A 144,179-nucleotide genomic window follows, 5' to 3' on the forward strand; every position below is an offset into this window, starting at 1 on the left:
GTGGTCGATCCAAACAAAAGGGACCACCAGAGGACCAGGTAGCAGGTATATTAGACGCTGTTATCAAAACAGCGTCTAATATACCTGTTAGGGGTTAAAAAAATCACATCTCCAGCCTGCCATCGAACGATCGCCGCTGGCAGGCTGGAGATCCACTCGCTTACCTTCCGATCCTGTGAACGCGCGCGCCTGTGTGCGCGCGTTCACAGGAAATCTCGGCTCGCGCGAGATGATGCCAATCGGCGTTAGTCTGACCTGGGAGGGTCCTTTCTCTGGCACTCCCCCCCCCCCCCCTTCCTCAATACTTTAAAAATATTGTACCTCCTCACAGTAGTATTGCTCTCATTGTACAACCTTCACAGTAGTTTTGTACAGATGTGTGCCCCCTCACAGTAGTTATGCCCACATTGTACTCCCTCACAGTAGTTATGCCCTCTCTGTGCCCCTTTCACAGTTGTAATGCCCTCTTTGTGCCACCCTCACAGTAATAATCCACTTTGTGCCCCCTTCATAGTAATAATGCCCATTGTGCCCTCTTCATAGTAATAATGCCTATTGTGCCCCCTTAATAGTAGTAATGCCCACTGTGCTAGTAATGCCCTCGGTGCCTCCTCCATAGTAGAAATCCCTATTGTGAGCCCTTCACAGTAATAATGCCCACTGTGCCCCCTTCACAGTAATATTGCCCTCTGTGCCCCCTTCATTGTAGTAATGCCCTCTGGCTCTGTGCCCGCTCCATAGTAGAAATGCTCATTGTGCCCCCTCCACATTAGTAATGCCCTCTGTGCCCCCTCCATAGTAATAAAGTCCTTTGTGCCCCCTCCATAGTAATAAAGTCCTCTGTGCCTCTCCATAGAAATAAAGTCCTCTGTGCCCCTTCCATAGTAATAAAGTCCTCTGTGGTCCCTCTGTATTTAACCGCCTCCAGACCGCCTAACGCAGGATTGCGTTCCGGAGGCGGTCAATTCATTCCTCCTTGCTGCGCCGGCGCGTCATCTCGCGAGACGCGAGATTTCCTGTGGATGCGCGCACACAGGAGCGCGCGTTCACAGGAACTGCAGGTAAACAAGCTCCTCTACAGCCTGCCAGCGGCGATCATTCGCTGGCAGGCTGTAGATCCGATTTTTTTAACCCCTGAAAGGTATATTACACGCTGTTTTGTTAACAGCGTCTAATATACCTGCTACCTGGTCCTCTGGTGGTTCCTTTTGCTTGGATTGACCACCAGAGGACACAGGCAGCTCTGTAAAGTAGCACCAAACACCACTACACTACACCCCCCCCCCCGTCACTTATTACGTCACTCCGCAAAACACATACAGACGTCTGAATAAAGCCTTACAGGGGGGTGATCACCCCATATAGACTCCCTGATCACCCCCCTGTCATTGATCACCCCCCTGTAAGGCTCCATTCAGACGCCCGTATGTGTTTTGCGGATCCACGGATCCGCAAAACACGGACACCGCGGATCCGCAAAACACATACGGACGTCTGAATGGGGCCTTACAGGGGGGTGATCAATGACAGGGGGGTGATCACCCCATATAGACTCCCTGATCACCCCCCTGTCATTGATCACCCCCCTGTAAAGCTCCATTCAGACGCCCGTATGTGTTTTGCGGATCCACGGATCCGCAAAACACAGACACCGCGGATCTGCAAAACACGGACACCGGCAATGTGCTTTCCGCATTTTGCGGATCCGCACATTGCCAGAACTATATAGAAAATGCCTTTTCTTGTCCAAAAATTGCGGACAAGAATAGGACATGTTCTATAGGCTCTACAAAAAACGCAGTGTTCGCCCGATCAGGCCTGATCTTGTGAGCACACTTGCGTTCAGTCCGCCCCACCGCAGTGACATAAATTTTTTTTTTCTGATCACTGCAAAAACACCGTAAAATAGCTGCAGCGCTATAAAAAGATCACTTTTGAGGGGCATGGCGAGTTCATAGAAGATTTATTTTATTTTTTGTCACAAGTTAGCGGAAAGTTATATTTTTTTTATAGTTTTTTTGTTTTTTCTTCCAAAGTCTCATATTCTACTAACTTGTGACAAAAAATTAAATCTCACATGAACTCACCATACCCCTCACGGAATCCAAATGCGTAAAATTTTTTAGACATTTATATTCCAGACTTCTTCTCACGCTTTAGGGCCCCTAAAATGCCAGGGCAGTATAAATACCACACACGTGACCCCATTTTGGAAAGAAGACACCCCAAGGTATTTCAAGAGAGGCGAGTTCATGTAAAATTTTATTTTTTGTCACAAGTTAATGGAATTTAGGACTTTGGAAGAGAAAAAAATAATAATAAATAAATCATTTTCTGCTAACTTGTGCCGAAAAAAAAAAATCTTCTATGAACTCACCATGCCCCTCACGGAATACCTTGGGGTGTCTTCTTTCCAAAATGGGGTCACTTGTGGGGTATTTATACTGCCCTGGCATTTTAGGGGCCCTAAAGCGTGAGAAAAAGTCTGGAATCCAAATGCCTAAAAATGCCCTCCTAAAAGGTACTCATTGGAATTTGGACCCCTTTGCGCACCTAGGCTGCAAAAAAGTGTCACACATGTGGTATCGCCGTACCCAGGAGAAGTTGGGCAATGTGTTTTGGGGTGTCTTTTTACATATAACCATGCTGGGTAAGAAAATGGGAAAAGTTGACTTTTACAGAGATATTTCTCTCACCCAGCATGGGTATATGTAAAAATACACCCCAAAACACATTGCCCTACTTCTTCTGAGTACGGCGATACCACATGTGTGACACTTTTTTGCAGCCTAGGTGCCCAAAGGGGCCCACATTCTAAAGAGAACCTTTCGGATTTCACAGGGCATTTTTTAGGCATTTGGATTCCAGACTTCTTCTCACGCTTTAGGTCCCCTAAAATGCCAGGACAGTATAAATACCCCACAAGTGACCCCATTTTGGAAAGAAGACACCCCAAGGTATTTCGTGATGGGCATAGTGAGTTCATGGAATTTTTTATTTTTTGTCACAAGTTAGTGGAATATGAGACTTTGTAAGAAGGAAAAAATAAAAAATCATCATTTTCCGCTAACTTGTGACTAAAAATAAAAACTTCTATGAACTCACTATGCCCATCATCGAATACCTTAGGGTGTCTACTTTCCAAAATGGGGTCATTTGTGGGGTGTTTTTACTGTCTGGGCATTGTAGAACCTCAGGAAACATGACAGGTGCTCAGAAAGTCAGAGCTGTTTCAAAATGCGGAAATTCACATTTTTGTACCATAGTTTGTAAACGCTATAAATTTTGCGCAAACCAATAAATATACACTTATTGCATTGTAGAAATTTAGAATTTTTTTTATATAGAAATGTAGTTTTTTTTAAAGTGAAAAATGTCAATTTCGATTAATAACAAAAAAAGTTGAAATGTCAGCAGCAATGAAATACCACCAAATGAAAGCTCTATTAGTGAGAAGAAAAGGAGGTAAAATTCATTTGGGTGGTAAGTTGTATGACCGAGCAATAAACCGTGAAAGTAGTGTAGTGCAGAATTGTAAAAAGTGGTCTGGTCATTAAGGGGGTTTAAGCTAGGGGAGCTGAGGTGGTTAAAAAAAACACAGTAACTACTCACCTTGTCCTGCTCCGGAAGCTCACATACCACACTTCCCTGCAGGCACAGATCTCTCTGCAGCCCTGTGTGGGGGGAGCTTATGCAGATTTCCTGGCTGCAGGCTCCGCCCACACAGGCCAGCAGCACGATCTGGAGAGGAGGAGTGCAGGGAGCTAAATGGTGAGTGAAAGCACTGCAGCTCCCGGCGCTCCAGCAATGAGTGCTTCCATCTGTATTGATGGAAGCGCTCATTGCTTCTGGCACCCTCCTGAGAGCCGGCACCTGGGGTGGACCTCCCCCCACTTAGTACGCCACTGCTCCCCAATATCAATGGTTAGCATTTTTTATTCTCCAAGCCTATAGTCAAGTAAACCTAGAGACATTTAGCTGCCAAGTATTTTTATTTTTGGAGGGTTTATTGGAAGCAAATCACAGCAACATAACTTGTTAGAGACAGTTTCAACCTGTTTTGAATTAAGTAAGGCTACAGGTTTTGATCTATAAATCAGTTTAAAAAAGTGTACGTGTTCAATATTTTATTCGTTCCTTTTTTATATATTCACATAGTTATACAATTTTACCATTCCATAAAAATCTAGTCAAAAAACCTAGCTTAGTAAAACACAGGCAAGCACACCCTATTTTTTCACAGCTTAGGGCTCTTTCACACTTGCGTATTTCTTTTCCGGCATAGAGTTCCGTCGTCGGGGCTCTATGCCGGAAAAATCCTGATCAGGATTATCCCAATGCATTCTGAATGGAGAGAAATCCGTTCAGGATGCATCAGGATGTCTTCAGTTCAGGACCGGAACGTTTTTTGGCCGGAGAAAATACCGCAGCATGCTGCGCTTTTTGCTCCGGCCAAAAATCCTGAACACTTGCCGCAAGGCCGGATCCGGAATTAATGCCCATTGAAAAGCATTAATCCGGATCTGGCGTTTAGCCTTTTCTGAATGGTTACCATGGCTGCCAGGATGCTAAAGTCCTGTTTGCCATGGTAAAGTGTAGTGGGGAGCGGGGGAGCAGTATACTTACCGTCCGTGCGGCTGAAAATAAACTGAAAATAAAGGACATGTGTTTTGATTCACCACTATTTAACATATAATAAGCTGATTGGTGATCCCGCCGCAGGGATTCGTTATGAACACTTAGGCCCCTTGCAGATGAGCGATACGGATTAGGTCTGGGTGCGTTCCGGATGCGTTCAGTTAAAAATGCGCGATTTCGCAAGCAAGTTCATTCAGTTTTGCCTGCGATTGTGTTCAGGCACATGATAAAAAACTGATGGTTTACAAACAACATCTCTTAGCAACCATCCATGAAAAACGCATCGCATCCACACTTGCTTGCGGATGCGATGTGATTATCACGCAGCCTCATTGATTTCTATGGGGCCAGCGTTGCGTGAAAAACGCAGAATATAGAACATGCTGCGATTTTCACGCAACGCACAAGTGATGCGTGAAAAACAACGCTCATGTACACAGACCCATTGAAATGAATGGGTCCGGATTCAGTGCGGGCGCAATGTGTTCGCATCACGCATCGCACCCGCGTGGAAAACTCGCTTGTGTGAAAGGAGCCTTCTTGCTAAGGAAAGGGGAAAGAGGTATTACACAGCCATATGTATTATACAGATGGGAGCAGTCTGGCTCAACAAATGGAATTATTTTCTGTCAGATGTCAAATTCAGATATCAGAATGCTTGTCTAATAAAATCTTACCACCAAGGGCCAACCAAGTAAAAAAAAAAAAACTGTACACTTACAATGTAAAATAATTTTATTTGCTTATGCAAAATACAAAAGCAGAAAAGGTTGCAGATGAATTTATGCATGTACATCTTACAGCCAAAGTACAGTTCCAGTGTAGAGTACATTCTAGAACAGAAACACAACTGCAATTGCATACTCAATTCAAAAGATACAAACATTTTTAGAAACCCGCCACTTTTTTATGCACAATGTAAAGAGGTTTTGCCAAATGGCACAATAGTAAACAAAAAGGAATTACAGATCATGGCAGTCCAGCTTTGACAAACCAAATAAAATAAAGCAATACACCATTCTATACGTAGAAATTTATACACCTCGGCATAGGAGAAATCAAACTGTAACCAAGTAGCTTGTAGGGCTCCTTTTCTGGCAAAAGTGTTTGTACATTGTAAGGCCATCCAGGTATTGTATGTATTTATTAGAAACTCTAAAAAGGGCTGAAACAGCTTTAAGGCTTTATGCATGAATTTGTGAGATTTAGGTAATGCATTGCTTAGATTTTATCCATCAGACCATATGGCCTACAGAGGAACGTAAATATTTGTCCAACTAAAGTAAATGGGCCACATTTACTAAACTTGTCTAATATTTAGACAGTGTAACCTTAGACCAGACAGTGTAATGATGTGGCAAATTTATCAAAGTGGCTCAAGTTGAATGATAAATTTGGTGCTTCTTTAGACTGCCTGCATTGGTTGGCTTACTGAGTGGAAAGATTTTGTGCTGAATTTTGGTGAATATTAGCACCCTTTCCACTAATCCTCACCCCCTGTCGAACGAGGCACAAAAAGTATGTAAATGGCTGTCAGAATGGTAGTAATCTGCTCTGCTGTGTCTGGAGAGTTCATTATGGGAAAAATCCTATGATTTATCAGACTGGATATATTTCTAGCAGTCTATGTAAAGCGTTCCAAGGCTAGCTAAATGTTTAAAGTTTTTTCCTTTTGCATAAGTAGTCCAAAAGGTAAAGTCTGTTTGCAAAAAAAGATGTGCTGTGGATGCAGTTTTCACTCTTTGCATTGTAATGGGTGCCTTAAATAAAACTGTGAACTCTAGTGCATGATCCAGATTTCAAAACCCACAGCACATAAAGTGTGCTTTTCATGTATTCTGATGTGTCATTTTGGTGCAGAATCCACAAAAATCTACAACTTGTGAATATGGCCTAACAGAATAAATGAAATGATTTGTTTACGATAATTTCAATGACCCAGTGAGAGACAAGTTCTAAGGATTGTCCAGGAAAAATATCTTTAAAATGTAACAACCAGTAGGGTGGAAATACATAAAAAAGGGCTATATCCACCTCAAGGATCCCCCACCACTGCTGATCCAGGGATGCCCGGTCTCCTGCTGATGTCTTGACACAGGCACATGTGATGGCCGCAGCCAATCACTGGTTACAGCATTGACCTGCTTCAGCTTGTGATTGGCTTCAACAGTCACATGTCCCTGTGTCAGACATCACTTCTGCAACAGAAAGTAGAGAACCATGGGACATGTTTCAGGGCATATACCTCTTTTTATTTATTTTCAACCTGCTGGAACATTTTAAGTATATTTTTATATCATAATTCTCTGTAAAATCTCTTTAATCTTCCAAACAAATATGTTTATAATGACAGGTGAAATATGATATAGTGACATCTCTGCTCCCAAAAGTAAGGAAATCGCTGGGACTATAAATGGACATGATAAAAATGCACTTGAAGAATGTTACCCTTGAACATGACTTTAGAGCTTCAATCTAGAATTAATCTACAGGGTGGGCCATTTATATGGATACACCTTAATAAAATGGGAATGATTGGTGATATTAACTTCCTGTTTGTGGCACATTAGTATATGTGAGGGGGGAAACTTTTCAAGATGGGTGGTGACCATGGCGGCCATTTTGAAGTCGGCCATTTTGAATCCAACTTTTGTTTTTTCAATAGGAAGAGGGTCATGTGACACATCAAACTTATTGGGAATTTCACAAGAAAAACAATGGTGTGCTTAGTTTTAACGTAACTTTATTCTTTCATGAGTTATTTACAAGTTTCTCTTTGTTTACAGCCATTGACATGTCGCCGATGTTAACTTGTGAGGAGCGGATAGAAATTGTGTTGATGTCTGGTGAACGCAGTAACCGGGTCATTGCAGCAGATTTCCATGCAAGACACCCTACGAGACCACCCATCTCCCATGCTACAGTTAGCAAACTGCTTGCTAAGTTTCGTGAAACTGGTTCAGTGTTGGATTTGCCAAAATGTGACGCAGTAAATCTGTCTCTAATGAAGAAACATCAGTGGCTGTCCTAGCTTCATTCAGCAAGAGCCCACAGCGTAGCACTCGCCGCATGTCACTGGAGAGTGGCATTAGTCGAACATCCCTTCGGTGGATATTAGCTACTCACAAATGGCACCCTTACAAACTCCAGCTACTGCAGCATCTCAACGAGGATGACCCAGATCGGAGCACTGAATTTGCAGAATGGGCAAAACAAAAATTGGAACAGGACCCTCAGTTTACGCAGAAGTTTTGTTCAGTGATGAGGCAAACTTATATGTGAATGGTGAAGTTAACAAACAAAACCACCGCTATTGGTCTGACACTAACCCACATTGGATAGATCCCTCCAAGACTGTTGGAACAAAAAAATTGATGGAATGGTGTGGTATATGGGGTACAAAGATAGTGGGGCCATTCTTCATCAATGGAAACCTCAAGGCCATTGGATATGCGAAATTGCTACATGATGATGTGTTTCCCTCTTTATGCACTGAAGCTGGCACGTTCTCTGAGTTTTTCCAGCAAGATGGTGCACCACCACATTATGGGTGTCAGGTCCGAGCATTCCTAGATGAACAGTTTCCTGGAAAGTGGATTGGTCGTCGTGGGCCAGTTGAATGGCCCCCAAGGTCTCCCGATCTGACCCCCTTATACTTTTATCTTTGGGGTCATCTGAAGGCAATTGTCTATGCTGTGAAGATACGAGATGTGCAGCACCTGAAACTACGGATACTAGAAGCCTGTGCTAGCATTTCTCCTGCAGTCTTGCTATCAGTGTGTGAAGAGTGGGAGAAGAGGGTTGCATTGACAATCCAACACAATGGGCAGCACATTGAACACATTTTATAAGTGGTCCTAAAAACTTGTAAATAACTCATAAAAGAATAAAGTTACGTTAAAACCAAGCACACCATTGTTTTTCTTGTAAAATTCCCAATAAGTTTGATGTGTCACATGACCCTCTTCCTATTGAAAAAACTAAAGTTGGATTCAAAATGGCCGACTTCAAAATGGCCGCCATGGTCACCACCCATCTTGAAAAGTTTCCCCCCTCACATATACTAATTTGCCACAAACAGGAAGTTAATATCACCAACCATTCCCATTTTATTAAGGAGTATCCATATAAATGGCCCACCCTGTACATACAAAGGCTACATGCACGCGACCGTGCCGTTTTTTGCGGTCCGCAAACCGCAATTTGCGGAACGGAATGGGCGGCCATTGATATAACTGCCTATTCTTGTCCGTTTTGCGGACAATAATAGGACATGTTATATTTTATTTGCGGGGCCACGGAACGGAGCAACGGATGCGGACAGCACACTGAGTGCTGTCCGCATCTTTTGCGGCCCCATTGAAGTGAATGGGTCCGCATCCGAGCTGCCAAAACGGCGGCTCGGATGCGGACCCAAACAACGGCCGTGTGCATGAGGCCAAAGTTGAATGATTTTTCAAATGCCTTTTATCTGGTACCGCCACTGATTCACAGCCTGTATTACATTCAGCGTTCTGTAGGCTTCGGTTTTGGAATCAGTGTTCCTCATTGGTTTAGTTCCTGCATAAAGCTTGCTGTGATGATTTACATTCTAGGTACTCTTTATACCAGACACTGTACAATAATCTCATGTAGGAAATGTGTTCCACAGCATTATAGGGCCTCTCAGCTAATCTGTTAGGGATATGTCTGACAACAAGCATATCAACTGTTTTCACTGACAACCAGCACAACTGTGAATTTGTAATATAACATGGGCAGGGCAGAATAACACAAGTGATGTATTTTACTAAGTTACTAATTTTTTATCTAAATTATAATGATATAATACACTGTAAAATTATGCTCAAATGTGGGCATACCATTGGAGTTAGTCATACACACTCCAGCTTTCTGTCCCAATAGGGATATTATACCAAGAGTTTTTACCAACATTTTGGAAAATGTTCTTATGAAGACCTTTTTCACATATGAGGGATAGCACAGTGGCACTAAAAGGTGTTCTGCCTACAGAAATATATGGCATGCCCATAGGACTATGCCATAAATAAGAGGTTTAGATCCAACCTCTGGGAACCACAACTATTAGGAAAACCGATTAGCAATCCAAAGTGGCCAGCAATCTCATGTATGGTAGGTGTTGGAGAAAGAGGAATCGGGCATACTAGATTTCAGCATGCCCGAGCCTTTATCCCTGCAGGAGATAAACCGCTGCCAGCCACTTATTCCTCTCCTTGCTGGCTACACCACACATGCATGTTCATGGTGGAGTTGGGTCAAATGGCTGTCGGTTATGTTGTATGTATGGCTGGCTAAAAACAATGCTTTCCAACAAGGACACATTCCTATTCGTTTCAAACCTGGGACTTGAAAATGAAAGTTAGCTAAACTTGGACACTGAACCAGGTATTCTGCATCACAAAAGCATTAATAAACTGCATGAAAAAAAAATAATATATAAAATAAACCTAAAACAGTGATCTGGATTTATGTAACAGTGAAACCTGACAATCACAGTAAGAAAATTAAACTAAAGTAGTTTCCATTTACCAGCTCAACTCCCGGTACGTACGGTAGGTGCTTCTGGATTCTGTAGACCACAGAAACCACTCATGATATTTTAGCTTTCATATTTCTAGGGCAGGTCGGAGACTATACATCAGGTCAACTGCGCAACTTTATTGGAGCATATACTCAAATGTAAGGGGAGTTACATTATCTTAATGTCCTGTTCAGCGTGGCACAACGATCATGTAACATTCACATATTTATATGGGTATCGGTATTAAATGTCTATCCATTATGTGGATGGCTGCTGTCATTATTCTGCATTCCAGTGAATTCTGAGCACTCTTGATATATTTTTTTAGCGCAGTAAGCTAAGTTTACACCACGCTGCAGCAACAAAGGTGCAGTCCCATGTCAACACAGAGTCACAGTACAGTGTAAACAGGGTAAGCAGAGGGAACAGGCTATGTACTTCATAGGTATATAAAAACTCATTTTCCAGGCAACAGTTTCTTGGAGCTGTCCTCCTCTGCTCTAGTGATTATTAGAATACCAGTTTTACAGGTAGAGCACCAATGTGTTACAGTAAAAAAATTATGGAAAAAGATAGGTCTTTCCAGACAGTCCATTAACAAGAGTGGTGCTTTCTTTTTAAAAATGCCATTTAGTAAAACTGCCTGTGATCAAGTCATATATTCCATGTAGTCCATCTTAGAAATGCAAATCTAAGAGACAAACCAGATTCAGAAGAAACTATTATTTTACACGGAATTATGCTTTGACCAGTGCTTTACAACACGGCAATCGGAAACGAACATAAAAAAAAAAGCTCTGCACAAGAAAACAGTAATCTGAACAGATGGCATTAGGTTACTACATCCTGAAACCTATCCCTGCTTCCCAACAAAAGACCATGAACAAGACCATATTTCACCATATGTTGTAAGATGTGCCGGACCTTGTAAATGATGCATTGTCTTCACTACTTAAAGCTTACAAACCTGATGATGTCTGCTGCCCTATCTGAGAGTAGTATATGATAGAGGGACAGAAGTTGAGCTCTGCACGGTTACTTTCACACTTGCGTTTGTCATACTGGTATCCGGCAGAGGATCTCAAAAGCGGAATAAATGGATCCGTTTTGATTTTGCTCATCGGGACACATCCGTTCCGTTAGGATGCGGTTCTGTGAAATCAAAACGGATAAAAAAGGATCCGTCACTAAATGCACTGGAAGTCAAACAGTGACAGATCTGTTTTTTTTATGCTCCTAAAAAACCTAATCTGTCACCATTACCTTACATTCTTTTCAGTGACGGATCCGTTTATTTCCGTTTTTATGACCGGACACAAAACCGCAGCTTGCAATGGTTTTGGGTCCAGACACAAAACAGAATGTTGACAGAACAGAAGACACCCTAAACGGAACTCTTTCTATCCAGAATGCATGAGGACTAAACTGAAATGTTTTTTTTCCGGTATAGAGATCCTCTGCAGAATCTGAATACCGGAAAACAACAACTCAAGTGTGAACGTAGCCTAATATATAGGTTTAGATGATTTGAAGCTGAATTTCTGTGGAAAAATAAATCCTGATAGGACTCCTAGGAGAGAAAGTGAGAGTCCTGATAATCTCACCCACCCAGGATGTCAATCATCAAGTGTGGGTGGGATTATCAGGACTCTCAATGGTTCTCTTAGGAGCCCTGTCAGGATTTACTCTATTACTCAGAAATCCGGCTCCAAATCTCAGCTCAGCTTTTCTCCCTCTATCATATGCTGCTTTCTGATAGCTCAGCTGAAATCACATGACAGGTTTGCTTTAAGCATCAAATTAAATCCTTTACTCAAGATATTGTACTTTTAGGAACTACTGTACTTAGAAAATGCATGACTTCACATCTGCTCCAACACCAATAAAAAGTGTTAGCGTCACCCGGGATAGCGGGTGTGTTTATTGTCACACAAGCATGTCATAGTTTCATGCTGCATATAATAGTGAACAGCGAAAAAATAATTCATAGTAATAACCTTGAAAAAACTCTTCAAGTTTGCAACAAACACTCCATAGGTCTCTGAAGTGGAAATGACTCGTTAGTGGCTTAAAAAACCTGACATATTGTAATGTAGGGTCACGATGCTCAGTGTGAGCTCTAACGTTACAGCTGAGGACTTAAAGCAAAAAAAAAAACTTAAAATATTCAAAATATATTAAGAGGTCCGGTCCCTCCAAAGAGATAACACATCGTAAAAAGCCTTGATTTGCTATTGTCTTACACTTTAATGTGTCTCTGGATGAGGGAAACCTTTATACAATGAAACAATCACCGTAAGAACAAAGAAGAGGGTATTGTTTCCCCCCCCACTAAAGAGCAGACATGCCCTAACAAGTTCACTGAGCACTTCTCATGAAGTCATTTTATGCCTTTGGCACTAATGACCTCCAAAAAGCACAGATGCTAGAAATATCCTGACACGCTAGTGTACATGAACCCTCTGGAGGGACCGCACCTTATTCTCTTAAAAACGAGAAGGCAATTCTGATATATACAAGTAACAGAAATAAAAGAAAATGGCTGATGGTTTTCACCCTCACAGAAAACCCCTAACAAAACTGGTGTCTAGATGGACAATCAGCATCCTCAGAAAAGACATCTCCTTCCGGGTGTTCTCAAAAATTATTCTGGGGTCATCTGACTGACAACGGAGACAATTTGGAGCCATGACCATGGCAAGATTGTTGACATCCATCTTTGTTGTGCCTACGTTGGAAGGTTGAGAGAAAATCTGTTTAGAAATAGAAAGAAAAAAAACATCAGTTATTAATAGGTTTTTTTTCCACTTAAAACGCCACTATTATAAGAGGCCAAACATTATGCCTGCATCCACAGGACAAGAACATTTGGGAGGCCCCGGTATGTTACATACTCTTAGCTAACCACTATTGCTAAGAACACTCCCAATCACGCTGACTGTCTGATAATCTTCCTAAATGTCCTTTTCCGTTGGATTCAAACACAATATCCATATTTTCATGACACTCGAAGATTTTCAGAACTGGTCAAAGGTCAGGTGTTAGTTTACCTCTGCAGCTCCAAAAACTATAGTGAATGATTGAATTAAATGTTGCACTGGGGTCAATGGTCATCTTTAAAACATTTAATCTGTTTTCATTTTCTGACTGTAGATTCTTTTTCAATTTTTTGTCCATGATTATGGAGGTGGGCAACTTGCCTAAGCATTTAGAGATAAGCTTTTCAGCAGCTACATGGATAACAGGATCCTGTAGTCTAGAGACGAGTCATTGACTTCTATAGGTCTATGCTCTGTGACCTGTGCAGAAGTCCTTATGTAGGGAAGGGGTGACCTCTGGCCATCAACTATTGTGAATAGTGGATTCTGTGCTATCTATATATAGTTGTTATCTTTCATTATAAACCTCCCTATGATGATAATGAGATGACTGCTGAAAAGTGATCAGACCAGGAAACACCTATTAGGTTCAGTGGCCAGTTTGGAAACTGCATTCCATTTTTTTTTTTTAAATTTTATATAGTTAAATTAAAATAAAAAAAATCAAACAATTCTTCAAAAATATGTTTAACAGAAAAACTTGAGTTGAACAATTCCATATTTAAATCATATAAGATGATTGGGGTTAGCCACACATTTATGGACAGAGAAGGTAGTAATAGCCTTGCTGAATGATGCGGGATATTGACATATGCTCAGGCTTGTGCAGATATCCTGGGCTGTGAAAGTCTCCTTGAGATGATCGTAATTGTGTTTCTAACACAAGGCAGTAGTCCCATGTCCTGCTAAAATAATTGCTTTCCACCGATGACAAACCAATGACGTATTTAACCTGCACAAGCTGTTCTATAAAATCTAAACTGTTGTACGTTTGTTTTCTCTTTACACATATCTCACAGATCTAGCAGGCACGTATCAATTAAAAAAGGAAAGAAAACACTTTTTACGACACCTTGTAAAACGTGCACATGTGCCATGGTCCAACCTGTCTGCAATCTATGGTGGGTGTTGTTTTGAAATACAGGCTTATAAAAGGGACTTAGTGTCTGCAAAATAACACTTGACTAATTTATGTATAATCTATACAAAAAGTTGAATATTTTGTAAATCAAAAGATTTACCTGTTTTGCACTTATTGTCGACTTTCTCTGATGACAGATACCTCCCTAACAGCATTGCTGAACTCATATAATACAAAGGGAGAATTAGTGGGATAACTGTAAAGTGCTTTGTTCAGACATTGAGCTACCAAGGATTGCTGGGAGATTTGTGAATGCTGCTCTGAAGTGGAATAAAGGATGTAACTCCAGTATTGTAATGTATTAAGAAATGTACTCATCTTATAGTAGATAAAGTCATACAAACACATTGTACATAGATATCTCAAGAGCTATTTGCATATCTACCGGATGAACTGTGCCAGAATATAAAAGCCAAACAGAAATGAAATATACTATTTAGGCATCATCCTACTATGAATGTATGTTGCCCTGCCATTTCAGACACTTGGAAGACAAGGCTGGCTGGGCATCACTTCTGTACAGCAGCTAGTCTTCATTAATAAAAGCAATATCCACTTCAAACCTTAAAGGTCCTCTAAATGGGAATACATACAAAATAGCAAATTTGAGATGAGTAAACCGTGATAAAATACCTGGAGGAAGTGGATGAGGTAACAGAGCACCGTCCGATTCAGTTCAGGAAGCTGCTGCACAACGGACACCGCTGCATCGGGGTTCTCATAGTTACTGATGCACTGCTTGTAGAACTGCTGTGGGATCAGCGGCTCTTCCAGCTCCCGATACCAAAGCTTCAAGAGGGATGCTGAAAGAAACATACATATAAGCCATGAGCTGTGCTGATCCTAGATATTTTATACAATCGGGAGCAAGTACTGACCATATATATAGCATGAACCCATACTGGCCAAAGGGTGTTAATATCCAAAATGTTTTTTGGTGGACCAAACTTATTTTCCAAGTCAGAAGTTGCGGGGCAGAATATTATTAAATCACAGGAAGCCAAAAAACATGAATCAGCCAAGAGGGAAAAAATGAAAAAATATGTAAATGCTATACTTAAAGGAGTTTATCATCTTCATGACAGGTCATCAATCAGATAGGTGGGAGTCCAACTCCCTAGTGATCAGCTGTTTGAAGAGGCGGTGGTGTTTGGGCAACTGTTGGGGCCTCTTCACAGCTTACCAAACACAGCACAGTACATTTTGTAGCAGCTGTGTTTGGTATCGCAGCTCAGTCCCATTCACTCGAATGGGACTGAGCTGCAGAAAGGCCATATGACTGATGGACGTGTCATCAAGAGGGTAGCTCACCTGACGACTGTGGCTCCTTCAAACAGGAGATGCCAGGGATCCTGAGATTGCCAATATTTAATTCCTGTAAAAACCCTTTAGCCACCTATGTATATATATATACATACATATATACACACACTATATACATATATATTTATTAAAATAAATAAGAAATTACGTATAATGCAGACAGTGATACCAATTAACTGTATTATACTCATCATGCCATAAACTGCCAAGGAAATTGGGCATTTCTGTAACTAGGTTTACGAGATAACATGTAAGTCCAGTTCATTCATAGCACAGATTCCTGAGACTACTGTGAACATTCTCCATTTACCACGAATCCTACTCATGCACCAGGAATGGCTACTTGTCATCACCATCTTATGTTTCGATATACTTGATAACAGCTAGCTTCAAAAGGGATCTCATCAAGGAAGGATCGGCATTTTTCTGACCTCATGGCATTAACTAAACATTCCATACCATATACACTATAAGTTACAGAGAGTATGATTACAGACCTTATAATGTAAAATTCACAGAGAAAAAAAACTGCTAATGGTACTTGTTTCCGGATCCAGATGCGGATCCGTCTGACAAATGCATTGAAATACCGGATCCGTCTCTCCGGTGTCATCCAGAAAAACGGATCCGGTATTTATTTTTTTCACATTTTTAAAGGTCTGCTCATGCGCAGACTGGGAAACCAGATCCGTTTTTCCAGAACACTTGGTACCAGATTCGGTATGAATACATTTCAATGGAAATTAATGCAAGTGTTCCAGAATTTTGGCAGGAGAAAATACCGCAGCATGCTGCAGTATTTTCTTCGGCCAAATACTGTAAGATGGACTGAACGGAAGACATCCGGATGCATACTGAACGGAATGCTTTCCATTCAGAATGCATTAGGATAAAACTGAAGTTTTTTTTTTCCGGTACTGAGCCCCGGTGACAGAACTCAATTTTCACACTATAACGCTAGTGTGAAAATACCCTAAGGCTCTGTTCACACTGGCGGAGGCGAACATTATGCCTGCACGTTCTGCCATCCTTATACAACTGTATGTCTACATGCCTGGCACTGACTACACTTTTCAATACAGTTAATAAAATGGGGCATACCAGTTTGCACCAGCCAAATGTATGTTGGCTACTAAAGTTTTTGAGTGTGTCAGTATACACAGAATCTGGGTGACAGACACTTCTCGACTCTTCCCTGTGTTTTCAAAACTTTTCTAGTTACAGAGGCCCTTTGATTAGTGCTATAATGAAGAAAAAGAGAGTGGGTGTAAGGCAGGCGCTGGCTTCGCTATAAATTAGGCGCATCCTCCAGGAGTCCATCCTCCTAGACTGAAATCTACGGCAGCTTGGAGCTACCACTGATTTCAATCTGGCGTTAAATAAGATAAATGTACCAGGCCTGCTGGCCCCTTCCGCTTCCTTTACCATGTCTCCTTTTCGTAACGTGGCAAGGGTTGTGTAGGAACACCGCTATTTTGAGTATGGAAGTCATGGCGGTTTTAGATAATGCATTCATTTTCCAACAAAAGTCTTTACTTCTAATGTGACATTTATCAAGAATGGCGTTCCCACACATCAGTCTTGATCTCCCTGCAGTGGCGTGAGATGTGCCTAATTTATTAAGAGGCACATCAGATGTTGAAGACTACACCAGCCAGGGGCTATAACTTTTGAAAGTTTCTGACAAAAATTATAGTAAATCTGGCGGGACAACCGAAGCCCTGCCCTTTCCTGCTAAGCCCTGCACCCTTTTCTCGCCTAAAAAGTTGCAAATGATAGCGCTTTAATGTGCAACTTTTTTACGGCACAATAGAGGCTTTGTAAATGTCCTTTTAGGACTTGTCACAAAGAATGGATGTATTTACCAGGTACGGTGGGGTCTGAGAGATTGTCTGGAATTCTCCACTGTTCAACCTGCAGCTTTAGCGCGTTGACTTCATCAATGTCTCCAGGGACTCTACACAAAAGTTAGTAAAAGACAAAATATAAATAGTGCACACATCTAAAATAATTGCTTTACATTACTGAAAAATATGAGTTCTGCAGCAAGTAGATGGGTTGCAGGATAAGAGCGAATCCTCTTTCATACAGCAGTGAGTATTTTGTATCAGTAACTGAACATAAACAGGGAAAATCTGTATTGGAAACATCTGCACAGCTTTGGACCCACTTCTTCCTTTTCCTTACAAATCCTGACCGTGTGAAAATCCCTTAGTGTAAAACACACCTGAATATTCCTTCCGTTCTTTCACCTCCCAGTGATAACACTTGCTGTGAGAGCTGAGTCTGCACCCAAGGCAGCCGACGATCAGGATACACTTCTTTCTGCCTTTCCATGATCTCCTCCAGAGAGCTCCCAAACAGAGAAGGGGTGAGGATGGCTTGTCGAGCTTGCTCAATTTCCTCCAGTGTTGGCTTCCTCAAACCCTGATACAGTAATAACAGTGGTAAGTAAAAGAATATCACAATATCTCCTAGCAGATACAAGAAACGTAAGCAAGCAGATTAACAAGCACAAATATCCAACTGGATCCCAGCATACATACAAGCTGAACCGATCATCAGCAAATCTCCTAGGACTGCTTTTTACAGTACATCAAACGGCCATTTTCATACACCTCAACAGAGGTTGTTCCAGTTTCTATTTTTCGTAAATTACAGAATCCATAAGCAGCAATGGTGGGCGCAACCTCTACTGGCGGGGACTAAGAGCCATTACAGGACCATCAGCTCACCTTCAGGGGACTTGCCTAGCGACAGGTGCACAACCCTTTTATTGTTAACATAGTTTGGGAAAAAATATTTCCATCTGTCCTACTATTATTTTATGTTTAGGAGTTCCCTTCCTTTCTATGTAAATGAGGCACTATTATTTCCATGCAGAATAAAGAGAAAACCTGAATCGGGCTGATTGGATCATTTCCAGGGAAGATGAAAACTGTATTGATTATCATAAGAGCAGTTAGATGAGGACACCGAATAATAAACACGTTGCTCGGTACAGGGTCTCCACAATCCCCAGCTTTCCAGTGTGCGTATATTTTCATCCTCTGGTTTATTTGCTGGTGACAGCAGCACTTCTACATTTGGCAGGAAAAGCTGGGAAATGTACCCCTGCTGTGATTTAATGGCATGTCCTTACATGGGGATGTTAAAATCCACAATGAAACCCCGAGCAAAGTAAATCAAATGAACAGAACCGCAGCTCGTGCAGAGAAAAGAGCCCAGAGGAGGTGAAGCCAGAGACAAAGGCAAATATCTGTCCCTCAGAACTTCACTGGGACATCATTTATATTTACTGAAACTTTTGAGTGGAGGCCAACATAGTTTTTCCATCTAAACAGAACTACAGATAGTTGCTCAGAGGTAATTACGAACATACATATTTTGCCAGTATGTAAAAAAATAAAATAAAATAAAAAGATATATATTTTGAGTCAAAAATTATCCACACTGTAGATTTTATTTTAATCAACTGTAAGAAAAGACAAATACATCATTTTTGACATAATCTCATTGCTTTTCAATATACTCTGTCCATCTGTCAACAAGCTTTCGTATTACCATCATAAAAAAATGTTTTAGGCTACATGCACACGACCGTTGTGTGTTTTGCGGTCTGAAAATTGCAGATGGCGCCCGTGTGCGTTCTGCAAGTTACGGAACAGCACAGGCAGTCATTAATATAACTGCCTATTCTTGGACAAGAATAGGACAGGTTATATTTTTTTGGCGGACCACGGAACGGAGCAAAGGATGGGGACAGCACACGGAGTGCTGTCCGCATCTTTTGCGGCCACATTGAAGTGAATGGGTCCGCATCCGAGCCTTAAAAGCTGCGGCTCGGATGCGGACCAAAACAACGGTCGTGTGTATGTAGCCTTAGGCTGAGCTGTGAGCCACAAATGCACTGCTGCCTTCACCAGATGTGAATCTTCATCCTCCTAGGACCACATAATCCACAGTCACTTGTCTATACAACAGAAGCAGTTCACGTGCACGCTCAGTGCTGTCTTCAGACATAGACAGGAGTCTGACTCCTTCATAGCTGACACATGTGCGACCTTCCCTGAACTTCTCTATCCATTCATACACATGTCTCCATGGCAAAACACTTTCTCCCTACTGTGCACAAAGTCTTCGTTAAATATCGGCACCAGACACACCCTCAAACCACAAAAAACTAATCATCACTCACTGCTCATCTTTTGCGCAAATCACAAGTGTGGAAGCCATTATTTCTCGCACCACAGTCACAGATCAGATGACCATAACACATTGAAACCTACACAGCAGTGACTAGGGAGAGTATATTGAAAAATTGCGTATTGATCTTTTCTGAAAATTGATTAAAATAAAGTCTTCCGCCAGAGTTCGGATGATTTTTGATTATATATATATATATATATATATATATATATATATATAAAAATCCACAGTACTCCTCTGTAAAACGTGATAAAAATGTGTCCTTTAGGCCTCATGCACACGGCCGTGTTCCGCGGCCGAGAGCCGTCTGTGGTAACACGGCCTGGATTCCTGTTGAGAGCAGGAGCGAGTGTATTAGTGTATTACTGTAGTGCAGCAGCGGCATGAAGCGCACGGCGTCATAGCAACCAATGACGCCGTGCGCTCCTGCTCTCAACAGGAATCCAGGCCGTGTTACCACAGACCGCTCTTGGCCGGGGAACACGGCCGTGTGCATGAGGCCTTATTCACACGTCACACAGCGACGTTTCGGTTCTCTTTTACAGAACCTTTCTCAAGCCAAATACAGGGATGTAGCTGATTTTAGAGGCTATTGCTCCATGGTCCATGCTTTTTGTGTATATCATGGGCAAAAAAAAAATTGGCATCATTTATCAGAACTGAATGAAAATAAAACTGACCTAGAAGGCAGCTTTTATTTTATCAGGTCAGTTTATAAAATGAAATTGGAGCTGTGATTGGTGGCTATGGGCACCTCGGTTAGCGTTTGACAAATGAGATTCAAAGCACGTGACGAAACAGAATTCTAGTTTTTATTGCACAGTGTCAGGTCTTAAATTCAAAAATTTTTACTTTGACTGAGCTTTACGAGGTCATATTCCATGTAACTATTACCATTAGTAAGTAACACTGAGCTCCGATACAACTGGCCATTGCAGGAAAATCAGGACAACACCATGCACATTAGATGGTTGTCCAGTCTTAATGAAATTGGAGGGTTCTGCCGTCATTAATCTGTACGGCCATGTATGGGTAAATGCACACTTTGCATGGAAGTATGGATTTAACCCTTAAAGAGGTTGTCTGGTTTCCTGTATTGATGACAGGTCATCCATATCAGATAGGCGGGGTCCAACACCCGACACCCCGCCGATCAGCTGTATGAAGAGGATGCAGCTCTCGTGCAAGCACTGCAATCTCCTCACTGTTTACCTGCTTGCAGTTGACATCGCAGCAGCGAGCAGGTATAATTACAACTGCTACGTCCCGTTCACTTTAATGGCAAGAAGCAGACAGAGTGTAACTGCTCCTTTTCACTGAAGTGAATGGGATGGCGTAGTTATAATGACACCTGCTCGCTGCTGCGATGACGATGACAAGCAGATAGACAGTGAGGAGAATGAAGCGCCTGCATGAGAGCTGCATTCTCTTCAAACAGCTGACCGGCGAGGGTGCTGGCAATCGGGCCTCCAACCAATCTGATATTGATGACCTATACGGAGTATAGGTAATTAATATAGGAAACGGATAACTCCTTTAATTTCTGTGAGTGACTTGAAACGCTAGCCCCCCCACCTCCAAGTACTGTACAATGCTTCACGGCCATGACACTGCGTTGTGTTTGGTACGTGCTGCACAATAGTGTTTCTATGCAGTGACTGAAGCTTATTGTCACAAGGGCACTGTAGAAGCACAAGCTCAGGCGTTTCTTACCTTCTTTCCTCCAGTCACTGCGACTTTTTGCAGTTTGCGGTAACAATACTTAGAATAGGTACTGATGGGAAGACCTGGAAAGCAAAAGGCAATGATTTTAATGAATAGTTAACAATTGAGAGGAGTTTCGATCAAGCTGTAAGTTCAAGTAAAATAAATGACTGATATCCCAGCATTTTGAAAGCGGTAATCACTTGACACTATCAGGGTAGTAAGAAATCTTTACATCATAATGTGCCAACCCCTAAGTAAACTTTAGCTTTACTGGAGTCTAAGGACATGTTCACACAAGTTGGATTTATGCAAACCATGACAACCTACAGGAATGATTAATAAATTCACATCATGCTCTATTTTGCCATTTATTCCTTTATTGTCAGCAGAAAACACAGATAGTGTCAATTATGATGGCAGCGATTATGATCATTTAAAAATTATTGGGCGATTTCCACGCAGTGATCATTTCCATTACTATGTGCAGTCAGAATAAACTGTATCACAAGCGAAAATCAGGACATGTGAACCAGCCCAAGGCCTAACAGATGAAGGCTACAAATCGGACTCCAATCTGACATTTTTATAGTATGTCTGAATGTATCAAGTGTATGGTATCACACAATAGAAGTTGTATACAAAGGGTTAAAGGTGTTATCCCATGAATAATGTAAAAAATGAAAATGCGACATCATATAGTACATGAGTCTTTTTCTAACAGAGCTACAACCAGCTGAGTCCCTCACATGGATCCAGAGCTCTCCCAATTCATTGCTCCAATTGCTCTGCTAGATGTATATTAAGTTGGCAGCTTAGGGAGTGTGTCCTTTCTCGGGGACATGTCCTTTCTGATGCCGATCTCTCCCTATCACAAGTCAGGAGGCATTTGATGGATGGAACTGAGCACGCGCGTCCACCTCAGTGAGGTGGACAGAGAAATAAGACAGAGAATAAATGGCATAAAATCAAACTTTAAAACTCCAGTACATTGCCTTAAAAATCTGCCGCTGCAGGTGTAGTGGGCTTAAAGAGGTTTTCTCCTGATCGGATAGGGAACGCGCGGTCCTACAAAACGCATTAAGAGAACAAATGGCAGGTGGCGCTATACATACAATAGATTTTATAACTCAGTGACTACACAAAATCTTTGACTATATGCAATTACAAAAAAATATGTAGATTCAGGTGCTGGTTTGAAAACTGCAGAATATTATTCATGGGATAACACCTTTATGTCCCATTGCAGAGGCTCCTGGTGGTTTCATTTCCTTGCAGCTCTAGCTCTAATCGTGTAATATATGGATGAGTCCACCAGGACCAGGTCACTGTTTGCAGCTTCTCTCTGTTCCAGCTAAGAGTTTGTGGTACCAAATGAGAGACCCCCCTTCTATTAAAAGGGTTTACTCTGGATAGGTCATCAGTATCTGATCGGAGGGGGTCCAACACCCTGCACCCCCGCCGATCAGCTGTTTTGAGAAGGCAGTGGCGCTTCTGTGAGCGCCTCTGCCTTCTCACAGCTTACCAAGCTTATCGTCGTACATTGTATAGCGGCTGTGCTTGGTATCGCGCTCAGCCCCATTCACTTGAATGGCCACGTCATCACTCGGCCTAGGAAAAGCTGAGAGAAGGCCATGGCGCTCATAGGAGGATAGGTCATCAGTAAGAAAATCTCTGAAAACCCCTTTAATTTAGAATTCCCTTACAGTTTATTTAAAAATTAGTTTTCTAAACCTGACTATCTCTTAGGGCTCATGCACACGAACGTATTTACTTTCCGTGTCCGTTCCATTTTTGCGGACCGTATGCGGAACCATTCATTTCAATGGGTCCGCAAAAAAAAACTGAAGTTTCTCTGTGTGCATTCCGTTTCCGTATGTCTGCATGTTCATTCTGTCAAAAAATAGAACATGTCCTATTAGGGCTCATGCACACGGCCGTATGTACTTTGTGGTCCGCAAAACACGGATCCGCAAAAGAAAAGGATTACATCTGTGTGACGTCCGTGTTGCATGCTTTTTTTTTTTGCGGATCCATTTGTAACAATGCCTGTCCTTGTCCACAAAACGGACAAGAATAGGACATGTTCTATCTTTTTTGCGGAACGGACATGCGGACATACGGAAACGTAATGCACTCGCAGTCATTTCATTATTTATTTTCAAGCCCTAATAAAATGAATGGTTTCTGCATACGGACCTGTAAAAAATGGAACGGAAACAGAAGAAAAATATGTTCACGTGCATGAGCCCTCATTATCTGCATAATGGACAAGGATAGGACTGTTCTATTAGGGGCCAGCTTTTAATATATATATAATTCCCACGGATGCCATCCGTATTTTTTGCAGATCTGCGTTTTGTGGACCGCAAAATACGTATGCTCGTGTGCATGAGCCCTTAAAGTGTACAATCAATGACACAACATGTGCGCACTCAGATCAGACCGCTGCACAGATAGGAATATTACAACGAATAATTATACACGCTCCAAACTATCCCAACAGCAGCCATAAGAATAGCAAGAGGAAGCATGGCAAACGGCTTTGTCAAAGGCGGGTAATTCATTCTGCCTTGCTGAATAGGTGTGTCAGCGACTGAAATAGATCCTGAAGGAACGGAAGGTTGCGATGAGCATTGTAAGAGGATTCCAGCGGTGTGAGGTCACTACGGATATGGATGGTAATAACGGGAGAAGCGGGAGAGGTGGTCTCAGGAAGAACGACTGCCAGGAATATTTGTTTTAGACGGGCAATGTTTGTGGTAACCATAAATTCTGCTTCAAAGGCACCATGACAACTCCAGTAACAAGGGATTACACCAGAACGCCACACATTTTTCTTGTGTAAATTATACTCCGGAAGAGTAATTGTTATCTTTTTATGTCTGACTCAGGCTGTTTTTTACACTGTGTCTGGATCTTCCAACATATGCCACTGTTATAGTCATACAGTAGCATGCATCTCCCATATACCACGCGGTATATTTTTTCTACCGTATGGAATAGAGCAGTCTGCTGCACCATTTGAGGTTTGATTTATGCATTAGGACATTCATACTGCGTTTGCGGTGTACATGCCGGGAAAACACCCCATACATACAACACAGCGTAAAAGTAGCCTTATTAAAAGGGTTATCCAGGAATGGGTAATGATGACCTATCCTCAGGATAGGTTATCATTATCACATTGGCGGGGGTCCGAGTCTCAGCACCCCAGCCGATCAGCTATTTCAGGGAGCCGCTGCGCTCACCGATGCTCTGGCTCCCCGCAGCTTTCCAAGCACAGCGCCTTACATCGTATAGTGGCAGTGCTTGGTATTTCAGCTCGGCCCCATTGACTTAAAGGCCATGTGACTGATGTACAGTGATGTCACTGCCCTAAGAAGAGGCCGCGGGTCTCCCAGCTGTTTGAAGGATATATGGTATATCAGCGGTGCTTCCTATAAAAGCTCAGTCCCATTCACTTCAATGGACCTGAGCTAGAGGTAGTGTCACAGGTCAAGGAACAGGCCACAGCGTGGGTACTGGGAGTTGGACCTTCACCAATCTGATACTGATGCTCCATCCCGAGGACAGGCTGTCAATAATTAACTCCCTGCAAACCCTTTTAACAGAGTAAATACAAGCTCGCAGTTCCCTTTTATATAATAATCTGTAAATGCAGTATAGTAAAGGTAAGACCCATTTTTCCAAACCAGTTTCAGCAAAGCTCAAGGAGGATTTATCTTTTTCAATCAATGCCAATGCATAATAGTTTATTTAAAGAGACGGTAAAGTTTAAAAGGTAATGGAGAAGAAAATAAGTGACATAATAATGTTCTTCTTTTTATTCTTGTGCAGGTGAAACAATAACTTTGGGGAGAGGGCAGGCTTTCTGGTTACCACTGTGTCTGCAATGGAGACTCCATAGGAGAAGACCTTTTTCCTGTCAGTACCCATCTGGCAAATTTTTATTACTATTTTTCTTTTGTGGTAAGAGGACCCAACCGCTGACAATTTAACTATTGTGAGCGCCATGGCCTCAAATGGGGCACAACAACGGATTTGTACCCAAAATATAGTGGCTATTAGTATATTTATATCTGACATTATAAAAGTAACTGGTTTTTGCCCATGAAGCCTGGGTTCACATCACATTTTTTCCATCTGTATAATGTATACAAAAAACGTATGTTAAATACAGTGGCATCCGTTCACCATAAAGTCTTATTGTAAAAAAAAAAAAAAAAAAAAGCATGCTTTTTTTTTAAACGTATACTTTTTTTTTTTTTACCGGACTCTGCAGGATACAAGACCGTGGTGTGCTGCGTTTTTTCCTTCTTTATTTGACAAATACGGCAAAGGGAGGCATAAAACGTGATGTGAACCCAGCCTAAAGCGAAGACAAGGACAATCGCAGGACAAAGCTCGGTCATGGATACCACACAGCAGAACAGTAACAGGCTGCCGACATGTGAGATACACAAGAGTGTAGTCATCATCACACCACTCAGGAATATCGATACACACCCATCATCTGCATACAGCAAATATGCATAATTCATATGATAACAAATGAAAGAGAACATCTAAAATTATTGGATTTGCTGGCCGGTTATTCAGGTTTAAAGCTAGTCTGATTCCTAAACTCAGGAATCCCAAATTTAGGATGAGTGATGCATCCTGAGATCATGTACACATACAGATTTCACATTATTCAGGTCACCTATGCACTTATATGAAATATTCTGGCTGCTGATTTACATTATCATCACCTTGCGAGCAAAAACAGCATTATACTATACTGCATGACTGCCGGTACAGCCCCTATAGGAGAGGGCAATATAAACCTGCTGATACACATCAGGCTAAAGTCCACCCAACCTACCAATGTCACAGCACCATTTAATGTGTATTATTGAGCGTCCTGAATTTGGTAAAAGAGGTAACATGCATGTTGGATTTCAATGTGCCCATCAGAGTTGTCTGGCAAAGCTTAATACCTCTTTGCACCTGAATCCAACCACTGTCTTTAATGGTCACTAAGGAGATAACTTCTAAAGGTAACCATACCCACTGGTTCTGGCAAGATCACTCAAGTATCTCATGTGTATGGGGGTGTCCTGACTTTCCCCTGATGGCAGATGTCGAGGCAGAGAAGGATCTGGCATGTTACGTTTCAACATGCTTGATCCTTTTTTCCACATGGGATATAGGCCAATGTCTAGCAGCGGCTTACTCCTCTCTCCAGTTGAAAACACATGAACACTCAGTCGAGCATGCATGTGTATTGGGGGTTGTAGGGAAGAACAATGAATGAGCATTTGGTCAGCAGCTGATAAAGCTATATGGGCACCATAAGAATTATTCTAATTTATATAACTATACTCAGTATGTTAAAGGGAATGTATCACCTATATTCATTTTATTCATTAAAACCAGATCGTGATAAACATATTTTCTAATCTGTTTTTATTTTCCCATTATAGATTATTCTATTTTTCATCCAAGATCATGGGGGCAGCCATCTTCATATGGACCATAGGAACTGTAGTCTGGAGAGGACTTATTGCCTTTAATGGGAGAAGAGTGTTGTGGGCATGCTCTGTGATCAATGCCGAGGCCATTGTGCGGGGGGAGGGGGAGCTGTGCCCATCACCCACTGTGAAAGGTGGTCCTGTGTTATCTATTCAGAGTGAACCAGCCTGTCATGATAATGAGGTGGCTGCTGTTCTCCTCCGAACCGGAGGTGCTGTCATATTATTAGGCTAACTAGCCAAACTGCAGGATTTTAGGATTTTTTTTAAAATGTAGATAAAAAGATGGGGGGAAAAAAATCATGGATTCTCAAAGATATGTTTAACATAAAAACTTGTTTAAAACTATGGGTAATTATCTGATGAAACATTCCCTTTAAGGCTCTGAAGCTGTATTCATCGTATTCATCAAGGATGGAGGCATTTAAGACCCTTTTCAATTTTGTTAGCCAAAATGTAGGTGGCAATGTGGTGATTGTTACAGTTATGGAAAAGTCAGGCAACATTTTTACATTATGTTGAAAAAAAATGTGTAAATAATAATTGAATAATAATAATAATAATATTTTAGTACTAACATATCTGCCACCAAATGTCTGCTCTGGACATTAAAAACTAGAGTTAATAAGAAAAAACATAAAAATCTGCATCTTGTTGATACAAGTGCTTTTCAAACCTTTGGGGATAACATGGGGACTTTTCTGATGTTCCTTAGCTGGATGAGGGTGCCTCTGATTGCTAAGGAAGCTACTAATCACAATGGAGGAGGAAATCTAAAACTACACAGCAATTGTGACCACATAACCACAAAGCAGGACCAACTGGAGTACCTTCCTGTCCAAGGACCTTGTGTGACTCCCATTGTCCCATCTCCAGGCAGCAAATATAAACCAATATTCAAGTATGCCTCTACTCACACATTTTGTTTCCCTCATGTTCCCTGTGCTTTTTGCCAGTCAGGATCATTTGGCATAACACATAATACTGGCTACTTACAAAAAAACAAAAAAAACATAAAACCTGACAGGTACTTCATGTCAACGTGGGAAACAAAAAGTGATTTGTAAAATGGATGCTAAAGGATCTGTCATGAAGCCACGATGCCAGTGTGAACAGGGCCGGACTGTTCAGTCTGAGATCTGTCTTCTCAATCAACCCAATAAAGGCTGGGGATTTAGAACACACACAAATCCCAAAAACAACCGGTATCAGGGGTGTAACAATAGGAAGTACTGAGGTTGCAGTTATACCCAGGTCCCAGACCCTGGTATCCAATGAGGCCTAAAGACTACTCTGCTACACAAAAAGGCATGTGGTAAGTTGCAGGCCTCAATCCATATTTTGCAATGGGGCCCTGGAGCTCTGACCAACACATGACTGGCAAAATGAGAATCCTTTAAGAGTTCCGAAGATGTGCTCATTCAGCCCCCAGCGTGAGTAACAGTTGCACAAACCCCGAGATCTTCAAGGCTTCTTGTGTGTTGGCTTTCATTAGCCATACATGAGGAAAAGAATAGATCAGATGAGATAAGCTGTACAACAGTGAGTCGGCCCCATTCATACTGTAGATGTAATATGACCAGAGAGGAGCGAATTTCGTAATAAAAGTCTATGGGCTGCAAAACGGAGCAGCCCTTTGTCCTCCCCATGCAGCCCATTGACGTCTATTATGACAGAAGGAATAACGGAATGCCTCTAAAGGCATTCCGTTATGCATTCCGTCATAGAATTGCGTTATGGTCCGTGGTAACGGAATCCATAACGCAATAATGCTTTTACAACCAAACGAAGCGTGAACAAATTTCATAACATGAAATTCACTCATCTCCAAATATGACACATTTGACCACTGGATTATTAGGTACCACAATCACCTTTCATGAAGCAGTCGCCATCTGTCCGTCCACAACTGCTAGTTAAATAACTCATATTTATGTGTATGTTGTGTTGAGTTCATTACTGTCAAATGCATGCAGTTATAGGTTAGTACAAAAATCAGAAAACTGCACAAACAATGCAACAGAAGTCCATTCCTGGCCCACAAAACATACACCTAGTCATACACGAGCAGGCAGATCGATATACATCACCCGGGTGTCAGGGGACTGAACTTTTAGAAGCTCTTTTAGTATTTACCTTCCTCCTCATCCACATTTTGTTTCCTCTTTTTCAGGGATTTTGAGTTTTTCTTTGATTTCAGTTCCTGAGCTTCCCGAATCCGTTGGTTAACTGCAAGCAGAAATCATCAGTTCAGCTACTGAACCACTGTCAAGATAACACGAGACCTAAACTTGACCATGAATCAAGTGACAACTACATCATGTTGCTGATGACATAATGTGATCAGTGGATGGGCAGCATAGTGCAATTTCACCCCACAGTTACTCTGGGATCAACTAATGCAGAACAATGCTTACAACATTTCAGAGTTACTGCTGCTTGATCCATGTCTTGTAAAATCTTCTGTGTAGACCCTAGTGTATAAAAAAAAGTCTCCCAATATATAAGGCTACATGCACACGACCGCTGTGTGTTTTGCTGTCCGCAAATTGAGGATCCGCAAAACACGGATGGCGTCCGTGTGCGTTCCGCAAATTGCGGAACGGCACAGACAGCCATTAATATAACTGCCTATTCTTGTCAGCAAAACAGACAAGAATAGGACAGGTTATATTTTTTTTGTGGACCACGGAACGGAGCAACAGATGCGGACAGCACACGGAGTGCTGTCTGCATCTTTTGCGGCCCTATTAATGTGAATGGGTCCGCATCCGAGCCGCTAATACAACAGTCGTATGCATGTAGCCTTAAATGAAGGCTGCATTGAATGTAAGGAGGAAACATACCGTAACGGATGGGCTATCTTTAGGCTGATTGGCTATTTGGAGGGGCAGCAGCAGTTTGAAGGGTGGCGAGTCAGACCACCACCTAACACATGTTAATGGCCTATTGATGGCCTATCCAAACCCTTCCAAGCTAATCAGACATGGTACACTCTTTTTAGAATTGGGCTACAGAATGTTTACACGTGGAGATTGAAGACTTGTACAGATTTAGGCCTGTTTCACATCTGCGTTTTGCAGATCCAGTCACTGCCGGGGATTGGCAGAGATCCGGCCACAACCCGGTACATGCACGCAGTGATTATGATCCGGCCAATTCTTGGCCTTTTTAGCGGGGTGGCAGCTAGATTTCCTCTGGTCCCCATTATAGTGAATGGGTCCGGCAGGTGTGAGCTAGCATCCGGCAGTGCCGAATCCAGACAGCTCTGGCAGGCTGCTCCCTGTTGGAACACCCTGCCGAAGATGTCTAATGCTAGTCTAAAACTAGCCTTAGTTTTCACCTGTGTTTGGAGCCACTGTTGCAGATTCTTTCTTATGATGGGAAAAATAGAGCTGTATGTATCCCCCTTTTTCTTGTCAATATGACGGACACCTCTGCGCAACCTGATCTGGATAGCATCTGGCGGTGTACTCCATTATAAACAGACTACAGTAAATGCAGCCATGATTATGCTTTTTTATACATAAAATTGGACAAACCCTTTAAAAGGCTGTATACAATTGTCTACAGTGTGTCATCACTATCACAAGTGCTCACAAACCTATTTTATATATATATATATATATATATATATATATATAATCTTTACAGGTGGAAATCAAAGAAAGGTAAAATATATATATATTTTTTTTTAATTATGTAACCAGGAGGAACATGGGATAGAAATCAGTCAACCTTACCTTCTCATCCAAGCTTAGTGCCGGCAAGCAAGGGCAAGTTATACAGACATACAATGACGACATATGACACAAAGACCTCTAAAATCCACAAGACAAGACATTGTTTAACAACTTCACAGCGCAGACTTATAATAGCAAACTAGGGTCACTTGCAGGCACAGGCAGGGTAATATATTAGTTTGATTTCCCACAACTCATATTACACAATGTGTTAGCTTGAAATGGCTTATAGATCATGCAAAACTCTGTGCACCCTTCACTTCACATCACACAAAAACCATTGTAAATGCTCAGACACATTAGCGGTCAAATAGAGTATGCCGCGTTTCAGGTTATTGGTGCATTTCTGTCTTACACAAAGCATGCTGTACTGTTTTTTTATGCTAAAAAGTATGGTAGGTTTTTATTCAAAAAGTAACGTATTGTCTGACTTATACCGTAGATTGCTATTCTTCCCGATTTCCCCATGTGCATGCAGTATATATGACTGCGATATACTTATTTGATACCCATATTTCTACACATAAACATACAGATTCTACTTTGTGCTGTAGATGACATAGTTTCATGGACACACTTTTCCTTCCATAACGGGGTTCATTTCATGGCATACAGACAATGTTATCCAAAATGTAAAGTCCGCAAGATGGGATAGGAACTAAACCCCTACAGAGAATATACCATGATAGAAATAAAAGTCAGAGAGATAAAACCCCATTCAAATAAAACTCCTCCAACTATAAAGCAAAAGCTACAACGAAATATGACGAAGAAAATAATAAAATAAATAATAAAATACGTCTATATTCTTCTATTCTGCAAGTACATATTCTAGGCATTTAGAGAGAACGTGCGCTCCACATATAGAGCTGCAATTGCACCCACTAAAGTGCACAACAGGAGGGGCGAAAATAAAGAAACACTTGTTTGTCAGCGAAATTGCACATTTTATCAGACTGAAAGATGGCTGACTGTCAGCAGTACATCGCCCTGCATAATCAGGGATGTGCTGTCGATAAGAGCTCATCCACATGACAGTGATTAGTCCATGTGTCGGCCACATCTCCCGGGCTGACTGCGGCTCCCCTGACCCAAACGGACTGTATTATAAATCACTAGGACGCAGTCAGTTCGGGTCAGGTCAGCTGCAGTCAGCCCGGGAGATGCGGCCGATACACGGACCATGCTTCCCGGGCCGATCACTGTGGTGTGCATGAGCCCTAATCAATAGAAATGAATGGGGAAGGAAAGACTGCGATAACGATCCTTTCTCCTCCATATATCTTTGCTCCGGGCTGTGTAATAAGCTGATGCAAACGAGCTCTGATCAGTGCATTTATTGCCGCCAGTCCAGTTCAAACATCAGGCAGTGTAACAGGCCACATCAACGATGCTTCCACCTGATGGATGGCATCAGCTTTACATGGGCCGACTATTTGGAAAAAGCGTTTGTACGAAGGTTTGTTCCCGATAATCGACCCGTGTAAAAAGGCCTTCACATTGGAGGGACAGGTTAAGTTCTTTGCTAAATTATCTAGTGGTCAATCACAGCACCTTCCTCCATGATCAGAACTGTACGTCCAGATGAAACTGGGTCGGTCAGGTCTATTCATCTATATCTCGATGAGCGATGAATAAAACTGTTGTTGGAAACGTTGCTCAGACCTCCTGGAATGTCTCCTCCCGTGCGTCTGCTCCAGATACAAAGCTGCTGGGTAATTACAGTGCTTATAAATAGTAAGAGGCGGTTTCCGTGTATACCCGTACTTCTTCCTAGCTCATTCCAGCAACCACATTAGAGCGGGGAAGTGCTACCCGATGACAGACTGGCAGCAGATTATAGCGTCTGATACCTATAACATTCACACCGTGTAATATTTACCTGTGACACATTGCATCCACCCATTTTCGGTTGGTATATACCACTGAGCATTCACTGGGCCACAACTAGAAGGGACCCTACACACACACAGATTTGCTCTGGCTCTTTCTTTACTCAAATAAGCCCCATAGAAACCACTTGCATCTTTTTCTTGCATCCCTTTCCATACCACATGTGTCATTTTTTGGTGTTTTTTTCAAAGCAATTGTTTTTCTGGCATTTTAGCTCTTATAGAGAAGATGTCAAAAAGTTAGAAAAAAACATCAAAAGTTTGCACAGTAATGAACAAAAACGGCAGCAGCAAAAATACATTTTATTTCCCAAAGACGTTGAACTAACATCTGGAGCTGGTGCTTTTACCACAAAAATAGCACAAAAAAGGCAGGTGCAAAAACTAAACAAAAAAAACAAAACAAAGTGCAGATAATCGGCACTAAAAATCTATGTGTGAACCTACCCTAATGGTAGGAGCCACATGTGTCAAGTCAATAACTATAACCATAGCAAACATAGCACTTGCCATGGAGCCCAGGGGTTGGGACAACCCAGTCAGGTGCTAGAACATTGTACCGTTTATATGGGGAAAAAACGATACAGTGGATTTTTGCTATATTGTGGGTTTTCTGATATAAATGGTGCTATAATACATAACTTTAATTGTTGCTACTTATGCTGCTGTTTTAATTTTCTTATACTAGGTGGTGGGTGCCCCAATCTTATATTGCTGTTGGGCCTTATGAATTATAGTTATGTTCCTATAGGGATGCACAGGGATCAGTCATGGTGGGGAGGAGCGTTATACTGTGTGCATGGGGCCCAGGAGCTTCACGTTACCCTTCTAGTGATCCCTGCTCATCGTCCTCAGTAGTAACATGATGGTCAGGTACCTTCTTAGGCTACTTTAACACTGGCGTTTTGGTTTCCGTTTGCGAGATCCGTTCTGGGCTCTCACAAGCGGTCCAAAACTGATCAGTTTTGCCCTTAATGTATTCTGAATGGAAAAGGATCCACTCAGAATGCATCAGTTTGCCTCCGATCAGACTCCATTCCGCTTTGGAGGCGGACACCAAAATGCTGCTTGGTGTCTGTCTGACGAAACTGAGCCAAACTGAAGACGGATCAGTCTTGAACACCATTGAAAGTCAATGGGGGACGGATCCGTTTTCTAGTGTGCCATATTGTGTCACTGAAAACTGATCCGTCCCCATTGACTTACATTGTGTGTCAGGACGGATCCGTTTTCACTGACACAATATGGCACAATAGAAAACGGATCCGTCCCCCATTGACTTTCAATGGTGTCGAAGACAGATCCGTCTTGGCTATGTTAAAGATAATACAAACGGATCCGTTCTGATTGGATGCATGCGGTTGTATTATCTGAACAGATGCGTTTGTACAGATCCATGACGGATCCGCACCAAACGCGAGTGTGAAAGTAGCCTCACAATACACATGCTTGTTTCTGAAAGCAAAACTTCAGTGAGGAAGTTACTTTTTATTACCATGGAGGTTATCTACAATTGGACTATTCTTTCCTTATCAATCTACACATTCCAGCATTCCTCCCCAGCAGAAAGCCTCTTCCTATGAAAAAAGTCAAATCGGTGTAGAATACAAAAAATTATGTCTTGCATATAGCGCATATAATATGTAGTATAATCTGCTAGATCACAAGAAATCAGGCGCAAGATCAGTAAAAATGAAAAAAAATAAACCCTAAGAAACACTTACTGTTTTGATCACTGGCTTCTTCCAGATGCCTGTAGATGTAACCTTCCAAGTATGACTGAAACTTTGGCGATGGGGAGAAAAACCCCAAACTGATGGCAATAAGTTCCCATCCTAAAGACAGGCTTCTGTGAGACATGTTGTTGGTGGTCTGTCTCACCAGTTGCATGTACAGTTCATCCCGCAAACCTTGCACCGTCCAACATTTAGTCACCAAAACTAAAGCCACTTGGTTTCTGTCTGTCCGGCCCTGACGGTCTCCCATGTAAATCTGAACAAGCTTGAACATTTCACAGGCTTCTTTCTTGATGACTCGATTGCTAGTGATCAACATGGGCTTCTTGATGGACCCGCCATTCCAAGACAGCATATTGGAGATCGAGATTCTCCTGCGGAAGATTCCCTGTTTGTGCATGTTGAGGTTCTTTGAAGCCCAGTCCACCATGCTGGTTTGGGAAAGTGGTTTCTTAAGAGTAGTATAAGGAAACTGATATCCAGACCCAAAGGTTGTCTGCCCCCGACCGTCACATGTAGGATTTCCCTCCAGAGTGCCACTCTGCAATCAGAAGAAATTCGTTTAGGCGATGTAATGCGAAGTACAAAACTTCAGTGGGTATACCTCGGCTATGCCCATATAAAAACTTCAATGAAAAATTACCAGACATAAGTTTTTTCACTATAGGATAAAAAAGGATAAGTGAGGGAAAACAAATACATGAAATGTTATACATGCATCCAGAAATGGAGGACCTATCTCTAGCAAGATGCTGACATATGAGTGGCTGAACAGATTGATTTTAATTATTCATCACACCTATATTGTATGCAAATGTAAAATAAACAGCAAAATAACTACAGTGTAAAGTAAATTTGGTGTCCTCTGCTGGCAAACAAGTAAAAGCACTTCTCCTTGTTAGGCCTCTTGCACACAAACGTTGTGTGCCCGTGGTTGTATTGCGGACCACATACGGCGGGTCCGCAATACACGGGCACCGGCCCTTGTGCATTCACTTGAATGGGTCCGCAATCACAGAGATGCGGAACGGAAGCACGGATCAGAACCCCACGGAAGTACTACAGAGTGCTTCCGTGGTGTTTCTGCCCGTGCCTCCGCACTGCAAAAAAAATAAATAGAACTTGTTCTATTTTTTTGCGGTACGGACGAATCACGGACCCAGTCAAGTTGAATGGGTCTCGATCCCTCCCGGCCGCCGCAGATTGCGGTCCCCAATGCACGGAACGGATGCACAACTGCTGTGTGCAAGAGGCCTTAACTTCTCTTCTACAGCAGAAGTGTAAGTGGCCATACACATTAGGTAGAAGTTGGTTGATAGTTGAACAAACAGCTGGAGAACATTCCTTTTGAAGACACGACCATACATTAGTCCATATTGACCATTATAGTTTTTCAAATTGTCCATACACGATGGATGAAAGATCTTTCTGTGAAAGTTCTTTCAAAGAAAGACCTTCTTTTCAGACAATAATGGTCAGTCATCGATTGTTCATTGTTAAATGTCAACCAAAGAACGTTCATTTTGGTTGAAATTGTCCATTTTGATCAACTATCAACTTTAGACGGATGTGTATGGCCACCTATAGGCTTGTAAACGGTTTATTCCTCAAACTACAATTTCATTCAAACAGGGGGAATGTGGGGCTCTGGACCAGTTTACCAATTGGTAGAGGATCAGACATTCATCACCTATATCATGGATAGGTCATGCCATTTCTGGGAAACTACAGAAGCGGGACAAACTAGATTATTTTCCTAATTTAAATACCCAGGTTTTTTCTACTCTCAGATGTGGCAGGTCTGACTGCCCCATCACCCAGATATACAGGATGTTTCACAAGACATGGCTGATTGGTTCCTAAGCATGCCAGGGTATTGGAATCCATCGTTAATTCCTATGATGATTCAAGTTTTCCTGAATCCACTAATTATTTGTCTTGCCATGTAAGCTTAAAAAATTTATACTAGAGAACGTATCTGTGGGTGGATGTTTACGACAGCTGCATGGATGACTTCCTCGTGTGGACCACTCACTGGTCCAATGTCATAATTTTTCAGGTGCTGATGAGGAGCCCAGCAGTCGTAACTAGTAAATGAACATTTCATTCTGCTCAGAAAGACCATAATAACCTGTACACTGGAGAGGAGTCAAGTGACTCGTCTGGGAGAATGTTCGGGGCATGCTCTGCGACCTGCGCAGAGGTCATTGTGCAGTGAGGGGAGAAGATCAGCTGTGACCATTACCTATTATGAAACAGATCCTGTGTTATCTTATAAAGAGGTGCTCTCTTTCATTGCAATCCTGCCTATGACGATAATGAGATAACTTCTGGAAAGTGATCTCTACAGGCCAGTGAAAAGAACATGTACCACATCTGTTACAATAGACAGGCACTTTCTGCTATACAGTAGTATATGCTCCCAGGGCTTGCCTAAACACATCCTAATACAGGAGCTTTTTAAAATGGCCACAGACATAAGGGATGAGTCATCCACCAGATAATGGATTGTTAAGATGATTATATGGATCAACAACTAGGACATCGAAGCAAGATGTTATAAAAAAAGTAAATGATGTAAATGAAGCAGGACAGGACGTGACACAGGAAGCGCTGCACAAAGCTGAGTGAATGGCTAAAGACATGGAAGGTCAATGCACTGAACTCCATGTTATCATGACTGGTAGCTCACAAACAGTGCATTAATCATTGTAATAGTTAAAGGGGTTTCCTGTATATACGTAATTACAGCTTAGTCATCATATTCTGAAAAGCTGTGCAACTAATATACTTTCAGTTTTCATTTATGACCATTTCTGCTTTCTGGCAGTGAATGGAAACATGGAAACCTGATTTAATTCAGCATAATTGGGTAAAAAATGAAACAATCGTTCAATTTATCTAATATCTGTAGTGACCTTTGTGGGGTATAGGAATGCTAGTATAACACAATAATAATAGTTATGAAATCTGTGCACTTCTGTATCTAGAGTCCACAATACACATAATAGATTTTGATTTTAGCTTTAAACCAGACACCAATAACCGGCTCAACCTGTACATCTTGTAGAAGGAAACCTGACAGCGTAAAAAACTGTGAGAACCTGTAGTGTTTCACCATGAAATATTTGACATGTCCCTCCAGCAGTGGAAAGTTAATGACCGCACCTAAGTCAAAAACAACCGCCTCATGTAACAAGTTCAGCTCCTCAACATGAGCCTGCATGTTCAGCACCAACCGCACGTGGCATGGCTGACAGTAAACCCAGAACTGCTCTCACAGAGAACATGTTTCTCGGACTGAATACTTGTCTGAAGCTGGCCTAAAGGTAGGTCCACACACAGTATTTTTTTTAGGAGGATTTATGGCAGATTTTCCAGGCCAAAGCCAGCAGTGGATCCAGCAGGAAGGAGAAGTTTAAGCCCTTCCTTTTGATTCCTTTTGAATATATTTGTGGCTTTGGGTGAAAAACCTGCACCAGAATCTGCCTCAAAACCTCATCTAAAAATTCAGTGTGACCCTATCCTTTCAGGATCTTCAAAGCAACAGACAGAAATCAGAACAGGAAGTATCATCAAAACCTGGCTGTTACAACATAGGTTTTGGGCCTGTAATGTCGAGCAATTTCAAGATGGAATTTCAGGATAGAATATATAAAATAAAATAAATAATCAAATTTTTTGTGTCAATTCCTCTCAATGCTGGAGTATTTCTTCAATATAAGACCTGTTTCACACTAACAGCATTAGTTCCAGCTGACTGTTCTGGCAGAGAACATATTTGCCGTGTAGCGGCCGAATCTCCGCTGGACCCCATTATAGTCAATGGGGCCAGAGGGCATTCCAGTAACATCTGGCAATGTCGGATGCAGATGACAGAGAACAGCCTGCCAGAACTGATGCCAACAGTGTTAAAACAGGCCTATTATATGACAAGAAAATAAAAGTACCTGTGATGCTGTTCTTGTCGATTCTGTTGAGAGTAAACTTATCTGGCTTGTGACCTTCTTCTCCACAAAGTCCATTTTCTCATAGGTCCGTTTTTGTCGTACCACTTCTGGTTGAGTATTTACTTCGCCTTTACAATCTCTTACTTCAGGTCCAAGTCTGTATAGAGACCTACTGCTCGATGTGAGGTCATCCCTCGACCCTCTGCCTACGCAATTTTTTAAGGAGTCCGTCTGAAACCGGACCTTGTTATTGTCTGGGGCAATGTTTTCTATCATGTCTGTGTCCAAGCTAGTCTTGCTGCCCCTTACTGCAGGCGTTCTGCAGACTACTGACCTCATTTCTGCAATTAGTTTATCATTTAGTGCATTGAGTTCACTGCTGCTGCCCACTGAACCAGGCCTTATCTGAGCTGTGCCTTGTCTTCTACCTTTCCGTTTTCTCAAGCTAGGAGAGGGGCCTGTGGAATAACCAGAGTCCTGTTGACTTACCACTGTTGGGTAATCTTGCGGAAGACTATTTTGCCTGTTATGGTGAGCCTCCATGTTCTTGAGAACATTAGCTTCCAAGACTCTCCAAGAATGCTTAAAGCTGTCTTTTAAAGCCAATGGACCAGGTTGCTGTTTAGGAGGGACATCAAGTGATCCAGTGGGAGAAATAGTTTGTTTAGAGGATTGGTCAACATTGACCATGTGCTTTATATACTCCCTGCCTGCTGGGCTGTATTCCGTAGTAGAAGGGTTCCTCTTGTGTTTGTTTGAATGACTTGGGTAGGGCAGAAGTTTTGGAGTCTGTGAATAGCTCTGCACACTATTAGTCGGTGATAATGGTGGTGAAAGTGATTGTACAGTTGTGCTCTCAAAGTCCATATCAGCAGGTGGCTCGTCATAAATCGGAGACTCTAAAGATGGCTCATCATATATAGGTGGTGGGGAGCCATACCTAGGGGAGGAGGGCTGCAGTGTCCCTGTAGGAGTCCTCTGTGGAGTTTGACATGTGGCCCCATTAGTCAAGACAAGACAGAATACACCATTATCTGTTTTCTTCACTTGCATTGATTGTTTTGTATCAACTCCAGGTTTTACTTGCATAGAGGTGGCCTGGACATGGGCATATCCAGCTGCTTTGCCTAAAGAATTTTTTGGGTTGCTACTTTGAAGAGGTGTGCAGGTCGGAGATACTGGAATTTGTCTCAAACTGTTCACTTTCACTAGCATCGCTGCCTTGGTTCCAGGAACAGGTTGCCATCTGCATTAAAGAAACATATAAATAGTAAATTGTAAATCGAGTAAGAGAGAAATATATCTCCAATCCCTAACTTGTAATAGTTAACTGGGGATACATACATTGACTATTATTAGAGCTAGTTTTATGTGCTTCAGTACATGTTCACCCAGATTTGCTTTAGTGGCGTGAACTTTAGGAGAAGAGAACGATTTATTATACAACCCTAATTATGGCGCTCTAGTCTATTTTAAAAAACATAGGAGACATGAGGCTCATAAAATTGGTGAAATCAGGAAAGTTATGGAGTTGTTATGTCAGAACAAGTCCTTCACACTCAGGCCTTTGTGTATCCGCCGTCAGATTATGGCAACAATGGGATTCTTGTACTGTTCCCAACTCAATTCTCACACAATTGCCTGGCAGAGGCTGAGCAGGGTGGAACCACCCGAATGTGGACAACAGGAAATAGCAGCCTGATAAATAGAGCTAGGTTTAAAGGCCACAATCAAGCTTTTGTTATGATACACTTGTTAATACCACTGTAGAGGGGGTAGGAAACACTGGTAGCCTAAAGTAGTGCACAAAACTAGGTTACACTATTACCAAAATACATCTTTCTAGACTTACTTGGTGCCCTGTTTTTCAGCTGCAGATTGGCTATTTCCCAAACTCCATCCAAGACGGCTGCACCGCTACTCAGTGTATCTGATGCACACTGTGCATTTGGGGGTCCAGGACACTTCCTGCTTGCATGGCCCTGTCCTCAGATTGGCTAGCACTGCCCACGTCAAAAGCACTGGCCAGGCAGCAGGAAGTATCTTGGACTATCAAAAATGTAGTATGCTTTTGTATGAAGCATTGTTGTGGTCATCTTGGATGACAGAAGAGGAGTCCATGAATCAGTGGATGTGCAGCTGAAAAGATTAAAAGGATGGAACCAGGTAAATGTAAATTTTACTCCCCTGTTAAAAGACAATTTTCTTCTTGGACTGAAGTATTGCTTTAATATTAATGACTGTTTTTGAAGATTTTTTAGGGGTTGTAGCCCCTAGAAGAGTAATTTGAAGCTCCTGGTCCCTGATGACAAGTCTGTAACAAGTTTTTCGGCACTGTTTTTCACACGTTCCGCCCCAAAAAAGCCACTAAAAAGCCACCCATTCATTTAAATAGGAGGCAATAGGAGACAACTTGCTTTTTCTCCACGCTGAAAAAAATTGCATGGAAAAGAAGAAGCAGCATGCTCTATCTTGGAGTGGAATCTGCGCTGATTCTCCCATCGAAATGAATGGGAAGCTGTCATGTGAACATACCCTTAAAAATCTGTCATGTGAACATACCCTTAGGTGAAAAACAGCCCCAAAAATGTTGTGTGAACGGGCCCCAAGACTCAATTTCTCATAAACATTTCCTGTCAGACACTTATCAGGTAAATAATGTCAGCAAAAAATATTGCAAAGGAGGGGCAAGCGATAAAAAGGAGAACATCAAGTAAAAATGTAATGACCCGGAGTGCCATTGCCACTTCTTTTGGCGCCTTGCTACCATCTCCTATGTGCTAATGTATAACATCTAATGTATTTCACGTCATCACTTAATAACATGCATATTTATTCCTGAAACTGTTATGTTCAAGTGTAATAACCTGGTCCACCAGCAGATGGTGGCAGAAACATTGGCAGTATTAACTTCCCTGTAACTAGAGGGAGGAGTTTAGTTAGTGAGAGGTCAGTGTCTAGTCTACCCTCATTAGGGAGAGATTGTCTGCTGGCTAGCAGAGCACTGCCTGCTCTGCTAGGCCTGCAGGCTCTGCCTGCGATATCTACCTGGTTGCTTGACCCCTCCTGTGCTTGCATTGTCTTCACCCAAGCTGAGCTGAAGCTTGAGGTACTCTAAAGCCAGGACAAGAAGTTCCTAGGACTATAAGTAAGAGACAGACTACAGCTAACTTAAGTTCCCGCAGAAGAGGAAGAGTTTCCTATTTATCCAACCAAGCATAGAAGAGCTGAGAGAGCTTCCGCAGAGCTGAGATTGTTCAAGAGATGTATTTGCCTGACAAAGTTAAGCCAATACCTGCTGATGACCAATATATCGTTTGGAAGCTGTTTGGATTACCAATTTATGCTAAGTAAAAGCAACTGTTCAACGTTACTACAAGTCTGGACTCCATTTATTCCACTTGTTCATTATCCAAGTTCAACTACCCCCTTTTGCACTGCTTCGGACCACATCACGTCTGGGACCCAAGGATATCTAGGTAGGAACACCGTGAAACGTTTATGTAACATCTACAGAGACTGTAGGCCACCCTGCACCACTCTGGCAATCCTATCCCTGGGTACCAACATTACCATCTACAAAGGGAGCCTTGTGCTTCTGCTGCTTAACCGCAGCTGGCGTCAAATTTACTTGCTCTATAAGAGGGACATATTTCGTAAAAACCTCCCAAGGGGCAAGGGATACCCCAGGCGTGGCCCTTAGTGGGACATTGCACATAAATTTAGGATGGAAAGGATATGAGCAAGCAGTCAGGAAAGCACAAAAAAAGACGAAAAGAAAGAACTCAGAAAATGTCAGTAGATCACATGAGGGCCACATAAAAGCAGAATGATGCCTGAGCAGGAAAATGATGGGTGGGAGAAATTATGTGAGCAAAAGAGGAGAAGAAAAAAAGAGTAAAATGAAATGAAGGAACCAATAGTTTGTTTATAGTCCATTGGCTCCTCCATATAAATCAGTTTTTGAAAATAGGCTTTATTAACCAAAATAGGCTTTATTAGCTTTATTTTAAGATGGGAAGGAGTAAGCAGTCAGGAAAGCATAAAAAAGATGAAAAGAAAGAACTCAGAAAATGTCAGTAGATCACATGAGGGCCACATAAAAGCAGAATAATGCGTGAGCAGGAAAATGATGGGGGGAGAAATTATGTGAGCAAAAGAGGGAAAAAAAATAGTAAAATGGAATTAAGGAACCAAGAGTATGTTTATAGTCCATTGGCTCCTCCATATAAATCAGTTTTTGAAAACAGGCTTTATTAACCAAGCCTTACTTCATCTGTGAATCATTTGAAAAAGAAAGTGGCCATTGTTGTTCCTTACAGAAAAGCATTAGAGAGCTTTGCGGCTTCTGTGGTTGGAAAGTGAAGGTCTTGACCTCTAGTCTTCATTCAGTCATCCCCCTCCCTCCCCATTTTCCACACAGAAAAAGGGTGACTAGTTATGCCCCCAGTCTCATTTGTAGAACAATAAACTAAAAATAATAGATGTTGTAAGCTGTGCCTGATTTCAACAGAATTAGGCCTCATATGCACACGGCCGTTGTGCAGCCGTTCCGTGCATTGGGGACCGCAATTTGTGGTCCCCAATGCACAGGCAACGTCCGTGCGGTGACTGGGACGGATCAAGACCGATTCAACTTGAATGGGTCCGTGATCTGTCCGCACCGTAAAAAAATAGAACTTTTTTTGCGATGCGGAGGCACGGAAAGAAACTCTATGGAAGCACTCTGTACTGCTTCCGTGCCTCCGTCCGCACCGCAGCTCCAGATTGCGGACCCATTCAAGTGAATGGGTCCACATCCGTGATGTGGGGAGCACACGCCGGTGCTCGCATATTGCGGACCCGCTGTTTGCGGGCTGCAATACAGCCACGGCTGGGAAACGGCCATGTGCATGAGGCCTTAAAGGGAGTCTGTCACCATGGAAAATCCACCTGAGCTACAGTCCCGTGAAGTAAGCCTACACAGAGTCCTTGTGCTGCATGCCAATGCACCCTGAGGACTCCTAAACTCTGAAATATAATAGAGAGGACTCCTAGGTGCTTCAGGGACACAGATATGCTGTGGTCTTACTGCAAGAATGCAAGTGGGGTTTTCCATGGTGATAGACTCTCTTTAATAAGATCTACACTAATCTAGATAGCATTTCTAGATTTTTATCATATTCTTTGAGTAAATTGTACATGACGGAAGATCTATTATATCCAACTTCTAGGGTCTACACACTGTCAAACAGAAATGTTCTAAAATATCCAGGGTTTTCCCCATGAATATCCTTTTAGGCATATTGGTTTGATATATAATGCCTATCCATGAGGGTCTAACATCTGGCACATACAACAACATGGAGAACAAGAGGCCCAGTTCCCTGTTATCAGATAGCTACCCTCCACTATCGATTATGGGAGGTAAAGAAAAGATGAGCTAAGTTTCTGCATTTGCCATACACTTGAATGAAGAGTGGTAGAAATGGGGCCCAAGGCCACCCCTGTACTCAGTTGGTTCCCCACTAATCAGACATCTACGGCATATCTATAGGGCAGATCTATATGTCAGAACTGCTTTGCAGAAGAAAACTGTAGTGTATCTCACTTCAACTTTTTAGTTTCTAGGGCTTGAAGGGGTTTTCTGAGATTTTAATACTGATGGATATGTCATCAGTATAAAAATCTCGGAAAAACCCTTTTAAATTTCATGTCCCCAGCTTGATTAGAGTAACAACTTTTTCATTGGTACTTATTAAAATTTGCTTACTGGGCTAGTGCTGCACTCCTGGTCCAATGATATGCTTTTGGCACTTTCAGGATCACATGCCATAAATTGTGTACGTGATCCTAGCCTGGGTATAAGCCACACTACATGCGTGAGAATAACTCTATTGCTAGCGCTGTGGCGAGAGATTAATTCTCATGCATGCCCTGTTGGTTGTAATGCTTGGATCATGTGCACAATATACAGCATGCAGGGGCGGACTGGGATCTAAAAGTGGCCCTGGAATTTTTTTTTATTTAAAAGTGGCCATAGTGCAGAGCAATATACCACCCCAGCTGAACCAAATACCACAGTGCAGCACAAAATACTGACACCTGCCCCACAGTATTCAGCTGTATCGCTGTCCTGAGAATTCAAGAGGGCACCTGCGGCTGCTGGCCAGGTGTGTAAGAGAGAATAAGATCATTATGTACCTGGCTTGGGTAGCCCTCCTAGGCATCGGCCCACCAGGAAATTTCCATGTAGGGTCTATAGCCAATCCGCCCCTGACAGCACATGATCCTGGAAGTGCCAGGAGCATATAATTGGACCAGGAGTACAGTGCTGGCCAAGTAAGCAAATTTTAATACCTACCTATGAAAAAGCTGTTACTCAATCGAGCAGGGGGGTGCATGAAAACAAATGGATAACCCCTTTAAGCCAATGTCACAGTTGGAGCAAACCCACAGGGATATTTTTTATTTTTTTAACAAAATGCTGTCGATTTGCCACAATTATGAAAATCACAGGAAAAAAAACTCTACTGATTCATAGACCATTTCTGGGTGGATGTTGGTTGATGATTCTAGCAAGAGCAGCAGCAAATCTTTCTAAATACAGGAAGAATACGTGTATTTTTTGTCTAGTACTCTTGTGTAGTATTTGGCTATTTTACTATCTATTCCTTTTGGTCATGTCAGGAAAAATGTGGTATGCTATATAAATTTAAATTCAATGCGTTTTTGCCTCTTACATTGCTTTGAAAGAGCATCTATGGAGCTGAAAACGGGGCAAACGCACATGCGCTAAATAGCGCATCTGGCTGCCATTGGGGTGTGGTCTATAGAGGTTCACATGTTTGTAATAAATTAAGTGTAATTACACAATTTTACTCATTTAAAGGACATTTTACACTAAAATTTTATCTGCCAGTTAAAACCAGATAGTAACACATTTCTTTTTTACTAATCTGTTTTATTTTCTGATTACAGATTTTTATATTCTAGTTTCTTAACATGATTATGGGGGCAGCCATCTTGCCTGAACTCTTCTTACCGGAATTAAGAAAATTGCTTTACGGCAGCCCCATGGTCTATAGACACAATGGACAGGAGGGGACCTCCTTGACTTCTATGGGAGAGTTTTCCAGGCATGCTGTGTGACCTGTGCAGAGGTCATTGTACAAGGGAAGAATACTGTAGATAAGCTCACCTATTGTGAATAGTGGATTTTGTCTTATCTATACGCAGAGGTGGTATCATTACAGGCAGAATTAGAATGACAGATAAGCAGGTAACTGCAGTACAGTACAGATCAAGAGGTGGCGCCTATTATTAGGATTAGTGGCCAGTACAAAAGTCTTTATAGTTTTTTGTTTAAATCTAGATATTGACAGTTAAAAATTTCAAAAATCATTTACAAATATTAAACCTAAAATGCTATTTAAACAATAGGCTATTTTCTGATTACACATTTCCTTTAAAAGCAAGTCATCCACTGTACACCAAGTCAGTCTAGGTAGAAACACATTGTAGATGCATTTTCTGAATATCAGTACATGCACTAATTATTTTAGCGAATTTACACGTGTTACGGTTTTACCAGCGAAGAATAATAAGCAAAATATATTTTTTTTAAATGCATCTCAAATTATATCAATACAATGTCACCCCCATGCCAGACGGTCTGTAAGACGCAACTGTTCAGCTTGATAATACCAACCTGTTGAAGTGTCCTCTATCCCCACTATTACCTTCAGTAAACGGTTGTCTGCTGCACACCTTGCTTTTTCTTGTACATTGAAGGGTACTATGAACCCAGCACGGACTTCTTCGCTCATTTTATAAAGTCCACTGTTTCCAGCACACCTCCTAGTCTTACTCTCACTCCCTGGTTTCAAAATAGGCTGACCACAGCGCTCTGGTATGATTTTCCCTACCGCCTGCTCCCCAGGATAGCGCTTCCTGTCATTGTCAGCCTTTAATTACATGTTTTATTATGTTCTGCTTTCAGGAAATAGAAAAAAATAAATGCCACCCTATTTATAGTTGGGAAAACAAACTCTTTATTGGAATCTGTTGTACGCGTACAGCGGCTTTACTGATGAAGACCGACTGAGAAGATTTATGTGTAATACAGGATATATGGAATTTACTGTGATAATACCTGTGAATTATACAAGAGAGATTAGAGATCTGATCCACTTAGACAGCTGCGAAATACATAAAGCACTTTATTCAGGTTATGTCACGGAGCCATTATGTAACAGACTAACCACACACCGCCATCCTGCGCTAATGCAAATCACGTTATATGGCTGTGAGATCAGCCGAACACCTATACTCACCCAGTAAACAGCCATTAAAATCCATAGCATGTTCTAAAAAGGAAAACGGACATTTATCAAGACTGACGTTCCCATACATCAGTCTTGATCCCCGTGCCCTGGAGTGAGATGTCTCTTAATAAATTAGGCACATCTCTTACCCTCCATGCGCCAGAAACTGAAGTCTACGCCAGCTAGGGGCTGGTGTAGGCTTCAGCTATAACTTACGGCAGTTTCTGCAAAACGGACGGCCTGCGTTAAGTCCCACCCCATCCCGCTAAGCTCCACCCCTGTTCTAGCCACTTTAGAAAAAAGGTAAGAAGCTTCAAAAGTCACAAATTATATACAAGATGCCATTTTATTATGTTTACAAGTATAATAATGCTCAGTGCTGGCAAGATTATGATAATTTCCCAATACAATGGCCACCACAACCACAGCCTCTAGTGGTTGACCAAGAAGCAGCCATGAAACTTTCTTTTATTCTAAGGGGCGAATTTATCATCACCCCCATGCCAGTTTTCTAGCATAAAAAGTGACAAACAACGTGTCTGCGACTTTGTTTAACACCACTTGCACAAAACTTTTTGCGCAAGTGGCGTTTCTCTGCCATCCCTGGCCCTTTCCTGTAAAGGGGGCATGGTGAGGGCAGGAGGGTTCAGGCCCAGCATATCTGTCTTCTTTTATGCCAATTTTCTGGTGTAAAAGACGACTGAAATCGGTGTAGATTTCAGATTAGGCACACAGACTGCTGGAGTTGCGCTTAAAGAGGACCTGTCACCACAAAATGAAATGCAATCTAAAAACATCTGGTTATACAGCAGGATGAGCTGAGCAGATTGATATATATTTTTGTGGGAAAAGATTCAGTAAAACCAGTAATTTTTACATTTATATCTTTGCATTTTTCTACCTCCTGTAAACAGTTATTGGTACAGGAATGGGAGGTTATCAGTGATCGATAGCATTGTGTGTATAAGTATGACTAATAGACAGCTGTCAATCACTGATAACCCCTCCCTCCTGTACCAATAGCTCTTCACAGGAAGTTAAAAAAAAAGCAGAGATATAAATGTATAAATTAAATTTTTTACTTAATCTTTTCCCATAAAACCATATATCAATCTGCTCAGCTCCTCCTGCTCTATAAAATGCCACCTGTAGATTACATTGTATTTTATAGTGACAGGTCCTCTTTAATTTATGATGAGGCCTATGGTAGTGCCAAGGGAAATCATAGACCATCATAAAATGCCGGTCTGTGATAAACTCCCCCCTATGTGATAGTGGACAGACTCTTTCACCATATCCGTTGGTTGATCTTCCACATTTTAGTACATTAGCTGCAGAATAACACTTGGCATCACACCAGGCTGCTTTTACACTGCACATATACAGTAGTCCCACAGAACAAGAATGGAGTGGCAGCACGCATGCTTGACCGCTGCTACATTCATTTGGGGGAAACGGGACCCCATTCTCAGGGTTGGTGAGGGCCCCAGAAGTTGGACGGCCATTGATCAGATGTTTGTCTCTTATCCTATGGATAGGGTTAAGTTTTTATCTTTGTACAGACCGTTCAGTGACTCATTCCTTTGATGAAGAAACCATGAGTAAGTGAAGCCCCACATTTGAGCAAATTTAGAGTAGTACAAAAAGCGTATAATTACTAGCAAGGACCAACTATTTTGTTATGAAAAATGAATACTTTACATGTGGAAAGGTAAAATAGTTTATCCATTCCATGTTCTGACATGTGTAGCTCCAGGGGGATGACTGTAAAAGAGAAGACTATAGAGCCAGTTCTAACATGAGAATAAAGATGGCCATACACATAAGAAAACTTCCCGACGCCCTCTCCTGATCCTCCCGTACACATGAGAAAAATGCCCGACGTTCTCTCCCGATCCTTCTGTAAACATGACATAACTGCCCGACGATCACTCCTGATCCTTGCATACACATGAGAAAACTGCCGGACGATCACACCCGATCCCCCCATACACGAGATAACTGTCCGATGTCCTCTCCCGATCCTCCAATACACATGAGAAAACTGCCTGACGATCACTCCTGATCCTCCCGTACACAAGCCTGCTCAGCTCCCCAAGCTTGCATACTTAATAAATAGGGAAAGGGAGAACGCCACTGGAAGCTGCTCATCCCCCTACTAACAAAAGGCTTGCACAATTTAATCCAACATGCCTAAAGCTTGATATCAACAGCTGGGGAGAGTCGGAAAGCCACCATGCAGGTCAAACTAACCCGCCAAGATCAGCGGGTTTACATGATACACATCTAATGTCTATGATCAGTTTGAGGGGTAATTACCACATAGGAGATACTGGCAGCATAATCTCTACTAAATCTTGAACCAAACAAGAACTGCAGTAAAGTAATCTGTACAGAACAATAATTATTACCAAGACTATTATTAGCCTTAGTGGCCAGTGCAGGATTTTATTTTTTTCCATATAGATGTTGACATGCCCAATTAAAAATAACATCACCAAATTCTTTTTTAGAAACATGTTCAACATAAAAACATGATTTAAGCAATAGGCTATTTTCTGATGACACATTGCCTTTACACTATCAACTGTGAATCCTGAAAGTGATCAGTCCCGTTCCTTACATGCAATCTAGAAGACGGCTGCTTTTATCTACTGGGCCCCTGTGCATATGCATAGTTTGCACATTTGGCAGGTCCACTCCTGGTCATTTCCTCAGCAAAAAACCTAAAGGTGCTAAATATTTCTTAATTATACATCACATTGCATGTGCCCCACACTGTTCACCAGCATGTGAAATACATAGGGTATAAAACTTTTTCATAACTTCTCTTAGCCACATCCACCAGGACATAGTTACTGAAACTTAAGCTGCTGTTTAATTATTTCTATATTTAGCACTGGATACATTGACAAAGAGGACTGGCTCGAATGGCTGCCCGCTCAGGCGGCCTTCCCAGAATTAGCACCATTCATCAGAAGCGGACAATTTATTTTTAGTGCACAGTCAATATTTCCACTACAATTAATTCTTCTGCCAGCTGTATTCGCTTGTTCAGTGAGGTGCTAACAATTGTCTGCATTACCGAGGGGCTGTTGTTCAGATATACATTGTTTGAAAAAGACAGAGGAAGGTCGAAACGTTGCATCACCTTGCTGTTTTCTGGAATTTTTTACTGGATTTTTCACAAATGGCGAGTGCTGCGAATTGTTTTTGTATTTATCTGACGTTGGGATCATCAGCCAAGACCCCCATCTGCTTGCACCACCACCACCACCTTTTAAGGTATTTTGTATGGTTTTCCCAATTGTTTGTTGGGCCCAGTAGTGTTGCCAGATCTCTGCGTATATATGTTGTTCAGATGTGCCACCTACAGATGTCATCTCTATGCTTACATATCAATAGATAGATAGGTATGGTTCCCACCTCTGGCACCTACTCATATCTCAAGAATGGAACCTTGCACTTGGCTCTTTTCAGAACTCCTACAGCAGTTAATAGAGAAAAGCCACACATGTGGCATGCTCTCCATTTACAGCTGGGGCCCGTTCTTGAAACAGGGGTGGGTTCCAAATATGCCATAAATGTCCAGATGGGACAACTTCTTTAAAGTTAACCAGCACCTGCATCTGAATACTTTTGTAATTGCATGTAATTAAAAATTTTGTATAGCCACTGAGTTATTCAATAAAATCTATCTGTATAGCGCCACCTGCTGTTTGTTCTTTTTCTTATTTCTTTGTCCACCTCGCTGTCGTGGAAACACATGGTCAGTTCCATCCTTCAACTGCCTCCTGAGCTGTGATAGGGAGAGGTCTGCAGCATAAAGAACACGCCCCCTGAGCTGCCAACTTCATATAAATCTAGCAGAGCAATTGGAATAATGAATGGGGATATCTCTGAGTCTGGATCCATGTAAGGTACAGGGCTGGTTCTATTTTTTTTTTTTTAAGAAAGAGATTGTCACGTACTATCTGATGTCTGATTTTTATTCTTTACATTAATTGTGGGATAACCCCTTTAAAAGACAACTACAACAATCTGACATTTATCAAGGGAATAATTACGACAGAAAATAAATATTATTAGAACATTATCTTAATAATTAGGTTGCAAATATATTAAGTTGTCGGAATTGCCTGTTCCCACACATTTTATTACAAAAATAATCAAAGACTTTAAACAGCTAATAACCTACTTGTACTGATTAGCAGAACAGGAAATCCAGATTTTCAAGGTCACCAAGGACCAGGATTAAGCATTCTTAACATTAGTACTAAGTAAATCCGAAAGAATTTTCAAGTAAATGCAAAACTTGGAAATCAAAGGTCACCGAAATGCCATGAAAGACCTATGTGTTCTGTAATGTAATAGACCAATAAACTGGTGGCAGCCTCTGCAAAATGTGGGGGAAATTTGGGATAAAAACTGTCCTAATGCACTTTCTTCTTGGCTCACTTAAAGGGGCTGCCTCCATTTTCACCCCGGCAGCCCCCTTGACTTGAGCATCTGAGCAGTTCATGCTCCGATGCTCTCCTTTGCCCTGCGCTAAATCGCGCAGGGCAAAGGCATTTTTCGGAGATACGGTAACGTACCGGGGCTCTCCTTGGGGCTGCCAGGAAGCCCGGTGACATCACCGGCACTGATGGGCGGAATTTAGCGCTGCCCTAGCCAGTAAAACAGCTAGGGCAGAGCTAAAGCCAGCCCATCAGAAGTTTCCGCCCGGCAGTGTGTCATTAAAAACAAAAGAACCCTTGCCCTCCGCGATCTAGCGCAGGGCAAGGGAGCGCATTGGAGCATGTGTTCAGGAATTTTCACCTGGAGAGAAAAATGCAGCATGCTGCAGTATTTTCTCCGGCCAAAAAACGTACTGATGCATCCTGAATGTAATGCTCTTTATTCAGAATGCATTAGGATAAAATTTATCATTTTTTTTCCGGTATTGAGCCCCTAGGATGGAACTCGATACCGGAAAAGAAAAACGCTACTGTGAAAGTACCCTAAGCCAGTTCTACTTTACATCAGTTTGATAAATCTCCCCCTATGATACTATGTTTAGGTTACAGATCTTCTTTTAAAAATGATTAAAATTTACAGCTAGCAAAATATAGGTGATTTACTAAAACCATAAAAAGTAATATAGGATAAGCAATGTCATTTAATCAACCAAACCAATAAAAGGTCACTGGAGACCGGGACAGTTATCTACAGCAATACTTTCCAGTTAAATGGATAGGGTGCATTATTTTGAATATTGACTACTTTTACAAAAGGCTGCCCCCAGGGTCAAAGGCTAATAAATGAGCAGTCAGCGGATAATTGGCAAGTTCATTTAATGCATGTCCTTCCCCTCTGCTTTATTCAGTGAGAGAAATACAATGCAGTCTCGTCCACGTCTTATATACAAGTCATGTGTAAGGGCATGTTGTGTATTGCTTTGTGCAAATCTCAATTCTGTAAACAGGAAGATGAGAGTGGCTGAGATTGTAAACCACACACATGATAATTTCCTACAATACACAACTGCTTACGTGAACGTCTGTGGCTCACAGCTCCTCTCAGACGCTGCAGAGTAAAGCCGACCATATACATTCAATAGCTGTAGGCCAAACGATCACTCTCTCGCCGCACTCCCCCATACACATTAGGATCGGCCAACTGTATAGCTGTCGTCAGTGGAGAGAGAGGAGAAAGCTCATTCTAGATCCTTCCGGTGATGGCTTATCTTCTGGATGAACAAAAGGATCAAGTGAAAATGGTGCAAGCTTAGGCTGGCTGTCTAGCCCCGCACCAGATTTATCACAGGGATGCAGGGACAGACTTCTCTCAGACTCTACCAACCGTACTGGTTGGCTTACTTTGAGACACATTGTGGACAGAATTGTGGTGCAATTGTGCTACAAAATGGCACATCATATTCCCTGCCCACTTCTTATGAGCCCCCTCCCCTTTCAGCTAAGCGCCACCCCTTGTCAAAAAGTTTAGAGACCCTAGAAGTGCCTAATTGTGCCACTTTTTAACCACTTCACATCCGGGCCATTTGCCCCTTCCTGACCAGGCCTAATTTTGCAAATCTGACATCTCACTTTATGTGGTAATAACTTTGGAACACTTTTACTTATCCAAGCCATTCAGAGATTGTTTTCTCGTGACACATTGTACTTCATGATAGTCATAAATTGGAGTCAAAATATTTCACCTTTATTTATGAAAAAATCCCCAAAAAATTTGCAATTTTCTAAATTTCAATTTCTCTGCTTTTAAAACAGAAAGTGATACCTCATAAAATATTTATTACTTAACATTCCCCATATGTCTACTTTATGTTGGCATCATTTTGGAAATGTCATTTTATTTTTTTCGGACGTTAGAAGGCTTAGAATTTTAGAAGCAATTCTTAAAATTTTTAAGAAAATTGCCAAAACCCACTTTTTAACCCCTTAAGGACATAGGACGTACCGGTACGCCCTATTTCCCGAGTCCTTAAGGACCAAGGACGTACCGGTACGTCCTAACTTTTAAATCGGGATTCCGGCGCCCGAGGGGTTAAACGGAACGGGATTTCGGCTGAAGTCCTTCAGCCGGCATCCTGTGACAACGCCAGGGGGGGTGATGTGACCCCCCCGTGTCGGCGATCGCAGCAAACCGCAGGTCAATTCAGACCTGCGGTTTGCTGCGCTTTTTGCAGTTTCTGATGCCCGCGGTCCCTGACCGCGGGGATCAGAAACTTTTGAGTGCCTATAATCTATATTTTTCACCCCCCCCTGCACCCCTGCATGATTTGATGCCGGCGGGTGGTGCGGGGGGGGGTGTCGCATGCGGTGGGGGCGTTGCGGGAGGCGGGCGGTGCGGCAGGCGGGATCGCGATCCCCCGCCCGCCTCCCCATGAATGATCGTTGGCTTCTAGTGGTTATACCAGGGTGCCAGCACATTGCTGGCACCCTGGTATAAACGGCTGACATCTGTGCAGATGTCAGCCGTTTAACCCTTTCCATACCGCGGTCCGTACGGACCGCTGTATGGAAAAAGTTATCTGTCATCGGTCAGGGAGCTCCCTCCCTCTCCATCGGGGGGCTGCTGTGCCTTTGCAGCCCCCCGATGGAGAGGGAGAGAGCCCCCAGAGAGCCCCCCTTAGCCCCGTGCGTACCCTTCCCCGTCTGCGAAGTTCTGAGCAGACGGGGAGGGTTCCCATGGCAACAGGACGCCTGCTCAGGCGTCCTGCTGTCCATGGTGCTGAACAGATCTATGCTGAAAGCATAGATCTGTTCAGTGTAAGTAAAATACAGTACAGAACAATATATATTGTACTGTACTGTATTATACAGACATCAGACCCACTGGATCTTCAAGAACCAAGTGGGTCTGGGTCAAAAAGTTTTTAAAAAAAAGTGAAAAAAGTTAAGATAAAAAAAAAACATTTATCACTGAATAAAAATTAAAAAAATAAAATAAACTACACATATTAGGTATCGCCGCGTCCGTAACGACCTGATCTATAAAATGGTCATGTTACTTTCCCCGCACGGTGAACGCCATAAAAATAAAAAAATAAAAACTATGAGAAAATTGAAATTTTGCCCACCTTACTTCCCAAAAAAGGTAATAAAAGTGATCAAAAAAGTCGCATGTACGCCAAAATAGTACCAATCAAACCGTCATCTCATCCCGCAAAAAATGAGACCCTACTCAAGATAATCGCCCAAAAGCTGAAAAAACTATGGCTCTTAGACTATGGAAACACTAAAACATGATTTTTTTTTGTTTCAAAAATGAAATCATTGTGTAAAACTTACATAAATAAAAAAAAAGTATACATATTAGGTATCGCCGCGTCCGTATCGACCGGCTCTATAAAAATATCACATGACCTAACCCCTCAGATGACCACCGTAAAAAAATAAAAATAAAAACAGTGTAAAAAAAGCCATTTTTTGCCATCTTACGTCACAAAAAGTGTAATAGCAAGCGATCAAAAAGTCATAATCACCCCAAAATAGTGCCAATCAAACCGTCATCTCATCCCGCAAAAAATGAGACCCTACTCAAGATAATCGCCCAAAAACTGAAAAAACTATGGCTCTTAGACTATGGAGACACTAAAACATTTTTTTGGTTATTGTATAAAACTTACATAAATAAAAAAAAAAGTATACATATTAGGTATCGCCGCGTCCGTGACAACCTGCTCTATAAAATTACCCCATGATCTAACCTGTCAGATGAATGTTGTAAATAACAAAAAAAAAAAACGTGCCAAAAAAGCTATTTCTTGTTACCTTGCTGCACAAAAAGTGTAATATAGAGCAACCAAAAATCATATGTACCCTAAACTAGTACCAACAAAACTGCCACCCTATCCCGTAGTTTCTAAAATGTAGTCACTTTTTTGGAGTTTCCACTCTAGGGGTGCATCAGGGGGGCTTCAAATGGGACATGGTGTCAAAAAAACCAGTCCAGCAAAATCTGCCTTCCAAAAACCTTATGGCATTCCTTTCCTTCTGCGCCCTGCCGTGTGCCTGTACAGCTGTTTACGACCACATATGGGGTGTTTCTGTAAACTACAGAATCAGGGCCATAAATAATGAGTTTTGTTTGGCTGTTAACCCTTGCTTTGTAACTGGAAAAAAAATATTAAAATGGAAAATCTGCCAAAAATTTGAAATTTTGAAATTGTGTCTCTATTTTCCATTAAATCTTGTGCAACACCTAAAGGGTTAACAACGTTTGTAAAATCAGTTTTGAATACCTTGAGGGGTGTAGTTTCTTAGATGGGGTCACTTTTATGGAGTTTCTACTCTAGGGGTGCATCAGGGGGGCTTCAAATGGGACATGGTGTCAAAAAAACAGTCCAGCAAAATCAGCCTTCCAAAAACCAAACGGCGCACCTTTCACTCTACGCCCTACTGTGTGCCCGTACAGTCGTTTACGGCCACATATGGGGTGTTTCTGTAAACAGCAGAGTCAGGGCAATAAAGATACAGTCTTGTTTGGCTGTTAACCCTTGCTTTGTTAGTGGAAAAAATGGGTTAAAATTGAAAATTAGGCAAAAAAATGAAATTCTCAAATTTCATCCCCATTTGCCAATAACTCTTGTGCAACACCTAAAGGGTTAACGACGTATGTAAAATCAGTTTTGAATACCTTGAGGGGTGTAGTTTCTTAGATGGGGTCACTTTTAGGGAGTTTCTCCTCTAGGGGTGCATCAGGGGGCTTCAAATGGGACATGGTGTCAAAAAACCAGTCCATAAAAATCAGCCTTCCAAAAACCATACGGCGCACCTTTCCCTCTACGCCCCGCTGTGTGGCCGTACAGTAGTTTACGGCCACATATTGGGTGTTTCTGTAAACGGCAGAGTCAGGGCAATAAAGATACCATCTTGTTTGGCTGTTAACCCTTGCTTTGTTAGTGGAAAAAATGTGTTAAAATGAAAAATTAGACAAAAAAATTAAATTCTCAAATTTCCTCCCCATTTGCCAATAACTCTTGTGCAACACCTAAAGGGTTAATAATGTATGCAAAATCAGTTTTGAATACCTTGAGGGGTGTAGTTTCTTAGATGGGGTCATTTTTGGGTGGTTTCTATTATGTAAGCCTCGCAAATCGACTTCAGACCTGAACTGGTCCCTAAAAATTTAGTTTTTGTAAATTTCTGAAAAATTTCAAGATTTGCTTCTAAACTTCTAAGCCTTATAACATCCCCAAAAAATAAAATATCATTCCCAAAACAATTCACACATGAAGTAGACATATGGGGAATGTAAAGTCATCACAATTTTTTTGGGTATTACTATGTATTACAGAAGTAGAGAAACTGAAACTTTGAAATTTGCAAATTTTTCCAAATTTTTGGTAAATTAGGTATTTTTTTGTGCAAAATAAAAAAAAATTTTGACTTCATTTTACCAGTGTCATGAAGTACAATATGTGACGAAAAAACAATCTCAGAATGGCCTGGATAAGTCAAAGCGTTTTAAAGTTATTAGCACTTAAAGTGACACTGGTCAGATTTCCAAAAAATGGCCTGGTCCTTAAGGTGAAAATGAGCCCGGTCCTTAAGGGGTTAAGGACCAGTTCAGGTCTGAAGTCACTTTGTGGGGCTTACATAGTGGAAACCCCCATAAATGACCCCATTGATGAAACTATACCCCTCAAGTTACTTAAAACTGATTTTACAAACTTTGTAATGCGTGCAGCTGCAATCTCTGAATGGACGTTCAGAAACGTCCATTCAGAGATATAGAACCACCTCCCAGACGTTTTTAGTCAACGTGCGGACGGTAGATGGTTAAACACTTTTTTGGGCGCAGACACATTAGTAAAACTGGGCCAGTGTGTCTGGGGACAGCCTGAAGTCTGCATTACCCATGCATACACAAAAATTGCGTAATACAAAAACCATGTACCTGCACAATAGGCTACGCTATAAACTTATGTTCCATAGTACCACAGGGGGTCAGAAAATTAAAATGCTGACATATCACAGCCATCTTTAACTGGCGTTAGGTGAATTCCCTAAACTATACCTCTGACTGCTCCATAGGTCTCCATGTACCAGCATATTCCAAAAGAGTCTCCTCGTGCCTACACTGAGCTTTTATCCCCACAGTATAGAAAGCATATTTTAGTCTATGCAGAGAGAGACAGTAGAAAAACAAACAAGAAAACATATACTGTGCGGTATATACGGTATATATTTTTTACACTGGAAGCCTATGAGTGACATATACCTATAAAGTGGAATATGGCACGGCCTTCCATCTGAGGTGTAAATCGGTAGATACTACCAACATATGCCTCAAAATGAGGTGTATACGGAGCCTGACAGAATCAACAAAAAAGGTTAAAAGGAACCCATCACTATGACATACAGTGCAATCTGCAGGCAACATGTTATAGAGCAGGAGAAGCTGAGCAGATTGATATATCGTTTGTAAGGGATCGCTCTCTCACAGGGGGTCGCAATCACAGATTTCTCCTCCGACAACGGGGTTCAAGTCCAAATGGTGCTTTATCTTGGCACTTCAGCACCATCACACACATAAACATCGAATATAAACACCTGCCCGTCTGGGCTCTACCTAATACATGTGTTGTCTCTACCTCACCTATAGAGCGCCGTTCACACATGGGATTAGATCCGGCTTCCTCAGCCATAAAAGGTCCAGCAGCCCCCAGGCTGTGACCACACCAGCACCCTTGGGGGGAGATGGTCCAGAAGTCCGGACGACTCTAACCGTGCAACCCTCTTTCCGTAGGTGTCGCTGGGCCCCCCAAACTTCAGACTTTACAAAGCCTCATGGCCCCTCAGCCCTCCTGGCTGAGACCACACAGAGCCTCTCAGGCTTCCTCAGACTTTCTCCCTCTACCTCATACACAGAGGGTTGTTTTATCCCTCCTTGATTACAGCAGCAGACCTGACCTGCGATCACCTCCAGCAAAAGACAATACATGTAGTGGAAGGGTGTGGACTGGCAGATCCCACTACCAAACCTATCCCCCAGTCCATGTGAAATCCAGCCCAGAACAACATCTAGACAAAATTGTCTCAGCAAACTACACTGCAAACTAAACTACACTGCTACTCTGCTGAAACCACTGCAGCTTTCTGGATTTCAGTTATCTCACCCAGCTGAGATATCTGAGTGGGATATACACGCCTCCCAGCACTTATACTGTACACATCACCACAGTTTTATGGGAAAAGATTCAATAAAACTTGTCATTTATACATTTAAATCTCTGCTCTTTTAGCGCTCAAGATTGATAGCATTCTCTGTACAAGTGTATATACACAGATAGGTATCAATCACTAAGACGGCCCCCATGTACAAGAGCAGAGACTTAAATTCAATAAAAAATTTTACAGATTTCCCTCCCCCCCCCAAAAAAATAAAATAAATATAGCTCAATCTGCTCAGCTCCTCCTGCTCTATTATAATTGCATTTTGTTTTAACATGTCCTCTTTCCAAAGAAACCACACACATTAAAAATAACATTGTTTTTGTGTTATTTTCCTTTGTGGAAATTGCTCTTAAATCCCGTCTGTGTGTCCATCATGATGGATAAACTGAACAAGAGAACAAAATCATCCACATGTGTGGTTGTCTATATGACCACAGGGCACCACAAACAGTTAATTGCTTCACATGACACTTTCAAAATGATCATATGACCCCTGCAGGAGTCTCGCATCAAAACCCGGGGAAAGGTCCTGTTCTCATATTTTGGAAAATACAGCCAAAATTAAAGATGATACAAGAAAAACTTCCTCTTCTTTTGTCTCAAATTAGTTCCTTATTTAATCTTCTTACAGGAAAAAAAAACAGCTTAGGAAATGTTAGAAAAACTAGTGCAAGACTAGCTGTCCCAGCGATCAGCCAGGTTGTTGCTTTTATTTTTCAAAGCACACATGTAAAAGGCGGCATAAACCGTAATACAGGCTGATGTTGGCTTCTGTATTACAGTTCTATGGTGATTGAAGTCTGGATCACTAGAACTGCGGGAAGTTGGAGTGTTGCAGCCATAATACACATGCTTGCATTTTAGAGGCCTTAAAAGGGGTTGCCCCACAAAAAATATTCGACATTTTTGAAACCAGCACCTCGAACTGAATACTTTTGTAATTGCATGTAATTAAACATTTGGTATAGCTACTGAGTTATTCTCTGAACTCTATCTGTATAGCGCCATCTGCTGTTTGCCCTTTTTCTAAATTCTTTGTCCATCTCACTCAGGTTGACATACATGCTCAGTTCTATCCTTCAACTGTCACCAGCTATAGTAAAAACAAAGGACACGTACCCTGAGAAAGTGCATGCCCCCTAAGCTGCCAGCTTGAAATAAATCTAGCAGAGCAATTGCAGCCATGAATGGGGAGATCTATGGATCCATGTGAGGTACCGGGCTGGTTCTAAGTTTGAGAGTGTCGTGAACTATATGATGTCTGGTTTTCATTTTTTATGCTACTGTAGGATAATCCCTTTAAAGCGGCCATAAGGGGAGCTGCAATCTGACCTATGGCAACAAATTCCCTCTTACCCACAGGGCGCCTTTACACAATGTGGCACAACCATGATAACCACTTCTTGCCAGACTGCACTTGTGCTTATCGTGGTTTAAAGTGAATGTGTCACCCACATTTTTGTCTGCTAGTTAAAACCAGATAGTGACACAGAAAAAATAAATCTGTATTTATTTTCTAATTGTAGATTTTTTAAAATTTTATTTTCTGAACATGATTATGGAGGCAGCCATCTTGCCTGAGCTGTACTTAACAGCATTCAGAGAATTGCTTTATGGCAGCCACCATGGGCCATAGACAATATGGTCTGGGGGAGAAGGACCTCATTGACTTCTATGGGAGAGTTTTTTAGGCATGCTCTGTGACCTGTGCAGAGGTCAGGAGGGAGTAGATAAGCTGTGTCCGGCACATGGGACGTGATAATATCCTACCAATTTGGTTTCTGGGCAAAAGAGCCCTCAGTATGAAGCGAATATACTAGAAAAATTGTATCAAAAGGATTAATATGAAATAATAAATGTGATTCAAACAAAGAGGAAAAAACATTACAAAATGGTTAAAAGCTATTTGTCAGAAGAGTGGTCATTCCATTCCTACCACATGCATTGCTACATACGCATATGGTCTTCTAGCCCACAGACATACAATGTGCATTGCAGACGAGTCCAAGATGGCATCTCCACCAACAAATACCAGCTGTCGCTTCTGATTCATATTTCTCTTCATACCGAATTACTCAGCGCACCTGCTGCACGCCTCTGTTAGGACACAGGCCAGGATCTATTTCTGTACTGCTGGTTCCTGTCCAGCACCTGTCCTTAAAAAGTAGATGGAGCACCAGAGTATACTAACAGAGGTGACATATTATAAAGGCCGAGATTACACGGGGCAGAAAGGTCAATGAGCACCAACTAAAGGGACGGCATTAGAAGAAGACCTACTCATAGTTAAGCCTGCAAGTCGGTGTGCTGTAAGGAAAATCTGACTGTGAACCTCCACCATCACAGCCTGAAGAATCATGTACTCAGTTCTATAATACCGTACTTCTACTTACATGAATGTAGTATGTGATAATTCCGACCAAAAAAAAGATGCCTCTGACAGGTGCCATATAGTAGCATTTGTCACCCATAGGTATACCGGAGGCCAAAGGAACACTCTTTTGGCCTCTGCCAGGGCTAACATCTTCATAGGGTAACATTCAGTGTATAATACAGCCACTTTTCTACCGCATGGTACTGGCTCTACTTTAGGGCTCATGCACACGACCGTTGCCTGCAATTTGCGGGTCTGCGAAACACAGATACCAGCCGTGTGTGTTTCGCACTTTGCGGAACATCCGGCCCATAATAAAACAGTCTTATCCTTGTCCGTAATATAGACAAGAATAGGACATGTTATATATTTTTGCGGGTGCCACAGAACGGACAGAGTGATGCAGACAGCACACGGTGTGCTATCCGCATCTTTTGCGGCCTCACTGAAGTGAATGGGTCCACATCCAACCCGCCAAAAATGCAGAGCAGATGCGCGAGAAAAATATGTCCGTATGCACGAGACCTTACTCTACTTGACTCTACTCAGTCTTGGTACCAGATAGTTTGTTTTCCATTGTGGACGTGGTACCCACTGTATGAAGATGCTAACAGAGAAGTGACGGGTTTCTCGGGCCAAGCAGTGGTCACGTGACTTCATTGTACTTGCTTGGCTCGCTTCTCAGACCAGGTACCGATAAATTACCAGGTACCAAGTACTATTTTTAACTTTGGCCTGGTGGAAAAAACACAAAACAGGGTAGAGCCATGTAAAGTTGAGCCAGTTCCAAGAAATGGAAAAGGGGTTTTTGAAAGCAGTTACAATATACATACTAAAATATACATCTCAAACACAACCTCAGTGACTCCAGCTACAGGGTGGAATATTTGCAGCCATGTTAAGAAATCCCTTTAAGTACATCCCTGCAGCCCACGTGTAAACAAACCCAATCCGTAGGCACAGTCCCCAAGATCAGTACCCGTGAGCAAAACAGAGAAAACTCCTCTTTGTGGCAATCCAATATTGCAGTGAACAATGTCTGGTCCTCTTAAAAAAGAACATTACATAGACTATAAGGGTTCAACTACACGGCAACCGTGGTCGTGCCCAAGGGTTGCTGTGTAGCATAGAAATGAATGGGGTCGCAGCACAACTCGCACATTTGCCATGGCCGTGACTCCAGAATAGCAAAAAATCCAGCAGTGGTTGATTTTTGGGGAATTCTGGGGTCATGGTCGCAGCACACGTGCGAGTCTTGCTGCGACCCCCATTCATTTCTATGCTAGCGTTGCTACACTGTGTTCCTCGGGCGTGACCGAGATCACTGTGTAGCTAAACCCCAAAAGAATTCAACATCTATCACAAAAAAAAATCTGAAGTTGATAAAGTTCTATGAACTGGTTTATGTATCAACACTGCAGTTTCTATTCCTAAGTTTTGGACCACAAACTTTCACAAACTTATTCTTATAAATTATTTCCTCAAAACAAGCGCAGGAGGTGGTGAAATTGGGGAAAAAAAGAAAGACCTCAACTGGAACCCCACAGCATTTTTTCACCCTTTTGGTCCTTTTTTAAGAATTTTTAGGGTCAGTGGCATAAAAAACTGCCATCTCTAGGTATGGTGTTTGTAGGCTTTTAAAAAAGAAACGTCAAAAGCAAATTTATGTTAATTTTTATACACAAATAAAAGTGATAACGGGAAGTGCAGAAATGTTGGTGGTCACTTTGCCATCACTTTCTGAGAAACTTATTGAAAAGTCGTCACAAGTGATTGAACGTGCTCGTAATTAGCAATTTACCATCAGTTTCTGTGACTGTTATCACTTATCGATGCTTATTTTTTAGCTGAAATCCTCTTTGCCACTTTTAATTTAATAGAAAAAATAGATCCAACAAAAATAGAAAATGAAAATAGAAATATATATTGGGCAGATAATACTAAGACTTAAATAAGACTAGTTAATTTACTTAAGAAGTTAACATCATTGATTTTATACTAATATGAGAAAATTTTCCTTCATTTAATTTAAGTTGCCACAAAAGTAGGTCCTATTAGATCACTTTGGGGTATTCTGCACAGTGGACACACTGCTTGTGGGCAATGGATTAGTGATGGTATCTGCAAAACATCTTGAGAAGTTTCCTCAGCAGCTCCAGGGCAGACAATGGGGCAGCTGTCTGTCCTCCCTTTGGATGGACTTTACAAGCAGCTCATGAAAGAATCTATTGTAAGAAGGGAGTGAGAGCTGCACACTTAGATCTGCTGACTGCACGGAATCCAGCAACAGCTGCCCTATTCAGCCTATGTTTTGTGTTCCTGCCAGCCGAGATAGCTGTGTATTTTCTGTGTGCATATCAGAGAGATATGTGCATCTACAAGTGGGAAAACGAGGCCGCTCATCTACAAGCCTGCACCGGAGCAAGAACCAGGATGTTTACATGCATAGTTCCTTTATCATTTCTCCATTCACCAGAGATCAAAACCTCCACTTTTGGGATACCTGCGTTAACCAGTTTAAGACACCCCCCCCTTTTGACCAAGCACATTTTTCTTTTTCTTTTTTTTACTACTTTCACACTCGCATTGTTGCTTTCCGTTTGTGAGATGCGTTCAGGGCTCTCACAAGTGGTCCAAAACGGATCAGATTGCATTCTAATGCATTCTGAATGGAAAAGGATCCGCTCAGAATGCATCAGTTTGCCTTCGTTCAGTCTCCATTCCGTTTTCGAGGCTGCTTGCAGCGTCTTGGTGTCCGTCTGATGAAACTGAGCCAAACTCAGCCAAACTGATCCGTCCTGGCACACAATGTAAGTCAATGAGGATTGATCTGTTTTCACTGACACAATCTGGCACAATAGAAAACGGATCCGTCTCCTACTGACTTTCAATGGTGTTCAAGACGGATCCGTCTTGGCTATGTTACAGATAATACAAACGGATTCGTTCTGAACGGATGCAGGCGGTTGTATTATCTGAACGGGTCCGTCCATGATGGATCCGCACAAAACGTGAGTGTGAAAGTAGCCCTTAGAAAGCCGTAATTTCTTTCCATTCAGTTATGTAAATAATTTTTAATGTTTTCGTTGATACACGGGGCTTTATTTTTCTGTCATTTATATTACAGTATTTTTTTTGTTTTTATTTTTTATAAGCGGTAAGAAAATGTAAAAAAGTAGACAAAAATGTGTCAAAATTTTTATTTTTTAGTACAACATGCACCTACAATATTTTTTTATTATGTTCCCGTTCTATAACAGTCATTTTGATTTATGGGATGTATGGGTTATGGGGGTGGGACTAGAAGCTGCATTTTGTTGTGTTGTGGCATTTTTTTAAGATTTTTTTATATGGTCTTTATTTTAATTTTATTTTGCACTACTATATGTGACCCCCGAAAGACCTTTTGAAGGACATTTAACACTACATTTCTTTTTAACTTATTGCTGATTCCTCATGTAACTGCAGCTGGCTACAGTTACAGGGGGTGGTATAGAGCTTCCAGTGGTTGTACAAAGCTGTACAGCCTCATTGCAGAGCTGATCTGGGTCTGCTAAGACCCAGCAACTCGTGCAGACTTCCGGCCCCTGGCGATCACATGACCTCTGGGATCAAAGCCGTTGAGTGATGTGTACAGAGCGATGGGCAAGACAGGGACGGTGAAAAACCATTCCTGCCTTCTCTATGGGGAGCCCTGCTGTTTTGCTACATTTTGTTTTATTTTTGTTTGTTTGCCAAGTGTTGTATTTCACTGTAATTTTCTGGAAACAAACACAAAAAGTAAAATAATTGTGAAAATATCTCTTTATTTCTCTACTGACTGGAGGTGGATACCACAAGGTTGAACAAGAGTAGAGCCTTCAAAAACTCAAGCATAAAGCAGATGTAGATCTGAAGGCCCAAACGAAGCAGAAATTTCTGTGACATCATATCTCCACTAAGATTATGTTACCATAAAATGCTTTGAACCTTTGGATCACACAACTTTTTCCTTTCCTCAGGAGTATGTGGAAAGTTGCTCTACTGTGACCAATATACAGTGCAGTACTACACTGAACAAAAGACGCAGTCAGATCCAATGTGTGTTAACAGTCAGCACGGTATACGCTATGCAATTCTCATGGCTGAGTGGACTCTATTCTAGTGATGGAGGCTGCAGGGAGTTAGAAGGAAATTTGATATCCTGTGAGTTTATTAGGGTTCATGTGCACAGTAGTAATATGGCTCCACAGACGTTACAAGTTGTACAGTGCCATAATAAGGCAATGGGCTCTTCTATACCTTTGTATGTCTTTAATTTCAAATACAGTTAGCGGTTTTATCTCTCAGATCATATGGAAAATCATGCCATGTTCACTTGGATGCCATAGTGCAGAGCTTTTCTTCCAGGAGAGACTATATCCATGATACACTGCCCACTACTCCATAGTGAAGCACCACACGGCTATGGCAAGAGGCCTCATAGTATTGGCTCCTGTTGATTAAAAGGGGGCAGTGCTGACCCCGATTTTCCTAGCGCTGTTCTGCTCTATTAACACAACTATAACAGCTGAAGTGTTAAAAGAGGAATCACTTACGTAGCTCAGCATTCTGTATTGTACTTATTGCTGGGCTATTCTTTTGTTCGTTTCAATCTTTTCACTTGGGTCAGGAAAAACGCATTGTAGAGGTGGAGATGAGGATTCAGTGTTTCAGACAATGAGGGGAAAATATGAAGAAACAAAAATAACTATTCTGGTCTATCAGGGTCTGTGTGGTTCACTGCCAGTGCAGTACAGGCTGCGGTACAGTTGGGAAGGCATCAAACATCTGTGAGCTATAAAAGGTGTCATTATCACATCGCATTGGCCAAAGTGCTCAGTACTAACTATTTTCTGAGGCCTGTTTGCCAAGTGTTGAAGGACGAGTCACAGTGTGTGTGTGATTTCTGCCGTGTGTAAGTACTGTAGGGATGCTTTCAGAGCTGAAAAAGAACCAGGTAACTATTCATCCATATGCCTAACGGTACGACCACATAGTGTGGTCGTGTGGCGCTTGCGACGCAGCCGTGCTGTGTTCAAGCACCGCATGGCCATATGGGCCGTTTAGTCGACCTGTACTAAAGGGGTTCTCCAGGATTTGGATATTCATGGCCTTTCCTCAGGATAGGTCATCCATATCAGATCGGTGGAGTGCCGATTTCCAATTCCCCCGCCAATCAGCTGCATGAAGAGGCCATGTGAGCTTAGGCCTCTTCCTAGGCCATGAGACCTCCCGTTAATCGGTCACATGGCCTATATGCAGCTCAGTCCCATTCAAGTGAATCGGGATGAGCTACAATATCAAGCAAAGCTGCTATCCAATGGACCCCCTTGTTCTTGGTGAGCTTTGAGTGCCACTGCTTTCTTAAACAGCTGATCCTCGGAGGTGCCGGGAGTCAGACCTCCACGGATCTCATACGGATGACTAGCATTGAGCAAATCGAGCTTTGGATCATATATCCAAAGTCGATTCATTCGAACACTTCACACAAGACTTCGGTGAATGAATTCGGTATTCAATTCTACATCTTTAAAAACATTTAAAATTAGCAATCCGAAGTCGTTTTTGGTACCGAGGTACAAGCCGGTACCAAACCCGACTACGGATTCCAAATTTTAAATGTTTTTAAATATGTAGAAATTAATACGGAATTCATTCACCAAAGTCTCATGTGACTTCGGGTGAAACAAATTTTGCCTCCACGGAGGCAATATATTTTAATGCTGTACGGAGACAGGTCTCAGTACATCATTAAAACAAAGTAGGCTTGGTTCGCTCAAGCCTACTGATGACCTATCCTGAGGATCAGCCATTAATATGAAAATCCCAGAGAACCCCTTTAAAGGACTTTAAAGTAGTCTCACAACACTTATGTAATTTATATTTATTAATGTAATGGCAGGACTATTAAGTACATTAATCAGAGTAGCAGAGGACAGATGCACAATGCAAATACAGCTTCTTTCACTGGAATTAATTCCATTTAAAGAAAGTATTGTAAATGCTTTACATTCATCACATGGCCTCATGTACACATTCATGTGATGAATACGTGTTGTGCATATCCATAATGAAGTCCCGCAGCACGCAAAGGCCGTTTCTACTCAAGGATTCCATGTAACATAGTGAGGGGAAAAAAATCATGGTATTCTCGATTGCATGTACAGTATATTCCCCCATGAGGCAAATCTAACATGATATAAACATTACTAGTAAGGACTACAATACGTTCTAGTGACAGCTGAAGCACATCTAAAAATCAAGAGTTGCTCACCTCCCAGAATCCTTTCTGCTATCCATGCTGTCTCCACGTCTTTTGCCCCCATCTGGATCTTGCATAAGGACCTCAATGGAAGCGTTTGCTCCCTCACTACTTGTGCTACCCCGATGAAAGATCAGCTCTTGACTGGCACGTGAGCTGAGGCTTGGCTGCGAAGCACGTTTCACTGCTTGCAATTTGGCCAAAGGCACAATGTCGCATTGCTGGGGCCTGTGCCATACAGTTTGATGGCTTAATGCATTATAGTAGTAAAACCGTCCACTCTGCTGATCGTACAGTTCCCACCACTGGTTCGCATCAGACTGTCGCACTTTTACATCTGGAGGAGGCTCCCAACCACATTCTCCAGTCGTCAGGTTGACGTACATTCGCTCATGAGAGCGGGGCTCGATGATCTCCACCCAGTCTGAGCTGCAAAAACAAAAAGAATGAATCAGACATGAGGTCACAGCAGTGGATAATAGGTGAAAATGTGTGACAAATTCCCTAATACAGTATAAGTATTGCAACTGTTAGGCTGACGGTGTTAGAATACCACACAATGACAATTTTAGGAAATAAAATTTCCTACAGAAACTTGTAATAATGTCATTATCGTACTGGATTACAGATCAAATACAAGCAATGGATTGGAGGTAAATTGGCCATGCCCCATTGCTCAACTGAAACTGTTGACGCTGACCAAAGGAGGTGTCGATCTGACGTGTTAGATTTTCACAGCCATTGTCAGGTCATTGGAATAATTAGGAAGTCATTAATAACAAATGACAGACCCTCTCCAATGGCTATGAACCAGACGCTCTCCAATGGATATGAGCCAACAACTGTGTGACTATTTCAGCTTAAAAGCAGATAAGCATAGTCAGCCATTTTGGGTTATGTGACATATGGAGTTCAAAGTGACAACCTTTTCCAACTTGCTATTAACAATAAAGCTTTTGCCATAGTGCAGTCTAATATCATTAGCCACAGGACAACCAGTCAGATGCCTATATACATTTATAACCTTTATTCCAAAATGATAATGGTTACAGGTTGACCCAGCAATGTTACTTTTTTTTAATTTAAATAAGGACCTCCAAAACATACAGTTCATTAATGTAAAGATAGGATGAAAAAGGAAGAGAATACAGTCCATATGTTTGAGGTCATACTTCTATGATGGTGGTGCTCATTCACATAAAGGATTGGAGGCAATCCCAAGCTTTTCTGTCATAGTCAGAATGGCTCTATGCAACTGGTTTTCTTGTTTAGTTTAGAATGAATGACATTAAGCACGAAGTTTCCGATTACACAGTCACTACTATGGCATTTAAGTGCAGACAAATATACAGATGTTCCTTTTTTTTTATTAACTTAAAGGAGTTTTCCAGCTGTTAATATGTAGCCCCTATCCATAAGCTATTAAATCGGTGGGAGTCCTACCACTGAGACCTCTACCAATCATGGGAATGGTTACCACGTACCTCTCGGAGCCTTCTGAAAGGAATGAAGTTTGAGCATGAGAACTACCGCACCATTCATATCTAAGGGAGTTCCAGAAACAGCCAAGTGCCATACTCTGCTGTCTCCAGAACTTAGCTATGTATGAAGTGGAAGTGAACATGCTCAACCTGCCGCTCAGTTCCTTTTGGGGGGCTCCAAAGGGTATAGGGTACCCTTCTCCTGATCAGTGAGAATCCCAGCAGTAGGACCTCCACTGATCTAATAGTTATTCCCTATACTGTGGATGAGTGCCAAGAGACCTCAAGAGAAAGACCACAGTTAGTGGCAAGTGATTGCTCCAAAGTCATCTCTAAATGGAAGTTGTCTTCTGCTAGATCTGTGGGGCTCATTATTGTGTCAATGCCTGGATTATTTGAAGATCCTCTGGTACTCTGAGCCAGTCCAACCATGCATAGGGGCTGATTTCGGTCAGTTATTACATAGGGTGGTTTTATATGCCTCAGAACGAGTGCTGGTCGACAATATATCAAGCTGATTGGCACTCATTTAAAGATCCTTCACACCAGCAGATGGTTATTGTAAGGAAGATCAACGATCGTTAATTAATCCATCATACACTTTATGTTCACATGGGGAGTTGTGCTCCCGACCAGTGAGCATTTTTCTGGTTGCACTAAGGATCCGATCAGCCAACAAACATTTGCTGGTTTGTTGGCTGCTTGCTGCCTTGTTTACATGGGGCAATGATCAGGTCAAGTACTCAAATGAGGTCGGGTTACATTGGGTGACATAACACTTTCTGCACGGCTTGCCTCTCAGCTTTTCCAGCCTTTGAATAGCAAATCAACCTAGGTATTTAACAAAACAAATCACAGCTATTTACTGCATACGTAGACAGATTTGCCATTCATCGCATGAACCCATAAAACATGCAAAATTTTCAGGCAGTTGAATAAATATCAGGAAACATAGAAAATAGCTAGTTTTGCTTTACAATGCGTGTCTCATCAGAAAATTCCATTTATCATGTAGAGAAAGTTAATACAAGACACTTACTAATGTATTATGGTTGCCCATATTTTCATTTTTCCATCACATTATACATTATCCAGGGGTTACGACCAACCTGCAATCTAGCAGTGGTGGCCGTGCTTGTGTACTATTGGAAAAAGCACCGGCCTCTCTCGTGACTGGGACTGTGAGCGTATACAGGAGCTCCCGTCCCGGTGGTCGCAACCGCTGGAAACGAGCCGTGTATAATGTGAAGGTAAAATGAATCCAGCCAGCAAAGGAGGCAATATGGACAATCACAGTACATTAGTGCCTTGTATTAACTTTGTCTAAATGATAAATGCTATTTTTTTGAAGTGAGACAAGGGGCAAAGACTCACTTTGCTGCCTTTGCTCTGTATCCAAATACCCTGGACAAAGCAACAATATCTTTGTTGGTAAACCTCCCCTATCCCCGGGGCACAGGCCTCATTAACCCTACAGCTATGGACGTGACATAGTACAAAAGATATATAATTCATCACATCTGAATTTTCCTAGTCTACATATTTGCACCCGACAAACATGAGCCAACACTGCAGGGAATATTACTAATCGCACTGAGGTCTAAGGTAGTTGTATGCTAGAGGGGCCTATAAACAGGTGCTCTGGTTTCACACTTTGTCCGCTGCACTTTGGACTCTCATCGTGCATGGTTTACCTTTCACGGACAGAATTTTCGACATTTGTGTATAGACAGCAAGTGATAGCATTTACTCAGTAAGTTTATCATTAACTAAGATTTCACTCCAGGTTTACACAATTATGGACCTTTACTTTCTCTTGCCCTCACTGGTAATAACAGAAATAACGGCATCTTTATATTTTCAACAGTTTTTATATAATGTAGTAAAATTTGCCAAGTTTGCTGTAGTGAATTGGTAGATTTCCAGCAAAATCTGCTGCATTTCATCCTATTCCATGTAATAAATCTGCTGTTAACTACACCTCCTTTTCTTGACACTTATCAACTTAAGACAAGAGAAACGTCACATTTTCACAGATAACGTTGCATGTCATCATTAGGGGAACGTTTGCTAAGAAATTTACAGCAAAACCTGGCATAAAACTGCATATTAAATGTGGGTCATGGTCATCTGTGCTGGGGGCATCACTGCTGGGCAATACCGTATGAACCGAGCCTTAACCAAACAAGAAAATTTCACCATTGAAGGGCATCTGTCAGCAGTTTTGTACCTATAAAACTGTCTGATCTGTCGAATGTGCACTTGGCAGCTGAAGATATCTGTGTTGGTCCCATGTTCATATGTGCCCACATTACTGAGAAAGATGAAGTTTTATATGCAAATGAGCCCCTAGGAGCAACAGGAGTGTTGCTGTTACACTTAGAGGCTCAGCTCTCTCTCTAACTGACGTGTACCCTCTTCACTTCGATTGACAGGGCCAGGCGTGATGACGTTTTCGATGCCTGGCCCTATCAAAGTGCAGAGGGCGCGGCAGTTGCAGAGATTACTGAGCCACTAAGTGTAACAGCAACGCCCCCGTTACTCCTAGAGGCTCAATTGCATATATTAAAACATAAATTTTCTCAGCAATGTGGGCACATATGAATATGGGACCAACACAGATGTCCTCAGGTGCCAAGAGCACATGCACCAGGTCAGCCAGTGTCATAGGTACAAAACTGCTGACAGATGCCCTTTAATAATAATATAAGGCATTCCAGCTTCTGTTCTTTAGCGCTGATTTAATAAAATCAAGAAAGGGCTATCAAAATACTGTAGTATAATTTCATACCGTTTTAAGAGAACAAGCCATTTTGTTTCTGCCCTCTTTGAAGATTTAAGTATCTACAAGTATAATTTTGCATTTGTGTGCACGTTATTACTAAATGAATGACTATGCCATCTAAAATAGCACTGTGGTCTATTATTTCAAGAAATACTTTATGTGGTTTGTTTTTTGGTCAAGTTCAATAAAGCCTGCCAAAGAAAATCTAAAAATTATGCACAATATAAAAAGCCTCATCTGGGTTTAATTTTAGAGTGTGAATTACAAAAACACCAGGACATTCAATTCTGGTTTTATTAAAAAATCTCTGGAAGGACTGCCATATGTAAAAATATTACTGTACATTGGTTTTAGATGTGGGATTAGATGTTCGTTTCGTATTGTTAGGTATTTAACACTCAGGCCATCTGGCAGAACTGTTTAAAGGATTTATTTCTTTTAGTCTTTCTATTTCTGTATGGATGGGTTTACAGTAACTCTTCCATCTGATTTTCTGCAATTGAGACATGCTCACATCCTTCATCAATTGTAAAAAGAATATTACCAAAGGGTTTAAAAGCAAGGAATTTTGTATTATTGACGGGTTAAGGCCCCTTTATACTGTCCAATATTCTTGCAGATATAATTATCGGACCGTTTAAAGGTCCTGCTGGTTACCCAATGACCGAGTGAAATGCTCATTCATCAGGTAAAAGATTGTTGCTGCGATCACCTAAATCGTTGTTTGCCAGCATTAGATTGTGCCGTCTAAACAGCCTCTGCTGCCGGCAAACAATGATTCTGTATGGGGGCGAGCGATGGCATTAGCGATTGCTCCTCCCCATACTGTGGAGGGGATCACTGCATGTAAATATGCTTCCCTCTTGACAATCGTCTGCTATATCTAGCAGTGTAAAGAGCCCATTAATGAGGATGTATTTTCTTATATCTGCAACCACTGTTGAAGTAGTCTAGGAGTGTCTATGAGAAAATTGTAAAGTCAATGCAAAGTGATGACCCCATAGAGGATCTGTCTTAAAGGGATAGGTCATCAGTATCAGATTGGCGGCGGTCCGATGCCCGGGAACCCTGCTGATCAACTGTTAGAAGAGGCTGGCGATCTGTGAGCGCTGCAGCTCTACCTAGGCCGTGTGATGTCACCGTACATTGGTCACATGGTTTAGTTGCAGCTCAGCTCCATTAAAGTGAATTGGACTGAGCTGCTGTACAATGTACAGCGCTGTGCTTAGAAAGCTGTTGGCAGCCAGCTGCGCTCACAAGAGCTCTGAGACAGCTGATCGTGGGGGTGCCAAGACTTGGACCTCCGCCGATGTGATAATGATGACCTATGATGCTATGATGAGGATAAGTCATCAGTATCTTTACCTGGATAAACCCTTTAAGTTTATATATAGTCCAATCTTCCACCTCATGCTACAGGTATCACTGCCAATTTGGACACATAATCAAACTCAGTAGTTCATATTGACCATTGAAGCAATGTCGCCATGGGCTCGAAGCCAACTAGGGCTACCTCATCGTGTCTGCATACCTTCCCCCCTGTGTTTGTGTGGGACACATCTATGTACTCTAGTTCCTTCCCAAACCAGACTGTAAAAAACATGCTTCACTAATGTGAACACAAGAATGTGAAGGATATGCATTTTGAGAAATGTTTTCCTGCTGTTTTGGTCCAGTTTATGTCACTAACTAGACACATGTCACATTATCCATAAACACTTAAAGTCAGATGTGTAACTAGCTTAACAGGCGGTGTTTCTCTATGAAAAACACAATAAGCACACCATAGGGTAGTACAGTCCAGATCAAAAAGCAAACATAAATTACTCCGTAGGGATGCCTGTATTCCCCAAGAAGGCAGATAGATCCAAATAGAAAGAGAAGAATCCCACGGCGCAAAGAACCAATCTTTGGTGACGACACAAACTTGATTTAATGGTTTAGCAGGTGGTACAACGCATTTCGGGGCAAAAAACACCCCTTCATCAGGTACAGACTGCTCATGTATGAGCAGTCTGTACCTGATGAAGGGGTGTTTTCTGCTCCAAAACAGGGAGATAAGTGGTGTGTGAAGGGTAGTCGATGCTGAGGGCCACACAATGCTCCTAACGCTGGGTTCATAGTGCATTTGTCCCCTCTGCTGCGCTCTTCGTCGGGGGTTATACGTTTCATCTTTGGACTCCATTTGACCAGCTTTCCTTTCATTTCTGTCTTTTTGCCAAAGAGAATAGCATGGTAGTCTACTGTAAAGATGACACCTTTGGACTCCATTTGCCATATTATAGTGAATGGATCCATCAAGGTATATGTCTGTACCATAAGGCCTCATGCACACGACCGTTGTGTGTTTTGCGGTCCGCAAATTGCGGATCCGTAAAACACGCATACCGTCCATGTGCGTTCCGCAATTTGCGGAACGGCACGGACAGCCATTGATATAACTGCCTATTCTTGTCCGCAAAACGGACAAGAATAGGACAGGTTATATTTTTTTTGCGGACCACGGAACGGAGCAACGGATGCGGACAGCACACGCAGTGCTGTCCGCATCTCTTGCAGCCCCATTGAAGTAAATGGGTCCGCATCCGAGCTGCAAAAACTGCAACTCGGATGCGGACCAAAACAACGGTTGTGTGCATGAGGCCTTAAGCATATGGTGGAAATTGATCAAGTGCGTCTACTTGCAATGTCAACTTAATCAGTGATTTAAATCCCTGCATTTACCCTCCTCCACCCAGTGTCATCTTCTTTTTAATCTCCTAGTAGAGTGTGCATTTGGTAAAGATTTGAAGGGGTTGGTTCAATAGCGTAATAAATTGATATCCCATGGTGCTGGTCATGAATTTCCTGCTGATCATTACTATGAAGCACTTTGACAAGTTGGTCACGCAGTTAGGTTCTAGCAATGAATTGCAGCTATAAATCTTGCAGGCGATAAGTATCTGTTAATTAGGAATTTCAGACTCCATATAAGGCCTCATTCGGATGGACATATTATGCCCGTGTTTTTCCATATCCTAAATGTAACTCCCAGATCCCCTGTTCTATAGAACTGAACATACAACTATATGGCACATACTTGAAATTTACTTTAGGAGAACTATGAGGGGTCTGGGTTACTTCCACAATAATGTTTAACTCAAGTACAATACACCAGTCTAAATTTAATCAAGGGTCTTTCCTACTAGCAAAAAAATAAATCACCCAGAACCCCATACAACATGACAAGCAATGAAAAAAAAAATCTTTGAGATATAAATATTTCAATATTTTAGGATGCTTCCATTATCAAATCATGAAATTCAATAAGCTTTACCAGCCATGTGACCCTGTAGAAGAGGCTTTACATTCCATCATTAACAATATGTTCTTGAGGTCCACCAAGGGGATGCTCATCACATTCCGTTCTAAGGGCATTGCATTAGCTCATCACATATCATAAGCAAATGGTGAGCCATGTTTTTGAAGCAAATGGAAAGAATCAAATTGCATGTGTCATCTTCCAACCTTAGTAGAGCACTCACGTGCCACCTGGGATTGTCTAAGATCTTTACAAATCTAAAAATTTACAACACCATGACAAAATTAGGAAGAGACGTATTGACTGGATTGGTCTGGCAAGTGGACTTTGGGCTGATTTGTAACTTCAGACTAGAGTTTGGCAAAAGTCTGCTTCAGAAAAGCTTCCTAACCAACAGCATACATGAGTAAGGCCCAAGTATCTGTGTTCTATTCCTATCCTGGCACAGCGGTCAATCCAACCACGCACAAATACTCGAAGAGATTGGAAGTCACGGCCAAAAATCTGTCTAGAAACAAGAACTCGGCTGAAGTCCTAATGTGCAGGCAGCCGCCGGCCGTTGACTAAGGCAGAACAGATGCCTAAGAAATCACAATTTCCATCATATCCACTGTAAAAAAAAATGATCTACTGGCAAGGCCAAATCCCACATGTGATGGGATGTATTTAAAAGGTTACAGGTTCATTCCCGCGCGGCTGAACATAAAACTACCACTACTACCACAACAACATTCATCTGTTTTAACCATTTCCTGGCCATTAGCGCAAACATTAGGATCATCTGATCAGAATATCAACCATGAGGAAATCTGGGTTAAAAAGGATCATTTACAGTCTGACCTTGAAACCTGGGCATACACGGCCCAGCTAATTGGTCCCATAACAAGAGCTTCTGGGGCTACAATGGTTCATGGTCAAGCTGATGTCTACCCATCTGTGGCCAGTTTAGCTGACAATTGCCAGGCAGTTGCCTTTAATCTATTGTTTCCTGTAAACTACAGTATTTCACGGTATTTCAGGCATGGATGACCGCAGGGTTCTTCTGTACAATTATTGACAGAACATCCAGAAATGCATCGGCCCCCAGGATGACTAGTTAGAATGACATATTTCCAGGTCTGAAAAATTCCAGACACATTTCTGAAAACCTCTAAAAACCTATTGTTGAATCACATTAGTTTCTCATCACATAAACTGCACGTTTAAGATTTAGTTGGCATTAAAGGACCACATTGATCCTGTCTTTAATTTGCTATGTAGAAAAAAAAAGGTAATACGCAGACACACGCTATTCTGTGAACCAAAACCCTCACAAAGCAGCCATTACGCACAATATAAGGCCTCTTGCACACAAACGTTTTTTTTCCTATGTTCTGATTTTTTGCGTTCCGTATACAGAACCATTCATTTCAATGGATCCGCAAAAACAACAGAAGGTACTCCGTGTGCATTCCGTTTCCGTATTTCCGTTCCGCAAAAAAGTAGTGCATGTCCTATTATTGTCCGCAAATCATGGTCCGAGGCACCATTCAAGTCAATGGATCCGCAAAAAATACAGAACGCACACGGAACACATCCGTATTTTGCGGATCCATACTGTAGAAATGCTATGCCCAGCCCATATTGCTTATGTATATGTCCAGCTAAATCAATATCAATATGGTACAGAAGGATCATAAAGTCAAAAAGTGTCCAGCAGTATTGATCCCTTTAAAACATAACTTTTACTTATTCATCTTATATAAAATAATACCACCGTAGTGGTTCACCAGTGAAGATTAGTGAGACAAACGACAAATAACAAACAATAATAGATGCTTCTGGGAGCCTTCCTCAGATATATCAAGTGGTGAGTGAACACAGGGCAGCTAAGGGGAGCAGTAGGTAAATCTGACCTGTCCCTTTCGCTCACCCTGTCTATTTCCTCAGCCCAGGGACGTCCCCTGATGGTGGAGACTCCCTGTCCTCGTGCCTGGGCTGACTGCCCTGCGTTTACCCTCCTCTCAAAAAATGTATATAATGAAAAATATTTAACACAGCTCCCCAGAAGCTGACAGGTGATACTCTGTGTCCTATGTAAAAAATTACCAACATGGACACCATTGGATAAAACAAGACCAAATGGTATTTATAAATAGGTGAACAAATATATGTATTGCCTATAGAAATGAGGAACCAGACACTAGGGCATCAAAAGCTGTGTATACCCCGTAGGAGGAACGGGACGCTACTGGGACGCAGCCTAAATCTTTCTGGGTAAAGTACTGGCCCTTATGTTATGTGCTATATATATATATATATATATATATATATATAGAGTAGGAAACTCTTATGACTGAAGCAGTCTGAAGTATAAACACAAATCCACATTTTCCTAGCTGCAATAATACATATAAAATGTAAATGGTCAGTTTAATTCATGGTGTGAATGAGCTCAAAACTCCCAGCAACCTTTGTGACACTAAGGGAATCTTGACTATGAATTCCTTTAGGTTTCCACAGATATTAGATGACTTCATTAGGTATATACGCTGGGAGTATTCCCTGACATATACAGTACAGACCAAAAGTTTGGACACACCTTCTCATTCAAAGAGTTTTCTTTATTTTCATGACTATGAAGGCATCAAAACTATGAATTAATACATGTGGAATTATATACATAACAAACAATGTGAAACAACTGAAAATATGTAATATTCTAGGTTCTACAAAGTAGCCACCTTTTGCTTTGATTACTGCTTTGCACACTCTTGGCATTCTCTTGATGAGCTTCAAGAGGTAGTCCCCTGAAATGGTCTTCCAACAGTCTTGAAGGAGTTCCCCGAGATGCTTAGCACTTGTTGGCCCTTTTGCCTTTACTCTGCGGTCCAGCTCACCCCAAACCATCTCGATTGGGTTCAGGTCCGGTGACTGTGGAGGCCAGGTCATCTGGCGCAGCACCCCATTACTCTCCTTCATGGTCAAATAGCCCTTACTTTCAAAGTTTTCCCAATTTTTCGGCTGCATTACTGACCTTCATTTCTTAAAGTAATGATGGCCACTCGTTTTTCTTTACTTAGCTGCTTTTTTCTTGCCATAATACAAATTCTAACAGTCTATTCAGTAGGACTATCAGCTGTGTATCCACCTGACTTCTCCTCAACGCAACTGATGGTCCCAACCCCATTTATAAGGCAAGAAATCCCACTTATTAAACCTGACAGGGCACACCTGTGAAGTGAAAACCATTTCAGGGGTCTACCTCTTGAAGCTCATCAAGAGAATGCCAAGAGTGTGCAAAGCAGTAATCAAAGCAAAAGGTGGCTACTTTGAAGAACCTAGAATATGACATATTTTCAGTTGTTTCACACTTGTTTGTTATGTATATAATTCCACATGTGTTAATTCATAGTTTTGATGCCTTCAGTGTGAATCTACAATTTTCATAGTCATGAAAATAAAGAATGAGAAGGTGTGTCCAAACTTTTGGTCTGTACTGTATATACTTCCGATGTATACCACTGTATGGACATATGTCAACCACTGACCATAATAAAAAAAAAAAACAAGCAGACCACATGCTACATACATATTTTCTTAGTGGCTCCTTGTATAGGAAATGCATCTGTCAGCAGATTTGTACCTCTGAAACTAGCTGACCTGTTACATGTGCACTTGGCAGCTGAAGGCATCTGTGCTGGTCCCATATTCATATGTGCCCACATTGCTGAGAAAAATAAAGTTTTAATATATGCAAATGAGCCTCTATGAGCAACGGGGGCCTTGCCTTTACTCCTAGATTCTCAGCTCTCTCCGCAACCGCTGCACCCTCTGCACCTTGATTGACAGGACCAGGCGTGATGATGTTTTCACTGCCTGGTAATGTCAAAGTGCAGAGGGCACAGCAGTTGCAGAGAGAGCAGATCCTCTAGATGTAACGGCAACGCCCCATTGTTCCTAAAGGCTCATTTGCATATCTTAAAACATTATTTTTCTCAGCAATGCGGGCACATATAAATATGGGACCAACACAGATGCCTTCAGCTGCCAAGCGCACATGTAACAGGTCAGCCAGTGTCATAGGCAGGGCCGGCGTTGGGGGCATCCTCTAAGTGGCCCCCTGCTTCAGTGCTGCTGTTCAGCTGAACGTCCCTGGAAGCAGAGGGGCAGACAGCTGAATAGCTGCACTTTACAATGCAGTTTAAGGCCCCCTCCCTGTACACATAACACAGGTCATTACCACAGTGCTGCTCTGCAAACTGACAGCTCCAGACACCAGCAGCACAGATCTACTTAAAGGGATTCTGTCATGAGATTTGAGCCCTATAAGCTAAACATATGGCCAGGTCCGTACTAATAACATGAATCCTAAACTGCCCTTATTAAACCTGCTTGTGGCTCTATTAGCCCAAAAAACTGTTTTTTATAAGATGTCACTCACCTACCTAAGGTGCCCAAGGGGTTTTACGTTAACCCAGGGTGCCCGCCCGCACCCCTCGCCGTCTGGTGCCCAGCGACGCCTTCCTCACCTCAGCCCCGCCTCCGCAATCCTCCCGTCCCTCTGCTATATCCGGCGCCTGCGCACTAGGCTCAGCCTGATGCGCCGCGGACTCCTGGCAGCGGCTTCGTTAAACAAAGTGCGCATGCGCCGCCTGATGCGCATGCGCACTTCGCTCAACGAAGCCGCTGCCAGGAGTCCGCGGCGCATCAGGCTGAGCCTAGTGAGCAGGATCTAGCAGAGGGACGGGAGGATTGCGGAGGCGGGGCTGAGGTGAGGAAGGCGGCGCTGGGCACCAGACGGCGAGGGGTGCGGGCGGGCACCCTGGGTTAACGTAAAACCCCTTGGGCACCTTAGGTAGGTGAGTGACAGCTTATAAAAACCAGTTTTTTGGGCTAATAGAGCCACAAGCAGGTTTAATAAGGGCAGTTTAGGATTCATGTTATTAGTACGGACCGGGCCATATGTTTAGCTTATAGGGCTCAAATCTCATGACAGAATCCCTTTAACTGTAGGACCTGCCATGATGTCACATGCAGGAGGCGGAGCTCAGCAGAGAAGAGGGGGGTGAAGGACCTGGGATGACCTCACCATCATGTGACCAGAAAAGGAGGCAAACTAAGCAGTGCAGTAAGACCAGTGATACATAGGAAGAAGTGATGGATTCAATGTAAGTGCCAGGGAAGTGCTGGGAGTTGTAGTCCTCTCCTCCTGTTATGTGATATCAGAGTACATTACAAGATGAGGTATGAGGAGAGGACTAAAACTCCCAGCATGTCCAGCTTGTTATGTAATATCAGAGTACATTACAAGAGGAGGTAAAACAGGAGATGACTACAACTCTCAGCATGTCCAGGCCATTATTATGTAATATCAGGGTACATTACAACACCCTGGACATGCTGGGAGTTGTAGTCCCATCCATTTATATGTCCCCCTGTCATGTGCTCTGATATTAAATAATAATGGGTTAGACATGCTGTGACTTATAGTTCTCTCCTGTTATACCTCCTGCAGTAATGTGCTCTGAATTAGGGACGGAATGATGGATAGGGGAGGGTAGTTTTCTGCCTAGGGCACCACTTCGCTACCCATAAAGGGGGGCGCACTCATGGCGGTCCAACTTCACAAGCCTCAGGCCGCTAGGCCTCAAGCCTGTGAGGCATTAGAACAGAGCAAGAAGCCACAATGACATCAATGCAACCTCCTGCACTGGGTCATGCAAGATGACATGATCACGTGAGACCCAGAGCAGGAGTGGTGATGTCATTGGGACCGCATGCATCAGGACGCAGCAACACAAGCTACAGATAAAACTGTGGTCTACATTGCAGACAGTGGCGGGGAAAATGGGAGGGAGGTGTTTATATATATTTTTTTATACTAAATGTCCGCACTGCTGGGGATACCAGGGAAGGAGATCGTTATATATACCTGTCACTACTGAGGAGCATTATATACTGGCACTACGGAGGAACATTATATATATATATATACACATATATATATACTGGCACTATGGGGGGAGCATTATATATTGGACCTAGTAGGGGACACTACAGGGGGACATTATGGTAATATTATTTCTACTAGGGTACTGTAGGGGCACCCGTCACCCCTTCCGATCAGCTGTTTGAGGAGACGGCGCGCACTCTGTGCGCATGTGCCTTCTCCTTTCTCTCTTCCTGCTCACTGCTGTATGTCTATGGGACAGCAGCAGTGAACAACACGTGCCGTCTGCTCAAACAGCTGATCGACGGGGGTGTCGAGTGTTGGATGTTGGACTATGTTTTTAGCACATTATTACAAGATTTGGGGCCCCACTTTTGATTTTGCCCAGGGCCACATTTTGTCTAAAACCGGCCCTGGTCATTGGTACAAATCTGGTGACAGATGCCCTTTAAAATACAGTAAAAAAAATCATAACAGCACAGTTCTACAGGGGCTAAAAGGACTAAAGGGATCTAATGGCCTACGTCAAATTAAATGGGAGCATAAGATATCTTTGGAATTATGCTCCAGTAGCTTTCTGGGCACATAAGCTAAATGTGAACAAAGTCTAAGAAATCTGTCCACAGAATATTGTAGAATTACTACAAAAAAGGCCCCTTTCACACGGGCGAGTATTCCGTGCGGATGCGATGCGTGAGTCGAACGCATTGCACCCGTACTGAATCCTGACCCATTCATTTCTATGGGGCTGTGCACACGAGCGGTGATTTTCACACATCACTTGTGCGTTGCGTGAAAATCGCAGCATGCTCCTCTTTGTGCGTTTTTCACGTAACGCAGGCCCCATAGAAATGAATGGGGTTGCGTGAAAATCGCAAGCAGATGCGGTGTGATTTTCACGCACGGTTGCTAGGTGACGATCGGGATGGGGACCCGATCATTATTATGTCCCCTTATAACATGGTTATAAGGGAAAATAATAGCATTCTGAATACAGAATGCTTAGTAAAATAGGGCTGGAGGGGTTAAAAATAAATAAAAAATAATTTAACTCACCTTAATCCACTTGTTCGCGCAGCCCGGCATCTCTTCTGTCTTTATCTGTGAGCAATAGGACCTTTGATGACGTCATTACGCTCATCACATGATCCATCACCATGGTGATGGATCATGTGATGACCATGTGATGAACGCAGGACAGATGAAGACAGAAGAGATGCGGGCTGCGCGAACAAGTGGATTAAGGTGAGTTAAATTATTTTTTTATTTTTTTTAACCCCTCCAGCCCTATTTTACTATGCATTCTGTATTCAGAATGCTATTATTTTCCCTTATAACCATGTGATAAGGGGAAATAATACAATCTACACTACAACTAACCCAAACCTGAACTTCTGTAAAGAAGTTCGGGTCTGGGTACCACAGTCGGTTTTTTATCACGCGCGTGCAAAACACATTGCACCCGCGCGATAAAAACTGAACATCGGAACGCAATTGCAGTCAAAACTGACTGCAATTGCGTTCCTACTCGCGCGGGTTTGCCGCAATGCACCGGGACGCATCCGGACCTGCCCGTGTGAAAGAGGCCTAAGTGTCTCTGTGCAACCTGACAATGCGCTTTCTAGAATTATCACTTAACAAAACTATGTCCCTCACCTACCCAGATCATCCAGGAGGACAGGTTTATTGCTGTAGGGTGCGGAAGACAAGCTTCTGACAGACACCTCTGGTGCCATTTATTTTCTGGACGAACAAAGGTTCAGTTATGTTAAAATCCAACATGGCCAATCCTTCTTCCCTTAAAGCAGCAGTTAAGGCACTACAGGGAGTGCAGAATTATTAGGCAAGTTGTATTTTTGAGGATTAATTTTATTATTGAACAACAACCATGTTCTCAATGAACCCAAAAAAATCATTAATATCAAAGCTGAATATTTTTGGAAGTAGTTTTTAGTTTGTTTTTAGTTTTAGCTATTTTAGGGGGATATCTGTGTGTGCAGGTGACTATTACTGTGCATAATTATTAGGCAACTTAACAAAAAACAAATATATACCCATTTCAATTATTTATTTTTACCAGTGAAACCAATATAACATCTCAACATTCACAAATATACATTTCTGACATTCAAAAACAAAACAAAAACAAATCAGTGACCAATATAGCCACCTGTCTTTGCAAGGACACTCAAAAGCCTGCCATCCATGGATTCTGTCAGTGTTTTGATCTGTTCACCATCAACATTGCGTGCAGCAGCAACCACAGCCTCCCAGACACTGTTCAGAGAGGTGTACTGTTTTCCCTCCTTGTAAATCTCACATTTGATGATGGACCACAGGTTCTCAATGGGGTTCAGATCAGGTGAACAAGGAGGCCATGTCATTAGATTTTCTTCTTTTATACTCTTTCTTGCCAGCCACGCTGTGGAGTACTTGGATGCGTGTGATGGAGCATTGTCCTGCATGAAAATCATGTTTTTCTTGAAGGATGCAGACTTCTTCCTGTACCACTGCTTGAAGAAGGTGTCTTCCAGAAACTGGCAGTAGGACTGGGAGTTGAGCTTGACTCCATCCTCAACCCGAAAAGGCCCCACAAGCTCATCTTTGATGATACCAGCCCAAACCAGTACTCCACCTCCACCTTGCTGGCGTCTGAGTCGGACTGGAGCTCTCTGCCCTTTACCAATCCAGCCACGGGCCCATCCATCTGGCCCATCAAGACTCACTCTCATTTCATCAGTCCATAAAACCTTAGAAAAATCAGTCTTGAGATATTTCTTGGCCCAGTCTTGATGGTCGTCTTTCAGCCTTTCTTACCTTGGCCATGTCTCTGAGTATTGCACACCTTGTGCTTTTGGGCACTCCAGTGATGTTGCAGCTCTGAAATATGGCCAAACTGGTGGCAAGTGGCATCTTGGCAGCTGCACGCTTGACTTTTCTCAGTTCATGGGCAGTTATTTTGCGCCTTGGTTTTTCCACACGCTTCTTGCGACCCTGTTGACTATTTTGAATGAAATGCTTGATTGTTCGATGATCACGCTTCAGAAGCTTTGCAATTTTAAGAGTGCTGCATCCCTCTGCAAGATATCTCACTATTTTTGACTTTTCTGAGCCTGTCAAGTCCTTCTTTTGACCCATTTTGCCAAAGGAAAGGATAATAATTATGCACACCTAATATAGGGTGTTGATGTCATTAGACCACACCCCTTCTCATTACAGAGATGCACATCACCTAATATGCTTAATTGGTAGTAGGCTTTCGAGCCTATTCAGCTTGGAGTAAGACAACATGCATAAAGAGGATGATGTGGTCAAAATACTCATTTGCCTAATAATTCTGCACGCAGTGTAGAGTTGGCAGAACTCAATGATTTTGGTAGGACTGTGTGCGGAATTGTGCCATACCTACCCCAACATATAAAGCTGGAGGAAAGAAGAATCGGGCATGACGAATTTCAAAATGCCCGATCCTTTTGTTCTTAGGGAGATATGCCACCAGAGGTGTCTGGCAGGGGCTTGTTCCCTTCTCCCCACTGAGAACACATGCACACACGGTTGAGCCGAGCCAGCATGTGGCTGTGGGTAGGTTTTCTGACGTGTCCAGCTTTAGTCCAAAATTCTGAGTCCTCAGTAGTTGATACCTTTTAATGGCTAACTGAAATGATGATAAATAGCAGGTTTTCAAGATGTAGGTTTCTACATCAGGACTAAGTAGTCTCGAACGCTGTTTGTTATCTTTTCAGTTAACCATTAAAAACACTGAGGACTCTCAACTTTCATCTTCCATATCTACCGGCTAACAAAGTACACAGATTTTCTGTCATTTGGCCAGCTTTAGGAGGTCTCATAATACCCTAAGCCAGGGATGCTCAACCTGCGGCCCTCCAGCTGCAAAACTACAACTCCCAGCATGCTGCAATAGCTGTGGGCTGTGCATGCATGCCGGAAATTGTAGTTTTGCTAGGGCTAGAGGGACGCAGGTTGGGCATCCTTGCCATAAGTGAATTGTTAGATGATCATGGCAAAATAGGTCCTATCTGCCAACAAGTATCTAAAAGTTAAAGGGGTTTTCCGGGATTTTAATACTGATGACCTATCCTCAGGATAGGTCATCAATATCAGATCGGCAGGGGTCCGACACCCGGAACCCCCGCCGATCAGCTGGTTGAAGAGTGTAAAGGAAGGAGCCGTCCCATAGAAGTGAATGGGATGGCTTGGAATTACACCTGCTGGCCACTGCGATGTCGACGGCGCGCAGGTAAACAATGAAGGGAAGGCTGTGCTCGCACGGAGTGCGACCTTCTCTTCAACCAGCTGATCGGCGGGAGTTCCGGATGTCGGACCCCTATCCGGAGGATAGTTCATCAATATTAAAATCCCGGAAAACCCCTTTCATTACCATAGACATACTGTTAACCAATCTTGGCAATTCCAGAAAAGTGATCAGTAATCTAAAATCGAATGCTCGACAGAGATTGTTTGAGCAGTTTTGTTTTTAGCCCTTCATATAGTTTTGTTTCTTCAGGAGAATAAGCAGCAACAGATCTGTCAGGCACAGGCTTATCCCAGCCCCCTAGTGATACAACATACCATTGAGATGAGCTAAATAAGAATGTATAGGGTGGGAGGGTCAGGAAAGATGGAGGTCAGCCAAACATCCACCTTATAGGGATATACTGAAAAGTTGTAAAGAGATCAAAACCACAAGATTAGACTCGAAAGACTATGAGAATGTGCACCTACTATACTGGGGAGGTGTGGGAAAATTAAAATGCTATCTCTGTAGATAATGGTGGGGCTCTGCAGCTTTCAGCTGTGGTTAATATAAGGGGTCCCCTATAATTACTTGGATGTGCCCTTATTGGGTGTTTTAATAGCAGTCCCGCATTACTACACACTACTGACACTAAATAAAAATAGAATTATTGTACTTAAATCAGCTATCGATATTTCTCTCCTGTGCTGTACATCTGTACATGAGGTCACCTAGTGCACCTCATTAGAAATGGTAAGTAGGGATTACAAATAAAATAAATTAAAAAGCCACAAATAGCCCAATTTCCACTTCTTTTATTCTAGACTTCAGGCTATTCTCCAATCAGAAGAGAAATCAGTGAGACCCTGGGAACGTTTCCAAGATCCAAGAAGGTTGCATCCTGTGCCAGGAATGTGCATTTTACAAACATTGCAGAATCCCCTCTTTCCCGCTCCACTTAATATATTTATAAACTTTACTTGAAAAAGCAGAGCGAACAAAGAAAACATCTAGAGAGAAAATAACATGAGAACCCATGAATATGAGGCACATTCAGCCACCCGTAGCACTGATTGCATAGCGTCAGACTGAGCAGGGACACAACAACACCCAGCTGGACCTATTGATTTCTAGCATTTCATTCATGAACTTTGAGTAGGAATAATAGAGGAATGGCAAAACATTCATAAGAATAGATACCCCAGAATTATTACTTTGGGGAATGCAAATAGCTACTAAAACAGACATGTCAGGAGAGGTGACAGATTCCTGTTAAGCCAATATGACATCATGAAAAATCAATATGCTTATGGTTAGAAAATATACATATAGTATATCTAACATACTTTACAATTAGTCATCGATCACAATTAATACTTTGTAGTATTAAAGGATAGAGTTCTTCTTTTATTGTTGGAAACTGCCAGAAGCCTCTTAAAATAATGTAAAATAAAAACCCTAAAGGCTCTTTCACACGAGCATGTCCCTTGTGGGAATCACGCTTCGTGTGAGAGGGGGATCCTGCATTCTGGACTTACAGAAGAGCAGTGCATTTTCATGATTTATAATGCTGTGTGCCTCTGTGTGACCAAATCACACTGACATAAAGCTGTCAGTATGATTCTGTAGAATAAAGGTCTTGCAGAGGCACACAGCATTCGCAATCATGATAATGCCCTGCACTTCTGTAAGTCTAGAACGCACAATCCCTCTCTCACATGGAGCGTGATTCCCGCAAGGGACATGCTTGTGAGAATGAGCCTTTAACGTTACCTTCCCAGTCCCTTTGATCAACAGTCGCTGTTCTGTCCTATTTCCTAGGCTGTTTTGGCTGCAGCTGTGATGTCCTGTATACCACTGTAGCCAATCACTGGACTCAATGGTGCATTGCATGAGGCCGCTGTGGCCTGTGATTGGCTACTGCAGTATACAGGACACCACAGCTACAGACAAAACAATACATTATAGCTGCAGCCTGGGGGGAAAGGAAGAAGCAACAGCGATGGATCAGAGAATGTTTAGGAAGGTAAGTTTAAAGGGGTTGGCCACCAATGTGTATGTAAGATGACTACTTGGCTAGGTCCGCATCCGTTCTGCAATTATCCAGAATGGGTGCGAACCCATTTATTCTCTATGGGGCCAGAAGAGATGCGGAGAGCACACTATGTGCTCTCTGTATCCTCTTTTCCAGAGCGCAGTCCCGATCTTCCGGTCCGCAGCTCCGCAAGAAAATAGAGCATGTCCTATTCTTGCCCACAATTGTGGACAAGAATAGGCATTTCTATGGGGGTGCCGGCCGGGTGTATTGCGGATCCGCAATGCACTATGGATGTCTGAATGGAGCCTTACTCATATAGTCTTTGTTGATATTATGTGCCGTTTGCTATATCTCAAAAGCTATGTCCAATTGTTAGGCAAATCTTCTGTGCTTTCTACATAGAGGTCCTGTCCATAAAATGGCTGCTGATGGAAGGTCACGTGACCAGGCACATCCCTTCTGTATGATGTCTTCTCCATTCAAATACACTGCACCTGTCATATCCACTTGCACTGCTGGGAGTCTAGTTGAGGTGCAATGTGTTAGAATGGAGAAGTTGAGTGATTCGACATGTCAGCCTTCTGCGTGGACAGTACAGAATGAAAATATGCTCAGCAATGGAACATGGCTCATGAAATATAGCAAATGGCACAGAATATCAACAAAGGCTATGTTAGTATGAGTCATATAATGATCTTACCTGCTCATTGGTTACCAGAATACATAAAGCAGCCAACCCCTTTAAGGTTTCTTTTTTAATTACTTTAAAGGGATTGTCTTGGTTCAGAGCTGAATCCGGACATATCCCCATTTTTACCCAGGCAGCCCCCCTGATATGAGCATCTGAGCATTTCATGATCCAATGCTTTCCTTTGCCCTGTGCTGAATCACACAGGGCAAAGGCTTTTTTTTGGAGATCTGATGACACACTGGGCTCTCCAAGGGTAAAGCTAGGAGGAGGCTCCCGCCTAGCAGTGAGCCTGGGTGACATAACCGGCACTAATGGGAGGGCTTTTGCACTGCCCTAGCCGTTTTTCTAAAGCCCGCCCATCAGTGCCGGTGACGTTACCAGCAAAACTGCTAGGCGGAAGCCTCCATCTAGCAATGTTGCCGGACTAATCAACAATTATCTGAAACTTTCATTTGCAGTTATTGATGCACAAGAGGGTCACACCAGATACAGATACTGGAAGCAAAGGTTCACATACTTTTGCTACTCACAGACATGTGATATTGGATCATTTTCCTCAATAAATAAATGACCAAGTCTAATATTTTTGACTATATTATTTTGTTTGATTTGGTTATCTTTATCGACTCTTAGGATTTGTGTGAAAATATGATGCAGTTTTAGGTCAAATTTATGCCGAAATACAGAAAATTCTAAAGGGTTCACAAACTTTCAAGCACCACTGTATATAACTTAACTTACACACTGAATGTTGCATCTCAATAAAAAAAAATCTTCAGAGAAAATAAATATATATATATATATATATATATATATATATATATATACATATATATATATACACACACACACACACACACACACACACAGTATATACCCAATTAATATTAAGATATAAAAAGATCACTGACCTCCCCAACAACTGATGTCATATGGAAAGAATCATTATTTGCTGTGAGCTTTCAGTATCTACAATGTTGTTGACTAAGTGTAAACACGATATAAGCTCGCTGACAGCTTCTTAAAGAGGTATTCACATCTGGAACACTGATGGCATATCACTAGGATATGCCATCAATGTCAGATAGGTGCGGATCTCACCTCTGGGACACCTTCCTATCTCTAGAACGGCTACACGATGACACTGGTCGCAGCCTGGAGCCCAGGGGTATCGCAGTGTAGCAGTTGTGGTCACATAGAAATTAATGGGGTTGCAGTACGAGTCGCACGTGTGCCACAACTGTGACCCATGAATTGCAAAAAATCCAGCAGCTGAGATCCAAGCTGCAACCAGTGGCCGTACTGTCAAAGTAATTAAACTTGACAATAACTCAATAATATCTAAAGTAATGCTCTTGTTTGCAAAATAACAAGAATGTGTATGTGTATATAACATGAGACTACTCTTAGTGGAGTTTTTCCGGCTTTAGAATATTGATGGCATGGGGTCCAGGTGGAATATGACGCTCTGCACCCCCAATGATCAGGTATATGAAGGGGCTTCGGCACTTGTGTGAGCCCTGTTGCCTCTTATTTACATCAGTTTATCTACAAATGAATGGTATAAAGCTGCAATAACCTGCCCCATTGCTGCTAATGGGAGGACGTGCTTGCGCTATTGCCATAGCCCCTTCAATCAGCTGTCCTGTGCTCTTTTGTCTGACACTGTCCTCTGTATAGTCTTCAACATTCTGAACCCAGAAAACCCCTTTAAACTCAGAAAAACCTGGTTCAAAAGCCTAGCACATAATGCTAGGATCAATGTCTTGTCATGTCAGACTGATGAGACTGTTATTCTGAATGAAAACCCATGATCCTTCGGTCTTAAGAGCCTATAATTGTGAGATAAATGCTTATACATAGAGCGTTCCCTTAAGGCCTCTTGCACGTGAACGTTTTATATTTTTTTTCGTTTACGTTCTGTTTTTGTGTTCCGTATGCGGACCATATACGGAACCATTCAGTTCAATGCCTTCCGTTTCCGTATTTCCATTCCATTCAAAGATAGAACCTGTCCTATTATTGTCCGCATAACGGACAAGGCTAGTACTGTTCTATCATGGGCCAGCTGTTCCGTTCCGCAAAAAAAACGGAATGCACACGGACGTCATCCGTATTTTTTGTGAATCCTTTTTTAGTGGACCGCAAAATACTGAAAAAGGCATACTGTCGTATGCAAGAGGCCTAAGGCAATAAGGGAAACACATCCACAGTCCTGATCTTGCAAACAAAAGAAAAAAAAATGACTATGTATAACATCAAGTGACCTTATTTTTTACAGTGACAACCATTTTCGCTAGAGAGACCACAACATCAGTATACAGATACATATAATACTCAAAATTTGCCACATATTTAACCACTTAAGGACCACAGGTTTATACCCCCCTAAAGACCAGGCCCTTTTTTACAAATCGGCACTCCACAACTTTAGCGGTTTATTGCTCGGTCATGCAACTTACCACCCAAATGAATTTTACCTCTTTTTCTTCTCACTAAGGGCTCTTTCACACCTGCGTTGTTGTGTTCCGGCATAGAGTTCCGTCGTCGGGGCTCTATGCCGGAAGAATCCTGATCAGGATTATCCTAATGCATTCTGAATGGAGAGAAATCCGTTCAGGATGCATCAGGATGTCTTCAGTTCCGGAACGGAACGTTTTTTGGCCGGAGAAAATACCGCAGCATGCTGCGCTTTTTGCTCCGGCCAAAAATCCGGAACACTTGCCGCAAGGCCGGATCCGGAATTAATGCCCATTGAAAGGCATTGATCCGGATCCGGCCTTAAGCTAAACGTCGTTTCGGCGCATTGCCGCATCCGACATTTAGCTTTTTCAGAGTGGTTACCATGGCTGCCGGGACGCTAAAGTCCTGGCAGCCATGGTAAAGTGTAGCGGGGAGCGGGGGAGCAGTATACTTACCTTCCGTGCGGCTCCCCGGGCGCTCCAGAGTGACGTCAGGGCGCCCCAAGCTCATGGATCATGTGATCACATGGATCACGTCATCCATGCGCATGGGGCGCTCTGACGTCATTCTGGAGCGCCCGGGGAGCCGCACGGACTGTAAGTATACCGCTCCCCCGCTCCCCGCTCCTACTATGGCAACCAGGACTTTAATAGCGTCCTGGGTGCCATAGTAACACTGAATGCATTTGGAAGACGGTTCCGTCTTCAAATGCTTTCAGTACACTTGCGTTTTTCCGGATCCGGAGTGTAATTCCGGCAAGTGGAGTACACGCCGGATCCGGACAACGCAAGTGTGAAAGAGGCCTAATAGAGCTTTCATTTGGTGGTATTTCATTGCTGCTGACATTTTTACTTTTTTTGTTATTAATCGAAATTTAACGATTTTTTTGCAAAAAAATGACATTTTTCACTTTCAGTTGTAAAATTTTGCAAAAAAAACGAGATCCATATATAAATTTTGCTCAAAATTTATTGTTCTACATGTCTTTGATAAAAAAAAAATGTTTGGGTAAAAAAAAAATGGTTTGGGTAAAAGTTATAGCGTTTACAAACTATGGTACAAAAATGTGAATTTCCGCTTTTTGAAGGAGCTCTGACTTTCTGAGCACCTGTCATGTTTCCTGAGGTTCTACAATGGCCAGACAGTACAAACACCCCACAAGTGACCCCATTTTGGAAAGAAGACACCCCAAGGTATTCGCTGATGGGCATAGTGAGTTCATGGAAGTTTTTATTTTTTGTCACAAGTTAGTGGAATATGAGTCTTTGTAAGAAAAAAAATAAAATAAAAAAAAATCATCATTTTCCACTAACTTGTGACAAAAAATAAAAACTTCCATGAACTCACTATGCCCATCAGCGAATACCTTGGGATGTCTTCTTTCCAAAATGGTGTCACTTGTGGGGTAGTTATACTGCCCTGGCATTCTAGGGGCCCAAATGTGTGGTAAGGAGTTTGAAATCAAATTCTGTAAAAAATGGCCAGTGAAATCTGAAAGGTGCTCTTTGGAATATGGGCCCCTTTTCCCACCTAGGCTGCAAAAAAGTGTCACACATGTGGTATCTCTGTATTCAGGAGAAGTTGGGGAATGTGTTTTGGGGTGTCATTTTACATATACCCATGCTGGGTGAGAGAAGTATCTTGGCAAAAGACAACTTTGTATAAAAAAATGGTAAAAGTTGTCTTTTGCCAAGATATTTCTCTCACCCAGCATGGGTATATGTAAAATGACACCCCAAAACACATTCCCCAACTTCTCCTGAATACGGAGATACCAGATGTGTGACACTTTTTTGCAGCCTAGGTGGGCAAAGGGGCCCATATTCCAAAGGGCACCTTTCGGATTTCACTGGTCATTTTTTACAGCATTTGATTTCAAACTCCTTACCACACATTTGGGCCCCTAGAATGCCAGGTCAGTCTAACTACCCCACAAGTGACCCCATTTTGGAAAGAAGACACCCCAAGGTATTCGCTGATGGGCATAGTGAGTTCATGGAAGTTTTTATTTTTTGTCACAAGTTAGTGGAATATGAGACTTTGTAAGAAAAAATAAATAAAAAAATCATTTTCCACTAACTTGTGACAAAAAATAAAAAATTCTAGGAACTCGCCATGCCCCTCACAGAATACCTTGGGGTGTCTTCTTTCCAAAATGGGGTCACTTGTGGGGTAGTTATACTGCCCTGGCATTTTCCAGGGGCCCTAATGTGTGGTAAGTAGGTAAATGACCTGTGAAATCCTAAAGGTGCTTTTTGGAATGTGGGCCCCTTTGCCCACCTAGGCTGCAAAAAAGTGTCACACATGTGGTATCGCCGTATTCAGGAGAAGTTGGGCAATGTGTTTTGGGGTGTCATTTTACATATACCCATGCTGGGTGAGAGAAATATCTTGGCAAAAGACAACTTTTCCCATTTTTTTATACAAAGTTGGCATTTGACCAAGATATTTCTCTCACCCAGCATGGGTATATGTAAAATGACACCCCAAAACACATTCCCCAACTTCTCCTGAGTACTGCGATACCAGATGTGTGACACTTTTTTGCAGCCTAGATGCGCAAAGGTGCCCAAAATCCTTTTAGGAGGGCATTTTTAGACATTTGGATACCAGACTTCTTCTCACGCTTTGGGGCCCCTAGAATGCCAGGGCAGTATAAATACCCCACATGTGACCCCATTTTGGAAAGAAGACACCCCAAGGTATTCAATGAGGGGCATGGCGAGTTCATAGAATTTTTTTTTTTTTGGCACAAGTTAGCGGAAATTGATATTTTTTATTTTTTTCTCACAAAGTCTCCCTTTCCGCTAACTTGGGACAAAAATTTCAATCTTTCATGGACTCAATATGCCCCTCACGGAATACCTTGGGGTGTTTTCTTTCCGAAATGGGGTCACATGTGGGGTATTTATACTGCCCTGGCATTCTAGGGGCCCTAAAGCGTGAGAAGAAGTCTGGAATATAAATGTCTAAAAAATTTTACGCATTTGGATTCCGTGAGGGGTATGGTGAGTTCATGTGAGATTTTTTTTTTTGACACAAGTTAGTGGAATATGAGACTTTGTAAGAAAAAAAATATATAATTCCGCTAACTTGGGCCAAAAAAATGTCTGAATGGAGCCTTACAGGGGGGTGATCAATGACAGGGGGGTGATCAATGACAGGGGGGTGATCAGAGAGTCTATATGGGGTGATCACCCCCTGTAAGGCTCCATTCAGATGTCCGTATGTGTTTTGCGGATCCGATCCATGTATCCGTGGATCCGTAAAAATCATACGGACATCTGAATGCAGCCTGACGGGGGGGTGATCAATGACAGGGGGGGTGATCAATGACAGGGGGGGTGATCAGGGAGTCTATATGGGGTGATCACCCCCCCTGGAAGGCTCCAGGGAGACGCCTGTATGTGTTTTGCGGATCCGATCCATCTATCAGTGGATCCGTAAAAATCATGCGGACGTCTGAATGGAGCTCTACAGGGGGTTGATCAATGACAGGGGGGTAATCAATGACAGGGGGGTGATCAGGGAGTCTATATGGGGTGATCACCACAGTCATTGATCACGCCCCTGTAAGGCTCCATTCAGAAGTCCGTATGCGTTTTGCGGATCCGATCCATCTATCAGTGGATCCGTAAAAATCATGCGGACATCTGAATGGAGCTTTACAGGGGGGTGATCAATGACAGGGGTGTAATCAATGACAGGGGGTGATCAGGGAGTCTATATGGGGTGATCACCACAGTCATTGATCACGCCCCTGTAAGGCTCCATTCAGACGTCCGTATGCGTTTTGCGGATCCGATCCATCTATCAGTGGATCCGTAAAAATCATGCGGACATCTAAATGGAGCTTTACAGGGGGTTGATCAATGACAGGGGGGTAATCAATGACAGGGGGGTGATCAGGGAGTCTATATGGGGTGATCACCACAGTCATTGATCACGCCCCTGTAAGGCTCCATTCAGACGTCCGTATGCGTTTTGCGGATCCGATCCATCTATCAGTGGATCCGTAAAAATCATGCGGACATCTGAATGAAGCTTTACAGGGGGGTGATCAATGACAGGGGTGTAATCAATGACAGGGGGGTGATCAGGGAGTCTATATGGGGTGATCACCACAGTCATTGATCACGCCCCTGTAAGGCTCCATTCAGACGTCCGTATGCGTTTTGCGGATCCGATCCATCTATCAGTGGATCCGTAAAAATCATGCGGACATCTGAATGGAGCTTTACAGGGGGGTGATCAATGACAGGGGGGTAATCAATGACAGGGGGGTGATCAGGGAGTCTATATGGGGTGATCAGGGGTGATCAGGGGCTAATAAGGGGTTAATAAGTGACGGGGGGGGGGGGGGGGGGTGTAGTGTAGTGGTGCTTGGTGCTACTTTACTGAGCTACCTGTGTCCTCTGGTGGTCGATCCAAACAAAGGGGACCACCAGAGGACCAGGTAGCAGGTATATTAGACGCTGTTATCAAAACAGCGTCTAATATACCTGTTAGGGGTTAAAAAAAACACATCTTCAGCCTGCCAGCGAACGATCGCCGCTGGCAGGCTGGAGATCAGCTCTCTTACCTTCCGTTCCTGTGAGCGCGCACGCCTGTGTGCGCGCGTTCACAGGAAATCTCGGCTCACGCGAGATGACGCCAATCGGCGTTAGCGTAGCCTGGGGGAGCCGCCGCAATGACGCCTTTCGGCGTTAGCGCGGCGGCAAGTGGTTAACTTCAATGTTCCCCAAAATCTATAAAACATATTTTATTAGAAATTTAAAAAAATGTCCATGTCATTTAAAAAAAAAAAAATCCTAAAATCCTGCAATTTTCACGCTGGTCACTAAGCCTAATAGTAAGCCAATAATTCCTGTTCTGTACACTTTTCAGTATTCGTTTTATTATCACACAGTCAGGATTGAAATGATATAAAAACCCCTTTATAGATAAAACAAGAGCCACCAATCACAATATGATATCACATCTTATGTGCTCCCCTCCCTGCACAATGACCTTTGCACAGGTCACAAAGCATGTCTAAAAAAACCTCTCCCATAAAAGTCAATAGGGATCATCTACTATAGCAGTGATGGCGAACTGTTTAGAGGCCGAGTGCTTATTTATTGCAAAGTGCCAACACGGCAATTTAACCTGATTACAGTACTACAGTCCAATATGGTATATCTTTCATGTACTTTATTATTTAGCTATAATAACCTGTCTACATTCAATGCGCTGCCTGTGCCGTTCATAGCGAACCCTGCGCTGATGAATGGCAGGAAAAGTCTAAGGCATACTGGTACACTTTAGACTTTTTCCAGGGTGCCCACAGAGAGTGCTTCGAGTGCCCCCCTGGCACCCATGCCATAGGTTTGCCACCACTCTACTATAGTTATATGCCAGTTTTCTGGCTTAGAAAACTCATACATTTTGTCATAAGTGGCGTTTTGAGACAAAAAATTTGACTTTTTTAGCTTTTTTGACACCCTCACCACTTTTCCAAAACGTGGGTGAGATGTGGACAGGAGGAGGCGACTCATGGCCTGACTCATCTAACAACAAAAAACTGGTGCAAATTACACCAGAAAGGTGTACAGACAGCAGAAGAAGTGCCAAATGTATTAAAAGGCGTGCATCTATTAATAAATTGTTTGGATCTTTCTCCAGCAGGGCTTTTACTAAGATTGGCGTGACCTCTGATAAACCCAATCCAGTCTACCATGTGTCATGGTGGCACTCCATTACGCTGTTGTCCTGCCATCAGGAACGGACACCGATGCCCATCATTCACCCTACCACTTCCCAGCGGCCGAGATCCACTGACCCTCTCCTGCCTTCCAGTAGCTTGCTAGATCCTGCTAAGGTGCTATAAATCGGTCTGTCTGTTTGTGTACCGACTTTGGACTGATTCCTGGATTTTGACTCTCTGCTGCCTAACCTAACCCATGCATGTTCACCATTCTGGCTCTGTGCTGCCTGCCCTGACCTTTAGACCAAATCTCTGATTTGCATAAAGTCTGCCTGCCCTGACGTCAGCTTGTCACTGACTACAAGCTTTACTTGATCTCTCAGTGCTTTGCACCAGTGTCTAAACAGCGGTCAACCACACTGAGACTACACCAGGAAGTAGAGGCCTGGTGATCCACTGCAATGAAGTCCAGATCCATGCACAGGGGTTAAAGGGTGAGTACCAGGGAAATGCCAGGATAAAGCCCTTATGTTTATCCCACAGTCAAACCGTTTTACACCGACTGCCTTAACACTATACTAAGGTCCATGTGGCTGCTGTAAAGCATATCTCTAAATGTTGTTAACAACAGCTTAGGCAAGATGGCAGATCACATAATTATGTTCAGTAAATCTAATTTAAAATAATCTACAATCATAAAATGAAAACAGATTAGGAAAAATGTGAGTTACAACAATGTGAGTTACTACTGTCTGGTTTGAATTGGTCCACAAAATTATAGGTGACACATTAGCTTTAAGTGGCAGGTTAGTGGATGCCATCTCCAGCCAAAAATTATTGCTTCCATTAGCTGTAAGAGCGATTCCATTGTTATGCGGAGTAATTTGCCCTTTTGTTTCACCGACAAAAACCTATTAAACCACATCATTGCTCAGAATGTTGATATGTAAGTTTTGACAACAACAGTCGCTTAGTATGACGACAACCCACAATACATTGCATAACCCACAATTCCCTGCAGGGCTAATGCTGTTTTGTTACAGACTAATTTCCGCATCTTGTCTGTAGTCGTCTTTTAACTTTCTTAGAATACAGAATAAAAAAAGGTGAATACCCACACAGGTGGAGCGACAAAGACTCAAGTCTTCCCATCTATGAATGCATTTATGGTTAGAATACCTTTCATAGTTACGAAACAATATCACAGGATAGGAGACGTGTACCCAACCGACAAGACTCAGCATGCCGGTGTATGAATAATACAACCACCAGGAATTCTACACCAGCACCTAGTTCTTTTCTATCTGGAGCAAGTCAATCATCTCTCATTTACATCATTACTAAGGTTGGGTTTATGTATAATTTGGTCTCCAGTCAGGCCAACGATATAATTTATCTTTGGGTTGTTCACCTCCATTTATTTGCTTATACACAGCAATTTTAACAAAAAAATATCATTCCCATAGTACCCAAAATGCAATACTGCTAATCATTATGATTTGTTCTCCTTTGCCTCAAAGGCACCATAAGATTTTATTATTAGTGCCATCCTGGCTATTTTTGGTCAAATAATAAAATATAATTCCTTGTGTGTAAAATGCACCCTCATAACGAAAGACTGAAGCTGTAAGTTTGTGCTATCCCGTTTCAGGAATAGTCAACTCGGACCGCTGATGCCAGCTGTCTGGATCCATGCATGTCCCAATTTCAACTGTATCTGCATCCTCAGGATACGGACACAACTGAATACAATGGTGATGCAGGCATCTAATGGGCATTGCCCTGCTATTGGTGGTTCAGTGCAGGTGGGCCCATTACAGTTATGACATTGTGCTTAGCTTGCCGAGCCACAGACAGTCAAAGCACAGATTGGAGAAAGGGCATGTCCCCTGAGCATTCTTTACATTAATCATGGGATGACCTCTTTAACCATTTTTTATTAAGCTACTTTCACACTGGCGTTTTGGTTTCCGTTTGCGAGATACGTTTAGGGATCTCACAAGCGGTCCAAAACGGATCATTTTTGCCCTAAGTGCATTCTGAATGGATAAGGATCCGCTCAGAATGCATCAGTTTGGCTCCGTTCCGCCTCCATTCCACTTTGGAGCTTGCAGGGTTTTAGTGTCCGTCTGACGAAACTGAGCTAAACGGATCTGTCCTGACACACAATGTAAGTCAATCGGGACGGATCCGTTTTCACTGACACAATCTGGCACAATAGAAAACGGATCCGTCCTCCATTGACTTTCAATGGTGTTCAAGACGGATCAGTTTTGGCTATGTTAAAGATAATACAAACGGATCCGTTCTGAACAGATGCATGCGGTTGTATTATCTGAACGGATGCGTTTGTGCAGATCAATGACGGATCCGCACCAAACGCGAGTGTGAAAGTAGCAAATGGTTGCACAACTGTTGTGTGACCTAGTGTCTTGCTGTGCAACACAGTGACTTTATGTCAGAATTCTTGTGAAGAACTTTCCCCTGTAAGGAAACATTGTGGTTGCAATATCCCACACTTTTAGTGAAAACATATCTGTTTTTTATGTTCTGACTAGCAGAAGGACCCGGCTTCGCCTGCCCCTTTAATAGTAAGTTTCACACCACCCCACTTCCTTGAAAGTGACCTCCTCAGGGGCCTGCTGCCTTAACAGTGACCAGTTGCCCCTTTAATAGTGGCCCCTGCCCCCCTTAACAGTGACCTCCACAGCGCCCGCCCCTTTAACAGTGACCTCCACAGCACCCTGCCCCTTTAATGCTAGGGCTACACAAGGACATGTGTCGCGGAACATTTTGTCTCAACAATTTTTATGATGATAGGCTATGGTGTCACACTGCGACATGCACCATGCTGCGACTGCGACACGACAGTTGCAAAAAATCCATCCAAGATGGATTTTTCTGCGATGTCGTGTCTCAGTGCGAGACCATAGCCTATCATTATAAAAATTGTCGCTCAACATTGGTGCGACATCAATGTCGCGCGACAAATGTAGCAGTGTAGTTGTGCCCTACGTGTCGTGCAACTTATTGTCGTTGTGTAGCCCTAGCCTAAAGCTGACCTACAGCAGTGAAGAAAAATGGCTGGGTTGCTATGAAAACCTGGAGTAAAACTGTGTGTATGTGGAGACTAAGGGCCTGCGAGCTTCTATTGGCTGATAAGGGACATGTGACTGTGTGTATGGCAGTTTGGATATGAAAAGAAAGACTTGCAGGCTTGTATAGCAGGTCATTTTTTGGAAATATCTCAGGAACGGTATGTCCTAGAGAGCTGTGACCCCCACAAGATTTTTTTCCAGGTAGCAAGGGATGTGTATACCAAGTTTTGTTGAAATCGATGGTTGTGTTTTTGAGTGATCGCGGAACATACACACATATATACGTCCTTCTTTATATATATATATATATATATATATATATATATATATATATATATTGTAAAAAAAAATTTTTTTATTTTTTTACATGATTATGGAGGTGGCCATCTTGCCTTAGCAGTATGTACAGATACACATGGGCTATAGACACAATAGACTGAAGGGGACTCAGTGACATCTATGGTAGATTTGTAGATATGCTTTGTGACCTGTGCCGAGGTCATTGTCTAGGAAGGGGCTGTAGATAAGTTGTGACCATCACCTATTTTGAAATGTGAATCCTGTGCTATCTATGCAGATGTGTTATTTGACATTGTTTTCTGAAGGGATTACTTCACAGCAGCCATCTCATTATCATCACAGACAGGATTACAAAGTGTCAGCATATAATGGAAGGGAAATTTAGAAATAATATCACAAAACAATCTTTCTTTATTCAACATTTTACTTAATACCAAATATCAATAGGTATATGTCTTATAACAAAGGTTGCCTCATCATTGCATCATTGTGTAAAGGCAAAAGGAACATTATTGTGGTTCCATTGTTTGAGATAACATGACATTTCCTTTTATGAACGTGTTAAAATAATCCCAAGTAGATATCCTCCACAGTATGTGGGGAGCAATCACTAATGCCATCACTTGTCCCCATACAAAGTCACTATTTGCCGGCAGCAGACCATGATTACATGGTACGATCTGCCGCTGGCAAACGATTATTTTTCAGCCTGCTTAAAAATTCAATTGCCAGATGAACAAGTGTTTGCTCATTCATCAGGTAATTATAAGCGATGAATTGCCCGACTATCTGCAGGTCTAATACAGCCCTTAGACTAGACAGTATAAAGATGTGCCAGATTTACCGCAGTGACTCAGACTGGATTGCAAGTTTGGTATATATTTAGACAGTTTGCCTAACTTTACATCACCTATTGACTGGCTTAAGTTACGCCACAATTTTACTCCACAATTGTGGTGCAATTTCGAAGGACCTTGGCTCCAAGCAAGGTGCCAAACGTGTCTAAAACACATTAGTAAATGTGATACAAAACATGCATACATGTTTTATGAACCAGGATTTCGGGTGCATTCAGCTTACTAAATGCCTTTCATTTGATGAGCCATATACTTTCATATGTATTGGGTTGCACTGACTCCTATTAAAAAATGTATATTGCACAGCAAATGTATTTTTGTATATTGCTATATCAGAAAGCACAGTTAATTGCGACTGTAACTAAAGCCACTGGATCACAGAAGATATATTTGCCGATCATATGCCAAATTGACACTCTTTGTATACTACTGGTTATTAAAGTCCATGAGCCCAGCAATTTTTTTCTCAGGAGATTTTCATGCCGTATACACCTAATGGGAATGACAGACATGGTGTGAACTGAGCAGAAGAGTCCTTTTACACATGAAAATTTGGGTCTGGAATAAGTGCCAATTGATGATATAACAAGTTAACTAATGCTTGCTTAAAGGGCCCTTTACATGGGCCAAAGCAAACTGTATAGGGGATGAACAATCATTACGATCATTCAGTCCCTACACACTTTGCTTGAAGGTTTCGGCAGGAGCTCCATCTCAGATTCCGACAAAAAGGATGTAAATACCACTACACGGCAGAGTTGCGGTATTCATGTCAGAAATCCGATGGACCCCATAATGGGCACCAGCATATGTCATATCAACCGATTTAGGTGTTCTGTTCCTATGCCAGAACAGAATACTAGAATTTGGCTGATCTAAAGACCCCCAAACACATTAGTGTATTGTCAGCCAATCCCGGAAGACAGTCTAATGTGTATGGGGTGCTCCTGGCTCTTCCTCAACAGATGATGTTGGGCGATTGAAGGATTGGGCAAACTGAATATTTTTGCTCAACCCTTTGGTTCTCCTCCCAGGAGATAAGCCGCCACCAGAAGTGTCTCACAGCGGCTTTCTACTCTCTCCCCATTGACAACACATACAATCTTCGCCAAACCAAATGTGTATGTGTATGAGGGAGTCGGTATAGATACTCGTCATCCGAATGATTAGCAAAACTCCTGTTTACAAAGAGATCTGCTGCCAACAAAGATGATTTGTAGGCCCTAGAAAAAGATGTGATCAGCAAAGGGATACTCTTTTGGACTCTGTCAGGTGATTGAGAACCTGTGGATACATACGAGATGATGCATGCTCTCCCGGCATACTGTAGGCCTGTTTCACACCATCGGCATTAGATCCGGAAGGCTGCCCCAGCAACGAACAGTCTGTCGGAGCTCTCTGGATTATAGTCAATGGGGCCGGCAGGCATTCCGGTAAAATCTGGCAATGCCGGATCCAGAGAGCTGGTAGGTTGTTCTCTGCCGAAACTAATACCGGCAGTGTGAAACAGGCCATATACGCCAAATATGTCTTACATTATACTGGACTGTGATGCAGAGTATTGGTGCGGATTCCACCTTACATTGACATACGTGACATTTACTTTTCATGATCATACGAGAAAAACATTTCAATTGCTAAGTGTCACTAGCCTGAAACTAGACCTAATCCAACATGTACATATAGTGCTCATTTAATCATTTAAGTGTAGAGACCTCATGGAAACACATGGATACCATCTGTTGCACACCGGTGACATTGCTAAAGAGGGAGCAAAAAGGATCAGATAGAACAGAAGAAAAACAAATGAAGTGTCAGAAAAGAGATCACATAAATGTATCTGTCCAGTCGAAACAGACTGGGACTTTATAACTTTAATGGAAAGCGTGACAATTACATTTTGGAGGAAAAGAGATTAGCCCAAGCCTGTTCAACAACATACTATAGCCAGGCCTGAAATCCTGCCTGTTTCTCGGTTAACACTCTTCTCATTTATTAAAGAGTTTTGCAGCTGCTGTTTTTATACAGATCAAATTCAAATCCCACATGCAGGATTCTGCACCAAAAGCTGCCAAGCACAAATCGCCCTCCCCAAGTCTGTCACGGCCCATCAAGCGTAGAGGACATGTCCAAAAACACGAATATGACTGAAGTTCGTGAATGGAAAGCTACTTGCAGCCCCATTTATACGCTGGACTCTGCTCAACAGGGCTTAGAATTTGCTCATTTCATTGTGATAAAGCCAGAGGACTGTAATATATTTCAGAGATGCGAGGATTTGGTCAAGATCAGATAAATGTACCAACACCAACAGGTTCATCTTTAAACTCCATACAAACAAAGATACTTTACGACGGCCAGGACGAGACAAACTTTCTAAAAGCAGCAAAAGTTTAACCTGCGGCAATAGTGAACCCCTAATGTGTCCAGAAACAGATCCTTGGTCAGAGTGGATGCTTTTGTCATTACCAACAGGTTCATCTTTAAACTCCATACACACAAAGACACTTTAAAACCATCAGAACGACGAGACAAACTTTCTAAAGTTTAACATGCGGCAATAGGGAATCCCTAACTTGTAAAGAAACTGATCTTTGCTCAGAGTCAATGCTCAATTTGTAGTAATAGTATTAGCCAAATGATGTGAATCACCGGCTACTTTACGAAAACTATTACCAGATTCATTCTCGGCTTCTAACATCACCCATACAGATCAATGACAGCCATGATTAAAATACACAATTACATCAACATATATGTGTGGTTTCTAAAAGTCCTTTGAGATTTGAGTAGTTGGGCAGCCAAGAGACTGAGTCACAAGAAATTTGGTTGCAATAATTGAGGCCTCCATAAGATCGCTCTGGTAACACAACCCCCTGTAGTGCTTTGTCACACACTCACACATTATCAGCTGTCTGCAGGGCTCCTGAGCTGGAAACCCCTTCACCAAGGTCCCACAACGGTCTGTTGCTCTTACCTGTCAGCCATTTTAGACGTCTCCCCTCACATGGTCCAGGACGAATGTCTACCTGAAGTGAATCCAAAGACTTGCAGACCTGTTGATCGCCCCAATCCTGCTGGATGTGCTGCTGTGATCACTTAGCAATGATATGACAAAGTAACAAGATAGTAAACTCCCCCCTTCCCTGTGTGACTCAGGCTCTCCCTTCCCAGGCAGGATGTGTAATCTGATTCCACTCCCAGTACATCCTCCCCCATCTAATGGTTTGTAAAGAGCTGGGACATGCATTACCCTGCACACAGCCAGCAGAGGAGGGGTGTTAACCCATGTCCTGCCAGTGGCCTGTCTAGAGCTAGACGGGAACTCAGCAACCCAAGAGTTAATGGTGGAAATTCCTCTCTCAAAAGTCCCTTGAAAACATAACTTACCAGTTTATGTTACGTGTTCCTCTTAGCAAATTTCAAAACTTTTATATTTTATGCTTTTTCTACGATGATGCCTGTGTCTAAAAATTGATAGTTATTATGGTAAATCATAGAAACGTATGACTTGGTAAATACTCGCCATCATGTTAGCATGCCAATAGTTTGGCTGATGTGATCGATAGGGATCAATAGTGGTAAGTAGGGGGAAAATATTCAATCGCTTTTTTGCAATTGTGACGCTGTGCGACTTTTTGTAAACACAATGGCTCACATTTAGGCCTCCTGCTCACGACCGTATCCGATTTGGGGTTCGCAAATCGCGGATCTGGAAAATACCGTGTGCATCCTGCAATTTTCATGGGATCCACTGTGAAAAACGGACAAGAATAGGACAGGTTCTATCATTTGCAGCCTGACCGCACAAATGCAAGCAGCACATGGATGGCATGCATCCGTGTGTTGTCCATTTTTGCAGACCCATAGAAATGAATGGGTCTGTGTGCGATCCGCAAAAGATGCAGATTAAAACTGGACGAAAAATACGTTTGTGTGCATGAGGTCTTACTATTGTGGCTGCACACAACTCGAATTCAGACTTATTTTGCAGCAAAATCTGGTGAATTTTTGGCACAAAATGTTGCATTTCATTTTAGACATATTTATGCAAGTTGACCAAGAAGAGTAATCCACTGGGACTCGCTCTTTGGCCTCATGCACACGACTGTTGTTTTGGTCCGCATCCGAAACGCAGTTTTTGCGGCTTGGATGCGGACCCATTCATTTCAATGGGGCCGCAAAATATGCGGACAGCACTCCGTGTGCTGTCCGCATCCGTTGCTCCTTTCCGTGGTCCGCAAAACAAATATAACCTGTCCTATTTTTGTCTGTTTTGCGGACAAAAATAGGCAGTTATACCAATGGCTGTCTGTGCCATTCCGCAAATCGCGGAACGCACACGGACGCCATCCGTCTTTTGCGGATCCACAATTTGCGGACCGCAAAACACACAACGGTCGTGTGCATGAGGCCTTTGAGGGGTGTGGTTTACAGGGAAAGGGGCATGGCTTAAAGGGGTTGTCCAGTTTCAGGAGGAAACCAGACAACACAGGGGATTTCCCTGTAATAAACACAAGGGGGGTCATTTATTAAGACGGGCGTTTTAGACGCTGGTCTTAATAAAGCCCTTGCTCTGGCGATGGATCTGCTGAAGTTATGTAGAGGCGCAGGCCTCTACATAACGTCGGCTGATCCAATGCCGCTTCTAAATGTAAGACAGCTTCCCTAAACCAGGCGTGGAAAATAATGAATGAGACAGGTCTCTCGGCCACCCCACGCCCACTTTTTTAGACCTGGCGTGAGCGCGGAAAAGTCGCAGATTGAGGTGCAACTTAACGTTCTGCCATTAGATGACAGATACAAATTTTCTCTAATAGAGAACTGCCAATCATCAGCAGATGGGCGGGGAGAGCAGGAGATTATGAATAACCAGGACTCTTCTCAGGTAGATTTGACTCTTTTCAAGGCCTGAGCTGCAATGATTATGATGCTGGTTCTTAGGAACCACTTAGGCTACTTTGACACTCTCGTTTTGGGCGGATCCGTCATGGATCTTCAAAAACTGATCCGTTACAATAATACAACCGCATGCATCCGTCATGAACGGATCCGTTTGTATTATCTGTAACATTGCCAAGACGGATCCGTCATGAACTCCATTGAAAGTCAATGGGAGACGGATCCGTTTTCTATTGTGCCAGATTGTGTCAGAGAAAACGCTGCAAGCAGCGTTTTGGTGTCCGCCTCCAGAGCAGAATGGAGACGGAACGGAGGCGAACTGATGCATTCTGAGCAGATCCTTTTCCATTCAGAATGCATTAGGGCAAAACTGATCCGTTTTGGACCACTTGTGAGATCCCATGACGGATCTCACAAACGGAAAGCCAAAACGCGAGTGCGAAAGTAGCCTTACTTTTGGCTCATGAGTGACACACCGCTGAAATCAGCATTTCTCTCACTAATTTATGCTGCCCTCAGTGAGGTCACCATAAAGTGGATGACAGGTTCCCTTTAATAAATGTTATTATTCTAGCACAGGGGATCAAGACTGGTGTATAGGAACATCAGTCTTGGCAAATCTCCAGTGTGTTCATTCACAACATAAGGGCCCAATCACACAACCGTATAAGTTTTACAGTCCACAAATTGCAGATCCGCAAAACACGTATATACCGGCCGTATACTGGTCTCAAAAGAGACAAAAATAGGACATTTTCTATCTTTTTTGCAGGGCTGTAGATCAGACATACCGATGCGGACAGCACGCGGTATGTTGTTCGCATCTTTTGTGGCCCCATTGAAATTAATGGGTCTGCCGCTGATCTACAAAATACGTGGACTGAAAATATAGTAGTGTGAATGGGCCCTAAATCAATATTTCAGGAGACTGATCAACATTGCATTTTTTGTATGGGCTTTTTGTATTCTTTTTAGGATATTTATTGGAATTTAGGTTTGCTATGATCTCTAATCAAATATGAATATGACATAACTGTATTAGACTTTCTGGTTGCTTGCTTTATTTGTATTAGTGGAAATAGACAGTCACAATGAAGTGACATGCTCCCCCACTGTAAGAAAAATATTGCAGCTCCACCTAGTGTGTGATACTGTGATTCACAGCACAGAGCTGTAAAACCATTCATGAACAAATGAGCAGTCTAGCAGTCTAATTCAAGTGTCTTCCAAATAACATCTGGCCTTTCTGAATACCTCTAGTAAACTCAAGAAGTATAGGCATGGGGTCTCCAATTAACATAGTGATTTAATTAACTTAATACTTTTACCCTCGGGCTACAAAAGTTGCTATGACTTTCCTCTTTCACCAAAAGCAGCCACGTGAATGCTCAATTACACTGGCCAACAGTCCAAGCGTTTGTGACCATTATTTAAAAAAAACAATGCAAAGCTATTGTTAATCTGCATTGACAATGCTAAAAATCATAGCCATGATTAGCACAATCAGCTGCAAGGGTCGTTTTGATGAAAACTTTAATCAGATCCTCCGCTACTAAGGCCTCATGCACACGACCATATTTTCCATCCGTGTTTTTTGAGGATCTTATTCTTATTTGTTTTGCAGACAAGGATAGGCATTTTTACAATAGAGTGGGACAGGAAAATGCAGGATGCAGATAGGTGGTATCCATGTTTTGCGGATCTGCAGACCGCAAAACACGGACAGTGGTGTACATGAGGCCTTACAGTTGTCTACTAAAGGGGTTGTCAGTTCAGAAATTTTATTTTTAGTTTTTATTGAGTCTTCAAGCTTAAACTAACACATGAAATAGGTCACACATTGACAATAACAGTACAAGAAAAGAGAAAAATGGACCTACGAACTTCTGTTTAGAAGGTTTAGAGAGGCCTGAGCATGCGTAATCATTGATAGTGGGATCATGGAAGAGACAACAGCAGCATTTTGATAGAGTTAGAGTCTACCATGTTGAGAAGTAGAGACAACCTAAAAGCTTAGAAGACTGAAAAATAAAATAAAATATACAACTAGCAGGATAAACAAGGATTTGGAGCAAAGGAAAGGGGGGGGGGGGAGAGGAAGCGAGGACAAGGAGGAGGGGGGGCATGCAGACCATCCCAAAAGGACCATCACATAAGTTAGTGTCATCAGGGCACTTTAGGCACGCTACCAAAAGGAAGAAGAGGGAAATCTCTCTTGTGCGGCAATGGCTGTGTCTTTCCAAATCATGACTGAATTTACTGAACTCCAAGTGTAGAAACATCTCAAAGGAGATGATCAGGAGAAATCGAGGCTCCCGGAGCTAAATTTCAAGTGTCATAGCAAAGGGTCTAAATACTTATAACCATGTGAATTTTTTTATTTTATTAAAAATTTGCCAAAATTTCTAAAATTCGGTTTTCACTTTCTCATTATGGGGTATTGAGTGGAGATTAAGGGCTCATTCAGACGGCCGTATGCTGTCCGCAAAAATACTGAATGCTATCCGTTTTTTTGCGGATCCGCAAAAAAAATGAAACATGTCCTATACTTGTCCGTGAAAACCAGGACATGGCCCCATTGAAGTCTATGGGTCCGCAAAAATACTGAATGCTATCCGTTTTTTTGCAGATCCGTTTTTTTGCGGATCCGCAAAAAAACGGATAGCATTCAGTATTTTTGCGGACAGCATACGGCCGTCTGAATGAGCCCTAATAGAGGAAAGCCTGATTTTTATTTTATTTAGCACAAGGCCACAACATAATAAAATGTGAAAAAAGTAAAAGGGTCTAAAGACTTTCCCAGCGCATTGTGTTTATTCAAAAAACATACAATCGCTTTTAAGATTTTAGGATACATCTATGCAATTGTAGAGCTTTCTGCATGGAGCCTGTACGGTGGCACATGGTGCTTCTGTATGGCAATGTGTTACTAACCTTGTGTAGAATATCTTTGTAGTACTGCATCCAATGGATCTTGCCATTATTTTGTTTTCTTTGAGATTTTGTAGCTCTTTTTGCCTCTGAATTAAACCAAATGCATATGAAGGTATAGTATGTTTATTGTGCACATTTTGCTTCAGGTTTCACTATTCACAACAAAATGGGTGAAATGTGAGTAATTTATAGTTCACTTTTAAGATGTTGGTCAGTCTTTACAAAGTTCTCAAACGTGGCCTACTATTGAACTGGATCGACAGGCCAAGTAGGGGTAAGTGCTAAATATTTTTCAAGAAGATGATGGAAAATCTCTAGCATTGACTATATATTGTTCATTTTTTCTACAACTGTAAAGTATAAGCCCACTGTACTGCCATACTGGGAGCATTAGGATGGCAGAGGCTACATTAGCTAAGGCTAATTCCACACTAGCGGCAAGGGACTCCGGCAGGCTGTTCAGGCGGGTGACATGTCGTACTTTTATTCCGGCCGCCTCTCGGCATGCGCTGCCGTGATGCCGTCAGAACTCCGCCCCGCCCCCATTATAGTCAATGGGGCCGGAGCGGTAGTCCGGGGGCACGTGTGCACTAGCGGCAGGACGGATCCGACAGGCTGTTCACCCGACGGAACAGCCTGCCGGAGTCCCTTGCCGCTAGTGTGAAACTAGCCTAAGAGATATCTGCCATTATATGACATCCAGGGGCAGACTAGGAACTTAAAGTTGCCCTGGAAAATACTAAAAGTGACCGTATTTTGTAGTGGGGCCCAAATTGACAAAAGGCAGGGTCAACGAAAGTAGGCAGGGCCAACGAAAGTAGGCAGGGCCAGCAATACCATATTGTGGCACATTTTACCACACTAGAGCCAAATTCCACAGTGCATCACAAAATACTGTCCCAGCAGAACTGAATACTACAGTGCATCAAAAATACTGCCCCAGCAGCACAAAATACCTCCCTAGTAATTGCCCCTCTGTGGTGGCCAGCACCAGATGTCACATTCTGTCCTCCTACTTCAGTTGCCTTCAGATGGCAGTACAGTTGAATTCAGGAGGGGAGCGTCAGATCATTAGTTACCATGGCTGGTGGCAGTGAGGAGAGCTTGGTGGGAGTGTATCTGGCCAACTAAGACCTGTTCTAGGTTGCTAATATAGCTTGTATGTTTATGCAGCTGGACCTGCCAATAGCCTTAATACAGTTCCTATGTTTATGTGTTAAAGACAAAAGCAGAGTTATTTACTGTGACATCATGTTTTGGATGTCATATAACTGTTATATTTTATGTTCACAGAAGCAGAAAAAGATAATATGCCTTTAAGATTTATTTTATAGTCTAAGGTAAGCTCAGTGACACAGCAAAAACAACAGAAACCATAGTGTTAATCTGTTGTTGCTGGGCAGAAGTCTAGACCAATCACAGCCAGCTTCTCATACAGCAAGAGTTTTCACCAATCACAGCCAGCCTCACAGACAGCCTGTCTGGGAATTCCCCCAGATCCTGCTGCTAGAATCATTATTCACCAGAGACAGGAGCTGAAGAGACATTCACTCAACTGAGAGCTGAGTTTTATGGGAACAAGAGGCCAACATAGGTATTTAAAACAGTTATATAATGTTCATATTGTTAGTATTGTGTTTAGAACTGTACACTGAACTAGATATATATGTGCTTACTTACAGTTCCACCAATTGCAACCATACAATTTGCAAATACAATTGCAAACTACAATTACCATACAAACAAATTGCAATCCAAATTGCACACAACCATACCAGATCATACTCAACCAATCTGCAAATAGTCACTGCAAAACTGCATAAAGTGAACTATTAGTTAGACCTCAGATATACCTCTCAAAGAGATCATAAAGTTCTTAAATAACTTAAAGTGAGAGTACAGATACTCAAGAGAAATATATCCACCATTTTATGTTGAATGACAAGATTGAACAGTTGAACCACCATCTTAATCATACCGCCATTTTGTGATATCTTTTCAACAAATCAAATTTTCCAATACTTCTCTCATCTCTGGTGATTTCACATTCCATTATTTTTACTGTTTTAATGTCTGAACTGGAATTTTCAGGGATTTATGACCTTACATTTACTACAGGATAGTGGCAGGACACATAAATAGGGGGTATCTTCATGGGAAAACCTTGTTAGGTCGGAAATGAAATGAAGTCTGATATGACATTCCAAGCTCATGGACATTTGACTTGAACAATCTTTGAAAAAAAAAATAATAATTTGCCGGCATGGTTAAAGTGCGCCCTACGTAATAAGGCTATTGCTGTCAATTTCTAATACATTTTAAACACACAGAAAAGACCCGACGGTCTGCTATTAGGACGAGTAACGAAACTGCACGGATCAAGCGATAAATTAGAAAAGATTTCCCGTTGTTAGGTGTTTAGAGCTTTTCATGCAGAGCCACGTCTGGTATTGTGCCTGATGGAAGAGGAAAGGGACCGTGCACGGCCTGTTGCTAGGCAGGCAATGTGGAATGGATCTCTGTAGGGCAGAGAAGAAAGCAGCTGTTATGTTCTCGAGTTCAAGCAAAACAAGAGCACAAGCGATGGGTCACAGCGACAGATTCCTGTGTCTGTTCCACATGTAAATCTCATCAAATTGGCTGTGACTGGTTTGGAAACATAACAAAGAATTGAAATGTGACATATTCAAAGGTCACCGGTGGTTTTTGTCCTCAAGGAGTCTACTTCGATGCAAATGAACTGCATGCATGTGCTCATCATGAAGATTCTGACGGGCTTCTTATCAACATACAATCGCCATTATTTAGAAGATATGTTCCTTTTTGTCTCAAACGAAAAATAAGCCCCTTACTTATACGGAATCCTATTTTATTAACTGGTTACACTTCGGTTTCCCTCCACAATTAAAGGTATTAAAAGTATCCAGCAGCACAACCTGCTCCAATGACTGAATGCATTGAAAAGGGCGACTTGAGCCAAGGACGGAATCAGATCCATCTATTTTTATTTTCCCGAAAAAGGCTTTCCTGATCTCTCTAATATGGACCTATGAGCTCTTTGCAGATGTTTATTAACCACTTCATTACCGGATGATGATTTATTTTATTTTTTTCTGTTATGGTGTTCACTGTAGGGGATATACATTTATATGTTAAAAGTACTGGCGTTTTGGGACACTGAAGTGCAAATGATATGAATTTAATTGTTTATTTATTTTTAATTAGGTATAAAAAGGATTATTAGAATTTGTGTATAAATTTTTTTAAACTTTTTTACCTTATGTAAAGGAAATCTGTCACAATGATTTTGGACTATTCTCTACAGTAATACATGTGTTGTACTGCAGATGAGGAGTCCAGACCACTATTTTTTAATCTTCTACTGCTTCCGGGTCCCCCGCTGTCAGCCTCAAAACTGCACTGACATACACAGTCTGGACTGCTGTGCTGTTCTAACATAATGGAGAGGACTTAAGGGAGCATGCACGCCAGTCCTGACAATGTATTTCAATGCAGCTCTGATCACTGACAGCGGGGGAAGGGGGGCAGTAGGAAAATGAAAAATAGTGATCTGGACTCCATATCTGCAATATTGCTCATGTATTACTGTAGATAATGGTCCAACATCAGGGTGATAGATTCCCTTTAAGTTCCATTAGGGGACTTGAATATGCTATCTGCAGATCACTTCTCCTATACACTGCAATAAACTATTGCAGTGTATGGAAGATTTGCTATGTTCCTATGGAGTCCTGCCACCTGCAGGCCTCCATTAGAACTACAACTGTATTAGTCTCGGATTCTTTAGAGAGGGCAAGGCTATTACAGAGAATTAATGACCTCCCCGATCACTGCACTGGGAAGCCATTTGGGCCCTGTAACTTAACAATCCAGTTTCCATTCTATTTTTCTTCTTTAACAAGATCCAGTCAACATTCCTGACATGCCAATTTTACGAAGTACTCATATTCTCCATAAAATAACAATTCTGGGGCCTCTTTTCTTTTATTTAGAACTCTGTTATGTTGTTAATCTGTTATTCCTCTTAGAAACATATGAATAAGTTGCCAACTGGGTGTTACCATTTGTCTTGCCAAGAATATGGAGACACACACCCTTAACTGGTAAATTTCTAGGAACAATAATAGAATTACAGAACAACACAGAGTTATAACAGAAGATGCTGCAAAACTGTTATTTCATGAGGGATATGAGTATTTACAGACATATACAGGCATACAAAAGAAAACCGATTATGCCCAGCTCCTTGTCTCTGTTGGATATCCAATTAACACGTGCTAGGAGATGCCCTGAGTCAGAAACAGGTGTATCCATAATGGACAAATTCAAAATAAAAAAATCTACAGCACTCTGTAAAAACTTCACTTTTTTATTGGAAAATCTTTAAAAAAAATATCTTATACAACAATTAAAAACCCTACCTACACGTTTCAGACATATTATGGTATACCATGATTAAGGACAAGTATAACATATAGCACATATTACAATGCAGTAATAAGAAGACACTCATTTTCTTATACTAAACACTCAAAACTTCAGTTTATAACAACTTCAGCTATTCCAGTTATAAGGGGTTGTCTTATAAGGACATATGGATGGCATAGACAGATGTCCATGCTATAAGCTAGAAAGTAGAGGCGCTCTGTATAACCGGCTCCTGCTCTGGTAGACCAATCTGTTTATGCATTACATGGGTGGCCCTATATTTGAAAAGTCACATGTGGCTTTCGTGAGGATAAAAGCTCGGGTTCTAATTAAAAAGGGGTTGCCTTTGTGAGGCAAATGCTTTATGGCTCTGTTCACATTACTGCTTTCTTCTTTCCATCCATTGCAATAAGAGTGACATCAAACATACTACAACCCCGACTGCAAACTAATGGACCACTGTGTGGCAGACTGCACATGCACCCTGGCACTCCATCAGGATGGGGGAACGGGACCCCTGTTCTTAGGATGGATGAGTGGTCAGTCCCCACTGATCAGTTAGTTATACCCTATCCTGGTGATAGAGGATAACTTGAAAACTTGGCACAACTCCTTTGACATTATATCTATTTTATCTCATATACAAACCCCAATTATTGTTAGGACCACTTGTCTGCCTTCAACAAGTATAGGTAAAAGGGACATCAGATGAAACCTCCCTAGATATGAAACCAATTGTATTAATGAAGCCTAAGGTATTAACTTCAGCTGAAGTAAATTTTGTGTGACTTATGTAAAAGGTGTCCCTATGTAATGAAAATGAGAATTTCTTGAACAATCATTTTATCCAACCAATTGTAGACTGTCATCATCTGAAAAGTCGTCAGCCTGGTTTAAAATTTTTGGCCGATAGTTGCTAGTAGGGATGAGCGAATCGACTTCGGATGCTTCATCCAAAGTTGATTCGCATAAAAGTTTGTTTTAATACTGTACGGAGCGGGAGCTTCGTACAGTATTAGAATGTACTGGCTCAGATGAGCCGAAGTTATTACTTCGTGAAGTCTCACGAGACTTCGCGTAATAACTTGGGGAATACATTTTTACTGTAAAAAACCTTGATACACAACTCTGTTTCGGTTCCATGGTACCACTTCTCAGGATAGGTCATCAGTATCTCTTCGGAGAGGATCCGACACTTGGCACCCCACCGATCAGTTCCTGTGAGCGCCGCTGCCTTCTCGCAGCTTACCAAGCACAGTGCCGTACATTGTATAGCGGCTATCCTTGTATTGCACTCAGCCTCATTTACGTGAATGGGGCTGAGCTGCTTAACGTGTCGTCACTGGGCCTAGGAAAAGCAGAGAGAAGGCCGCAACGCTCACAGGAAAGCTGCTGCCTTCCCAAACAGCTGATCAGCCGATCAGATACTGATGACCTATTCTAATTTCTGAGGATAGGTCATCAGTAAGAAAATCTCAGAAAACCCCTTTAATGTGTATGGCCACCATTATAGGTATTGGCCGGAACAGTAACAACATTTGTATTACTGATTTAGAATGATACGTCTTACTCATTTACTTCCTGGGTTATTTCAGGCCAGTCTTTTGTACTCCATCATGATTCATGCTCGAAGTAAATAAAATGTGTATTAGATACAGCTTTTCTTTTACAACTGAAAGTTCTAGGAGGTAAATATTCAGCTCTATGTTACCCTGATGTGGGGATACGTCCTTGTACTAAACTTCACGTCAAAGGATTCTATGTGTTCTAGCAAACAAAGTTTAGTAGACAAAAATTATCATAATGATAAAACAACATAATATGGCTACATGCACACGAATGTTGTTTGTTTCCATGTCCGTTCAGTTTTTTTTTTGCGGATAGGATGTGGATCCATTCATTTCAATGGGTCCGCAAAAAATGCGGACAACACACCGTGTGCTGTCCGCATCAATATGTCCGTTCCGTAGACCCGCAAAAAAAATAGAACATGTCCTATTCTTGTACGTTTTAGGCATTGTTACAATGGATCTGCAAAAAAAAATGTCATCCGTTTTTTTTCGCAGACCACAAAACACATACGGTTGTGTTCATGTAGCCTAATGTACAGTGGGACAGATGTATCAGAAACAGCAAGGGCTAGCTTTATACTAGAGCTGTCTGGGAAGTTAAAGAGAGCCTGTCGCCAGGAAATTCACTGTTAAACCAGACACATTGTCATCTGAATGTATTAATACCTTTCACTTAGCGATCCATTGCTTCATTCTGAACAAAAGGTACTTTTAATCAATATGCAAATGAGCAGTAAGTGCACTAAGGGCGAGTCCAAGTGACTGTGTGCACCCCTGCTCCTACCTTCTTCATCTACTAGCCCCTCCCTCTCCTTCTTGATGGAAAGGGCTAGGTTTATCAAATAATAAATTAACATATATTCATCTATTTCACCTGCAGCTATTCCAGCGCCAGCGCTCCGGTCCTCCCCGCTGGGATTTGTTTGGTTTCAGTGATGTTGTGCTCGTTTATCAGTAGATCAGCAGCACAACATTAATCCTATTCTCGAAAAGTCGTTGCTAGAATAAGGCTGAGTTCACACGGGCGAGATTTCCGCGCGGGTGCAATGCGGGAGGTGAACGCATTGCACCCGCACTGAATCCAGACCGTGGTGATGGACAATGTGATTGGACCATGTGATCTGATGTCACCACAGGTCCTTTAGTCGGCAGCTCATGATTAAAGAAGTAAAAAGAGACCGGAAGCTATGCGATCAAGAGGAGAAGGTGAGTTCATTATTTTTTAACCCTCAATTGACCACCTACTAAGCATTCTGTATTAAAGAATGCTATTATTTTCCCTTATAACCATGTTATAAGGGAAATTAATAACATCTATACAACACCGAACCCAAACCTGAACTTCAGTGAAGAAGTTCGGGTCTGGGTACCACAGTCAGTTTTTTATCACGCGCGTGCAAAACGCATTGCACCCGAGCGATAAAAACTGAACAATGGAACGCAATCGCAGTCAAAACTGACTGCAATTGGGTACCTACTCGCGCGGGTTTGCCGCAACGCATCCAAACCTTATCGGGACACACTCGTGTAAACTCAGCCTTAGGCTACATTCACACGAACATGGTGTTTTGCAGACCGCACATGCCATGGCTGTCACTGAAAATGCCTATTCTTGACCGCAATTGCAGACAAGAATAGGACTTGTTCTGTTTTTTTTTGCGGGGCCACGGCACGGTGCAACAGATTCGGACAGCACACTTTTTGCAGCCCCATAGAAATAAATGGGTCCGCACACGTTCCGCAAAATTGCGGAACGGATGCAGACTCATTCATACGGTCGTGTGAATATAGCCTAACATTAAGGTACTCATAGTGTCAGGCCCCAGGCCTCTGAACCCTGTGGTACTACAAGTTTAAGAAGTCCACAGCTCACTCCTCTTGATGAAGTCTTTATTTCACCAAATAGTGCAATATTTCAACTCCACAAGACTATCTCAAGCAATTTTCCCTGCGTGTGCAGATAGCACACGTACCCATTGATTTTTAATATTTTTTATATTCACACATCAATATTTTTTTTACGTACCATGGGTCAGTGAAAAAATCATGGAGACATGCACTGCTTTGGTCCATTATGTGGACAAAACACACCCATTGAAGTCTATGGGTCTGTGAAAATCTCTGTTTGGTCCGTTTTTCACTTGTAGAAATATTTGTTCCCAATAATTGACTTGTGCAAAGGCTCAGTTCATCTGATGATCGTGTCTTACGGTCGGCATCTAAAATCCTTGTTTCTGTGAAGCACATCCTCCTGTGTAAACAGGCATCTGCTGCCAGAAAAAGGGACTTTCTATGGTGATATGTATCTTATGTAGCCATGAAGAATAGATTTATGACACAATCTGGATAACCATTTTAATTTACTGGTTATGACAATGTTAGGATCACTATTTAGTGGTATTGCCTTCCACGGTAAAGGTGACTTTCAAGCTGGATCAGTGGGCAACGAGGACACCACTGAGACCACTATGCAAGATACTTCGTCTGTGCCAGGAAGTTACGAAAGCAACAAGGAAGCCACTGAATCTAGCGCTGACATTGTATGGATGTGGAGTATGGAGAGCTGAGCGCCTAACATACTGCTAGAGTGTTTAAAGTTTTGCATGGGTTGAGTTTTTTTTTTTGTCTTTTAATTTTATGACCATGCCTGAATGGGGGAGGGGGGTCTGAGGCAACCCCTTTAACAGCGCTACTGTTGTCAATGGTCTGTCTGATATTGCAAACTATTCCCAAGTTACATTTAAACTTTCCCATTTTTTTTTTACATACACGCAGAATCCTGTTTTCTTCAGTTCTTGGCTATGGCATGGAGTCTGAACCTAATAAGACTTGATTTTATTGTCCGCATTTTGGATGCAGCAGTCAGAACATCTAGGTATGTGATCTAAGTATGGTTCAGTACAAGGTGTCCATGTATTTCAACCATTTGAAACCAGAATAATTATTAAAAATCCTGAATGATTGTGAACTAAACGCATTCAGAAGCTAAACTGGAAACTGTCCCAAATCTCTAACCATCCTGAACGTTCTCAAATGATTGAGAAGTTTGTTACTTACGACAGAATACGCTGTACAGATCATTCCTAAACAGTGCTAGTAATAAATGACAGGTAAAATCTCATATGTGAACCATTATCTCACCTCTTAATGCCAAATTCTGAAAGATCTGCATCTCAACTTAGTTTCACAATTCAGGCCTGAGCTAGCAATTCGTTTTATGTAGCCCACAATCCAAGTGCCACATAATTCAATGTGGAAATATAATTTTCACATTAAATTGGCCATGGAAATTCCACTAAGTCTTCAAGACTTCCTGCTGTGTGTGGTCATCCAAGTTAGTGTCAGATGTCAGCAACACAGATCCAGTTGCATTTTAGTTTCCATATGTAGATCACTTAGGCCAATTTCCAGTAATGGAGAAAAAAACATAGGCGAAATGATAGTCTTTGCCTTGATCTATATTTGTTTAGGATCATTTAGGCTACACTAAAATGTAATTGCATAAACTGTAACAAAATGGCACTGAGTAAGCAAGGCCTCTTGGCACTACTACTGAGCCGCAGTACCCACACTGTGGCTACCACTTGACTGTAGAGGATAAATGATCACATGTTGCTTGGGGACACGTCTCTGCTAAGGTCGGTGATTGGCTGCAGTTGCCACCTGACCATGGAAGGGATCAGGGCCGGTACAAGGCAGGGGCCGAAGGAGCGGGTGCCCTGGGCGCTACCATTTGCGGACAGGAGGGGGGCGCAGGTGAAGTGCCAGCAGCAGTGGCGTCGCCAGGGGGGGGCCAGAGGGGGCCACGGCCCCCCTACATCATGCTGTGCCCCCCCATGTGCCCCCCCAACTAAAAAAACCCCCCCCCCCCCCCCCAAGTGAGCAGCCACCGCTGGGCACAGGGAGATGAGCGCCTCCATTGCGCTCATCTCCATTGTAAACTGTCTGTGCCAGCGGAGGTGCAGGGGAGGGAGAGGCGTGTCCCTTCCCTTTCCTCTGATAGGCTGCAGGCAGGCACCGAAGTGGAGGAGAGGCCCCGCCCCCTAATTACTCCTGTTTACCTTTCTAAAGCTAAAGGACCTTTGATGATGTCATCACAGGTCCTGTAAGGGAACTGCACAGTGTAAAGTGTAGTTCCCAGGTTAGAACAGTGCATCTGCCAGGACCTGTGATGACATCATCTTCAACATCACAGGTCCTGCAGAATCTAGCAAAGGAACTGCACCAAAAATGGTGTAGTTCCTAGGTTTCAAAGGTACATCTGCCAGGACCTGTGATGACATCATCACAGGTCCTTCAACCCCTAACAGCAAGTATTAAAAGTTCACAAGCAGCTCTGTATTGATCCATACAGACTGGAATGGAGAGGTAAGAGGAGGTCCTCCACTTTTCATCATTTACCCCCCCCCCCCCCCCTCCATGCCCTGTTTTTACTCATTGCTCACTCATGTATACTACTTCAGACAGTTACCACTACCTCATGTACCTCACAGTGACTATAATGCATAACTGACCACATATTTCTATAAACACTGCATCTACAGTATTATACCTTCTATGTGTCACATCAATACACTGCTCTGTATATATATTTCAGGGTACACAACGGAAGCAATTCCAGAGAATACCCTTTGTGTCCACTTTTTGTGAAGCGAGTCCATTTGTCAATAAGATTCTAAATAAACACTGGCCAGTTCTCAAAACGGAACACAAAAACATCTCTGAATTCAGCAGTAGGCCGCTCATCTCCTACAAGAGAGCTCGTAACATAAAAGACAAATTAGTCAGAAACGATATAGGCTCACAAAAAAGCACCCGTCAATTACTTTTGGCACCTAAAAATTGTGGCAGTTATCCGTGCCTTCACTGTGTGAACTGTAAATACATGGTGAAGGGACGTAAATTTATCCACCCTCAAACTGGGATCTCTTACCCACTGAAATTTTATTTGACCTGTGACTCGTGTTTTGTGATTTATGTTTTATGGTGCCCCTGTAAACTTTTATACGTTGGTGAAACCACCTGTGACTTTAAGTCACGGTTCAATCAACACAGGTTTTCCATACGCAAAAAGCGTAAGGACCTGCCTGTTTCACACCACTTCGCGGACAAAGACCATGTAGAGGGTGATCTTAAGTTTATGATCCTTGATCATGTTCCGTTACCGCGAACTGGGGGTGACCGCATCAAAATGCTTAAAAAACGAGAGTCTGAATGGATTTTTAAGCTACAAACCATTCGACCGATGGGCTTGAATGTAGAATATAGGCCATGGCTCTTCATATGACTTCCCCCGATTCTGTTCCTGTCGGTGTACGTGTTGAAAAAAAAATTGTTCTGCTTTTAATGAAAATATTTGGATAATATATTTCTTTTATTATTTCACTTTCAGGACCCTTTGCTGGATGGGCTTAGCTCAACGGGAGGCGAGATGCTCACTGTTTGGATTGGTGCGGCTTATTCCCTGATTACTGCCTATTATCACACACATTTATTACTGCAACAAGCGCATCTGCTACTGTGGAGGATTTTTTACACCTGTCAAAGGGTTAAATTGTGACGAGCATTGTGGGAGGGTGATGGCTGCCGCTGTCCCCTCCCCCTTTTTGCCCGTAGATATCCAGTGACGGTGCATCGCATGATAGCACGCCACCTGACATCATACCCTGGGTGTCTTATCCTTGAATCACTGTATTACTTGTTGAATTTACTGTTAGGACGCTTGTCTTTATACTTTTCTGTATGATATTGTTACATCCTGCCGCTTGTCATGTGACGCCTCTCTGAGAAGTCACGTGAGACGTTCCAGTGACGTCACGGACATGCGCACCCGCAGTTCCGGGACGCCGCTTCCATGTGGAGCAACTCGCTACACTGTTTCCTCCCTCCATTGAGCACGCCTGATTCCATGCTCGGTCCTGTTATCCTCACATACGTACAGGTGATATTGATTCACTATTGATTGCCACTTATGTATTTCACTGTAATATTAATATTTATATGTACCTGGAAGTTTTGCATATATCGATTATGGTTTTGATTCTTGCTTCCCTCCGGGCTGAACACATTTTTATATTTATGATATGTATTGATACTTTGTTTTTTGTAAAGTTTTGTTAATTGTCAATTATGAATGTGCACTGATTATGACTGCATAAATACCCAGAATTCTCACAGTATTGTATTGCTTGAAAATGGTCCCAGCAAGCGGACCGAAACGTCGCATGGGTGAATAAAGGGTCTCACTCTTTTCACTAAACGGATGTGCCGCGGTGTCTTTCTTTATCTACACTGTACACCTTGGTAAGGTGTTTCCACTGCTGGCACCCTAACTTCTTATACTGAGGAGTGCTGCCTTGAACTTTCCTTTCTATATATATATATATATATACACACACATACATGCACACACACTGCATATATTACACAGTATTATACATGCAATATGTACAGATATATAGTATATACCGCAGTGCACTGATATGTGAGGTATGAGGTATAATAGATGCTGTGTGTACAGATATCAGTACACTTCTGTATATACTATATATGTGAGGTACGAGGTATAATAGATGCAGTGTGTACAGATATATAGTATATACAGCAGTGTACTGATATGTGAGGTACGAGGTGTCAATACACTGCTGTATTTACTATATACCTGTACACACTGCATCTATTATACCTCGTACCTCACATATTACACTACTGTATATACTGTATACACTGCATATATTATACCCCGTACCTCACATATCAGTACACTGCTGTATATACTATATACCTGTACACACTGCATCTATTATACCCTGTACCTCACATATCAGAACACTAGGGAATATACTATATACCTGTACACACTGCATCTATTATACCGCGTACCTCACATAACTGTACACTGCTGTATATAATATACATCTGCATCTATTATACCTCTTTTGTGTGCCAGGGCTGTTTTGTAATCCCATTCCGGCCCTGATGGCATAAATTATAAAACGCAGCAGCAAGAATAGTTCATGGAACAAAGGGAGGGGCTATAAAAGGGGAATGGGGGCCCAATTTAGATTCCTGCTATGGGGCCCAGTGATTTTTATGTACGCCCCTGGCTGCAGGCACTAGGCCGGCAGCCTATCAGAGGCCGGCGCAATGACGTCATCGTGCCGCCTGAGCCTTACATTACAGCGTGGGACACAGGAAGAGGCTGCATCGCATCGCTGACACTTAGGTAAGTATAAGTGTTTTTTTTTTGTTTTTTTTTACAATAGTGTTACTGGCACATTGGGGGGGCTTATTACAAAACTGGCACATGATGATGGGGGGGACTTTATACTGGCACATGATGATGGGGGGGAACTTTATAGTGTCTGTGACTTTCAAAGTCCCACAGTCCTTTGTTCTATTGCTTTAAGTATATTCTTGTTTTGAAACAACATTGATTCTTTCTTAAAAACGGGGGGGGGGGCGCAGTTTGCCATCTTCGCCCTGGGCACCAAATGGCCTTGTCCCAGCCCTGGAAGGGATGGTTCACTTCCAGTCCAAAGACAAAAAAACAGAGTGTTTTTCACAAAGAACCATCCTGGGGATCCCCGAAGAAGGTCTCAGGACCAACAAGCAGGACACCTACAGGGGGAAGAAAATGGTTGGAAGTTGCTCTAGAGAGATGTGTTCGGGGGGTCGGCTGCCAATGATGGTTATATGAGTAAACAAAACTACTACAAGAGAGAATAAGAGGGTAAAGAAAGTCAAAAGGCCATCAAAAAACGGCGCCAGAATCCCTTGCTAATCCATAAGTGCCGGTTATTTGATCCAATCAGAAAAGAGTAATGGTGATGGTAATAGGGAATCGCCTGTAAAGGTGGGATGAAAGGACTTAGTGGAAGGGTATGTATTTATAAGATCAATTATATTAAAAAGCTCGGATAAAAAACAGAACATATGAACAAGACTCACTGTGCTAAGGAGGAGGTCTAAAGGCTTTTTGAAGATGCTTTTGGTCTTATTTCACATCCCAACATTTTAAAACCTGTAGGCATAGAATACATAAAGCCACAGCAAAATTCCTCCACAAATTCTCAATACATTCTAATAACCAGATACAATTCTAAATATACATTGATCCGACAAATATTAAACAGACACTGGGGGATCCTCAAAAAAGACCCCATTCTGAAAAAAGAATTACCACCCTTCCCAATTATTACATACAGAAGAGCGCAAACCCTTAAAAATATGATAGCCCTTCTCTTCCGAAGAAAAAGGGGGGCCTACATCTATCCCTAAAAGATCCAGTTATCAAAGGCGCACACAGATGCAATAACAAAAAAGTGCAAGTGCTGCGACATAATCACTCACAATAGAAAATAAATCAATATTCCATCCTCCAAATAAACATTTTATCTACATACTAACATAGTACATAAGGCCGAAAAAAGACATTTGTCCATCCAGTTCGGCCTGTTATCCTGCAAGTTGATCCAGAGGAAGGCAAAAAAAAATTGTGAGGTAGAAGCCAATTTTCCCCACTTTAGGGGCATAAAAAAATTTCTTCCCAACTCCAATCAGGCAATCAGACTAACTCCCTGGATCAACGACCCCTCTCTAGTAGCTATAGCCTGTAATATTATTACGCTCCAGAAATACATCCAGGCCCCTCTTGAATTCCTTTATTGTACTCACCATCACCACCTCCTCAGGCAGAGAGTTCCATAGTCTCACTGCTCTTACCGTAAAGAATCCTTTTCTATGTTTGTGTACAAACCTTCTTTCCTCCAGATGCAGAGGATGACCCCTCGTCACAGTCACGGGGATAAATAGATGACGGGATAGATCTCTGTACTGACCCCTGATATATGTATACATATTAATTAAATCTCCCCTCAGTCGTCTTTTTTTCTAAAGTGAATAACCCTAATTTTGATAATCTTTCAGGGTACTGTAGTTGCCCCATTCCAGTTATTACTTTAGTTGCCCTCCTCTGGACCCTCTCCAGCTATGCTATGTCTGCCTTGTTTACAGGAGACCAGAACTGTACACAGTACTCCATGTGTGGTCTGACTAGCGATTTGTAAAGTGGTAGGACTATGTTCTTATCACGGGCATCTATGCCCCTTTTGATGCAACCCATTATCTTATTGGCCTTGGCAGCAGCTGCCTGACACTGGTTTTTGCAGCTTAGTTTGCTGTTTATTAAAATTCCTAGATCCTTTTCCATGTCAGTGTTACCGAGTGTTTTACCATTTAGTATGTACGGGTGACTTGCATTTTTCCTTCCCATGTGCATAACTTTACGTTTGTCAGTGTTAAACCTCATCTGCCGCTTCTCTGCCCAAGCCTCTAATCTATCCAGATCCCTCTGTAGTAGTATACTGTCCTCTTCAGTGTTAATTACTTTACACAGTTTAGTGTCATCTGTGAAAATTTATACTTTACTATGCAAGCCTTCTACAAGATCATTAATAAATATATTGAAGAGAATAGGGCCCAATACTGACCCCTGAGGTACCCCACTAGTGACAGTGACTCAATCTGAGTGTGTACCGTTAATAGCCACCCTCTGTTTTCTATCATTGAGCCAGTTACTTACCCACATACAGACATTTTCTCCCAGTCCAAGCATTCTCATTTTATATACTAACCTTTTATGTGGTACAGTGTCAAATGCTTTGGAGAAGTCCAGATATACGACATCCATTGATTCGCCGCTGTCAAGTCTAGAACTTACCTCCTCATAGAAACTGATTAAATTAGTTTGGCATGACCGATCCCTCACAAAGCCATGCTGATATGGCGTTATTGGCTTATTTCCGTTGAGATGCTCTAAGATAGCATCTCTCAGAAAACCTTCAAACAGTTTACCCACAACAGATGTTAAACTTACCGGCCTATAGTTTCCAGGCTCTGTTTTTGGACCCTTTTTGAATATTGGCACCACATTTGCCATGCGCCAATCCTGTGGGACAGTCCCTGTCAGTATAGAGTCTGCAAATATCAGAAATAAGGGTCTGGCTATGACATTACTTAATTCCCTTAGGATACGGGGGTGTATGCCATCCGGTCCTGATGTACTTCTTCTTGGGTCAGACAGGACACTTTTAAATGAGGAATTTACTTTTACATTCTGCATGTCATCTGACAGTTTATTTTCCTCAGTGAATACATTGGAGAAAAAAATATTTAACAGCTTTGCTTTCTCCTCGTCGCTCTCTGCGACTCCCCCCTCATTACTCTTTAAAGGGCCGACACCTTCAGATTTATACTTTTTAACATTTATATAATTGAAGAACATTTTAGGGTTAGTTTTACTCTCTTTAATTAATTAATCTCTGGTTCTCTAGTTTGGCCGCTTTTATTTGTTTTTTACGTGTTCTATTTTTTTCCTTATACTTTTTCAGTGCTTCCGTGCTACTCTCCTGTTTTAGTGATTAATATGCTTTCTTTTTTGTCATTTATTGCTTTCTTTACAGTGCTATTTATCCACATTGGTTTCTTTTTGTTCCTTAACCTTTTATTCCCATACGGTATGTACCTCTCACAATGAGATTTTAGGATGCTTTTAAAGATATCCAATTTTGTGGCTGTATTTTTATTTTTGAGGACTTTATCCCAGTTAGTTAGGCCTATTGCCTCTCTTAGTTGGCTAAATTTAGCTTTTTTGAAGTTTGGTATTTTTGTTCCTCCCTGTAGAAACGCTCTTTTGAATGATAATTGGAAGGTTATTACTTTATGGTCACTATTTCCCAGGTGTCCCCCAACCTGCACGTCTGTTGTTCTGTCAGGCCTATTGGTTAATACTAAGTCCAGTATGGCCGTCCCTCTAGTCGGGTCCTGAACCAGTTGGGAGAGGTAATTGTCTTTGGTTATTGCCAAGAACCTGTTTCCTTTATGAGATATACAAGTTTCAGTTTCCCAGTCTATATCTGGGTAGTTGAAGTCCCCCATAATAACCACCTCATTATGATTTGCCACCTCGTCTATCTCGTTTAGTAGTAGATTTTCTGTGGACTCTGGTACATTAGGTGGTTTATAATAAACTCCTATTAGTAATTTATTATTGTTTTTAGCTCCATGTATCTCTACCCACAGTGACTCCACATGTTCATGTCCCTCACTTATATCTTCACGGAGTGTGGACTTTAGACAAGACTTTACATAAAGGCAAACCCCTCCCCCTCTCCGGTTTTGATGATCCTTTCTAAACAGACTGTAACCTTGTACATTAACTGCCCAGTCATAGCTATCATCCAGCCATGTCTCAGTTATTCCCACTATGTCATAGTCCTCCTCACACATCACTAATTCCAGTTCACCAGTTTTATTAGTCAGGCTTCTGGCATTAGAATACATACATTTGAGAGGTTTATGTATATTTTCTACCCTACACCTTTCCTTCTGAACTGTTCTAGTCCCTCCTTCCATTCCTCCCCCAGTCCCACTACCTTGCCCCCGGTCTCTATCTGCCCTATCTTCCCCTCCTATAATGTAATTTCCCTCCCCCCCCCAGTCCCTAGTTTAAACACTCCTCCAACCTTCTAGCCATCTTTCTCCCCAGCACAGCTGCCCCTTCCCCATTGAGGTGCAGCACGTCCCTATGAAAGAGCCTGTAGCCGATAGAGAAGTCGGCCCAGTTCTCCAGGAACCCAAACCCCTCCTTCCTACACCAGTTCTTGAGCCACTTGTTAATCTCCCTAATCTCCCGCTGCCTTTCTTGTGTGGCTCGTGGTACAGGCAGTTCCTGGAGATAAATGGAATCTGAAACATGATATGAATTGCGGGACTAATAAAGTAATCTACCTTCTACAATGTCCATGCAATCTGTTATATGTAGGGAGAACCATCTAAACTCTTCGTGAGAGGATGATCGAACACAGGTCCAACATCAAACAAAAAACTTTGACACATAGTGTCTCTAGACACTTTTCGACCCACGATGATAGCAATCCTTCTCTTTTCCGAGTTACTCCTCTAGAGTGGATCCCCCAATCATACTAATCTCTCTGCCAGAAAGATATGTACTGGATCTTCCGTTTAAATACTTTACTCCCCTTTGGGTTAAACAAATCTCTAGAGCAGGCATGCTCAACCTGCGGCCCTCCAGCTGTTGTAAAACTACAACTTCCACAATGCCCTGCTGTAGGCTGATAGCTGTAGGCTGTTTGGGCATGCTGGGAGTTATAGTTTTTCAACAGCTGGAGGGCCGCAGGTTGAGCATGCCTGCTCTAGAGTATACCAACTACTAATCCCCTCTCCAGACCCTCAGACCCCAAATATTTTAAGATGATCAAATTAGTACCCGGATAGACCCTACTAATGCTCACCCAAAGGATTTTATTTAGTCTTTTATTTAGTATTTGATCCATTTATCTCCAGGAATGCATATTTTAAGATATATCTACTCCAGATATAAGAAAAAAGATCTGCAGCACTCCTTGAAAAATAAAATGTGCTCTTTATTCACACATATCAAATATTGACAACGTTTCGGTTCTCTCACAGAAACTTTCTCAAGTCAGGTGAAACATAAAGTGCACCTAAATGGAATAAAAGGCACCTAAATGGAATAAAGAAACGAGTAAACGGGGAAGAAACAACGATACAGGTGACGACGCTAACACTGGACTGCCTGGATCTTTTTTAGGAACCCACGATGTCATGAGAGACACCCCACAGGAAGGGGAGGTCATAGACACAGACGATCTGGGAAAAACCAGATCTCAAAGGTCTATGAAAATCAACAAACAGATGAATGTGATAAAGAAAAAATAGAAACAAATGTAGTAGTTAATATCTTATCCTATACATTGTCTGAGCATGAGTTGAAGGTATTGAATAGAGGATTGTCCTTTTGTCCACAGGCTAAGCCTGACTGGTTCCAGTTGGAACTGGACTTGAACCGCCTCTTCAGGAATCTTAGACTGAGGGTGTGGTTCGACTCTGGTTCCTCTGAAACCAGGAGTACTAATGAGCCCGTGGTATCTGACATTGGGTTAACCTTGAAACAATTTGGTTTGCATTTAAAAAGTGATTTTTTTTCCCATTGTGAACTCACATGCCCTAGAATGTTTTATTGAAGCAGTGAAAAGGGATATAAGTGTGTTGAGACAGAATGCCAAGTCTGATATGTTTGTGAAACCAAATATTACTGTACAAGAAATGGCTGCTTTAGAGAGTTTATCCAAGAACCCCGAGCTCACCATAAAACCCGCGGATAAGGGTGGTGGAATCGTGGTTATGGATACCTCTCAATATGTGAAAGAAATACACAGGCAATTAGGGGAACCTGGAGTTTACAAACCATTGAATAGGGACCCCAGACATGAGATTGCGAAAAAAAAATTGATGTACAGTTAACTACAGCTGAGGATAAAGGCATTATTGACAAACAACTTAAAGAATTTCTTGTGGTGAAGTCTCCAGTTACACCGACCATGTATGCATTACCCAAAATACATAAAAGGCTGATAGACCCCCGGGACGGCCGATAATTTCAGGCAGGAACTCCATATTCTCAAATATCAATGTCTTTCTTGACAAGATATTAAGAGAATATGCCATGGGTGCTAAGTCATACATTAGGGACACTGGAGACTTCATCAACAAGATCAGAGGGATGCAGATCCCGAAGGGGGCGATTTTGGCATCCTTCGATATTGTATCATTATACACTTCGATCAACCATGAAAAGGGCTTGTGGGCGGTAGCGGAGATGTTGCGGGATTCTGATTATCCTGCTCCAACCCGCCAGTTTATTTTGAAATTATTGGAGTTGTCACTGAGGAACAACTACTTTGTGTTCCAGGGACAGTTCTATTTGCAGATGGTGGGCGCAGCAATGGGGTCCAACGCTGCGCCCACCTATGCAAATATATTTGTACGGTCATTTGAGGAAAGTCTTGTCTATGTATCTCCCCACTTCAACCATGTTTTGACGTGGTGGAGATACATAGACGACATCTTCCTCATTTGGACTGGTACCATGGAGACACTGATGGACTTTCATGTATTTTTGAACTCCATTGATCAGGAGATCCAATTTACATTAACGGCATCAGTGGACCGGGTACAATTTCTAGATACTCAGATATATATAGAGGATGAACAAATACACATGGATTTGAATGTTAAACCCACGGATAAAAATACATTATTGCATTTTTCCAGTGGGCATCCAAGGAGGATGGTGAATTCTTTACCGTTCAGCCAAATGCTCAGAATAAGCAGAATAGTGAATAAGGATGAGAACATGAATCAAGCACTAAGAAATATGGAACAATCATTTGTTGATAGGGGTTACCCCAAGAATTTAGTCCAAAGGCATGCTGAGAGAGCAAGAGGTATATCCAGGGATGAACTGTTGACTACAAAACAAAAACATACCAGTGAAAGGCTACCATTTGTATCATCTTATAATGAGCTGAGCCCAAATATAGAACAGATAGTGAGGCGACATTGGGGGCTGCTAAGTAGCGGGCACCCCACTGTAGCAGCTTTTAAAAAACCCCCGATGATGGCATATAAAAGAGCAGGGAACATTAGGGACAAGGTTGTACATGCCAGACCGCCGGAAAAGGGCCATTTAAAGCAGACATTTCTGACAACAAGACGTACGGGGTCTTTCCCGTGTCTGGGATGTGTGAACTGTAAACTGATGCACAAAGGGTCGGTGTTCACGCACCCAGACACGGGAGAAACATTTAACACAAGATATTACCTTACATGTAATTCATCATGGGTGATATACGTGTTATGGTGCCTGTGCAAAATGCTCTATGTGGGTGAAACCACATGTGATATGAAAACTAGGCTAAATAATCATAGACAATCCATCAGAAATAAAAGAAAATACCTGCCGGTGTCTTAGCATTTTTGTGAATAAAATCATAGGGAAAATGATCTGAGATTTATGATCCTGGATCATGTCAAACCGTTAGACAGAGGAGGAGATAGGTTGACTATTTTTTAAAAAACGGAGCTCAGATGGATTTTTCGTCTGGACACCTTGAGACCCAAAGGGCTAAATGTCGAGTTCAGGGTAACAGGGGGAATGGTTAGTTAGCATCCTTTTTCAGGGCCCGGGTCTCTTTGTGTATCCAACTTGCTGTATAGGGTGGAAGTAATAGAATGTTACGTAGAGATGATATTATGTGATTTTGAATCAGGCGCTTTACCTAAGCTGGGAGGGTTACTGTAACTAAAAGGAAGCAATTGAGTCAGAAAGATGATGGATATTGTCATTGCCCAAAAGTTTGCCCTAATAGAAAATGGCGGAAGGAATCAGTGACGTGACGCCGGTGACTGGGTTCGCGGGCGTACGGGCACATGATGTGCGCGGTGCGCGCCGGAGCGCAGTAAACTGGACGTCATGACGCATGGTCTCCGCCAGTTAGTGACGTAAAAGGGTTATGTACCGCCTAACAGGAGGGGCAAGAGACAGACACATGCGCACTGACCAAGGGTAGACGCGGAGGAATGGCGTGCTTTTATAGAGGCTAACACGCCATCTCCTTCTACTCCACAAAACCTCCAGCAAGGTAATATAGGTTTTTTAGAGCACTAAGCACTTTACTTTATGCACTTTAATGTATCACTGATGAATAATCACATGCGATATTGGGATCATTAACACATGGTATGTATGACAGTGGACACATTGATGTTGATGTGAACAAGTATTGTTAAGTAATGAATGTAACATGTCTATAAAAGGGGAGTGCACTTTATTTGTATTGGTTGATGAATTAATTGGTAACAACCTGATGATGTATTTATACAGGCACTATTGCACTTTATGTTTCACCTGACTTGAGAAAGGTTCTGTGAGACAACCGAAACGTTGTCAATATTTGATATGTGTGAATAAAGAGCACATTTTATTTTTCAAGGAGTGCTGCGGATCTTTTTTCTTGTCTTCCGTCCTGAATCGAGGGACCACCGCCTGCACCCTGCGACACTGCTGAAGGGAGTGCTGCCAGATTTTCCTTATAGATCTACTCCAGATATATATATATATATATTTTTTTTTTTTTAAACCACTCTTTAGGCTACTTTACAAATAAAGTTGTTTTTATCCTATCACACCTATTTATTATTCAGATGGACTCATGTACACTTACAACAGCGTTACATTTTTTTATATATTTTTTTATATATAATATATATTTAATGTATATCGATATACATAAACCAGCCTTCTTTATATTTTTTTTATATACTCTATACATACTCTCATGTAGCAGTCACAAACCAATCCACTTTTTTAATAAGGCCACCCATCCAACCATTCACTCAAGTGTATTATTATTATTCATCAGATCTCTTTTACCTCTCCGTAAGTCAATGGGGACGGATCCGTTTTCTATGACACAATCTGGCACAATAGAAAACTGATCTGTCCTCCATTGACTTTCAATGGTGTTCATGACAGATCCATCTTGGCTATGTTACAGATAATACAAACGGATCCGTTCTGAACGGATGCAGACGGTTGTATTATCTGAACGGATCCGTCTGTGCTGATGCATGATGGATCCGCACCAAACGCGAGTGTGAAAGTATGAGAAAATCCACTGAGGAAGAAGTAGGGATCTATTTCGAAATGCGTCTGAGACTGATGGTTTACTCATAAAGAGTCCAGTACAATCAGCATGGCCATGCACTTTTGAAAGAATATCTATCAAAGATCATAGTGGCGCTAAGGTATTAGCTCAAACAAGGTAACCTCTCATTCCGCGATAACACGAGCAAAGACTCACTGCGGATTGAAGTCATTCACAGCACCAGACGAAAGAGTGTATTCAAAGCCTGAATTGCATCAGGGCTCTGATCAATTTTTTGCTTATCCTCTCCTACTGTGGCATGGCAGGGTTCCTGGCAACAGGCTTTGATGCAGACCATTGGCTACATGAAGCCAAAGATATATTCTCTGAGAAGTTATTTCATCAATAAAAGTATCTTCCATCTTTCCATACTGCCTTTACGGACCTGACACAGGTCTATAAAGAGCAAATCACGTCGTGGTGGGAAGTCCAGAGTCTGGATAACTACATAAAAAACAGTATAGTCCCACGAGGTCTCCGTATATCTCTTCTCCCATCAGCTCGATCACGTAACCCAGGGTTCCTGACCAAGTGGGAACAGGAGGCAACCAACAGCTCCCTCAGACTGATGAAACTTTTGGTGGAGGAGGAGAGAAATACATTGACCACCCTTAACCTGAAGCTGGCGGAACAAGTTGAGGTGGTGCGGACCTTCTCACAGGAGACAGAATTCTCCAATAGGGAAAAACAACTACAACTGACCCTTGAGAAGTACCAGTACCACCTCAAAGTAAGAAAGCACCGCCAGTATATACGTGACCTTTCTGATTTTAAGGAAAACCGCATCTATTCCTCCCTGAGTAACGGGACAAGGGACAATAGACCCAGTAACTCAGAAAGGTCATCAACCGAAACAGATTACTCCGACTCAGATAGGGAAACAGGCCCCAAAACAAACAAACAACCTAATAAGGGGTCCTCCAAAAAAGGTCGACCCAAGGGCTCATATAGAGGACGAGGAAATCGTTTTTTTTAGGACAACCCAACCAGACTCTGGACTACCCACTTCGCAGCCGCACAGCACTCCCGCCAAATCAATCACAGGACCAGAGGTCATAAATCTGTCCTCACGCTCCCTTTCTAAAGACGAGACTATGGCTCTTGAACTGGGACTCTCTTTCGTGCCCACCCCTAGGTTTGATAGGTTCACTGCCATTAAAGATCTTAACCTATTCATTCGGAAGTTAAGGTGGCACAAGCATTTTAAATATGTTGACAAACGACAATGCCTTGAGCTGGGTATTCCGGTGGAGATGTTAACAGACGTCCAACTTCTGAATTCACTATCAACGTTAGACAACTCAGTCTCAGGCCTTGGCCCCTTCACAGATCTTAAATGTAAGAGTACCAAGATGCCACCCAGCTCTAGCGAAGTCTCCTGCATAGACGTCTTTCTAAATATGGTCAGCAATGACCTGGAAAACCTAAAGATTTCCTCACACTACTCCAATTGCACAGAGTCCACGGCCACCGCGATCTCCTCCCTCGCCAATGACCCCCATATCGTCATTAAACCAGCCGACAAAGGGGGCAACATCGTGGTCATGGACTCTGGTCAATATAGGGATATGTGTAGGAACCTGTTATCCGATTCAGAGACCTATAAGATCTTAGAAAGGGACCCCACAGATATGTACAAGCGTGAGCTCAAATCCATCCTTGATGATGCTAAAAGTTCAAAGATCATCTCGGTGGAAGAGTACACGTTTCTACTACCTCAATTCCCCCGCAGGTCTACATTCTATTGTCTCCCCAAGGTCCATAAGGGGACAACCCCCCTGAGAGGAAGGCCAATAGTGTCAGGGGTTGACAACTTGAATCAAAACCTGGGGATCTATATTGACCGTGTCCTAGCACCTTTTGTCACTACATTACCCTCTCATCTCAGGGATACTACGGACCTCCTAAAACAATTGGAGGGTCTATGCCTAGAGAATGAATGTTTGTTATCCAGTATTGACGTAGAGGCGCTATATTCCTCAATACCACACCAGTTGGGATTGGCGGCGGTTGAGTTTTTCCTTAAATCACGAGGTTGTCAATACCGCGCCCACAGCCAATTCATCATCCGGATCCTGGAATTCACCCTCAACAGAAATTTCTTTTCCTTTGACAACAAAATCTACCACCAGCTCAGGGGTACCGCGATGGGGAGCCCTTGTGCCCCGTCGTATGCTAAAAAATTATTCCTGGGCTGGTGGGAGGAGACCCTGGTATTTGGGGAAAGGAATCCGGATGATTTGCCCAGAATTGGACTGTGGGCGCGGTATATTGATGATATTTTCATCACCTGGAACGGTAGCCCCTCTCAGTTTGATTCGTTTGTGTCCCGACTGAATCAAAATGAGATTGGGATGAGATTCACACATGAGACACATTCAACTAGTCTACCATTCTTGGACATCAAAATCACCAAGAACGCCAGGGGAGAACTAGACACCTCCATTCACAGGAAACCAAATGCGACTAATTCCCTCCTGAGGTGGGAGAGCAGTCACCCTCTCCCACTCAGGAGGGGTATACCAAAAGGGCAGTATCTTCGTCTGCGCAGAAACTGCTCAGACAAGAAGGATTTTGTGGCCCAGGCGGCTGACCTTAGGACAAGATTTTTACAAAGGGGGTACCCTGACTACATCTTAAGGTCCGCTTACAAAGCAGCTCTTACACGACAGAGACCCACCCTACTAATGACTAAACAGCCGAATGCTCCCACCACTAAACTGTCCCGTATAATTACTACGTTCGACAGAGGTTCAAACCAGGTCAGAAAAATCTTACAATGCCACTGGGGGATCCTCAAGATGGACCCTGACCTCCAGGACATACTAGGTGACAGTCCACAAATTACATACAGACGTGGCACCAACCTGCGTGATAAACTGGTCCGCAGCCACTATTCACCTATCATGCAATCAACATGGCTGCGGTCCACTGTGGTGGGCAGTCATAGATGCGGCAGGTGCGTTGCCTGTAAGCATATCCTGACCACCAAAACCTTCACAGGTTCGGTTACGGGCAAGACGTATTCCATTCCACACTTCATCAACTGCAAATCCAGAGGTGTGATATATCGCATCTTATGTGAGTGTGGTCTGGAATACGTCGTCAAAACCATTAGGGAATTTCGGAGGCGGATTGGTGAGCACATGGGGGATGTCACACACAAGAGGGACACCCCTTTGTCCAAACACGTGCACACCAATCATAATGGCAAGGCCCGGTTGAAGTTCATGGGAATAGACCTTGTGAAACCCCCGCCAAGAGGAGGGGACTGGGATAAAAGCCTACTCCAACGTGAAGCACGCTGGATTTTCAATTTGAAAACAGCTGCACCAGGCGGCATGAACGAGAGGCTAAACTATGCCTGCTTTCTGTGACAATGACACTCTATATCTGTCATTAAGCCTGGCTTATATAAAGACTAATACTATCATGTTCTTCCCTCATGGCCCTTTGGGGAGGTGAGCTGCACCTGGGCAGGCACTGACTGCTGCGCAATCTCTGACGCGCATTGCGGTGCATGGGCATACAGTGCAGAGCCTCCCCTCGCCTCTTCTGCATCATCACATGTGTGTGATCTGCGCCCGACTACACACATGTGCTACCCCTGACTCAATTCCTTTGGGGTATATGCGCCGGATTGGCCCATCCCCCTCCTGAATTGATGCAGCCACTACGTTTTGACTGTCATTCACTTAATACAGTGGTCGCACTATATTGTGTACTGTTACAGGGATCCCTGATACATCATCTCATGGCACCCCTGTCCACTACAATAGTGCGCCCATACACACATATCAATTTCATGTGGCCCAGCTAGTTATATCTCTAGCATCATCTGCGTCCCGCCCTGTGCCCGTCCACCCTGCACTAAATGCCACTAGCCGCATCTAGGCTATACTACTATTTACTTGGTAACCTAGGTGACGCATACACTTTGCGTCGGACGTCGTCACCAGACCATCTAGATATTGGCTGTGTGACGATTGGTCTCCGCCCACCCCCTGCCGCAATCCCGCCTCACCTGAGTGGTGTTGCCGGCGTGTGACGTCACTGCCTGCGTCCGCCCTCTGCCCTGTTCACTGTGACTCTCCTCGGGCTTCCCTGATGCCTGGGTCACGTGACTGGACGTACGGCGGCGCTCCCGGGTGGCGTCCTGCGTCGATGACGTCACTGGGGGGCGGGGCGACGGAACTGAGGCGCGGATATTTAAACTCACTTCTGAGACATACAACCGCGGCTGGTCTATACTGTCACCCCCAACCATAGGGGTTGCACATGTTTGAAAGGGATTATTAGATTCCCCAGACCGTCTTGCACAAGACTACCCCTCCTGTGCCACTCTGCTTTCCACCCTGGATTAAGCAGCAACTGCAGCCCAACCAGGCTTCAGCAATCCACAGGCCATTACAGCCTGTCCTTTTTCCTCAGTGTTAAACTAGCCTAAGGTTAAATACCTACGGCTATACTGTTACCTCCTGCAGTCGTTCCCCCTGAAGAAGTCACGGACAGAAACGTGCCACGTCGGGTGACCACTGGAAGTATCACCATCCATTCATCACTGAACAAAACCTTCTGTAGTTCCAGGGTACAGGTCCACCATAGGGACAGGCTACCGGACGGGGTCGCCTTTTTCAAGGCGAGTGCTCTGTATAGACAGGTAGCAGCATAATAGCCCCTCTCACCTTGATAGGGATATATAGGACTCCTCCTATTGTCTGATCTACCTGACTACACTGTCTGATCTACCTGACTGCACAGCTGAAGCATCCGTCCTCCGCCCGGCATACTCCCAGGTTTTCCTGCCTCCGGTTACCAAGGAACCGTACCCACTTACTACAAAGGGTCTGGTAAGACTGCTCGCGTCCTCACAGACGGAGCAGAATTTTTCATTTGTACCAGCCTGGTACTAATTGGTCCTATCTATGTTTGTATGTTTTTCGTTTAGTGAGTCCTTTTTACTCTGCTTATCGTATAACTTATTAAAAGCTATATTTTAAATAAGTACACTCCCCCCTCCCTTTGCTTAGGGGCCCATTGCCTGTCCAGACGAAAGAAGGTAACAGTTTATCTCGCGAGAACAGGAACGAGTTATCGGCACTCCAATTTACCCTACTAGCGAGACACTGTACCCTGCCGTATGCATCCGATCCATCTCACATCTAGGCAAGCGCTCCTACAGGTGGGACGCCACAAGTATGCGCACTACCGAACAGTGAGTACCAATGAGCTATACAGTGTTATATATTGCCACAAACTTTATGGAACATGAACTGAATCTATCATTACAATAGGATGTTTTTTTCCCACATCTGCATGTTAACCATTTATTGCAAACATCAACTACGTGGATCTGTGGATTTTATATATAGGATTGCATACCTAGGATTTTTATATATTATTTTCATTTTAGATTATTATACTTTTATGTTGTATTGCATTGTATTTTATCCAGTTATTAAATTGCATTTTATTAGACATTTCCTGAGTCTCTCTTGTGACGCCTTATGTTCGAATGCCGGTCTATACTGTAGTATATTCTTTTACCATTTTTTGAAAGGGTGATTCATATTAGACACAGGCACCTAGCCGTGGCTATAGGGAGTGAGCCGTCTTACAACCAAGCGAGTGTGAAAGTAGCCTTACAGGTGACCACATGTAACACAATATATAAGGCCTATTGGTAAGTGATTGTACTATAGCATTTTGTTCTGCTATTTTATACTTGACTACTCCTGAAGAAGGGGGCAGTTTGAAGCCCCCGAAACGCATTGAGCCCACCTGAGATTTCATTAAAGGAAACCACCTGAAGTACATCTTGGATACTGCCATGTTCTTTCCTGTCACACTACGAGCGTTCCTGGCGGAGGAGGTAGCGTCTATTTGGGTGTCTTGAGTTTATCCATAGACCTCCTCCTCAGTGAAGCGAGTCTTTTTATTCTACTTTTTTTTTATTGTACTTATCCTCGTCTACTTAAACTTATCTGACCACGACATCTGATTCATTACTCTACGAGCAATCCGGGCAGGGGAGGTTGCATCTATTGGGTGTCTCATATCTATCCTTCAGACCTCATCCTCAGCACAGTGAGTCTTGTTCATATGTTCTGTTTTTACAGGTGATTCCCTATTACCATCACCATTGCTCCTTTCTGAATGGATCAAATATCCGGCACTTATTGATTAGCAAGGGATTCCCGGCGCCGTTCTTGATGGCCTTTCACTTTCTTTACCCTCTTAGGGTCCATTCACACGTCTGCAATTGTTTTGCAGTCCGCAAATTGCGGATCCGCAAAACATGGACACCGGACATGTGCGTCCCGCATTTTCCGTGGCCGCGGACAAGAATAGGAGATTTTTTGCGGGGCCGCGGAACACAAAATTCCGGAACGGATGCGGACCCATTTTTTCGGACGTGTGAATGGACCCTTATTCTCACTTCGAGTCCACCAGGGACCGGGAACAGCAGGGACAGAAGCCTCAGAAAAGAGACCGTAGAGCTTTCAATCAATGCTTGTTTTTCTTTTGTTTACTTTAAACATTTGACTGGTAGTCACTACTTTTTGTTTAGAGGTCAGTCAACCCCTTTAATTCATTAAGAGAACTAGGAAGTTGAACAAAAATCACAGAGAAAAGATAAAAAACATAGATAAAAACATCCTGCACGATATGATAAATAAATATGCAGATTTCCATGGCTACATTTATGCTCTCCTGAATATAGATGCCCAACGGCATTGGTAGGTTTAGAATAGGACCTGCCTGATGGAGACCACCTTGGCGTGGGTAGGCGTGCACAGATGTGTTTTGATCAAAATATATTAGCTGAGAGCCTCAGATTTTATCATATCAGAGTGAGGGCTTAGTCCATATATAATGCTTGCATCTATTGTGATAGTGCATTATTATCTGTTTTATGTGAACTTGGCAGGAACATGATGCCAAAGTGGGGATAGACTAGTATAGCCTAACCAGGGAGACAAAACATTTCAAAATCATTCAAGGCGAGTCTTGTACCATGTACTTACTAGTTTAATCATCTCTTGGCCTTATTGAAGAAAGTCACTGCAGTGTTTTAGGGCAGTAGTTCTCAACCTTTTCAGTTCAAGTGAAGTACCTCCAAGGAAGCGAACTGATGCTAACCTAATAAGACTGTTCTCATGCTGCTATCATAGGCTCTGTTCTAAGCCTCTGTCAGCAGTTTCTTCAGATTTTACAGAAAGAATAGCACTATCTTCCTGTCAAAATGACAGACACATTAGAACCCATGATGGATGACTATTACTACTTAAATTACATTCAACACTACCAAACAAACAGGAGAATACAACACCACATACCTCTTACATCCAATGATGATTCCGCTGATATAGATGTCCTCTTTCCTCATCTTCCCCATGCAGACCGAACCACCATGATGAATTCTTTAAGCCATAGCTCATCTCTATAGAGCAGTGGTGGCGAACGTATGGCACGGGTGCCAGAGGCGGCACTCTGAGCCCTCTCTGTGGGCACCCGCCTCTGGAAAAAGTCTACAGTGTACTAATATGCCTTAGACTTCTCATGGCAGGGCACTGAATGTAGGCAGGCTATTATAGATAAGTGATGTACATGGAATATATACTATAGGACTGTAGTATTCTGGTTAAATTGCCGTGTTGGCACTTTGCAATAAATAAGAGGGTTTTGGGTTGCAGTTTAGGCACTCTGTCTCTAAAAGGTTCGACATCACTGCTATAGAGTTTTTCACACAGACATCTTAGATTCTTACTTTTCCATCATCCTCCCCAACTTCTCAACACCCAAACCTGCCACCCTCAATACTGTACCCGCTGTGCTACCAAATACTATACTGCAGAAACAGATAGTCCCCTGAAAATAATAGTACCACACAGATAGTGCCACCTTCAAGAATTATTGCCACCTAGTGCCCTCCAAAATAACTGTGCCCAGCAAATAGTGCCCTAGATAGTAATAGTGCCATAAGCATAGTGTCCCCAAAAAATAATTGTACTAACCTGATACTGTGTCAAGGTGTCCCCACAGTAATAGTGCTTCCAAAAGTTCCAATAACAGTAATAATTTTCTCTCAGGGTGCCCGTAGTAATAGTGACCCCAATAGTAAATGTCACCCATTGTGCCCCTGAAGTAGCAATGCACTCATAGTGCCTATACTAGTAATAATGTTCCCTATAGTCCAGCATTAGTAATAAAGTCCACCATAATGACGTCAGAAGTAACAATGCCTGCTTGTAATGTCCCCAGTAGAAATAATGCCCCTATAGTTCTTCAGTAGCAATAAAGTCGATTAAGTTCCCCCAGTAGTATTAAAACCTCCAGTGTGCTCCAGTAGTAAATATACCCTCCAGTAGTACTAATGTCCTCCAGTAGTAATGACACCCACCCAAAAGTAATAATGCCTACAATGCCCCCAGTAATAATGTCTATAGTGCCCTCAGTTTTAATAAAGCCCCTATAATGTGTTGCCTGTAGAAAAAAAATGCACTTATAGTGGCCACAGTAATACTAATGCCCCCATATAGTTCCCCTCAGTTGTACTAATCACCTCCTTATGTGTACTAGTAGTAAATATGCCCCCTCATAGTGTCCTCAGAACCATTAATTGCCCCCTTATGTGTGCCAGTATAAATATACCCCCATATAGTGCCCCAAGTAGTATTAATTGCCCTGAGACACTGCCTCTCATGCTCGGCTGCAGCATTCAACTGTATTGGTGTCGTGAAGGCAGCGATACAGCTGAATATTGAGAGCTCGCTGGCTGCACGGGTGGTTCCGTGTAACCCTTGGGGTACGAGTACCGCAGGTTGAGAAACACTGTTTTAAGGTTCAGAATTTCTGAGTGAACCAGTGAAACTATGCTTATGTATGGCCTGCGAAGCAAAAATTAAGAAGATGCAAACAAAGTGCAAATATGATCTGTTAAGAGGTATCTTCACCTTGTTTTCCATCTTGGTTAATACTTGGTTAAAGACCAGGCTGTGTTTCAGCATCCCTCTGGGGCTTTCTCAAGGCCCAGAAAACATCAGTGGATGTGGAATGGCCATAAGCCAGGTGCTACAGGCTGTGTATTTCATCTTTGCCATCCACTTTTTGTAATAAATGAAAATGCCAATACAGTGGTGAGTGCTGTGACTTTTTTTTATAGATATTTTTTTCTGGGTTTTGGACACTGAGCACCAGTTGTTTGAGCTATTCATTCGTGAGGACCTCCTAACCATATACTGGCGCAAAGGTTAGTGGTGCCAACTATATTCTCTGGTTTGGACGTTTTCCAATACCAACAATGTTTATTTTTTTAGATGCAAAAATGGAAAGGTAGGTTATATGACGATATAATTTTTAGTGTATTTAAAAAAAAAAATTTGCATGAATTTTACTTTTTTTGTTGCCCTAGGGGGGCTTGAGAATGTAAATGTTTGTTCTATACCATAGACTGCAATAATTTAATATTGCAGCCTATAGAATTTCTGCTGGATTCCTATTAAGCCCTTCACAAGGCCCCAGTCTGCCATAGCAACTTATAGGAAGCAAACAATTCTACTATGGATGGTCCGATCGGAGGACAGAGGACACCCCCTCCCTCTAACTGCTCAGATGCTGCAGTAGTTAGGGGTAAAATATCCATGATCAGTTATGACTCTAATCATGGACATTTAATCCTTCAGATGCTGCAGTCAATAATGACTGTATAACACAGCAGTCACCCGTCGGCTTTAACACTGGCTATACATCCTGTGTGGGCTCCATGTTTCAAGCCCAACTTCTGCTGTACATGTATTACGGATGTTACCAAGGGGTTAAGACAGAAACTTAATTTAAACATGAGACAATCATTTTCTGGTGGCACATTCACTAAGTATGTTTCTGGACTTGCAATACTGCATATTTAAACAGCAATTGCCTCATGCACTTGCTGTGCTGAAATATGTTTTATTTCTTTTTTTTATGATGAGATTCGCATTTTGTGTATTTTCTTTATTACAAGGATTGCTTCCAAGCATTTTGTACCTTGAGAAAATTTATGTTCTGTAATAATTTTGCAGTACAGTCTACAAGACATCCCAAAACGGCATAGGAAAAAATAAATATATAAGGGCTCCAGTTTCAGAATAGTGAGACAATGAGGTCATACCTTGAAATCAATCTGTTCTGAGTGGTATGCAAACATTAAACTGCTTCTTCATTTAATATATAGTCCAGGCTGGATCTTTTGTCTTGTCTGCCAATAATTTAATAATCATTGTTCATTAGCCAAGACTTTTTCTCATTTTGTTTTATTCAAGGCTACTTGCTAAAAAAAAATGGAGAGTCTGACATGGTAATCTCATGCACAAGATCAATTTTTATTATACAAAAGTGTTGTTGGCTGTAAAGATGGGGGTGAATGAAAGGACTGCCAGCTGTGAGCTAAGACGCTTGAATGAAAAATGATACGGACTAAAAAAAAAAAAATTACACTTTGTGCACCTCGCTTGGAAAGGAGGGAGTGGCTTAGTGGGTAAGGGTTGTGGCTTAAGATGCACAATGTGCACAAATATTTTGGTACAAAAGATTGGCACACAGAAAGCTAACCAATAGGTTGTCTAAAGTTAGACAAAGACTTAAAGGGTTTTTCTTGGGATACTATTGTTTTTAACCGATATGCTCATGTAGCCGTTTACTTCATGTACATCTTCCCCATGCTTTTTTTTTCAATTTCGACTCCCCTGGCCTGTTTTCACCATATAAACAAATCCCTCTGGTTTGTTTTCATCTTGAATGTAGCACTTCCTGCTGCTGTACCCAACCAAACCCATGATGCAGTTCTCCTTTTGCCACAGATCTAGCACTGCCTATAACAACACCCATAGCTAGTTTATAGCTCCTCCTACCCAACTAGTTACATAAACACCCCCCTATCACTGCCTCTAATAACACCCAGCTAGCTTATAGCTCCTCCCATCCAACTAGTTACATAGACACTCCCCTATCACTGTCCCACCCACGGACATAACATCACAGGAAATAAATAAAAAAAAAACTGTGGAATAAAATAGGGGAAAAAACGGTAAAAGAAATACATTACAACAGCTACCTTCATAAACAATTATTTTAAAGGAGGTTGATCTAAACCAAACAACCCTTTTAAGTCTAATTAATGAAACTAAAATTACATACCTGAGACATTTCCTTTAAAGACAAACACTGAACTGAGAAAGAACACTGCTCTTTTTTTATTTTAATTTTTTTATAAAAATGGCAGTACTATCTTTTTATGTCCTAATTTTTGGTAGTCATTTACTTTACATGAATCCATGAGACATATGTGCTGTCCTTGTGGCAATGCCGTCAGTACACTATCACCTACCCTTTTACAGATTCTTCAGTGACCTATGCTTGTTACACAGACCCATGTGGTACTGTCAAACCATACCTCCTAGACCTGTTGTTTTATATATTTTCACTGTTGTTACCCTGTAAGGCTTTATTCACATGGCTGTATTACAGCTAATGTGATTAGATTTCAGAAAATTTAAGAAAAATGTCCCAATGACGTGACTGCATTCTCAGATGAAATCTAAAATGTTTGTGTAAGCAAAGCCTTAGGCTTCATTCACACCGAGGAGATTTGGTGCATTTTCTTCTTTATGGGAAAACACATCCTTAGGATAAACCATAAATTCATTATCGATGGAGGGCCCTGCGGTCAGACTCCCACTGGTCACACATCGATGTCCTATCCAAATCAGAATCATTGAGTCTTCTATTCTGCTAATCATGGGGATCGGGCCTCTACTGATCACACATTGATAGCCTACCCTAAAGATAGTCCACAAATCTGTGTTACCAAAAAACTCTGTCAAGCCAAAACCAGGACTGGATCTAAACAGATGTATAAAGTCTCTTTTAAACATGCCAATTATCAGGCTGATTGTCAGGAAATAAAATTTTTAAGATGTTTGTTCATGATAACTGACCAGTGTAAAGGTGCCACCGGTCACCCGACAAATGAAAAAAAGCTTGTTTATCAGGTGAAAGGATAGTTGATGTGCCACCCAAACTCATCATTTCTGGGCAGCAGATCATCCTGTGTTAACAGGAATCGGCTACCCAAAAAAGAAAGAATCCGTATGGGAATGAGCGATCATTTGCCTACAGCGAGTTGACTGCTCACGATAAGGCTATTATCGGAAACAAACATTCGTCCCAGATAATTGCCTGGTCACTCAGCCTGTTCCTTGGTTAGGCTACAATCCCTTTGGCAAAAAAATAAATAAATGTACGCAGAAAATACCTCAAAACTTGTGTGTGGGAATGGGTCTTGAGTTTCAGCCTGTCTTGCCTAGCTTGTTCTGGCTGCAGTAGAACTTGTCCAGCTTCAACCAAAAAAATAAAAAAATCAGCCCTACTCACCTATTAATTACAGCACCACCACTTTGCTTCTCCCCACCAGATTTTGCAGTATACACTGCGTGCAGAATTATTAGGCAAATGAGTATTTTGACCACATCATCCTCTTTATGCATGTTGTCTTACTCCAAGCTGTATAGGCTCGAAAGCCTACTACCAATTAAGCATATTAGGTGATGTGCATCTCTGTAATGAGAAGGGGTGTGGTCTAATGACATCAACACCCTATATTAGGTGTGCATAATTATTAGGCAACTTCCTTTCCTTTGGCAAAATGGGTCACAAGAAGGACTTGACAGGCTCAGAAAAGTCAAAAATAGTGAGATATCTTGCAGAGGGATGCAGCACTATTAAAATTGCAAAGCTTCTGAAGCGTGATCATCGAACAATCAAGTGTTTCATTCAAAATAGTCAACAGGGTCGCAAGAAGCGTGTGGAAAAACCAAGGCGCAAAATAACTGCCCATGAACTGAGAAAAGTCAAGCGTGCAGCTGCCAAGATGCCACTTGCCACCAGTTTGGCCATATTTCAGAGCTGCAACATCACTGGAGTGCCCAAAAGCACAAGGTGTGCAATACTCAGAGACATGGCCAAGGTAAGAAAGGCTGAAAGACGACCACCACTGAACAAGACACACAAGCTGAAACGTCAAGACTGGGCCAAGAAGACTGGGCCAAGAAATATCTCAAGACTGATTTTTCTAAGGTTTTATGGACTGATGAAATGAGAGTGAGTCTTGATGGGCCAGATGGATGGGCCCGTGGCTGGATTGGTAAAGGGCAGAGAGCTCCAGTCCGACTCAGACGCCAGCAAGGTGGAGGTGGAGTACTGATTTGGGCTGGTATCATCAAAGATGAGCTTGTGGGGCCTTTTCGGGTTGAGGATGGAGTCAAGCTCAACTCCCAGTCCTACTGCCAGTTTCTGGAAGACACCTTCTTCAAGCAGTGGTACAGGAAGAAGTCTTCATCCTTCAAGAAAAACATGATTTTCATGCAGGACAATGCTCCATCACACGCGTCCAAGTACTCCACAGCGTGGCTGGCAAGAAAGGGTATAAAAAGAGAAAATCTAATGACATGGCCTCCTTGTTCACCTGATCTGAACCCCATTGAGAACCTGTGGTCCATCATCAAATGTGAGATTTACAAGGAGGGAAAACAGTACACCTCTCTGAACAGAGTCTGGGAGGCTGTGGTTGCTGCTGCACGCAATGTTGATGGTGAACAGATCAAAACACTGACATAATCCATGGATGGCAGGCTTTTGAGTGTCCTTGCAAAGAAAGGTGGCTATATTGGTCACTGATTTGTTTTTGTTTTGTTTTTGAATGTCAGAAATGTATATTTGTGAATGTTGAGATGTTATATTGGTTTCACTGGTAAAAATAAATAATTGAAATGGGTATATATTTGTTTTTTGTTAAGTTGCCTAGTAATGCACAGTAATAGTCACCTTCACACACAGATATCCCCCTAAAATAGCTAAAACTAAAAACAAACTAAAAACTACTTCC

The 144,179-nt window shown here is 42.3% G+C and overlaps 1 protein-coding gene and 1 long non-coding RNA gene across 4 annotated transcripts; one reads left to right on the plus strand and one right to left on the minus strand.

Annotated features, from left to right (window-relative positions):
* Positions 1-5,205: 5,205 nt before the first annotated feature.
* LOC121005336 lies at positions 5,206-24,458 on the plus strand. The gene is made up of 3 exons (XR_005779919.1): positions 5,206-6,724; positions 7,408-7,416; positions 24,448-24,458. It is a non-coding gene; the product is annotated as an uncharacterized LOC121005336 (long non-coding RNA).
* Positions 9,066-102,991, minus strand: LOC121005335 (rho GTPase-activating protein 39-like). Of its 3 annotated transcripts, XM_040438006.1 has the most exons (10): positions 102,785-102,991; positions 66,933-67,349; positions 38,274-39,519; positions 34,312-34,864; positions 29,089-29,181; positions 21,446-21,519; positions 17,751-17,950; positions 17,389-17,480; positions 14,834-15,003; positions 9,066-12,933 (listed from the first exon to the last, which is right to left on the minus strand). In XM_040438006.1, the coding sequence occupies exons 1-10, from the start codon at positions 102,793-102,795 to the stop codon at positions 12,739-12,741; spliced, it is 3,051 nt and encodes a 1,016-aa protein (XP_040293940.1). In that variant the 5' UTR covers positions 102,796-102,991; the 3' UTR covers positions 9,066-12,738. The 3 variants fall into 3 exon arrangements, with proteins under 3 accessions (XP_040293940.1, XP_040293941.1, XP_040293942.1); XM_040438007.1 differs by lacking the exon at positions 29,089-29,181; XM_040438008.1 differs by lacking the exons at positions 66,933-67,349; positions 102,785-102,991 and adding an exon at positions 45,995-46,116.
* Positions 102,992-144,179: the final 41,188 nt, after the last annotated feature.

The sequence above is a fragment of the Bufo bufo genome, chromosome 6 (genome assembly GCF_905171765.1).
Source record: "Bufo bufo chromosome 6, aBufBuf1.1, whole genome shotgun sequence".
Lineage (NCBI taxonomy): Eukaryota > Metazoa > Chordata > Amphibia > Anura > Bufonidae > Bufo > Bufo bufo.

Bases quoted from the DNA above. Each gene is read 5' to 3' on its own strand.
- LOC121005335 (XM_040438006.1), bottom strand. The intron at 39,520-66,932 runs GTGAGCAACTCT...TCTTTAATGCAG, and splicing joins AGCAGAAAGGATTCTGGGAG to ATGGCAACCTGTTCCTGGAA. The intron at 12,934-14,833 runs GTATTTTATCAC...ATTTCTAAACAG, and splicing joins ACCTCATCCACTTCCTCCAG to ATTTTCTCTCAACCTTCCAA.